Below are 116530 nucleotides of genomic sequence, written 5' to 3'. Positions count from 1 at the left end.
AATTATTACAGAGATAATAATTCATTGAGTTAGAAGGAGTTCTAATAGATATGACTCACGGACAGCTCGATATTGGGCCTAGAGGGTCACACACATATGGTAGGCATTGCGATGAGTAGAGGTTCGGATATGAGATATCCGACGGAGCCCTTGTCTTATTGGATGCACATCCAATACCCACTAGAGAAGGACCCATTAGGGTTTGACACGGGATCTCTATAAATAGGAGGGATTCACAGCCTCATAGGCTAGAGTCTTTGCTTGTCTTTCCTATTCTCCTCTTCCTCTCCACCTCAGAGAAGGCCTGGAGTCTTGAGGAGCGTCGTCGCAACCCTGCTGTGTGGATCACCGCTAGAGAGGAGGACGCTTGACCTCCTTCACCCTCTCCTAAGGATCTGCAAAGAAACAGGGATATACGATCTCCCTAGGTAACACAATCTCTATACACAGTTTTGTGTTTTGCGGATTTTTACGTACCAATCTTCGCACGACGACGAACATCTTTTTGGGAATCGGGGATTTTTGTTTTCTTGTTCTTCCGCTACGCATATGATGTCGCCCCCCTTGATTTCCCAACAAATATCCCATGTGTTCTTGCTCAGACAAATCCCTGGCCAGGGTCATTCGGGTTGAGAGAGAAAGAGTTCTCCGGGAGAATCCGATTAGAGCGAGATTCGAGAAGAAACCGTATGGGTCTGACAACACCATGCTCGATATACGGTCTCTGGTATATTAGATGGATGAGGGACTATAGGTACACGGTAACTGAGGACAGACAGGTCCAATGGATTGGATTCCCCTGTATCGTCTGGGGACTACGGCGTAGTGGCCTAGTACGTCCGTAGTCGATGAGTCGAGTGAATTATTACAGAGATAATAATTCATTGAGTTAGAAGGAGTTCTAATAGATATGACTCACGGACAGCTCGATATTGGGCCTAGAGGGTCACACACATATGGTAGGCATTGCGATGAGTAGAGGTTCGGATATGAGATATCCGACGGAGCCCTTGTCTTATTGGATGCACATCCAATACCCACTAGAGAAGGACCCATTAGGGTTTGACACGGGATCTCTATAAATAGGAGGGATTCACAGCCTCATAGGCTAGAGTCTTTGCTTGTCTTTCCTATTCTCCTCTTCCTCTCCACCTCAGAGAAGGCCTGGAGTCTTGAGGAGCGTCGTCGCAACCCTGCTGTGTGGATCACCGCTAGAGAGGAGGACGCTTGACCTCCTTCACCCTCTCCTAAGGATCTGCAAAGAAACAGGGATATACGATCTCCCTAGGTAACACAATCTCTATACACAGTTTTGTGTTTTGCGGATTTTTACGTACCAATCTTCGCACGACGACGAACATCTTTTTGGGAATCGGGGATTTTTGTTTTCTTGTTCTTCCGCTACGCATATGATGTCGCCCCCCTTGATTTCCCAACAAATATCCCATGTGTTCTTGCTCAGACAAATCCCTGGCCAGGGTCATTCGGGTTGAGAGAGAAAGAGTTCTCCGGGAGAATCCGATTAGAGCGAGATTCGAGAAGAAACCGTATGGGTCTGACAACACCATGCTCGATATACGGTCTCTGGTATATTAGATGGATGAGGGACTATAGGTACACGGTAACTGAGGACAGACAGGTCCAATGGATTGGATTCCCCTGTATCGTCTGGGGACTACGGCGTAGTGGCCTAGTACGTCCGTAGTCGATGAGTCGAGTGAATTATTACAGAGATAATAATTCACTAAGTTAGAAGGAGTTCTGACAGGTATGACTCACGGCCAGCTCGATATTGGGCCTAGAGGGTCACACACATATGGTAGGCATTGCGATGAATAGATGTTCGGATATGAGATATCCGACGGAGCCCTTGTCTTATTGGATGCAGATCCAATACCCACTAGGGGAGGACCCATTAGGGTTTGACAGGGGACCTCTATAAATAAGAGGGATTCAAAGCCCCATGGGCTAGAGAGCTTTTGTTTGCCTTTTCCTATTCTCCTCTCCATCTCCACCTCAGAGAAGGTCTGGAGTTTTGAGGAGCGTCGTTGCAACCCTGCTGTGTGGATCACCGCTAGAGAGGAGGACGCTTGACCTCCTTCACCCTCTCCTAAAGGATCTGCAAGGAAATAGGGATATACGATCTCCCTAGGTAACACAATATACTCTATACGTAGTTTCATGTTTCGCGGATTTTTGCGTACCAATCTTCGCACGACGACGAACATCTCTTTGGGAATCGGGGATTTTGTTTTTCTTGTTCTTCCGCTGCGCATATGATGTCGCCCCCAAGGATTTCCCAACAGTGGTATCAGAGCCAGGTTGTTCGTGCGAATGATTGGTTTTGAACTGCGTGTGGTGTGTCTAGGAAGAATTTTTGACGTCAAAATTGTTGACGCAAAAACAAGGAAGGGCAGCAACAGTTGTTGCCCTCGATCTACGTGTGTGCAGCGCAGCCAAAGGCGGGCAGCATAGGGGTTGCGTCTGCTGCAGCCGACCGAGGGCCTGCTTGCAGCAGGCTTGCTGCCGGTGGGGCAGGCAGCCCATGGGTAGAGGCGCCGCAGGGCAATGGCGCCCTCCGCTGCTGCTCCCGCGAGCGAAACCCCCCCTAAGGGGTGGTCACTCGGCGGGACAGCACCGCCTGCGAAGGCGACGACGCCCGAAAGGGGCGCCCACTCGCGGCGCTGCAAGCGGGCGTGCCGCCAACAGGCGAGGGCAGTGCCCTCGCCCCGCCACACAGGCCGCCGCCATCAGGGTGGTGACGGTGGCAGCAGCGAAAAGGGGGAAAGGGCATTAGGGTTTTCTGGGCAAAAGATAGTTTTGCCCCTCGGAATTTGAGAAATTCAAGTTTCCGTCTTTTGTCCAAATTATGAAAATACCCCTATGAATTCAGAAATTTCCTATAATGTCCCTGATTTCAGAAAATATTAATTAATTAAAAGGTTTAGTTGATTATTATTATTTTTTATTATTATCTAGTAGTCCTACATGATGATGATTATTTATACATGTGATGTATGAGGTGTGGACGGATGATCATGGACCGTGTGAAGTGTGTACCTGTGATTATTATTATTGAGGTCTGTGAACCTCCATTATATTTCTCGTTTATTGTCAGGTCTGTGTGCCTATGATTAAGTTGTAATCACATGAGGAGGCACAGCGAAAGCGTGGATGCGATAGCGGGACCCACGAGACGGACGATCGTGATGCATGAAGATGCATCAAGATGTCGATGGAACCGACAATGACGAAATGTACGATCACAGGGCATGGAGATGCACCGTTGCACACATAGATCTTGATGTGAGTGATTAGGCCTACAGGCTCGAGCCTAATCATATTAGGTTGTAGTCCATGATCATATGGTGTAATTGCTTATACACATACTAGATATGTATATATATTTGCATGCGATGTAGATATATATTAAATATGTATATGTGTGACATGTCATATTAGGAGACCAAATTATAGAAACATCTCTCGATAATATTAAGTCGGTAAACGTGAGGCAATTAGATTGACCCACGTGGCCTTCCATCGTTATAAGTAGGAACCGATTCCCAGTGTAGGTTGAGTTGGTCGAGTCCCTCGAGACTCACCTATATCGCGATTCGCTATCTTGCTTACGACATAGAGATGTCATCGGTGACCTGAGGGCATGGTATACTTGGTCGAGTCCCTCGATGGTATATCATCAAATCAGACTCATCTTGTAACGAAGGTGTTGACTTAACTGAGCATCATGGTTGGTCGAGTCCCTCGAGGCCATGGTGATTCGGAGGCCGAACAGGACGGGAATCACAAGGAGTTATGATCGACAAGAGTTGCCTACCTTTTAGGCTTAGTGTGATTGGTCGAGTCCCTCGAGGTTACACTAAGACGCTGATTGGATCCTGATCCCCACTAGAAGTCTGCCGGAGACTTCCGTTTCACGTGCTGAGGGTATCGCGTGACTCGTTAGTAAAATAGTGGGAGCATATTAAGATAGAAGTCCACATCTTGATAGGTTATTTCTTGCAAAATATGCATGTTATTCATTTCTGCTACATCTTTATTTTCAGAAAATATCGTTTTCAAATTCCTTACGTGGCATACTTGATGTCAACCGCCTTACTGGTCCAAATTATACGGATTGGATCCGTAACTTGAGAATTGTTCTCACAGCGGAGAAAATCGTGTACGTCCTTGATACAGTAATGCCTGCGCCCGAAGAAGGGGCAAACGAGGATGAGATCGCTCGCTACGTGAAGTACATTGATGACTCCACTCTTGCTCAGTGCTATATGTTGGGCTCTATGACTCCTGAGTTATAGAGACAACATGAAAAGATGGATGCCAGATCCATTCTCCTACATGTCCGTAAATTGTTTGTGGAACAGGGAAGGACTCAGCGATATAAGATATCTAAGAGCCTCTTCCGCGCTAGGATGACTGAGGGGACACCGGTTCAGAACCATGTCCTAAAGATGATTGAGTGGATAGAGAAACTCACAGGTCTAGGAATGGTCCTAGAGGATAACTTATGTGTGGACATTGTGCTTCAGTCCCTATCAGATTCATTTTCACAGTTCATAATGAATTTTAATATAAACAAGCTTGAAGTAACTCTCCCAGAGCTTCTCAATATGTTGAGGGAGGCAGAGAGTACTATCAAGAAAGAGAAGCCAGTTCTCCACACTGGTGAGACCAAAAGGAAAAGGAAAGCAGAAAGGTCCCTTAAGAAGGAAAAGGGCAAGGTTAAACCAGGTAAAGCAAAGGTTGCTAAGAAATACTCAGCAAAGGACAAAGGCCATTGCTTCCACTGTGGTAAAGATGGGCACTAGAAGAGAAACTGCAAAGAGTACCTTGCAGAAAGGGCGAAACAAAAGCTTGATGAAGCTTCAGGTACATTCATGATCAGTCTCCATTTGTCAGACTCTTATGATAACATATGAGTATTAGATACCGGTAGTGTTTATCATATATGCAATTCGTTGCAGGTTCTGGCAAGGCCTAGGAGACTAGAGAGAGGCAAGATGGACCTCAAGATGGGTAATGGAGCAAAAGTTGCTATAGTAGCTGTTGGCGAGGTCGCCCTTCATCTACCTAGTGGAGCTTTTATTGCATTAGATGCATGTTATTTTGTTCCTTCTATTATCAAAAACATTATCTCCATTTCATGTTTAACAGTTAGTGGATATAAAATTATTTTTGAAAACAATGGTTGTTCGATATTATTAGATGATAAGATCATCATGAAAGGAACATTGCATAATGGTTTATTTATATTAGACACCACTCCACATATCATGAATGTAAATGTGTCCAAAAGGAAACGAGATGAGTTGAACAGTGCATACCTGTGGCATTGTAGGCTAGGTCACATCTATGAAAGAAGGATTCAAATGTTGCTAAATGATGGATATCTAGATCCATTCGACTATGTGTCATATGCAACTTATGAGCCTTGCATTCGTGGAAAACTGACCAACTCTCCATTTAGTGGAACTAGAGAGAGAGCCACTGAGTTGTTGGAACTCATACATAGTGATGTATGTGGACCCATGTCAACTCATGTCATTGGAGGTTACTCCTACTTCATTACATTTACTGATGATTTCTCAAGGTATGGATATGTGTACTTAATGAAGTACAAGTCCGAGGCCTTTGAGAAATTCAGAGTATAAGAATGAGGTGGAAAACCAGACTGGAAAGAGTATCAAAACTCTTCGATCAGATCGAGGAGGTGAGAACTTAAGTACAGAGTTTCACTCAGTTCCTCAAGGACCATGGGATATTATCCCAATGGACACCTCCTTATACACTTCAACTCAATGGTGTCTCTGAAAGGAGAAATCATACATTATTAGATATGGTACAGTCCATGATGAGTTTCGTTGACCTACCCATCTCATTCTGGGGATATGCCCTAGAAACCGCAGCTTACCTTCTGAACAGAGTTCCAACTAAGTCGGTAGTGTCTACACCATATGAGATATGGAAAGGGAAAAAGCCTGATCTTAAGGTTGTTAAGATTTGGGGCTGCCCTGCACATGTTAAAAGACACCACCCCGATAAGTTAGAATCAAGGACAGAGCGATGCAAATTTGTGGGATACCCCAAGGAAACTTGTGGGTATTATTTCTATCATCTCGAGGACCAAAAGGTCTTTGTAGCTAAGAGAGCAGTGTTCCTTGAGAAGGAACACATTCTTGGCGGAGATAGTGGGAGAATGATAGAATTGAGCGAGGTTGGAGAACCAAGTTCAAGCACCACTCTATAGCCCGAGTCTGTTCAGGTACCTAATACACAAGTTTCAACTTTACACAAGTCTGATAGAGTATCCCATCCTCTTGAGAGATATGTGGGATATATTAGAGGAGAGGATGCAGAGGATATTGATCCTCAGACCTACGAGGAGGCTATTATGAGTATAGACTCCGGAAAGTGGCAAGAAGCCATGAATTCTGAGATGGATTCTATGTACTCCAATAAGGTTTGGAACCTAGTTGATGCGCCCGAAGGTATTATACCCATCGGTTGCAAGTGGATCTTTAAGAAAAAGATCGGAGTAGATGGAAAGGTAGAGACCTATAAAGCAAGGCTAGTGGCTAAGGGGTATCGTCAAAGACAAGGTGTTGACTATTACGAAACTTTCTCACCCGTAGCAATGCTAAAATCCATCAGAATTCTATTGGCTATTGCAGCACACTATGATTATGAGATCTGGCAGATGGATGTCAAAACCACATTCCTCAATAGGAACCTCGAGGAGGAGGTGTATATGAAGCAACCTGAGGGATACGTGTCCAAGAACTGTCCAGATAAGGTGCGTAGGTTGCTTAGATCCATTTATGAATTAAAGCAAGCTTCCCGAAGTTGGAACATAAGATTTGATAAGGCAATCAGATCATATGACTTCGTTAAGAACGAAGATGAGCCTTGTGTATACAGAAAGGTAAGTGGGAGCGCTATCACCTTTTTGGTGTTATATGTGGATGACATCCTGATCATTGGGAATGACGTAGGAATGCTATCCATAGTAAAGGCTTGGTTATCTAGACACTTCTCCATGAAGGACTTAGGGGAAACATCCTATATTTTGGAGATTAGAATCTATAGAGATAGATCCAAGAGGATGCTTAGCTTGTCCCAGTCCAAGTACATAGAAACCATTGTCAAAAGGTTTGGCATGAAAAATTCCAAGAAAGGTCTCATACCGATGAGACATGGGATATCGCTTTCTATGAGTATGTCCCCAAAGACTCCACAAGAAAGGGCGAACATTGATATGATACCTTATGCCTCAGCAATATGGTCTATCATGTATGTCATGCTATGTACTAGGCATGATATAGCACATGCTCTGAGTGTCACGAGCAGGTATCAGGCGGATCCAGGCTTCGAGCACTAGAAAGCAGTAAAGTGTATCCTTAAGTACTTGAGAAGGACTAAGGATCTTTTACTAGTATATGGAGGTAATAGCCTTAAGGTTGAAGGCTACACTGACTCAAGTTTTCAGTCTGATGTCGATGATAGCAAGTCGAATTCAGGGTATGTGTACACCTTGAATGGAGGAGCAATGTGCTGGAAGAGTTCCAAGCAAGAGACCACTGTTGACTCGACCACAGAGGCGGAGTACATTGTTGCATCAGATGTAGCAAAGGAGGGAGTTTGGGTGAAGAAGTTCATCACAGATTTGGGAGTCGTGCCAGGTAGCGAAGAGCCGATCTCCCTATATTGCGACAACAACGGGGCGATTGCTCAAGCAAAGGAACCTAGGTCTCATCAGAAATCTAAGTATGTTCTGAGGAGGTTCCACCTTATCAGAGAAATCGTGACCCGAGGATATGTAGTAGTGGAAAGAGTTCCATCCAAAGATAACATTGCAGATCCACTAACAAAGCCGTTGTCTCAGATTTGTTTTGAGCGTCACAGGGGTCTGATGGAGATCAGACATATAGGTGATTGGCTTTAGGTCAAGTGGGAGATTGCTAGTCATAGGTGCCCAGCAAGCCAATCACGTGAGTGATGGCACGTGTGACTTAATATAGAATCTTTTTGCTTATTATATTATGACATATATCACTTTATAACTATTGCATAAATGCATACATATATTGTGATGTCCTTGGATTTATGCAATGGGAATCGGATCGCGATGAGATCACGATAGTGAGATCGATTCACCTTTAAACACATATCCTTAATAATCCCAGTCATAGGTTACTCGAGAAGGATATCGTGATAACCGGACAGACTGGTGTGCTGTATACTCGTCCATATGATGGATGCAGCTGGTCTCAAAGCTGCTTGTGTAGGGACACTAGGGATACAATACAAGTGCTCATTGGATAATGAGTTCACTGATTGATCCGCTTACGGAATGCTGGATGGTTGATGATGCCTTATTGTCAGACAACAATTCCGTAGTCCTAGTGGTGTATCTGGTCCTTAGACTTGAGACACCAAGGATATCCTGTATGAGTGCTCCACTCTTTGATACCAGACTTATAGGTTTAGCTGTCCCAGATCTAGTACAGCTGGTCATTGGGAGTGGTAGTCGATCTTACGAGGGCTATTGAGTGTCGATAGAGGATCATCCACTCTCGGCGTCATGAGAGGAATATCCCATGTGTTCTTACTCGGACAAATCCCTGGCCAGGGTCATTCGGGTTGAGAGAGAAAGAGTTCTCCGGGAGAATCCGATTAGAGCGAGACTCGAGAAAAAACCGTATGGGTCTAACAACACCATGCTCGATATACGGTCTCTGGTATATTAGATGGATGAGGGACTATAGGTACACGGTAACTGAGGATAAACAGGTCCAATGGATTGGATTCCCCTGTATCGTTTGGGGACTACGGCGTAGTGGCCTAGTACGTCCGTAGTCGATGAGTCAAGTGAACTATTACAGAGATAATAGTTCACTGAGTTAGAAGGAGTTATGACAGGTATGACTCACGGCCAGCTCGATATTGGGCCTAGAGGGTCACACACATATGGTAGGCATTGCGATGAATAGAGGTTCGGATATGAGATATCCGACGGAGCCCTTGTCTTATTAGATGCAGATCAAATACCCACTAGGAGAGGACCCATTATGGTTTGACAGGGGACCTCTATAAATAGGAGGGATTCAGAGCCCCATGGGCTAGAGAGCTTTTGTTTGCCTTTTCCTATTCTCCTCTCCATCTCCACCTCAGAGAAGGTCTGGAGTTTTGAGGAGCGACGTCGCAACCCTACTGTGTGGATCACCGCTAGAGAGGAGGACGCTTGACCTCCTTCACCCTCTCCTAAAGGATCTGCAAGGAAACAAGGATATACGATCTCCCTAGGTAACACAATCTACTCTATACGCAGTTTCATGTTTCACGGATTTTTGCGTACCAATCTTCGCACGACGACGAACATCTCTTTGGGAATCGAGGATTTTGTTTTTCTTGTTCTTCCGCTGCGCATATGATGTCGCCCCCAAGGATTTCCCAACACCTTTATATGAATCGTTTTGCAACAAGAATCCAGGAATTGTCGGACGCTCACCCTTCTCTATTGATGCAGGCGTTTATGATAGGCTTGCGCCTCTCTAGGTTTTTTTGATTCCTCGTGGAGCGGCCCCTTGTTACGGTGCCTGAGATGCTCCAACGCGCGAATCATTTTGTCGTGGCCGAAGCCTGGATGGTCGGGAAGCAGCACAAGAGGGAAAGGCCGAAGCCGGCTCGGGGACAACAACCTCCCGCACTAAGGCGCAAGCTGAACCGGCCTGGTCCTCCTGCGCCAAGGCCTCCCATACCCTTTTCGGGTACATCCCGAATGGAGATATTTCTCCAAATAAGGGAAAAAGGGCTGCTCAAGGCCCCGTCCCGATGAAGAGCCCGCGGGAGCTGGCCGACCAGTCCAAGTATTGTCGATTCCACCGACAAAACGGACATGATACAGAAGAATGCCGCGAGCTGAAGCGGCAAATCGAGGAGCTCATTCGCAGAGGACACCTCAGTCAGTACGTTCAACAAGGTAGGGATCCATCGCCCCACCCGGGGGGTCCCATCGAGCGCCTCATTAACGTCATCACGGGCGGCCCGGCGTCCGGTGGGATCAGCATGTCCGGAAGGAAGGCGTACGCCCGCTCAACTAGGGACGACGCTCCCCGGCGCAGTCCCGACCCTCGCGTTGCGTTTCCCCCCAAGGGTGCTGAGCGACTGGAGCACGATGATTCGCTTGTGATAATGGCTCGAATCGCCAATGCCCAAGTGAGGAGAATCATGATTGACACGGGAAGCTTGGCTGACGTGCTATATCTTGATGCTTTTCAGAAATAGGGGCTAACTAAGGAGGCTTTGGAACCTATCTGCTCGGCGCTCACGGGGTTCACTGGCGACTCGATCTCACCGTTGGGAGCCGTCACTTTGCCCCTGACCCTAGGAACACCACCCAGAACAAAGACAGTGATGTCCACCTTCCTAGTGGTGGATCTTCCTACGGTATACAATGCCATCCTTGGTCGCCCCATCCTCAATAGAATCTGGGCCGTAATCTCCACCTACCACCAGACCGTGAAGTTCCCGACCCATGCGGGAACGGGGGAGGTTTGGGGGAGCCCTCAGGAATCCATGCAGTGTTAGCTAATGACGGTTTCACTGCACAAAAGGGCGAAGAACGATCGATCCTTGGATGATCCAAGGGAGAAAAAGCAGCCGAACCTGCATCCTAAGCCGACGGCCCATACCTGTGACGTGCCATTGATGAAGGATCGCCCGGACCGAACGGTCAAGGTCAAGTCGAAAATACTCGAGGAGGAGCGGGAACAGCTCGTCGGCTTCCTGCAAGAGAACGCCGACGTCTTCGCTTGGTCGACGTCTGATATAACAGGCGTTGATCCAAAGGCCGCCCAACATCACCTCAACATATCACCTGATGCTCGGCCGGTGAAGCAGAAACCACGACCCCAGGCCCCAGACAGACAACAGGTCATCCATGAAGAGGTGGAGCGGCTCTTAGCAGCTAGCTTCATAGAGGAAGTCAAGTACCCGCGATGATTGTCTAATGTAGTTCTAGTAAAGAAACATAATGGGAGCTGGAGGATGTGTATTGACTACACCAGTCTCAATCGTGCATGCCCAAAGGACTGCTATCCGCTCCCAAGGATCGACCGGCTCGTGGATGCGACTGCCGGGCATGCACGCCTCTCGTTCATGGACGCCTTCTCCGGCTACAATTAGATCTGAATGGCGCCCGAGGACCAGGAACACACTGCCTTCCTCACCAACCTGGGAGTATATTTCTACAAAGTAATGTCGTTCAGGTTAAAGAATGCGGGCGCAACCTATCAGAGAGCCATAAACAAGATGTTCGCCCAACAGATAGGGCGGAACGTAGAGGTCTACGTCGACGACATGATCGTGAAAAGTCGAGCGCCGGTAGACCACCTAACCGACTTGACCGAGACATTCGCCACGCTACGAAGCTATGGTCTGCGACTCAACCCAGCGAAGTGTGTCTTTGGTGTCAACTCGAGAAGATTCCTCAGATTCATCATACACAAAAGAGGAATCGACGTCGATCCAGAAAAGGTCCAAGCGATCATCGATATGCAAGCCCCTCGGACAATCAAGGACCTACAGCAACTGAATGGAAGACTTGCCACCTTGTCTCGGTTTCTATCTCGATCGAGCAATCGCTGCCTCCCCTTCTTTTGGGCGCTAAAGGACCCAAAGGACTTCCAATGGACGCCGCAGTGTGAGGACGCCTTCGGACAAGTCAAACAACACCTCGCCAACCTCCCCCGCCTCGCCTCAGTGTCTATGGGTGAAGAACTTAGCATCTACTTAGCTGCCTTACGACACGCGGTCAGCTCTGTCCCGATCAAAGAAACCTCCGGCGGACAACTACCGGTCTACTACGTTAGCCATGTCCTGAATGGGCCTGAGGAGCGATATCCACTAATTGAGAAGCTTGCTCTGGCGCTCGTGCTAGCGGCCTGGAAACTGCACCCTTATTTCCAAGCCCATCCGGTCAAGGTAATCACCGACCAACCACTCAGGCAGGTGTTGTCAAAAATTGATGTTGCAGGTCGGCTTCTCAAGTGGTCGGTGGAGCTTGGAGAGTTCGACATACATTACGTACCAAGGACCACCATTAAAGCACAGTCGGTGGTCGACTTCATCTCGGAGCTCACCCAGACTAAAGATCAGGCCCCCAGCCAGCCCGGAGAAGCATGGACCCTACAAGTGGACTGCTCATCCGCCTCGACTGGGGCCGGTGCGGGACTAGTGCTATCGGCCCCCAACGGGCGTTCGTTCGAATGCTCCCTCCGCTTCGGGTTCCATGCAACCAATAACGAAGCCGAATATGAGGTGCTCCTAGCAGGGCTTAGGCTATCCCGTGAAATGCAAGTGGATGCCATCCGCGTCCTCACTGACTCACAGCTAATGGCCGAGCAACTCAATGGCGGGTACGAGGCCAGGGAACCCACCATGGCAAAGTACCTAGCGGAGGTAAAAAGCCTAGCCTCCGATTTCTCTCACTTTACGGTATCTAGGGTGCCAAGGTGTCGGAATGAGCGAGCTGACGAGTTGGCTAAGTTGGCCTCAAAGTCAAACCCCGGCGCCCACCCCCAGATCGAGAAGCTCCCCTCTCGCGCCATCTCGGTCTCGTTTGTGTCTCCGGCCGACTCTCGAACCACATAGGTACAGGAGGTGCTGTGCTTCAAACGCGATGGGATCCTCCCCGCCGACGAGGCTTCGGCTCGGCTTATCCGTCGAACGCAGGCGTGGTACTCCGAGGTGAACGAACGACTTTACAAGCGGTCCTTCTCACACCCGCTTCTGCGCTGCCTCGGGCCGAAAGAGGCACTGACGGTTCTAGCCGAAGTCCATGAAGGGATTTGCGGGGAGCACATTACTGGCCGGACCTTAGCCTACAAAATCCTCCGCCAAGGCTACTACTGGCCCACCATGGTCCGAGATGCAAAATCTTACGTGCAGAAGTGCGGCCCGTGCTAAAGGCACGCCCGAGCACCCCGGTAGCCGGCAGTCCCGCTCGCTCCCATTGATTACGCGTGGCCATTCGCGCAATGGGGACTGGACCTCCTCGGCCCTTTCCCCCCGACCTCGAGGCAACAGAAATACATTATAGTCGTAGTAGACTACTTCACCAGATGACCCGAAGCCGAGCCGCTAGCAACAATCATGGAACAACAAGTCGAGAAGTTCGTCTGGAGAAATATCGTGACTTGGTTCGGCTTGCCCAGAACCATCTTCACGGACAACGGATCCCAGTTTGCCAGCAAAAGGTTCCGAGAGTTCTACACGAACTATGGGATTCAGTTAAGGTTCAGCTTGGTGGCCCACCCTCAAACGAATGGGTTGGCTGAGGTAACCAACCGATCTATTTTGGACAGACTCAGGAGGAGGGTGACAGCAGCCCGAACGGCTTGGGTGGAAGAGCTCCCCAGCATCCTATGGTCCCTGCAGACCATCCCCAAAACCACAACTGGAGAATCACCCTACAGCCTCTCATACGGAACCGAGGCCGTCCTGCCCCCCGAAGTGGTTTTTCCTACCCCTTGGGCAAAGGAATACGACAAAGGGATGTCGGCACAAGGACTACACGCTGGCCTCGACATGATCGAAGAGCGACGCGCTGACGCACACCTGAAAGACCTTTCCTACAAGAGGGCCGTAGCAAGGATCTATAACCGCAGGGTATGCCCTTGACTCATCAAAATGAACGACCTGGTCCTACACAGGACCGACGTCAGCGACCCGACAGGAATGTGCAGCAAACTTGCCTCTAACTGGGAAGGACCCTACTGGGTTGTTGACGTTGTCCGGCTCGGCACGTATCGGCTTGCAACCATGGAAGGCTACCCTTTGCCAAGGACATGAAACATACGAAATCTTAAGAAACTTTTTGTATAGCTAAACACAAAGTAAAGATCTGAACAAAATTTCTCTATTCAAATTCAAAAGTTACAAGACTGGACCAACATGGGACCGACCAAAATTTTACATTACGAGTACATGCCCTAGCTATTGGGGCCCCCAACACTATCGTCGAAGGGGACCTCATCTAGCATGTCCACGTCTCGGTCTTTAGGGAGTGAGGCGAAGGGGTCCGCTTCAACCTCCAAACCGGGATGGCGTGCCCTGAATCGGCCCAGGGCAATCTGGTACCCATACTCGTAGGTGACCTGCCCCAATCGAACCAGCCCCAGCTAGAAGCCCGAGGACTGTTTGTAGTCCTCAATTAGCTTCCTGTCCTTCTCTGGCCGTAGACTCTATTCGGTGACCTTAGGCCTCGGAAGTCGCCTTTGCCTCGGCTAAAGCCTATTCCAGTGTTTTGGTAAGGGTGACCGCCTCGTTCCGAGCCATACGTGCCTTGGTCCGGGTCGCCCTTAGCACCCCCTGGAGCCCTTCGTGCCGTTCTTCGGCCGCCTTTGTCTCAGACCTGAGACGTAAGACTTCCGCGTCTAGTGTCGAGAAGCGTTGGTCAGCCGTCACCGCCTCGGTCTTTAGGCGCGTCACTTCCGCTTCTAGCTCCGAGGAGTGCTGCTCGGCCGCTGCAACCGCTTCCGGAGCCGCTCCGGCACGTACCTCCTTAATTTCCCTGTGCAGCTCGGCATTTCGGTCGCACAGGATACTGAGGGCCCGACCCGTGTCGCGCACGTGATCCGCCAACACCATAGCATAATGTTGGCCCCGCAAAGAATAAACAAAACGTTGGTACAAATGCCGCCCGAATACGAGAAGGGGTCCAAAGGTAATACGCTTACCCATAGCAACGACTTGGCAGATTTACCAAGCAAAACATCCGAGGGCATGGTATACAGCTCCCGGGCCATATCAAGGTGAAGCCCGCCTCGGACAAACGCGACTGCAACATCCCCGTCAGCCCACACTCGTGTCCCGCGGGTCAGCCCCGTCCACCTGGCTTCCAACGGATCAGAGGGTTGGCCCTCTGGCAGCCCGCCCATCACACGAGCCTGGTAAGACTCGTCCTGCACCCCCACAGGGAGGCGACACAAATCTCGGATGGAAGGCTCTCGGGGCACCTTCCCTGCCCCCGCATTGCTCAACCCGACCTCCCCTCGACCGAGGCCTCGTCGCCGGCCACGGTTACCCAGCTCAACAGCGACCTCCCCTGGCTAAGTTGCTAGCGGATTTGGTTTCTTCGAGGCGGCAATCTTAGCCTTTTTCCAAGGGCGGCCGCCCTCAAGCACCACCGGCGCCTCTCTTGTGCCGACACCCGGATCGGCCAGACGACGCGGTGACGGTGTTGACGAAGAGCTCCCCCCGCGCACAGTAATCAGGTTGACCATTTTTGCATATAAACGTCGACAGAGGTTAGGATCCCAAAAAAAAAAAAACACATACACAAAACCCTGCCACTATGCGCTAAGGGCATACCTCGAGGCATTGGGCTCAGACCCCGCCTCGACCAGCCACGCCTCAGTCATCTCCTGAATGACTCGGGAGGCCGGAAGAATCTCCTTAAGTCTTTGAAGGGCCTTGCGCTCCTCGTCATTTAGGGTCGGGGCGGTGTTGTCGATCGCACGCGCTGCCCACTGGAGCCCGAAGCACCAATCCTCCGGATGGCTCACGTAGAAGAAACGCTCCTTCCACCCTTTGTTGTTGGAAGGAGCCCCGCTATCACGGAAACCCGGTCGAGCGGACAAGTAATAACCCCCCGACCCTTTGGAGAGACAGAAGCAGGAAAGGAAGAGGGACCGGCTAGGGGTAATATCGGCGTAATGACATTCCCCTAAGAATGCTACCAGATAGTGCTAGGAGTTCGGCGCCATCTGAGAGGGAGAAATGCGCCACCACGAGACGCAAGAACTTATGACTGGGTGAAGTGGGAGACGCAACCCAGCCTCAAAGGCATCTAAGGTCAAAGCAAAACCCCTTGGGATGGGGTCGTACGCCTATTGCCCCGGCTCAGGGACAATGAGCAAAAACTCCTCCGGGATACCATAGCGACCCCGGAGGCAGCCAAGCGACGACTCGCTCACACTGGAGTCGAGGTCGTGCGGCCACATTAGCGACTCGAGGGCTCGAGTCGCCTTCTCGTCTGACGATGAGTGGGGACTCGCCGGCAACGCTTTCTCTCCGACGTTGCGAGAGGTGGGAGGTGAAGAAGACAAAGGCAAAGGAAGAGGAGAGGCCATCCTTACCAAATCTTGGAAGGAGGAGAGGGACGACCGATGGGTGTGAAACAGGATCGTCCGGAGAGAAAATCAAACGAATAACAAGACGTGTAGGAAGCCAACCACACGCTATTTATAGGCCAAATCCCGCCAAAAAGACAACCCTTCCTCTCTTGGAGCACGTTGCGCCGGGAAGACCGAATGTCACTTCGCCATAAATATGTCCTGATGTGGCATCCCACCGGCGCACGATGCGAATCCTGGAGCATTTATCTTATCAGCCTCGAAAACCAGCGCTTCCCGGAAGTGGCGACCCCTTGGGCTTCCCTAGAAAAGTGACCTGGCTTCTCGCGCATGCGCATCGCTAAGTAGTGGATTATCAATCACTGACCAAGTGGCTCCTCGGTCGCATGCCCCACGAGACATGCTTGCGCGACCTGCCCGCCTACGTCGTGCTCCTCGACTCCATGCCCGAGACACACCTGCGCGGCCAGCCCGCTTGCATCGTGCTCCTCGGCCCCATGATGCCAGAGACACACCTACGCGGCCTGCCTGCCTGCGTCGTGCTTCTCGGCTCCATGCCCGAGACACACCTGCGCGGCCTGCCCGCCTGTGTCGTGCTCCTTGGCCCCATGATGTCCGAGACACACCTGTGCGGCCTGCTCGCCTTCGTCGTGCTCCTCGGCTCAATGCTCCCTGAGACCGCGCTTGCACGGACCTGCCCACCTGAAAGCTGAAGCCATGCCTCAAACTCCCGTTACAACGATTGATGCATAGCTTCTTTCCGGGGGGGAATATGATGAGGATAATAACTGCGATAAGACTCGCATGACATTAGTCGTCCCAAATGACACTACCAGCCTGCCCACTGCAAGCGGGCATATCAAAAAACAGCAAGCTTCCCTATAAATACCCTTGCATTCTGAACGGAAAAGAGGGGGGAGAGAGACCAAAAAGACTTCTTCATCTGAAATCCCCTTCACATCAACTAACTTGATCGTCGGAGGGGTCAGACTGAGCACCCCGACTCGACCTTTGTGCAGGTGCGAAGACGGTGGCTTCCTGCTAGGCACCCAAGCGAGGAGCCGCCTCCCGGAGGAAACGACGACCCTGTCCCGACTCGACCATCGCCTCAAACCACCTCGGTAGGCCCGAAGGCCGCCTCGGGAAGATCCCCCGTCATCCGAACTCGAACCAAGCCGCGTCGGCCCCGAGGCCACGGCTCAAGGTTATTTACCACAATATTTTGACGCTAAAGGAAGGGCGAGCACCCCGACCCGACCTTTGTGCAAGTGCGAAGACGGTGGCTTCCCACTAGGCACCCAAGCGAGGAACCGCCTCCCGAAGGAAACGACGACCCAGTCCCGACCCGACCACCGCCTCAGACCACTTCGACGGGCCCAAAGACCGCCTCGGGAAGATCCTCCGTCATCCGAACCCAAACCAAACCGCGTCGGCCCCGAGGCCACGGCTTAACGTTTGTTTACCACAACACCATTACACCACATCTTACCGCTTTAAAGCTCCAGACTGAAAAACTAGGGATTTATTCTACGGAAGCTCCAAACAAACATGGTCGAAAGTATTCCGATACTCCTTATTGAACATATTCTGAGAGTAGAACACTGGAAACAATATACTAAATCTTAATCCATTTTGGCTCGTCTGACAAGTGACAACTGTCATGTAATCGCGTTCTTGAAAGAGTTTATGTGATGCTTAATAAACAGATCCATTCTGTTATTCTTTTTATCCCATATTTTATGGTATTCGAGTAATCTAAAAGCTGATCTCATTTTGCATATTCAGTAGGCCGAAGTACTAATAGCTGTTCTTTTCATAATTAAACAAAAAAATTAATTTTTTATTTAGTTTCCTAAAATTATTTTTATTAGACCAAAAAGCTCTAATATCAAATCTTATCAAGTAATAATATTTTTTCATAATAAAAAATAAAATAAGAAGAAGAGAAAGATAAGAGCCAGGGGCAGTGGTCACGTCAATTGAAGAGAAAAAATGAAAAGGGAAGAGCTTGTATTGATGGCCAAATGAGACTTTAGGGTTTGGAAGAGGTAGCGTCCGTAGTTTGTTAAAATGAGAGGGAAGAGGACAAATCACATTGAGCTAATAGATAAGGAGAAAGCTAATTGGTTTGGTTCAACTCAAATATTGGTTCGGTTTGAAGGAGGAGGGGTTTTTCTTCGAGTATCAATCAGATCATTTGCCAAACTGAGCTACGTATCTGAACTTTCTATGTGAACAAGTTTGTGGGAAAGTGTGATGTTTTTATTTAAAAAATTATCCTTATTTTTTTAAAGGTGAATTCATAAAAAAATTTAAATTTAAGAAATTCTAACAGTACATCCCAACTTCCAAAAATTCTAATATTTTATTATTTAATATTATAATTTAATATAATTTATTTTAAACTGACCTAAGTTTTAGATTGGTTGAACCAATTTAATTATATAGACTGGTTCATTAAATTTTTGACAGAGAAACCTATCTTTTTAAAATGATAAATGTAACCCTCAAATAATTTTTGTTCTTTCCCCCCTTAAAAGTTACGTCTTCACTCATCACCTTTTTAATGAACCAGTCTATATAATTAAATTGGTTCAACCAATCTAAAACTTAGGTCGGTTTAAAATAAATTATATTAAATAATAAAATAAATACAAATAATAATTTTTAAAATAATTTTCTTATTATAAAGTCAAAAGATATAATAATAATAATATTTATGTATTTTTAAAAATAAAATTTAAAAATAAATATGAAAGGTCTATTTGATCATTAACTTTTATTTTTAAATTCTTAAAATATTTTATTTACTAATTTTAACTTTTAAACTCAAATTATGAGTCATATAGATAATTTATATATGTAAAAGCACGAAGTATATTATTCAACTATCTTTTAGGTTTTAATAATTAAGTTACATTGATTTTATTATTATTATTTGATGTTCTTATACTTCACAACTAGAAATGAACAGCTTGGGATTAATTAGAAAAATATCATGCGGACTATAGGGTAAGTTAGTAGCTCTAGTAATATTTGAGAGGAGAATTTTAATGGTAGAGAAACATTCACATAAATATATCAAAAAGATATTATGATTAATAGACTAACAGAGTTTGTGGAGTGATAATCTACACAAGTGTAGTAGTTATCGACCCAAAGACAAGTGGCGATGCCAATAGTAGCTTGAGTACATAATATTATAGAATTAACAAGTGAGAGGTTTAGAAAAAAATGATCCACCAATCTTTAAAGGTGATACATATCTACTCATGGTTGAGAAGTGGATACAAAATATTGAGAAAATATTTGAGTACGTAATGATTCCAAATGAAGATAAGGTTATTTGTGTAGCTTATATGCTAAAAAAAAAATCCATCATTGGTTGGGTGCAAGAATGGGGACCGTAGAATTTATTAACCTCAAACAAGAAGATCAATTAGTGATGTATTACATCAAAAAATTTAAGAATTTTTCTTTATTTGCACCCCACATAAGTTAATACTAATATCTTGAGGGTGAAATAATTTTTACAAGGACTCAGAAACAAAATTTATCAGGATATGAAAATGATAATGAATGCCACGTATATTCTTTATTCCCTAGTAGTAGAAAAAGTTTAGGAGATGGAGGACAAAAAATCAAGTTTTTGTAGTCCTCAACCCTAAGGCTACTTCCTCCATATACCAGTAAAAGATCCTTAGTCCTTCTCAAGTACTTAAGGATATACTTTACTATTTTTCAATGTTCCAAACCTGGATTTGTTTGATATATGCAAATAACACTGAGAGTATGAGCTATATTAAGTTTGGTATATAGCATAACATACATGATAGATTGTATCACTAAGGCATAATGTATCATATTCATGTCTATCATTTTTTCAAAGTTATTTGGGGACATACTCCTAGAAAGTAATATTTCATGTCTCATCGGTACGAGGCATCTTTTAGAATTTTTGATGCTCAAATTTTTGATGCTCAAACTTTTGACAATGATGTGTGAAGATTGATAATCTTATTCACTAATTGAACAATCATTATTCTAAAAAACTAATTTATATCCACTAATTATCAAACATGAAATAAAAATAATATTTTTGATAATAGAAGGTACAAAGTAACATGCATCCAATACAATAATAACTCCACCAAACAGATGTAGGGTGATTTTGTTAGAAAATCTAGGGTCACATCACATACGCAATAGTGTAACAGAAAATAAAAATCTTAAAATTTCATGCAGAAAAAAAGATTTTATTATTGTACGAAGATTTGTGCGTAAAGCCTCGTTAAACTGAAAAATCGCGCATGTTAAAGAATATATGTTACTCAAAGAGATTGTATATTCTTGAAATTATGCATATCTGTAAAGAAAATGAAGGATATCAACTATCCTCCTCTCTAGTAGTGATCCATATTGCAAGAAATACGAAGATGCTCCTCAAATCACTACTCAAATCTTCTCGCTACACGCACCACATAATCAAGAAGGGGGTAACCCTTCTTGCTGTCCACCTGCTCTAAATAGGGGCTATTGGCTGAGGAGGAGATAGAGAGATAAGAATATAAGGTGACAGTCAAGGGTCTAACATATAACTCTTTAGTTCCCTCCTATTTATTGAGACTCTATATCAATTTAACCATAATGGATTTTACCCAATTGGATATTGGATCTTTATCTAACTACCCAAGCCTATTAGATTAGAAGGTCTCTACCTAATAATATATCATTAGCTATTATTAGATCTCATCCATAAGATCCAATAATTTGAGGGCTTATCGGATATCCAATAAGATAGAGGCTCCAACGGATATCTCATATTTGAACTTCTACTCGTGGCAATACTTACCATTTGTGTGTGACCTTCTAGGCCCAATATCGAGCTGGTTGTAAATCATACTTGTCAAAATTTGTTCTAGCTCAGTGAATTATTATCTTAATAATAATTCACTCGACTTATCGACTTAGGTTACTACGCCGTAGTCCCTAGACGATATAGGAGAATTCAATCTATTTGATATGTTTATTCTCAATTACCATGTATCTATAGGCCCTCATCCATCTAATATCTCAGAGACTGTATACCGAACATGATGTTATGAGGCTCATACGGTTTCTACTCGAGTCTCATTTTAATCGGATTCTTCTGGAGAACTTTTTCTCTCTTAATCTGAATGATCATGGCTAGGGATTTGCTTGAGAAAAAACACATGAGATATTCCTTTCATGAAACTGAGAGTGGATGATCCTCTATTGACACTCAATATCTCTTGTATTTTTGGTTGCCACTCCCGATAATCGATTGTGCTAGATCTAGAACTTCAAAGTCTATAAGTCTGACATTAAAGAGTGAAGTACTCATACTTGACATCATTGATGTCTTAAGTCTATGAATCAGATACACTATTGGGATGACGGAATCATAATATGACATTGAGGTATCATCAACTATCCAACATTCCATGAGTATATCAATTAATGAACTTATTCTCTAATAAATACTTATGCGGTATTCTTAATGTCCTTACATAAGCAGCTCCGAGACTAGTTTCCTCCATTATATGGACGGGTATACAACACACCAATCTATCTGATCATCTTAATGTCCCTCTCGAGTGACCTATAACCAAAATTATTTAAGGTGCGTGTAAAGATGAATTGGTCTCGGTGATCTTATTAGGATTAAATTCCTATTGCACTATTACATGTGATTGATTTACAAATATTTATGATTAGACATATATATATATATATATATATATGTTTTAGATTAGATGGATACTTTTGTTTATTAAAATGATAGAGTTCCAAAGAAGCAAATGTAAAATTGTGGAAAGATTATTTTTGTTATTTTGAAAATGTTAGGATTGTCAAAATTTTTGAATAGAAGTGCTATCCGGAATTTTAGGAGTTTTCAGAAATTTATTTATTTTTATACGCAATATATGCGAGTCATATGATCCTCTGCCTCCATTTTATACCTCACCCAACTCCGCGATTCCCTTCCGTTTTAAACCCTAGGATTTCATCTCGTCCGCTTCTAATTTCTACCGCGCTTTCGATGCCGAAAAGCGATTTCCATGAGGACGACGACGACGACGACGACGACGTCGTGTTCCTTGGATCACCGCCCGGCGGCGGCGTCAATTCAGAAGATCCATCGGTGCCGAAGCCGGTGGAAGCGCAGCAGCGTTACCGCACACTCGAGTGCCGTAACTTCTGGAGAGCTGGGACATATGAAGTACCCTCAGGACCTTTACATCGTGCCCGGCGCGGTTCTTCTTCTTTCCTCTCATGCAGAACAATTCAGTTATTTCCTTGTTCTTCTTTGTAGTTTTTTCTGCTGTTTTCAAATTTGTGACTCTTTTGCTGCAGCTGCTCTGGAATCGTATGATTTTGATCGGGCGCGCGTGCACCCGAAGTTCTTGCATTCCAACGCCACGTCTCACAAATGGGCTTTCGGTGGTATATCTCCATACTGTTAAATCTTCTATTTGATGAAAAGTCGTATAGTATGAATAGGATGACAGGCATCATTGGAAAGATTGGCAACAGCTTATATGTTAGTAGCTCTGGTGGTTCTTAAAAGTCTTTTCCTCTCCACTTATTGATACTATAATGCATTTCTTTGGAAGATCTTCCTTTAGCATTATTATCATATCAAGTTGGCATATCTTTTAGGTGACGCCATAGATTTGAGATAGTGTCAACTATATATGTATTTGTATATGTTCATATATTCAGATATTATTCTTCTTTGCTAAATGTTCAAAAAAATATATGTAGTAGTAAAATTGGCAGGTTTCTTCCAAGGATTTTATGCACTAGTATTTCATTTAAATTAATTAAGACTAATTCAGAGTTAGCTATATTCCAAGATAATTCAGATCCATTGTTTGAATCTTGGTTTAGATGTTGGGACATTACTGCTTTTTGTTGGTATCAGGAAAATCATTTACCATAAAGTTGATGAAAAATTAGGACTTGCTTCAACAAACATGTTAAGTATTGCACATAGTTGTATGCAGGTTTTGTATGTGCATAGAAAATCCACTTTTGTTTTCATTGAAAGTTGAACAGCAAATAATATGTTGAAGGCCAACAGAAGGTTTGCTGTTAATTCTGATCAAAAAAAGGAAAGAAAGTTTGATGGTTGTTTAAGAGGATATTGCTTATTTGCTGCAGTAATTGGGAAAGACGAGCAGATGTGGAATAGAGTTGCAAGGAAATGGCACTTTAAAGCTAAATGGTAAAGAAGCAAAGAGAAAAAATAATTGGCTGTTAGTTCAGATATGGAAGAATAAACAATAAAGAATACATAAGAAAATAAAAAATATATTAGAGAATATGGAAGAGAGAGAGAGAGAGAGAGAGAGAGAGAGAGAGAGAGAGAGAGATTCTAGCCATAGGTGAAATTTGTGCTTTCATCAATTGTCAGCTATGAGATTGTGATCCTTCATTACACATTTTGTTGACCAAAATCCTAAATAAGTTAGTATTCATAATAAAAAAAAAATTGGATGATTCACAAAAAAAAAGGATGATAAACTGAAGCAATTTTCACACAAAAAGGGGACATGGGAACTAACTAGCCCATTCATCCATTAGTTGGTTGTCAATGGCAATATATATGCAGCTCAAAATTTAAATATGAATGATTAAAATTCCCTAATTATACTAGAAGGAGGATTCATTGGCGGTGATGTAATTCAAAAATATTTTGCCAGAACACTATAAAACAGCCATAAAAATTAATAATACTTAGAATTGGTAAGAGTCAACTCCAAAATCAAATTTTCTTAAACTTGATCAAGTCCAAACTTGTTCTGTACAGTGTTATTAATGGGTACTCAAGCGCTTTCCTAGGTGCCCGAGCAAGGAGAGGCGATGCTCGACTACCTCCAATTCGATATGGGAGTGGTTGAGTTCGCGTGGCGCAGGCATTACGGCCTTAGGCTTGCCTAAGTTAAACCTTGTGGGTTTCATTTGGGTTCGAACTAGATGATTCGAGTGAACCAATTCAGCCAACTAAAACCCCTCTCTCAACATCTCTGGAAGAAACCCTAGCCATCAACTAACATTTCTCCTCGACGGTTGCAATCTCCATTGTGTCCTTTTCTGACTGAAACTTCTCCCGTGATCAAAACTTCATTGATGATCTCTACTATGCTCTATTGCTGCCACAATCTCTCCTAATTCCTCCACCAATTGCTCACTAGAACAAGGTGATCGATGATCAACATTCTTGTGCAAGGCGGCCCTTCGGTGGTGCCTTCCCTTCGCACTCCCTCCCCCTCGTTCGTGCTTCTCCCCCCCACCTTCCCTCCCATTGTCTCTCTCTTTCTCCTTCGTCGTTGTCCCTCATTGAGCCTCCCTGACAGCCCCCTCCCCCTACCTCTTCCTCCCTCCTAGAGCCTCCCTTATAACCCCTTTCCCGTAGTGATCATATGGACTACTAAGCATTTGCAAACGATATTTTAGTGATAATTATTTCTCCTTAATTATATTTTTTATAATTCTAATATTCATGAACACCTAGTACCTCAAGAGTTTTGGCCCCTTGGTGCCTTTTAGTGAAAGCACATAGTACCTTTGACTACATTGCTTCTGAATCGACAACTAAGATCTAGTGGCTGATACTAGAAAGCTTTGAGCTAACTTGCCCAATACTGCAGATGATTCATTGGTTTGTTTCATTTCTGCCTAAACATGACTTTTAAGTACATTTTCATCTGTGTGATATAAGTCTATGGATATTTTGGCAGACTGTTTTAGGAAATGTAGGTGTGATGACCATGTAGAGCAATTGCTTGATATATCTAATCCTGTGTATGCCTAAAAATGACACCTTTTCTTCAGCAAAGCTTCAGTTTATGCATTATGTGGATGTACTTCTTGAAGCTTCTCCTTCTAGCTGTCATATCTGATCCAATGTATTAATTTATTAATGGATGTAATTGACCTTTGAGCGATTAAAAATCCAAGGTTGGAAAATATTATTTAACTAGTACATTAGAGAGTAAAAAAGGGAGCAAATATTAAAAAAGAAAGAGAAGATAAATATGAAGTTTGTGATAAAATAACATTATTGAGCTGCCACCTTTTAGACATATCCAGATCGCTTTTGGTCTGGGCAGTTGGACTTTTACCTCTTGAGGATTTATCATGGTATCTGCACAAAGTGCTCGTTTTAGCATTTACTGAACGTATTGGAATTTTCCACCCTGTGCTTTTCATTTATTTAAAAATATGTTGTTCAACTCATTTTCTCTTAACACCAGCCAATTTCCTTTTTATGAGCTGTGAGTCACAATAGTCATTATCGAAAGGTACTAGTTTTCAGTTTGATATTGCAAAGAAAAAGTCTTAGATGATTAATGCTACAATATTGTGTGCTATTCAAGTTCATTTTAAGGTATGTGTGGACTAATGGATGCTGATTGTCATTTCTGTGGTTTATGCAGCTGTAGCTGAACTTCTTGATAATGCTGTAGATGAGGTATGTCTGGCCTCTTTTACTTATTGGAGTTAGCATTTGTATTAATTGAAAAAAAGAGTACAATCATGTTGGTATATAACCAATTTTATCAAATGAATGCCTTTTAATTATTCTTTTACATTCTTATTCTTTATATTGGTTGCTTCGAGGAAATGTTTGAGGAATTTTCACTGAAAAGGTTTTCTCACTTTCAGTTCTTAGGAATTTGCCATTGAGAAGTACATATTCCCATTTTGTTGTTTGATTTACCAGATTCACAATGGTGCGACGTTCGTGAAGGTTGATAAAATCAACAATCTGAAAGATAATAGTCCTGTGTTGCTTTTTCAAGGTACTTGACATTCACATAGTTGTTCATATTCTTCTGCAACTAGGGACCAAAGTGGATAAAAACCATTGTACAATACCTGTTTGAGTTTGGTTTATATATAAGTGGAGTCAGACTAGTATATGTTATATAAACGTGTGCCAATCAAATTGCCATATTTGTATCTGAGTTCTACTACCTGTGATATATGGAATATGAGTACAATTACGGGTTTACTTCTGTCTGTATCAACATATGTGAACATTTTTATTAAGTGTTAATTTATGCCTATGTAAATATATTTACAGACTTTAGCATTCATTCAATTTTTGGTTGTGAATTTGCGTTCTCTAATTGATAGTCGATATGGAAATGACTCTTTTCGACTTTATTTTTTGGGCCATTGTTGCTCCCTGTCTGCAAGATTTACAATTTAAAAGTACAAAATAGTTTGTTGGTTTTGTGACATTCACTAAGGGCAATTTTGTAGATGATGGAGGGGGAATGGACCCTGAAGGTATACGGCGATGCATGAGCCTTGGTTTCTCATCAAAAAGGTCGAAGACAACGATTGGCCAGTGTAATCACCTCTTTCTTATGTTGACTGGCGGTGCCAATAATGCTTTAGCTATTTAATGATCATGATGCATGAAGTTCTCTACAGAAGAATATGCTATGAGACTGTCCTTTAATAAGAATTTTAAATAGGATGTGATTGCTGTAGAATGACTTGTTGTGATAACCCATTATTGGTCAACAACTGAGCTGTGTTAATGGAACACCTAAGTTGATTAATTTAACTAGTTTTTAACTACTTGTTAAACGATCTTTAGATGAATTGATTGATGTGTCAATCGTTTGGTTCTAAGTTAAATAATTTAACAATGTCATACAGATTGTTTCTTTTGTTGTAAGCAGGGTTCTCAATTTTGATGTGTACCGGACGGTACGTACTGGTCCGAGAGGATACCGATATGCGGACCACCCTCTACCGGGTGGTATTGAGGCATACCGACTGGTATTGCCCCGGATTTCGACCTTTACCGAGGCATACCGATCGATAAGCCATAGTGTGATAGGTGGACGTATTTTTAAGATTTTAGGATGTACTGTTGATACGCCTTGGCGTACCGACAGTACATACTGGTACGTACCATACCGAGCAGAGCTTGGTACGTTGGTACTGACCTGTTCAAAACCCTGGTTTGTAAGTATCTTTAGATGAATTGATGGATGTGTGAGTCATTTGGTTGTTTGTGTAGAGTTTTAGTCATTCTTTTTATTTACATATAGTCTGCATAATTGTTGACCATTAAATAGGTAAATGCTAGTCCATACTGCTAAGAAAGAGGAAAGGAAAATATCTGATGCTAATTGTAAAGAATTATGCTTTCTAACCTATAAAATATATTTGATCTACATCTCATGATATATTCTATCAATTTTCTTTCAGATCGATCGCTTGTTAGACTGAACACAATCAAACTGAATCATGTACAAGCTTCCCTTATCAAGGAAACAATTACTATGTTCCTATTTGAGTCTGATTCAGTGTAATGCCAAACATATTCCCTTGAGTCAAACATGAGCTTAAGTATGAGAAATTTATGAACATTGAGATATTTTCCAACCCTATTCTCTAATAAAAATAAAGATAAAATTAAAATGAAATAAATTAGGAGTTTTTCCAACCCTATTGTATCAATTTTCTTTCAGATCGATTGCTTGTTAGACTGAACACAATCAAACTGAATCATGTACAAGCTTCCCTTATCAAGGAAACAATTACTATGTTCCTATTTGAGTCTGATTCAGTGTAATGCCAAACATATTCCCTTGAGTCAAACATGAGCTTAAGTATGAGAAATTTATGAACATTGAGATATTTTCCAACCCTATTCTCTAATAAAAATAAAGATAAAATTAAAATGAAATAAATTAGGAGTTTTTAGGTCTAAATTGTTAAATGATAGGTATATAGAACTATGGTTAGGAACTTTTTTTTTTTTCCATATATACATATATTGATTCAGGATAATTATAATGGTGCTTTCCAACTTATTCTTTCTGCCTTTTGATTTGGTTGATTGAAAACCATATAAATCAGGAGCTGAATTTTGTTAAATTATTTAACTGGTCTGGTGCCATAGTTGGAGAATCTTGCTTCAAAGCTTCTTATGTACGGAAAGGCAGCCACCTTAATTTGTAATAGAATAATTTTCCATATCCACTGAATGTTTGGAAAATCCCTAAAGGGAATTCAGTAGAATTTAGCTACAAATCTGTTGACTTATAATGTGGCAGCTATCTTTGACTTGGTGAAGTGCCCTTCTGCTTGCATGTTATATTTGTCATGCTTCTTTCTCAAAACATCCAGTTTAAGATGCTAAATGGTGAATGCCATTTACAATGCATTTCAGATACTTTCTTTAAGAAATATTAGTTATCATAATATCACTGAATACATTTTGAATGTGATTGCTGCTTCTATTTTAATCTTGGTATTCAAACTAATATTTTGAATTTGGATTCCAAGAATGCTTAGTTCACTGCAATCGTGTTATATGAATCTAGATCTTTTTGATGTTACCCTTGTTTGTGAATATTTACTTAGGTTACTCACATCATACTTTACATGCTACTTTATTTGCTTTTTCATTGTCGTGGTTTGTTCTACAGATGGAAATGGCTTCAAAACAAGTACCATGAGATTAGGTGCTGATGCAATTGTATTCAGTCGTGCTAGTCGTGGAAGGTAAGTCTTTGCTTTGATGTCAGTGGCCATGTTAACATCATCGTCGATAAATTTTATCATATATGAAATGTCTTCATTTTAGTTCTGTAAGAAAGATTTAGAGGATTTCTTTGTTGAGTTATAACATTTTTTTCTACTAGAATTTGCAATGTGTCTTATGGTGGTTCCCTTGGGATTTTAGCACTTCGGGTCTCTAGGCTCGCTCTGCAAGAGTAACTCTGCTTGCTAACTTATTGTAAATGGCACTAGCACAACACTACCTAGGGTTTCCACATTGGCACAACAATTCTGTTAATTTCCTTTCTCCTATTGGTTTGAGGACCCGGTGTGGCACTGCAAAATTATCTTCAAGCTGTTATGTTCAGAGACAGAGTCAATAGAGACTATGGTACCACATTGCTTGAATGAGGGGTTTGGCCTTGTTGGCTTTATGCTGGAGAAGGTCAAAGTTGGCTCAAGGCATATATGATCCAATTTGGTAGAAGGCCACCTTTTGACAATTTTTTTTTGCTTCTTTTTTAAAAATCAATTTTCCCTGTCATTTAATAGAAATTTATTTTAATTATGTAATTTCATAATGGAATTGGCACTTTTGGGCTTATCAATCTAGTTCCAAATTAAAATATGCTGCCCGCATCTTAACTTTTACTTTGCCAATCAAACTTATAAATGCTAATTGCAAGAATTTATATTTTTCTTCTTATGTTTTCTGTTTGCATGCCTGTCGTATTTAGTTCTAGTGGCTTCTAGTTTTTACTTCTTCTTGAGTAAATTATTTGATGAATGAAAATAATTGTCATTTTCATCCATCTATTGCTTTTATGAAACTTGTTACCCTTGTTACATATTACTAGTGCTGTGGAGTCATTTTGGACATTCTCATACTTTTGTTGTCTTTGAAGTTGTGTAACATTAAGCATTGGCCTGCTGTCTTATACATTCTTGAGAAGAACATTGAAAGATGATATTTTTGTCCCTATGGTAACATCATCCTTTTTCAATCCTTCCAATTCTTAGAAGTGTTTAGTTTTGTTTGAGTTGTGAACTTTTTTCATGTCTTTTTTGCAGCTTGATTTTCAAATAATTAATGGTCAGATAATACCGTTAAGCTCCAATTCACAGGATGAATGGGACAGTAGCTTGAAAACTATTATAGAATGGTCTCCCTTTTCTTCAAAGGAGGAACTATTGCTGCAGGTATGGTATTGTCTTGTCGGCCTAGTTTAGCTTTTTGTCTATTGTGTTTTATGAAGCAACGATTTAAATACCAGTTGGATCAGTACATATTCACTGGTACACATTGGTACTATACCAATTTGATAGGTTACAAAACTTGGTTTTGTGCTAGCATCTAAATCCTTGATATGAAAAATATTTTGTTCTATTTGATGCTATGTTGTATTCCTTTTCCCTCTACCATTTTGATTTATCATGATTCATATAAATCTGACATTCTTTTCACAATTGATCACATATAGGTCATGTTGTTACAATTCAAATTATGTGCACCACTTCTTCTGGTGATATATATGTTTTGTTTAGCTTATTAAATCTTGTTGGAATAGGCAACCCAAAAGAAAGATACATTTTCTTGTATAAAAGAAAACTGGATCAATAATTGAAACTCATAAACAATTGCAGACAATATTACAAGCACTTACCTTATAGGTAGCTCAAAATAATTAAGCCTCAAGGACAACTACAATAGTTACCAGAAGTGTAAGAGACCAAATAAGTAATTGTGTGACCAATGCATATATAGTGGTGTTGCCACACAATGGCCTATGGACTATATGGATCATCGGGTTTGGAATTCTTTATCACCCTTTTACATGTAAAGACAAACTTCTTATAAGCTTTGGCAAACCCACAAAAGATGAATGAGTATCACCTTCTCAAGTGATTTAACTTCGGAATGCACATTTGCTTGGATTGGTTCGTACCAATACTTATTTAGCAGTTCTGGAATGAACCAAGATGCAGACTGCCTCTTTCCCTGTGATTCCTTTTTAAAATTCTGATTCTCAGTGCTTTGCACAAAGACTCCTCGACTTCTTGACTACTCCACTTCCCAACGATGCTTGCCCATGCTGTGAGCCTCTAGTTTGTTACCCATCGCTTGCTTGCTGCCCACCACTCGTGGCTTACTACCACTAAAACTTATGGTGCTTCTCTCCTTCTTTGCATTCTCTTTTCTTGCTCCTCCCCACATCTGCTTTCATTTCTCTTCCTCTTCTCATTTTCCTCTGCTCCTCTTCTTCTCCTTCTGCTCCTTTCCTCTTCCTCTTCTCCTTCATTTTCCTCATCCTCTTCTCCTTTTGCTCCTTTCCTCATCTTCCTTTTCCTCTTCCTCTTCTTCTCCTTCTGCTCCTTTTCCTCTTCCCCTTCCTCTTTTCCTCATCATCATCATTGGAGGACTAAAAGATCACTTAGAAGAGCTCCATTGGAGGACTAAAAGATTTTGGAAGGTTTCCAATCAAAGTACCAAACAAGGCCTAAAATTTTGGTTTAGTGCCAATAGCGGTTCATGGTCACACCATACAAGTATGGTAAGAACTGTTATACTGAGGCTTGGTACAGATACCACATGACAAAGAGAAATAGGGAGGGAAAAAGGGGAGGAGGAGAAGGAAGACTGGTGGAGGGGATGGGGTAGCAGAGATGGAGAAAGAGGAGGCAGAGAAACCAGAGTATCAAATTAAGAGGAAGAGGAGGAGAAGATGAAGTAGGAGGCATACAAGAGGTGGAGGAGGAAGCTGTCACCCTTATGAGGTGAAAGAAGCGGTTGCTGTTGGGATGAGGTAGAAGAGGTACGTAGTACTAGTCATAGGTGCCCAGCAAGCCAATCACGTGAGTTATGACACGTGTGACTTGACACACAGTCTTTTTGCTTATTATATTTTAGTATTTATCACTTTATATTGCTTGTTGTATATATATATATATATATATATATATATATATATATATATATATTGTGATGTCCTTAGATCTGTGCAATGAGAATCAGATCATGATGAAATCATGATAATGAGACCGATTCACCTTTATACACAGATCCTAAATAATCTCGGTCATAGGTTACTCGAGAGGGACATCGAGATAACCAGATAGACTGGTGTGCTGTATACCCGTCCATATGATGGATGCAGTTGGTCTCATAGCTGCTCGTGTGGGGACATTAGGGATACAGTACAGGTGCTCATTGGAGAATGAGTTCATTGATCGATCCGCTTACGAAATGCTGGATGGTTGATAATACCTTATTGTCAGACAATAATTCCGTAGTCCCAATGGTGTATCTGGTCTTTAGACTTGAGACACCAAGGATGTCCTATATGAGTGCTCTATTCTTTGATACCAGACTTATAGGTTTGGATGTCTCAGATCTAGTACAACCGGTCATCGAGAGTGACAGTTAACCTTACGAATTCACTGAGTCAGAAGGAGTTCTGATAGGTATGACTCGTGGCCAGCTCGATAGGTATGACTCGTCGCAGCCCTGCTGTGTGGATCACTGCTAGAGAGGAGGGCGTTTGACCTCCTTCACCCTCTCCTAGAGATCTACAAGGATTCAGGGATATACGATCTCCTTAGGTAACAATCTTTACTATACGCAGTTTTCTATTTCGCGGATTTTGCGCACTAATCTTCGTACGACGACGAACATCTCTTTGGGAATAGGGGATTTTGTTTTTTGTTCTTCCGCTGCGTGTATGATGTCGCCCCCATAGATTTCCCAACAAGTAGGAGGCATACAATAGTAGAATTGTAGTAGCAAAATAGGAGAAAGAGGAGGAGAAGACAAAGTAGGAGGCATATGGAGGTGGAGGAAGCTACAACACCTATGAGGAGGAAGAAGTGGCGGCTAATGCAATTAGGTGGAAGAAGTAGAGGTGGGGAGATACGAGACATGTGAAAGAGAGAGGGAGAGAGAGAGAGGAGTGTGGGAGGAAAAGAGAAAAAGGAAAAACAGAAATATGACAACTATTTTAAATAAAAATATAGATGTACTTGATCAATTACTTTATCCTTAGTGTTAGCAAGCTCTAGTCCTTAGGTCTCCAAGATAAGTAATTATTGGGATTTCTAACGGATGAATTTGGAAGTCCATTATTGATGGCATGAATTGTCATTAGAAATTTGAGGTGTCCAAAAATTGGCTAGACAGTATGATCATCTACAAGTAACTGCTTATGATTTGAACTAGCAATAGAAAGGCGCTGAGACGTGTGGTTGTCTCTATGTGCTATTGCCCTTGGAATGACAATAGATTAGGTTGTATCTAACATTGGGTGCCTATAATGATAATGCAGTTGACTGCATGGACTTGTCGTCTGCTATTAACTATTTAGACTTAGGTGCTAGTTGTGCCATATGTATTAACATTTTGGGCATGACTTGAGTTCCTATATAGTGAATTGGTTAATGATCCCAAGTGATTCCTTATGCTATTCATTTTAAACATAGATGCTCTTAAACATAATTTACAACGACATAAAAGTGATTAGTGTTAAATTAATAATCTTTGTTGAGGGGTTACATTGCGTTATTCAAGTGTGCCAAGAGGTCTTCTTCATGAAACTCAATAAATTCAAGGGAAAATCTTTACTTTTTATAAGATATATTCCTAATAATATATTTAAAATCAATCTAAGGAAAAAACCTTGGGAGTCAATTATCTAAAGGTTGTTTTTTTTCTGCTTAATTTATTGGGTTGGTTAGAAAATTTTAGATGTAATAAGATTTGTGTTTATAACAGATTTTGGGACTTATAGGCCGTCATGAAATCTTTATTCAACTGTTGTACGTGTTTTATTAAGGAGAGACTTACAGTGAGACCTCGTTATTGCATGTCTCCCACCTATGTTTGGCAAAGGTTAGGTAGCTGTTAGATGAGCTACACAATGGGGTCTCATCTGTGGCTCGAAAGCTTCTTATGGAGCTTTAGTTCTCTTTTACAAGATACATGATGCGAGTCTTTGATTATGTGTGGATTATTGTTTAAGAAGCTGACGGTGAAGAACAAGTATTATATCTGACACATTGCATACTCGTTCAACCAAGTACGCAAAGCGAGGTACTTCTCAAAACACAATGATATTGGTAGGCACAACTTGCTAAAGGTGATAAAGCGAACACTATCAGTGTGACCAAGTGTAGTGTTTGAGTTCTTGATGATGCTCTTCGACCATGTTTTGCACTCTAATGAACTAACTGTTGAAGGAGTATCTGGATATGTGGTCAACTATCTTGATGATATCTCATCTACACTTAAACTTTGAAGGAGTATGTTTTTCGAGAATCTTTAAGAGAATACTTTGTTCGTATAGAGGGAGAAGTGTTACTTTGCTTAGATAAAAATTCTATTCTTGGGTTATCGAGTCGATGAAGGATCAATTCAGATGGACAAATCAACGAAGCTGTTGAAGAAGCAACCTTGGCAATGGTTCGAGAAGTGTGAAGCCACATTCGAAGACCTCAAGGCTGTAGTTTCGAAAGAGCTTGTACGTAAGTTTTCATATTCCATTCGAAGTCTACACACATGCTTCAAATTTTGCTATCAAAGGAGTGTTGATGCGCCTATTAGAGCCACCTGGTGGCCTATGAGAGCTACAAGCTTTATGTCATATTTATAAATATCTCAACTCGACCACCCTTACTTGAGTGTCTTATGAAAGGTGAGTTGAAGCTATCCTAGCAGATTGTAATACGAAGTCAATAAACGAAGCGGAGTAGATTGAGTACTGGGTAAAGTGATGTAAGCCTCCCAGAGCTAAAGCAACTTGGGTGCTAGAAGTCACCCTTCTACATGAAGAAGTGATCGTTGAAGCCTACCAGCAAGCATTGACAGATTAAGTTGGGGAGAATGTAACATATGATGATCGTGTTCCCATAAAACCTTTATCATCGGATCGTTCAATACTCTTGTTTTCTTGTACAATAACTTTTTCTTGTGTTTTGCTTGGTTTTCAGTGGCTTTCCCTTGTTTTTTAAACCAGTTTATAAGGCTATGCAATGATCTGTCGCCAAACAAGGCAAAAGTGGGCTAGAACAGTCCTGTTTTTATGTGTTGTAAGTTGTAACTTGATTTTTTCTCAAGCTAGTGACATAACCAAAATGTCAGCCATCTCAGCTCCTTGGAACCAATCGGGTGGCACAGGGCTAGATGGTGCTCTCGTGTAGTGCTGGGCTCCGGTTTGGAAGCACAAGCTTGTATGCAAATCGTGTATAGGCTTACCAATAATTCCAACACTAGTTAATAGGTCGTTGTTGGATTGTGACTATCATTTTATTGTTTTAAGTCCTTGCCTTCCAAGTGTTTGCTAAATTCCACCAAGTCTATAGTTATTATGAGTGAGATAATGGGACTTGTCTGTCGCTTATTTTTGAAGCTAATAAACTTCATATTTTGCAAGTCTTTCGGGTTGCATGAGGTTGTGTAGGATTGCACTTAGGTTGACCCTTTGCTGATATTGATTTAGGCAATTCCATTAGGTCTTATGATAATATGTCACCATCGCATGCTGCTGAGAGGGTTTTGGGTATGCTACCTTTGCCTCTCCTCTTTCTCTTCCATTGCCTCCCCTTCCTCTTTGCTTCCTTTTTCGATCATCTTCTTCCTTCTTCCTTTTGTACTTCTTCCTCCCCTCCTCCCCATCCCCCCAATCAGTTCCGAGCTCGTTTTGCCTAAGTCGTACGACACCTTGATGTGTCCGTCTATAAAGGGTCAACCTCGTTGTAGCATCTTAGGGGCCTCTAAGGACCCCTTTCAAAAGAGAAGAAGATGAGTTAGAAGAAGCATTTAACTCAGGATTCCATTGGTAGATATTTTATCAAACAATTGATAGGTAATACTAATTGCAAATATAGACTTCGGAAGCTCTGAATAGTCGTCCGACAAAGGGTCTAAGGTGGTTCGCCACGGCCAAAAGTCTTAACAAGTGCCCACATGACACTATTGTAGAACAAGACAACGATCTAGCCCTAGATAATATCCTAAAGGCCCATCTAGTCATGTGCCACCCAGGTAGCTCCACGGTGTTGTATTGGTTGACACTTTGTACCACTCTACGGAGCTAGAAAACACCCAAAATGGTTGTCTACATGCCCTATTTTTAGGTAGTTTTGCCCAAGGATTACAATACTAAATGATACTGCCTGTACCGAGTGGTATGTATCGGTCCGCTAGCAGATCGGTACGCAAAGCGCCTGCTACCAGGTAGTATCATTGATCTAGCCTCTTATCGGACAATACAGGGCTGTATCGGGTGGTGGTAACGGTCAAAGAAGGCTTGGAGGTACTCTACCAAGGCGAAAGAAGGCTTGTGGTAGAGAGCTGACAAGAAGAAGCGGAATCTCGAATTGATAAGGTCAAGTCCCTGGTCGATCGACTGACGGAAGACACCAAAGACTCTGTACAACACCTGCAGGAAGTCATGGTAGAACTCACTTCCAAAGTGACAACGCTCATAAGGGCACTAAATGCGAGAGGGAGCAACACCCGCGTTGCGCAGCTACAAAACATAAGGACACCTGAGCCTCATTGCTATGGAGGTGCTAGGGACGCAAAGGAGCTCGAGAATTTCTTGTTTGACATGGAACAGTATTTTCGAGCTACAAGGCCCAATTATGAAGATACTAAAGTATCAATAGCGACCATGTATCTGAATGAGGATGTAAAACTTTGGTGGCGAACCCATTGGGAGGAGATCCAACAAGGTCTGTGTTGGGTGGACACATGGGAAGACTTGAAGCGGGAGTTGAGAACTTAGTTCCTACCCGAGAACACAGAGTTCATTGTATGGAGGAAGCTAAGACAACTTTGCCAAAGTACTTCCATTCAAGACTATGTGAAGCAATTTTCTGTACTGATGCTGGATATACAGGACATGTCTGAGAAGGATAAGCTGTTCAGCTTCCTTGATGGCCTGAAGCAAGGTCTGCCGTACTGTACCGTACCGGCGTTTCGACCCGGGCTCGGTACCGGTACGGTACGGTATACCGCTCGGTACACGCAGGTGTACAGTGCTACAGTGCGGACCGGTACAGGGCGGTCCGTGTACCGCTGGCCTGTCGGACCGGTACGACAGACCTTGGCCTGAAGTTATGGGCTCAATAGGAACTGCATCGAAGGAATGTCACCAATGTGATTGGGGCAATTGCGGTCGTAGAAAGGCTCACAGATTTTGTTTCCTCGGAGGACTTAGGGAAAATGAAACAATCTTCAGGAAATCGCCCTCCAAAATATTCTTGAGGGAAGAAGCCCGGGGACGAGCAAAGGAAGAAGAGTTCCCACAAAGAGCCAAGCTCAAAAGGCAAGGCCTTAAAACCTGGCAGATGCTTCTTGTGCGGAGGGCCGCACATGGTAAGGGAGTGTTCATAGAAACAAACACTCAATGCCTTAACAACTTCAATCCATTCTCCCAAATCAGACAAGGGCAAGGCTGTCACCCTTAGTTCAAGTAATTCAGAATCCAGCAGCGACGATAAGGAGTTGCAAGGTTCCCGGATGGGAGTAATGCGTTTGTTGAATGCATTACGGGATCAAATGAGGGAGAACATGAAAGCAAAGCCATAAAAAGCAGGGAGTAGCAAGCTGATATACGTGGACATTAAGCTCAATGGCCAAACAACTCGTGCAATGGACACGGGCGCTACCCACAATTATATTGTCGATCAAGTAGCAAAGCGACTTGGGTTGATCTTGGAGAAGAACCTAAGTTGGATGAAGGCGGTGAACTTGGAGGCAAAGCGGATCTCCGGGCTAGCAAAGGGAGTCCCCATCAAGATCAGAACATGGAGCAGGAGCACAAACAAGATGGCGGTGCCACTGGACGACTTCCAAGTGATTCTCGGAATGAAGTTCATGCAAGCGGTGAAGTTGGTGCCAATGCCGTTCCTGAACTCCCTATGTTTGATGGGAGGTGACGACCCCTGTGTGGTTCCCATCTCTCGGAGAGGAAGCAATGATCCCCAATAAATATCGACATTATAATTAAAGGAAGGGGTATGAAAAGGAGAATTAACCTTCGTGGCTGTTGTGAAGCTTGAGCCACTTGATTGGGAGGCCATTCATGAACCTGCTGTGGTGGCAAACGTTATGAAGGAGTTCACAAATGTTATGCCACCCAAGTTGCCGAAAACTCTACCACCACGTAGAGGCGTGAATCATCATATTGAGTTGGAGCTGGGAGTGAAGCCTCTAACATGACCACCTTATCTCAATTCCCCTCTAGCGTTGGCAGAACTCAGAAAGCAATTAGACGAACTGCTAAGCGGTGGTCTTATTCGTAGTTCTAAAGCACCATTCGGAGCTCCAGTTCTCTTCCAAAAGAAACAAGATGGGAGCCTCCGACTATGCGTCGAATATCGAGCCCTCAACAAGGTGATGGTGAAGAACAAGTATCCCATCCCGCTCATCGCGGACTTTTCGACCATCTGGGCAAAGCAAAGTATTTCTCCAAATTCGACCTTCAGTCGGGGTATTGGTAGGCACGCTTTGCTGAAGGCGATGAAACGAAGACTACATACGTGACCAGGTATGGAGTGTTTGAGTTCTTGCTGATGCCTTTCGGCTTAACCATCGCTCCGACCACATTCTGCACTTTTATGAACCAACTATTTAAGGAGTATTTGGATAAGTTTGTGGTCGTCTACTTGGATGATATTGTCGCCTATAGCCAAACGCTCGAGGAGCATGTCGAGCACCTTCGGACAATTTTCAAGGTTCTCAGGAAGAACACTTTGTTCATGAAAAGGGAGAAGTGCTACTTTGCTCAAGCGAAGATCTTATTCTTGGGACATCGAATCGGTGATGGTTCCATTCGGATGGACAAATCAAAAGTGTAAGTTGTTGCGGAATGACGAACTCCAAAGAAGGTGCCGGAGCTAAGATCTTTACTTGGTTTCGTCAACTACTATCGACGCTTGATAGTTGGGTATTCGAAGCGCATAGCTCCACTGACGGAGTTGCTGAAGGAGCAGCCTTGGAGATGGTTCGATAAATGCAGAGCGACATTCCAAGATCTAAAGGCTGTTGTGTTAGAAGAACTGGTGCTCAAATTGTCGGACTATGGGGAGCCCTTCGAAGTCCATATAGATGCTTTAAACTTTGCTATTGGGGGAGTACTCATGTAGGAGGGTCACATGGTGGCCTACGAGAGCCGCAAGCTCAACGAGACCGAGCGACGGCATCCGGTGCACGAGATGGAGATGACAACAGTGGTCCATTGTTTACGAGTTTGGCGACACTACCTTCTCGGATCGCGATTTGTACGGAGGACCGATAACATCTCTTTGAGTTACTTCTAAACTCAAAAGAAACTCTCCCCAAAGTAAGCACGATGATAGGACTTCTTGGCCGAATTTAATATGGCAATGGAGTACAAGCCTGGAAGAGCAAATGTTGTAGCTGATGCGTTGAGTCGAAAAGTGGAGCGGGTGAATGCCTTGCGGCTGGAGGGCGGAGGCCATGCAAGTCAACTGCACTCCAACTTCTTTTCCAAGATCAGGGATGGATTGTACATTGATCCCCAAGCAGTAACCCTGATACAACTAATCAAAGAAGGCAAGGCACGACGATTTTGGGTCAAGGAGGGACTTATCTACACAAAAGGGTATAGGATTTATGTTCCTCGAGTGGACAATTTGAGGTGTGAACTTTTGAGAGAGTGTCAAGATTCCCTTTAGGCAGGACATCCGGGTATTCACCGAACATTGGCTCTCGTGGAGAGGGTTTTCTACTAGCCGAAGATGGGGAATGATGTGGAGGAATATGCTCGAATGTGCCTTACTTGCCAATAAGATAAGGTGGAGCAGCAGAAGCTAGTGGGACTTTTGGAGTCATTGCTCATACTAGAAAGGTCGTGGGAGAGCATTTCCTTGGACTTTATATCGAGCTTTCCGGCAGTAGAGGGACTCGGATCGATACTCGTAGTGGTCGATCGATTTTCAAAGTATACAATTTTCATTGTTGCACCCCTACAATGTTCAGTAGAGGAGGCCGCCAAGCTGATGATGAAGAATGTGGTGAAGTATTGGGGAGTCCCGCACAATATCATCAGTGATTGAGACGCTCGGTTCCTGAGACGATTCTGGACCGAGCTATTTAAATTGTTGGGGTTTAAGTTATACTTCTCCACAAGCCTCCACCCCCAGATGGATGGCCAGATTGAAAAGATAAACTCGCTCTTTGAGCAATATATTCGGCACTACGTGAGTTCCAACCAACGAGATTGGGTGAAGCTGTTGGACATAGCCCAATTCTCCTACAGCTTGCAGCGGAGCTCTGCGTCCAACAAGAGCCCCTTCGAGATCATTACAGGACAACAACCATCGACTCCTCACACCTTGGCTATCGGGTATACTTGGAGTAGTCTGTCAGTATATCATATTACAAAAAAATGACACTGAAATGTAGATATTACGCGGGCTTACTTGGATAAAGTAGCCAAAAATATGAAGAAGTGGGTAGACTTGGGAAGGTGACTATAGGAGTTCAAAGTCGGCGATTTGGTATTGGTGAAGCTCCAACCAGCATCATTCCAATTCTTTAGGCACAAAGTACAAAAAGAATTGATACACAAATATGAAGGGCATTTTCTAATTATCAGTAGGGTGTGCAACATCTCCTACAAGTTGCAGCTGCCGGCGTGGCTCAAAATTCACAATGTTTTTCACGCCAGCAACTTGAAAGCCTACCACTCAGATTCGCAAGATGCTTCCCGAAGTGTTCTAACTCGGCTAACCCCAACCAGAGCCTCCTACAAGAAGCGAGTTGAAATCATTTTAGCGGATCGCAAGATAAAGCTACATAATGGAGTTGAGTAGACTGAGTACTTGGTAAAGTGGCAAAAGCTTCCCTGAACCGAAGCCAGTTGGGAGCCCAAAGATGCCCTACAACATGAAGAAGCAGTCATAAAAAACTACCAACAAGCATCGATAGTTTAAGTGGGGGAGAATGTCACGAACGATCGTTGCGCACCCGCAACAATTTTGTTCAACGAATTGTTCGTCACTTTTGCATGCTTGTACAAATATATGGCTGTATGTTTTGCCTTGGTTTTGTGTGTTTTTGCTTAAAAAATACAAGCAACGACAGTTCGCAGCGCTGTAGTGCGATCGCTCGTCACGTCGGGCCAAATTGCCCCAAAATGGCTCCGTTTTCGTGTGCCACAACTTGTTTTTTTAGACCGCAGCCTCATGCAAAACGTCAGCCATCTCGACACCCTGGAACCCCTCGGGTGGCACTAGGGGGGATGAGGCTTCGGGTAGTGTCGGGCATTGAACAATCTTCACAAGTTCGCATGTTAACTTGATGGGAACTTGCCTTCGCGCTCAACACCCGGTGAGCAGTTGTTTATGGACTTGCAACAGTTCGTTCTACCTTCTAAAGTCTTTGTTTTCTCATTCCTCTCTCTTTTCTCTTGCACTCAAGGTGTTCGCTGAATTGTTTGTAAAAGCTTCCCTCTTCGCAAGATGTCGAGACTTGTCCGTCGCTCATTTTCAAATTAATCAAATTTCTGTTTTACAGGTCCTTCGGGACCTGTACGAGGTTGCAACTAGGCTGATCCTTTGCGAACGCATATGTCGCAAGGGCGCCTCATGATGTAGGCAATCCTAGCTAAGTATGAACAAAACTAGAAGAGACGGACACACAGAAACATTACATCGAACACCTTGTGCACAGACTTGTTTGTGATAATACAGATACCGTACTGTCACGACCTTAGCTGGTTTTGCCTAAGGCGTGCGGCACCCTCGCGCGTCCGTCCGCAAAGGTCAGCCTCCCCGAAGCCTCCCATTGTCCCTTAGGACCAACAAAAGAGAGAAGGGGTTAAAGAGAACGCCTCAATCGGGATCCACAAGCAAACATGTCCGAAAACACTTCATAGACAATGCAAATTACAAACAGACTTTACAAGCTCTGAATAGTTGCATAACAAAGGGTAAAATGGTCCATTACAGACCGAAAAGCTCTCGCACGTGTCCACATGACACAACCTTTATTTACAAGCCTAAAGAGGCCACCAACCCAACTAACATGGGACTATTTAGCCTTCGGCAGCCCCTCTACCTGCTGTACAAGGCATGAACATGCCAAAAGACAACGGACAGACATAAGCATTACATCCAACATCTTGTTTAGAAGTTTGTCCGTTACATTCTCCCCCACTTATCCCTTCGACGTCCTCGTCGAAGCCTTTGTGAACACTGCAACTCTTCGCCTTTGCTGAGTCTTCAATCTTCCGCTCCAGCTGCAATGCGCCTCCTGGCTCCCAGCTGCTCTCCGCTGCTGTTTTTGAGTAGTCGAACCTTTGATCCGCCATGTTGCTTCAACTCACCAATGACTCTGACTCTGGTGTGGGGTTGGCTGAGTTGTGTTGATCCTTGTTGATTCCTGCGGATCCGCCAAATGAAGGAAAAGACCATCCTTACTGCGCCAGTCTCTTAAAAATTCCACATGCTGCTTGAACTGGGTGGATGCTTGTTGGAGCTTTAACGAGCATCGTCTCGCAAACTTCTGAAGTTTTAGGTCCTTCCTCCACAAAATCTGCTCATTGACTCTTCTTTCAGTTAGTTGTCACATCCAAGTAGGTTCGCATCACTTCTGCTTTCGATTGACATTTCGTTGGGAAATGAAGCGGACAATCTACTCTCAGTAGCACTGATCACCGTTGGTGAGGATTTGACAACTATTGTCTTCCATTATCTTCGAAGGGTCTTTGAACTTGTGCAGAGCTCCTCTGCTGGATAGATAAGAGAACTGGGGTACTCGGTTTCGCCCATTTTCTTAAGAGTTGAGAAGGCAAAGGTTACTTTGACTTCGCCCGCCCCTTCGAGGTTGTACTTCATGCATCGAGCTGGTTACTGGTCTTCGCCTACTCTTTGCTCACACTTCTGAAGCACTTGAAGTGTTTGCACTCCTTGCGTTGAGTTAGCTACTGTGATTCACCTTCTCAATGCCATCAAACTTCTGGAATGCGGGAAGTTTTCACCCCAACTTGGAGTAATTCTCTGATAGATGAGGTCGCTTCTGGGATTGTACCGTCTTCTCCATCAACCCTGCCGCCTACTCCACTGAGTAGCAAAGGTACAGCACCGCGTACTGCCTGCTTCATTCCTTGGTCGTGCACTCTTGCATGACCCGAAGTCCTTCACTTACGGCTATCTTGATGAGAAACTTGTTGACACCGGTCTTACGAAGTTTCTTGGCCTCTGCCCTTCAGCCTTGTCTCGGTACTTGGAGATTGCCTCTGCATGCTCCACCTCCTCGGCCCCTTTCACGACCAAGCGCTCTCCCTCCATGAGAGCAAGGGATCAATGACTTGCACGGAAGTCCCGCCTCTGCGGTACCATGGCGCTGCCATGCCCATGGCCCTACTATCCGTCGCCTCGCCTCTGTATCCCTTTTCTTCACAATCAGTAGAGATGTCTCCGTGGCACTCCTCAGAGTCCACCTCCATTCTAACTGATGCTTGATTTTGGGTAGCTAAGTCCCTCTGGACTCATCGTCGTTTCCTCGCCCCTTTCGACCCCCTGCTTCAACACATCTGTGTTCTCCAAGCAGTCCGTTTGGTCGATGGAAAGACAAACTGCAACTCCCATGCATGGCCTCTGCCATCACGTTGTAGAGTTTGCACCGATTCTGTTCTCCTTAGCTTTCTTGGTAGCAACGTTCGCTTACTCGACCTTGTCCTCTGACTTGTCGGGCTCCCTTAAGCGAATATGAGCTCTGGAGAAGTCCAACTCTCCAGCTACTTCGATCATACCTCTGCATGATCAAGTCCCCCCCATGGAACTCACTGGTACTTGCATTCGAACTTTTCCCTTGGTGGAACCAAGCCCCCATATGCTGATGACCAAGGTTTTCATCCGATGCAAAATTCGGTGCACGCCCGGAAGACCCGCCTCTGCGGTACCATGGCCTTCACTCCTTGAATCCATAGCCCTTCCTGCCGTCGTGTTGTTCACCAAAGCGGAGCTCCCAGTAGCTCCCGATCATACCTCCATATGATCTCATCCCTCACGGGACAGATTGTGTGTATCGCATTGCCACAAACTGTTCCACCACGATCCGCTGCACCATGTCGCCTCCTGGTGACATCTCCATTGCATTCTGATCCTTGTGGAATAAACTCGAATTGTGAACCCTCTATGTGTGGCCTCTGCCAATACATCGCAGGGTCCCTTCCACCTTCGATTTTGTTCGCTCCTCTGGCAATCGACCTTCATCCACCCACTCCTGGGTCACACCTAGATGTAGCACCGCTCTAGGACAGTCCGTCGCCTAGTAGCTCTCGAAGTCCACCGACTTCACTGTAATCTGTGCACCATTGTCTGGATCCTGGGCCTCTGCCCCTACCAGCACAATCTCCGCTGCGCACTGCTTCCTTCATAGCAACTCAAATGGCAACACTGTGGCATATTCTTCAAGAGTACCCGCCTCTGCGTCCTCTTGCCCCGTGCTAAGGCCCTTTTGAACCCAACTTCGCCTCCGCAAATTGAGTTGCCTTAGTTCCTCCATCAAATGCTTCTCCGAGTTAAGGTGCATGTGCCGCGAAGCTCCCTTCGTCTTTGGCACCATGCAAGATGAGTCCGCTCCGTCAGAAAGAAGGACCCATGAAACAACATGATCCTACTCTTGCCTCTGCAAGAGTTCATGTCCTTGACCTCTGTCTAAGGAAAGCACTGTGCCTCTGCTCCATGTTCCAACTTCTATGCTGGCTCCCTTCATGCGGCTTGGGTACTTCGCCAAGTTACACCCAAGTTGTTCCGCTCCTCGTTTTTGCATTGAGTCAATGGTGGCCCTCGCGCCCACCATTCCACGGGTCAGCCCTCCCTTGAGTCCGATCTCCACATCGACTCTAAGTGTACCTTCATAAGTTGCTTTAGGTCGCTCCCCCACTTGATCTCGCAATGCATCCACCAATGCATTCTCTCGAGCGAGATCATGCGACAACTCCTCGCCGCTTGCTCAGTCCATCGAGCTTCGTGAAGTTGTTTGTGAGGTACTCCTCCTCAACATGTGAAGTCCGTCTCACATGATTCTCCCTCTGGAGTGTCGAGACTTATCCCTCCTAGATAACTGTCCCGTTGGAGCAACATCTCTCTTCGTTTCGGAGACCACCATCCCCTTGGACTACTCCGATCTGCTGAACAAACTGTGCATTGTTCTGCCTCTTGCAAACGCACTTGCTAGATTGCGCCTCCACGTCAATACAGCCACCGCTGCACCCCTCAAGGCCTAGCAACATGCTAAACTCGTTGCACACTTCAGCCTCCTCCGGACGTAACCTTTGCATGCCGAAGAGAAAGTTTCAATGCTCCATGGCGCCGAGTCTCGTCCGCCTTGGGATGGCCACGAACATTCCATCGACCGCATACAAGCCCAATGCATGAGTACCGAATTCTTCGAGTTAGCAATTCCCCTCACCTCTGTGAGCTTTGCACAACTCTTTCGGTCGCTGAGCAACTCATTCCACTTTGCATGGTCTCATCCTTTGCCTAGCGCCTCGCTTGCCTTGAGCACCATCAAGTAAAGTTGTCAACGTTGAGCCGTAGCTCAAACTCAGCCATCCCAGCCTTTGTGCGCTCCGCATTCTTCCAAGCTTGCCTGTTCTCGTGGTGCCTCTTGCGCGAAGGGTTGGCCATTCCTCAGAATGCCAATGTTAGATGCCCGCTCCTCTGAGCGACTCTTTTCCCTACATCTCCATGCCCGTTTTCCCTTAAACGGTAGCGCGTTGCTGACTGCCCTCAACGCAGCCCCGCTAGGTCCCCCACATTTGCATGTCAAGTGTTTCTATGAGTGCTTGTCCAGCTCTGATACCATAATGTCACGACCTTAGCTGGTTTTGCCTAAGGCGTGCGGCACCCTCGCGCGTCCGTCCGCAAAGGTCAGCCTCCCCGAAGCCTCCCATTGTCCCTTAGGACCAACAAAAGAGAGAACGGGTTAAAGAGAACGCCTCAATCGGGATCCACAAGCAAACATGTCCGAAAAACACTTCATAGACAATGCAAATTACAAACAGACCTTACAAGCTCTGAATAGTTGCACAACAAAGGGTAAAATGGTCCATTACAGACCGAAAAGCTCTCGCACGTGTCCACATGACACAACCTTTATTTACAAGCCTAAAGAGGCCACCAACCCAACTAACATGGGACTATTTAGCCTTCGGCCGCCCCTCTACCTGCTGTACAAGACATGAACATGCCAAAAGACAACGGACAGACATAAGCATTATATCCAACATCTTGTTTAGAAGTTTGTCCGTTACAGTACACTGAAATGTTCTAGACCTGTACTGGTTCGGCTATGGACTGGCAGGTCTGGTAATCGAAACTTTGAACTTTTGTGTATCCAGTATGTACCTAGTATAATAAGTATGACAAGCAATCCGGTTTATCCATCTTTTGTATTTTGTGGATAAAACTCGTTCAGTATAGTTTCAGAATTTTGAAAATGTCTTCGAGTATGCCACTGTTGATATCTTTATTTTCTGTTATTCTTGAATTTGAGACCTGTATGCAAGATGCAAAACTGTGGTGAGTTTTTTTAAAAGCAGTGTTTGGTAGTTAAAAGAATTGTCATAATTATATGTTATATTTCTGGCAAGGTTTTACTTACCGAATCGTACCGCCCGTACCGGGCGGTACGTACCGGTCCGAGAGGCGACCGGTACGCGGACCGCCCCCTACCGGGCGGTACACGCAAAAAATATCCCGTATCGGCCGTTACGGGTAATATCGGGCGGTAACGGTCGAAATTTCGACCGTTACCGCCCGGTACCATTCGGTAACGGGCGGTAACGCAGCGCCTTTTCGGCGACGTCGCCGAGGCGACACGACGTCGCCTTTTTCGGCGACGTCGCCGAGGCGACACGACGTCGCCTTTTTCGGCGACGTCGCCGAGGCGACACGACGTCGCCTTTTTCGGAGACGTCGCCGAGGCGACACGACGTCGCCTTTTTCGGCGACGTCGCTATATATATATATATATATATATATATAATTTAAATAAACGTCGCCTCGGCGACGTCGCCCCGTGTGGGGAAGGAAAAAGCGACGTCGCCGAGGCGATGCGACGTCGGCCATTAAAATATATATATATATAATATATATATATACATATATCACTCGGTATACCGCTCGGTATACCGAGCGGTATACCGTTCCGTACCGTACCGAGAGATCGTCGAAACTCCGGTACGGTACGAAATTTCAAACCTTGATTTCTGGTACATTGATTTGTCTAGTTTGTGTTCACAATTTCCATTTTAAATGGAAAGCAATTTTTTTACATGCTTCTTTTTCATTAGCCACAAAAATGAATTAACATACATTTTGAACTGCATGGATAAATCATTTATTTATTTTTGATGATTCAGTTTGAGGATATCGGGTTGCATGGAACCAAAGTTTTAATTTATAATTTGTGGATGAATGATGATGGCCTCCTGGAATTGGACTTTGAGGATGATGAGGAGGTACTTAATATTTTTGCTGATGTATCAACTATAAATGAAAGTTGCAAAGTTTACTATTTATTGAGCTATAAAAGTTATTCATGCATCAAACAGGAAACAATTTATTTTACCATATTTTATCTATAAGCGAACATTCTACCATGTTGGATACAAGGGTTTGTGTACAAAAGTTGTGGCACTAACCATATTCTCTCATTGCTGATATGTTGAACTTTTGCATGGGTTATTCTTGATGCCATGGGGAGTGTGGACTATCACATGTTTGATAAGATAGAGTAACCATAACCTGGAACTTCTAAAGGGCCTTTCTACCAACTGATTCGTGATCATAAAATCATTATAGTTGATTCTGCAATTGATATTTGGCTTGCAATTTATGGAGAATTTGTAAATTCACATGTGCTTTTATATGATCAAGAACCATGCTGCATACCAGGTATGTTCAGACTGTGGCCTGTAAGTTGGCAAAGTGCTGGTCTCACACTTGTTGACACCCCAAAGCAATTCTTACAGAATACAAAAATGTTGGGTTTTGTGCTTTTGTGGCAAAATATTTAATACTTATGGCAAAATATTAGTTTCTAAACTGAAATGAAGATTTTGTAATTGCATTTCATGCAAAGGCATCTTTCAAATTCTACTTGAAGTAGTTACAAATTAGTCAGTCTTCCAAATTCTACTCGAGGATGCCAGCTAGCTTAGCTGGTTAAGGCTTTGACTATTAATAGTGCCTTAAACTATTAAAAGCAAGGGTCAAATCCCATCCGTATCACTTACCATTTGGACAAAAGAAAAGAAGATTGTACTTATAATGTAAAATTTGAATCTTTAATATGAATGCCACTTTATATTTAAATCTCTAGTATATTTGAAAACCCCTGCATAGTTAAATTTGATGGGATTATATAGTTTCAACTTTAAACTTTCAATGATACAAATTGCGTGTTTCTGATGATCTAACAAAAAGTAACCCCATAGAAGTAATTGAAATTGTGTTTACTTTCTTGGGTTATAGACTTCAATAGTGAATTTGGAATACTGACATAGTTGGCTTTAGTAAAAGAAGATAGTTTCATTGACAATAAAACCACTGGAATCTTTTCATCTCACAAAAAGTAATGCCTTTAAGAAGTAATCTAAATCGTGTTTCTAATATTTTGGATTACAGACTTAAAAGTTAAAATCACTTGACTTATATAATATACTACTTAATGAATGCTAAACCATTCTCCATCATGATGGGGATCAGCCGCTGTATCTCTATTTGTTTTGTTATAGAATGCTAGCATGCACCACTCCTACCTAGGTTTTTCTTCTTTAAGGGAAAATTGGTCACCTTCTTCTTGAGTTGAAAATATTTTTCCTCCCATCTCTTAATGGGAGTCCTCCAAGAGCTGGCATACTGGATTTCAAGACAGGATGTGCCTAAAGAGAGAGTACAAGTTGGTCACCTTCTTCTTGAGTTGAAAATATTTTTTCTCCCATCTCGAAATAGGAGTCCTCCAAGAGTTGGCATACTGGATTTGAAGACGGGATGTGCCTTCTCCAAGCTATATACAAAGTTGACACCGCCATTTGGAAATGGACCTTAGAGGTGTTGTTGGGTCATATGGTCCCTTGGAGTAAGCTGGTGATAATATGGTGCATTATGATAATTCCTCTTTTTAGCTTTATATTGTCTCTGTGGCGGTGGTCCATCTAGATAATAGCATTGGAATAAGTTATATTGAAGCTCCCATATGGCTTTGTTAGCAAGATTCTAAATCTTTGTTCTTAGACATGTTTTGATAATTATTGGATGTAATGATACTGGCCTACCGGACAGTATACCAACCGGTACCACCTGGTATCAGCTGGAAATTCGTAGACATTAAAGACCAACAAGTACCAGGCCATATGGTTTATACCGGTCCATGTTTGTACTGGTAAATACCAGTCGGTGTGAACAGTATTAACCAGTTTTTAAAACCATGATCATAAAGACTGTGGTTCCATCTAATACACATCTTGATCTGTACATTACCATCAACGCAGTGTGATGACTGTATATATAGTGACCTAGTAGTTAGAATGAGGGAATATGAGGAGAATTTGAGGGGAGGAAATAAATAGACCATAAGGTCTGAAGAACTCATACCTTCATTAAATCAAATTCAATAGCATGACTAAATACTAAACATTATTCATCTAAAGTGCATAGTTCTTGACCATCATGATGAAAAGAAAGAAAACTCAAAATCTAATCAGTACTATTTTATTTAGGACTTCAAGTCTTATCCAGGTCCTAACAGATAAAAGTCCAACTAAGAATATGTGACTATTGAACATAAAATAAACAAATATTCGAACTAAATTCCCAAAAAAAAAAAAATCAAAATTTAACGAATTGGACATGTAACTCAAGTAATCTAGGAGTCAAATAGGCACTCTCCTTGGTCCCATAACATAGGTGTATATCTTCAGTTTTTAAGATTGACAGAAAGGAATGACATGATATATGACTGTTCAGGTAGGGCTTTGACTTGGATGTCCAAAATATTTCACGGATTTGTGCAACTGCAAGTAGGTTTTATCTATATGTCACTTGTTCAATGTGGTGACCTTAATTTGCAGCATTTGATTCTATTTCAAATCTTCTGCTGAAGGAGTGGGAATGGACGCATAACTAGAGCCTGATAGACCAATGTAAGAAAAAATATTAAATTAACAAAAATAACCACAAATTTGAATTTGATCTTTTGATTTTCCTTGGATTGGAAAAATTATATGATTCTCATTTAATTTGAATCTTAATTTGCTTAGATTTATAGGTTAGGAGGAGAGATTGAGAAATTTCTAAGAGGATTTGAGTGAAAGAGGGAAATAAACAAGTGGTCTCTATTGGGAAGAGGATGGAAAGGGGTGAAGATTCAGGCCAGGCAATAAGCTTATTGTCCAGTATGCTGTGTACACTTGATAGTTACCTTTCCTCCGGTCTGGTTTGTTGTTGATCGAATATTACAGGTCCTTAATGACCAGTATTTTAATCCATCTGATAATTTATTGAAGAATTCACTGTGGTTAACGTTACTGTCTGCGGCACTACAATTTTTCATTTTTTCGAGTAAGATATGCATCTAGAAGTATTGGAGAACACTCAGAATTTCAGATGATTAAATTATGTTGCAACTGTTCTTATGAAATATTCTTTTGTGAGCCGAAAATACTTTTAGTAGTAGTCATACACCCACTACGCTCTCACTATTTAACTCTATTTAATTGCAGGATATATTACTGAGAGATCAAGCCTACAGTGGAGGCTTTTCAAGGTCTAACAAAGAAATTGTACATTGTCATATTTCATATACACTTAAATATTCACTGCGGGTGAGTGTGCATGTTATTCTTGTGTATGTTGGACATATTTTGCATATATACATGTTAACCAGAATTGAATATCTGCAGGCTTATGCTTCCATTCTTTATCTACGGAAGTTTTCAAGTTTCCAGATTATATTACGAGGCAAGCCTGTCGAGCAAGTCAATCTTGCAGATGAGATGAAATTTATGAAAACAATTACTTATAAGCCTCAAGTTTGTAAGGATGCAGAAGATGTAAGTCATTCTTTTTGTCCTGTGTAGATCTTTATTCTTTCATCTACCACAATTCTTTTTCATTCATTACTTGATTTCGAAAATGCTTTTCTGTTGCAAGAATTATGAAAGTGCTTTTCTCTTTTTAATGCTTGCATGGCCAGCGGGAAATTGCCTAAAGAAATGAAGTAGACACAGACGTCACTATTCTATGATACTTCTTATCATTTAGCCATTTTTGCTTAGTATATGTTAACCAATTGGACCCATGGTAGTCCTAGCCAGTCATCATACCTGCATACCATGTGTCGGGATGTCTATTTAGTTTTGAAACAAGCCTAAAAGAAAGGTAGAGAAAAAAAAAAATACTGCCTAGTACTAAGTCCTATATTTTGCATATCGTTCAATTTACCTTGCTTTATGTGTCGATCGACTGTCGGATTGGTAACTACCATCTGTATTGAGCAATAGGTGGTATTGCAAACCTTGGTTTTGGCCAAATCGAAAGGAAAGATTCAACTTCTTGTAGATGAGGCAATGGTCATAATCAATATTCTTAATCTCGTATCGTACCGATGTACCGAGCTTTTCTCAGTACGATACGATACACCATACCGAGCGGTACGACAGGGCATATCGAACGATACGCCTAAAATAGGCATAAAACCCTTCGAAAATACCTAAAAAATTTAAAAATAAGTTTGATAGGGTTTTTAAGTTAGAAATAAATATACATTTAGCATAGTTTTAGCCAAGGTCTGCCGTATCGTACCGTACCAGCGTTTTGACCCGGGCTCGGTACCGGTACGGTACGGTATACCATACCCAGGTGTACCGAGCACTGTAGCACGTACTGCTACAGTGCACTACTACAATGCTACAATGCACTGCTACAGTGCTCGGTACGGTACAGGGCGATCCGCGTACCGCTGGCCTGTCGGACCGGTACGTACCGCCCGTACCGGGCAGTACGGTCCGGTATGGCAGACCTTGGTTTTAGCAAAACTAATGTAAATTAGGTAAGAATAGTACCACATATTTTTTTCGGGCTTTGAGGAGTAGCCTTTTGTAAGGTTCGCAATTTCAGTCCATTCTGGATTGTCCTTCCATTAGTACTGAATTATCTACAAAAAATATATTTGAATTGTTAAATTATTTTGTTTTTGTATATAACTTAAACTTTAAGATTCAAATGAATTGAGTAATTACATATGTAGATATACCTGATTCTACCACTAAAACAAATGACGAGCCTCCACAAGTGGTGGATCGGGGTCCTTGATTCTATGTATCTGTATATCAATATGATATGTTTGTCGGACCTAATCCTGAAATTGATCTCACGATATAGTGTATTGATACACTGTATGTCATTAGTGGATCAATGTGGTGATGACATAGGTTGATCGTCATGAATCACATGTGTTCGAGGTGACTTTTGAGGTATATATTAGTGAATGTTGGAATTTCTACTTTTGTTATTGATTTGTTGTACTATCGCCCAACTCGAAGGACTTTGTAGGGGTTATTATTTAGATGAAGTAATACAATATAAAATGTGGGGTTTAGAGTTTTACTTTAATGAATCCACCACTTATGACTATGTTTTTTTTCTATGCAATACAATGTAATATTTCCTGACCATATGTATATATTGACACTTTTAGATGAAGTCCGGTTGTTGGTTCTAATTAGTCCCTCGTTGTGAGCTAATGCATTGTGATGACTAGTTAGCTCTATAATGTGATAAATTGTAATGTGGAATTTTATCAGGGTTAATGTAGTCGTTTAGTTGGAAATCATTTAGGTTTTATCTTATGTAACCCTAGGCTAGTTAGCCCATCAGGCTTGAGTCATTGCCATAGGTGGCAGCAAATAGCAATGGCGGCGACGTTAGTTCCATGCTCCTCGCGAGCCTTAGTTGAAGAATCAAGGTGTTTTTCATTTTTCTATTGGGTTAGATTGGGCCGTGCGGGATGAGGACGATTTGCATACCAATCTATGCTCGGATTGGTATGAACCGCTCGTTTCTTACTAACCCGAGCAAAACAAAGAATTCTGACAATGGAATCCCTTGGTATATCTGATGAATGAAGTGTGTTTAGGTATACTTGACATGGACACTAGGGATTTAAACAAGTGACAACAAGATAATGTAAAGTGGCCCTCCACTGGATATAGATCAAAATGGGAGCAGTTAGTAGTCTTAGTATATACTTCACTCCCTTGAATGTGCATTTACCAACTACTTTTTAGGTGCAAGGCCCATGCGGTTTTACACTTAGTTCATGATAATCTAGAGATGGTTGTAGGTGAGTGATAAGACCTTAGGGTTTTATCATAGAAGAAGAGAAAGAAAAGGGATCATCAGTTCGAGGGGATCGACCTCCTAGGGTTTGCCAAAAGGTGGAATAATATTTCGTAGATAGATGAAAAGAAACATATACATCTATATTTATAGAGTTTCACCCCTGAGTCCATCAGGACTTGGACTCCTAATTAATAAATAAATCTCAAATAAGCCCCTATCTGACTCTTACTGAACTAGACAAACTCAATAAAACATTATTCAAAGCTCATAAAATAAAAGAGATCCTAACAATTCCTCCCCCTTTAAATCAGCCTTGTCATCAAGGCCGAGCAACATTAAACTCTGGGAGCTTCTCTTTCAGCACTTTAGTCACAGGATATCTGCGGCGCATCACAATTCGTTGATCAAATAAGTAGGGTCTCCACTTCTTGATAGTGTAAGCAATGGGCCGGCCTTCCGGTGTAGTAGTCATTGCAGTCTTTTGAAGAACCCTCTCCATCCGATGGCCAGTGGTAGTTGTGACCTTATTTCCACGTTTTCCCTTTAGGATCATTTGCTCTTCATTAATAAAAAAACTTCATGATTAGTTTAAAAAAATTCCAAGAAATATCACCCAAGGTTAATAGCTATTTAATTGCAAGCACCACTTCGAAGTCTTCCAAGGGTAGCAAAAAGAAATCTACAAGCAACTCTTGGCCCTGTATAATTAATTTTATCTTCGAACACTTGCTATCACAAGTTAAAATCCGTCCATCAGCGACCTTTACTTTAAATTTATTACAGCCTTCATGTAGTAGGTCAATCGGTCAACAACCTTACTGTCCATAAAATTGTTAGTTCTACTAGTATTAATCAAAACTGTAACAGGTTGATGTTCCAAAGTTTCTCCAACTTTCACAGTTTGTGGGTTAGAGTAGCCGACTAATGCATGCACTGTATGTATGATAGGTCCAACATCTTCATCAGAATCCATACCTTCATGATCAGTATCTACATTGTCAACTTTCGGTTCCTCCTCAATTGGTTGAATCATCAGAAGTTGCCATTGTTTACATCGGTGCTCCTTACTCCACTTGTCATCACAGAGCCAGCATAAACCCTTCACTGATCTTTCCTTGAGTTCTTCTCGATTAGTCTTCAGGTGTTAGGGTTTCAATTGGGAATAGATGAGACCGGTGGCTTGTTGATCATCTATTTATTGTCACTTCTGTTTCGACGATTCTCTCTACTGATTTTTTCCTCATGCAAACGTGCAAATGAGATTGCGACTGTCATAATGCGGGGTTGGCGAGCTTTGACTTCATATCGGATATCTGGATTAAGTCCTTCGATAAATGTTCCTTCCAGTTGTTGTTCGGATCAGTCTCTGGCTTGATTTGACAATTGTTCAAATCTGCTATGATATTCTAGCACTATAGAAGTTTGATGAATTTTAGCGAGCTGCCCATTAACATTCTTGTATTCAGATGGTCCAAAGCGAATGAGAAGTTCTCTCTTGAATTGCTCTTATGAGGGGACTTCGTGATAGGTTTCGTACCAATTATACCATTGGATTGCATCTCCATCTAGTTGAATCGAAACTATTTCCACTTTGGATTCTTCTAGAGTTTTGTGAAATAAAAAAAAAATTTCTACCCTAGAGATCCAACTGGTCGGATCTCCATCTTCCCATCTTGAGAATTCCACCTTCGTGTGAGGGTAGTTTGTGTCCTATTTTTGGTTCCTTTTTGCTAGTCATAGGTGCCCAGCAAGCCAATCACGTGAGTGATGACACATGTGACTTGATACAGAATCTTTTTGCTTATTATATTTTGGCGTATATCACTTTATAACTATTGCATAAATGCATAAATATTGTGATGTCCTTGGATTTGTTCAATGGGAATCGGATCGTGATGAGATCACGATAATGAGATCGATTCACCTTTAAACACATATCCTAAATAATCCCGGTCATAGGTTACTCGAGAGGGACATCGTGATAACCGGATAGACTGGTGTGCTGTATACCCGTCCATATGATGGATGCAGCTGGTCTCATAGCTGCTCGTGTAGGGACACTAGGGATACAGTACAGGTGCTCATTGGAGAATGAGTTCACTGATTGATCCGCTTACGGAATGCTGGATGGTTGATGATGCCTTATTGTCAGACAGCGATTCCGTAGTCCTAGTGGTGTATCTGGTCCTTAGACTTGAGACACCAAGGATGTCCTGTATGAGTGCTCCACTCTTTGATACCAGACTTATAGGTTTGGCTGTCCCAGATCTAGTACAGCTGGTCATTGGGAGTGGTAGTCGACCTTACGAGGGCTATTGAGTGTCGATAGAGGATCATCCACTCTCGGCGTCATGAGAGGAATATCCCATGTGTTCTTGCTCAGACAAATCCCTGGCCAGGGTCATTCGGGTTGAGAGAGAAAGAGTTCTCCGGGAGAATCCGATTAGAGCGAGACTCGAGTAGAAACCGTATGGGTCTGACAGCACCATGCTCGATATACGGTCTCTGGGATATTAGATGGATGAGGGACTATAGGTACATGGTAACTGAGGACAGACAGGTCCAATGGATTGGATTCCCCTGTATCGTCTGGGGACTACGGCGTAGTGGCCTAGTACGTCCGTAGTCGATGAGTCAAGTGAATTATTACAGAGATAATAATTCACTCAGTCAGAAAGAGTTCTGATAGGTATGACTCACGGCCAGCTCGATATTGGGCCTAGAGGGTCACACACATATGGTAGGCATTGCGATGAGTAGAGGTTCGAATATGAGATATCCGACGGAGCCCTTGTCTTATTGGATGCAGATCCAATACCCACTAGGGAAGGACCCATTAGGGTTTGACACGGGATCTCTATAAATAGGAGGGATTCACAGCCTCATAGGCTAGAGTCTTTGCTTGCCTTTCCTATTCGTCTCTCCCTCTCCACCTCAGAGTAAGCCTGGAGTTTTGAGGACGGTCGTCGCAACCCTGCTGTGTGGATCACCGCTAGAGAGGAGGACGCTTGACCTCCTTCACCCTCTTCTAAAGATCTGCAAGGAAACAGGGATATACGATCTCCCTAGGTAACACAATCTCTATACGCAGTTTTGTGTTTTGCGGATTTTTGCACACCAATCTTCGCACGACGATGAACATCTTTTTGGGAATCTGGGATTTTTGTTTTCTTGTTCTTCCGCTGCGCATACGATGTCGCCCCCCATGATTTCCCAACAGTGGTATCAAAGCCAGGTTGTTCGTGCGAATGATTGGTTTTGAACTGCGTGTGTTGTGTTTAGGAAGAATTTTGACGTCAAAATCGTTGACGCAAAAGCGAGAAAGGGCAGCAACAGTTGCTGCCCTCGATCTGCGTGCGTAAAGCGCAGCCGAAGGCTAGCAGCACAGGGGCTGCGTCTGCAGTAGCCGGCCGGCGGCCTGCTTGCAGCAGCCTTGCTGCCGGCGGGGTTGGCAGCCCACGGGCAAAGGTGCCGCAGGGCAGCGGCGCCTGCCGCCGCTGCTCCCGCGGCGTCTACCGTCGCAGGGCAGCGACGCCTGCCGTCGCTGCTCCCGCGGGCGAAACCCCCCCCCACCCCCACAGGGGCGGCCGCCAGGCGGGACAGCACCGCCTGCGGAGGCAGCGGCGCCCGAAGGGGGCGCCCACCCGCAGCGGCATCGCCGCCAGCGGGCGTGCTGCCTTCAGGCGAGGGCAGTGCCCTCGCCCCGCTGCACAGGCCGTCGCCAGCAGGGTGGCGGCGGCGGTGACAACAGCAAAGGATAGTAGGGCATTAGGGTTTTCTGGGAAAAAGATAGTTTTGCCCCTCGGAATTTGAGAAATTCTAGTTTCTGTCTTTTGTCCAAATTACGAAAATACCCTTAGGAATTGAGAAATTCCCTACATGTCCCTGATTTCAGAAAAATATTAATTAATTAAAAGGTTTAGTTGATTATTATTTTTTATTATTATCTAGTAGTCCTATATGATGATGATTATTTATACATGTGATGTATGATGTGTGGACGGATGATCATGGACCGTGTGATGTGTGTACTTGTGATTATTATTATTGAGGTCTGCGAACCTCCATTATATTTCTCGTTTATTGTCGGGCCTGCGTGCCTATGATTAAGTTGTAATCACATGAGGAGGCGCAGCGGGAGCGTGGATGCGATAGCGGGACCCACGAGACGGACGATCGTGATGCATGGAGATGCATCAAGATGTCGACGGAACCGACGAGGACGAGATGGACGATCACAGGGCATGGAGATGCACCGTTGCACACATAGATCTTGATGTGAGTGATTAGGCCTACTGGCTCGGGCCTAATCATATTAGGTTGTGGTCCATGATCATCTGATGTGATTGCTTATACACATACTAGATATGTATATATATTTGCATGCGATGTAGATATATATTAAATATGTATATGTGTGACATGTCATATTAGGAGACCAAATTATAGAAACATCTCTCGATAATATTAAGTCGGTAAACGTGAGGCAATTAGATTGACCCACGTGGCCTTCCATCGTTATGAGTAGGAACCGATTCCTGGTGTAGGTTGAGTTAGTCGAGTCCCTCGAGACTCACCTATATCGCGATTCGCTATCTTGCTTACGACATAGAGATGTCACCGGTGACCTGAGGGCATGGTATGCTTGGTCGAGTCCCTCGAGGGTATATCATCAAATCAGACTCATCTTGTAACGAAGGTGTTGACTTAACCGAGCATCATAGTTGGTCGAGTCCCTCGAGGCCATGGTGATTCGGAGGTCGAACAGGACGGGAATCACAAGGAGTTGTGATCGGCAAGAGTTGCCTACCTTTTAGGCTTAGTGTGATTGGTCGAGTCCCTCGAGGTTACACTAAGACGCTGATTGGATCCTGATCCCCACTAGAAGTCTGCCGGAGACTTCCGTTTCACGTGCTGAGGGTGTCGCGTGACTCGTTAGTAAAATAGTGGGAGTATATTAAAATAGAAGTCCATATCTTGATAGTTTATTTCTTGCAAAATCTGCATGTTATTCATTTCTGCTACATCTTTATTTTCAGAAAATGTCGCTTTCAAATCCCTTACGTGGCATACTTGATGTCAACCGCCTCACTAGTCCAAATTATATGGATTGGCTCCGTAACTTAAGAATTGTTCTCACAGCGGAGAAAATCGTGTACGTCATTGATACAGTGATGCCTACGCCCGAAGAAGGGGCAAGCGAGGATGAGATCGCTCGCTACGTGAAGTACATTGATGACTCCACTCTTGCTCAGTGCTATATGTTGGGCTCTATGACTCCAGAATTACAGAGACAACATGAAAAGATGGATGCCAGATCCATTCTCCTACATGTCCGCAAATTGTTTGAGGAACAGGGAAGGACTCAACGATATGAGATATCCAAGAGCCTTTTCCGCGCTAGGATGACTGAGGGGACACCGGTTCAGAACCATATCCTAAAGATGATTGAGTGGATAGAGAAACTCACAGGTCTAGGAATGGTCCTAGAGGATAACTTGTGTGTGGACATTGTGCTTCAGTCCCTACTAGAAACTGGATGGTTGATGATGCCTTATTGTCAGACAGCGATTCCGTAGTCCTAGTGGTGTATCTGGTCCTTAGACTTGAGACACCAAGGATGTCCTGTATGAGTGCTCCATTCTTTGATACCAGACTTATAGGTTTGGCTGTCCCAGATCTAGTACAGCTGGTCATTGGGAGTGGTAGTCGACCTTACGAGGGCTATTGAGTGTCGATAGAGGATCATCCACTCTCGGCGTCATGAGAGGAATATCCCATGTGTTCTTGCTCAGACAAATCCCTGGCCAGGGTCATTCGGGTTGAGAGAGAAAGAGTTCTCCGGGAGAATCCGATTAGAGCGAGACTCGAGTAGAAACCGTATGGGTCTGACAGCACCATGCTCGATATACGGTCTCTGGGATATTAGATGGATGAGGGACTATAGGTACGTGGTAACTGAGGACAGACAGGTCCAATGGATTGGATTCCCCTGTATCGTCTGGGGACTACGGCGTAGTGGCCTAGTACGTCCGTAGTCGATGAGTCAAGTGAATTATTATAGAGATAATAATTCACTCAGTCAGAAAGAGTTCTGACAGGTATGACTCACGGCCAGCTCGATATTGGGCCTAGAGGGTCACACACATATGGTAGGCATTGCGATGAGTAGAGGTTCGAATATGAGATATCCGACGGAGCCCTTGTCTTATTGGATGCAGATCCAATACCCACTAGGGAAGGACCCATTAGGGTTTGACACGGGATCTCTATAAATAGGAGGGATTCACAGCCTCATAGGCTAGAGTCTTTGCTTGCCTTTCCTATTCGCCTCTCCCTCTCCACCTCAGAGTAGGCCTGGAGTTTTGAGGATGGTCGTCGCAACCTTGCTGTGTGGATCACCGCTAGAGAGGACGCTTGACCTCCTTCACCCTCTCCTAAAGATCTGCAAGGAAATAGGGATATACGATCTCCCTAGGTAACACAATCTCTATACGCAGTTTTGTGTTTTGCGGATTTTTGCGCACCAATCTTCGCACGACGACGAACATCTTTTTGGGAATCGGGGATTTTTGTTTTCTTGTTCTTCCGCTGCGCATACGATGTCGCCCCCCATGATTTCCCAACACTTTTTTCGGTGTCTCCAAGTTGGTTCAACGTAAGACTTGAACTTTCATCTTGTTAAAGCTTGCTGAAGCTCTCCAGTAGACTCATTTTGAAATCATTAAGTGTTTCTTGTAGCCAGTTCTCAATTCTGGTTTCCAAGGCTTTTAGTTGAGCTTTCACTGAATTACCGTTAGCCATTACATAGGACTGTAGATCTGTAATCCTTGACTCTTGTTTCTGGTGTCTAGTCAAGGGCATCAGCACTGCCCTATTCGGTGCGACTGCTGTGAAGTTTGGCCCGAGGCAGCGTTGAGGGCGTGAGGGATCGGGAAGCTACCGAGGAAGCGGACGCCGAGAGCAGTGTGGGGGATCGCTGTGGTCACTGCGAGGAGGATGCTGCTGCCAAGGCTGAGAGGCAGCGATGGTGGCGTGGCTAGGAGCAGCATTGAGGGCGCGAGGGATCGCTGTGAGGCTGTTGAGGAAGCGGACATCGAGAGCAGCGTGAGGGCTCGCTGCGGTCGTTGCGAGGACGCTGCTATTGAGGCTGCCCTGTTTCGGTCGCTGCATGGAGGAAAGGTTGTTGTCGAGGCTAAGAGGCGGCGGTGGTGGTGCGGTTGGGAGTAGCGAGAGGGAGGTCTGCTAGTTGGGAAACAGCGGTGATCGGCGTGGGGAGTTGCCCTGTTTCTGTTGCTGCATGGAGGAAGACTGCTGCCGAGGCTGAGGAGAAAGATAGCGGTTGCGGCGGCTAGGGCGTGAGATGGCGACGGAGGGGGTTGCAGGTGTCGTTCGTGGGCGATCGCTGTGTGCGCGGTTGGAGGCAAAAGCGTTGCTGCGAATGGCTGCGGTCGCGACCTAAGGGGAGGCAGCGAGGGTCGCGGGTGATGCTGGGCGCTACTGGCGGTGGCATCTCCAACGGAAGAAACAGTTGTCGGGGTGTGAGATGGCGACGGAGGGGGTTGCAGATGTCGATTGCGTGCAGTTGCTGCATGCACGGTTGTGGTAGAAGGTGGGTTGAGGCTTGGGCTTCTATAGCGGAAGGTGGGATGAAGAATTGCCGTGGTAACGTCTAGGGTTAGGAGCAGTGAGGAGTCGCTGAGGTTAGGAAACAACGGCGGTGGCCCTTTCTCGCTTGAGCGGGTTGCCGACCCCTCTTTTTTTTTTGAGATGATGATGGCTGTGGCGACGAAGTGATATGAGAAATTGCAGCAGAAACTTCGAGGATCGTTGCTCTGATACCAAATGATAAGACCATAGGGTTTTATCATAGATGTAGAGAAAGAAATGGGATGATCACTTCGAGGGGATCGGCCTCCTTGATCACTTCGAGGGGATCGACCTCCTAGGGTTTACCAAAAGGTGGAATAATATTTTATAAATAGATGAAAAGGAATAGATACATCCATATTTATAGAGTTTCCCCCCGAGTCCATCAGGACTTGGACTCCTAATAAATAAATAAATAAATCTCAAATAAGCCCCTATTCGACTCTTACTGAACTAGACAAACTCAATAAAACATTATTCAAAGCTCAGAAAATAAAAAGGATCCTAACAGTGAGATGGTTGGTGCTGTATTGGTTCTGGACTCAAATAGCATTTTGTTTTAATTGAGAGATTTAAAGAAGTTATGGCTGTAGGAACTCTTATCATACACTAGTTCTGAGTCTTCTGACAAGTGCACAATCTAAACCTCATAGTTATGCAGCTTTTGCTCTGTATTAATTTGACCTACTTAAGTTTAGACCTCTCCACAAATCCTTCGTTTCATAGCACTTCAGGGTACAGAATTTTTATAGATAGTTCATCCCAATACATTCAAAATGGTCATGTATGGTACAATTGGTGTGAGTATGAAATATTGATATGAAGTTGCAACTTTGGAATAAATTTTGAAGTTTGAAATAAGTATCACACTGTCATTGAAATGTATTTGGCTGATTTGTGGAGGACCCAGTTACATTGCAACTAATACCAGTTCATACTGCATGGGCAAGTTAGTGGAGAAAATTTTGATTCTCCTCTATGTTATGGCAGTGTGTGGTGAAAATTATGTACAGTCATTCTGCTTAGCTGATTGAAGTTGCAATGTTGTTTTTGTTGTTGTTTAGATAGTTGGCACCTCTGTAGTTGAAGGAAGCTTTTCACCATAAGGCATTGGACTCTTGAGATTCCATAGTTCTGATAATGGAGATTGCTGACAAAGATTAAAGCAGAACAGAAAACATGTGAATGTAAATAAACAAAACTAGCACAGATGTGAATGGTGATACCCTTGACTAAGAATATAATAGGCATAATGCAGAATTATGTCCAAGGTGGTAGAGAACTATTTCATTGTTTGTGACTTTGTGGGAGAACATCATGCAATCTTCTGTGATAATGTATTTTTCCACATTAAACCATATTTCAAAGAAGAATTTAGGTTCATTATTATATGGAGCATGCTGATGGATTGACAACTACATACAGTGGTGATAGACATTGTGCTTATTTGTGGGTTAAGTGTAGAATGGATAAAAAATGCATTTTTAGCACAATTGAAGCCTACTTTGGAAGATGTATCATGACAGGAATGCAATAACTCCAGTTGTCAGCTGGAAGGCCCTCAGCATAGATAGTTGAAAATGTTATTCATGCCTAGTGACAAATGCAGCAGTTCCATTTTACATCTCAATTGGGCCTCAATTGTACATGATTGAAAACTTGACATTAGTGCCTGTGAAGGTTGAAGCCAGAAGCATTATATAGACACAAATGTTCAGGTAAATGGAGCATACTGAAGAATGTTAGATGGAATAATCATAAAAAATAAAGCAAATGAGTTGCAGAAAACAAGACTGTTGGTAAAAGTTTCAATTTCACACACTGTGTGATTATGCGCCATGATGGCAAACAAGGATTTCTGTGCCTTGTTCGGAGCACATGGTTGGCATGTTTAAAACCATGCCCTTCATATAGCCAACTGGGCAGTGCACCCTGGGTATTGTCATAGAGACATCTAGGAAATTATGTGTCTTAATATGAATGTGCATGGCTTCATAACAATTTATTATGATCTTCAACCTTGCTTATTCAGTAATCAATGCATGTAAAGAGAGTTTTTGTATCTCTGCTAAAAGTCTCAAAAGTTACTTGGTATTTAAAGTAGACTTCTGAGTTCTGATAAGAGTGGTCGACACAATGGTAATTGGTGTATGTTCTAGCTTTTAAAAAGGGTACTATGTTTTTGCTTGAGTATAATATTTAATAACTTACAAGATAGAAACTGGCTGTAGTACACATTAACAATGTTTAACTTTAACCTATCATTAACCACAGAGTAATATATGATTACCTGACGAAGGACTCTTTTCTTTCACTTTGTTGTCCATACATTGTCTTAGGTTAGTATGTTTAGTTATACTTTTCGATGTTTTGTTACTTAAAGAAAATTTCTCTATTTCATTATATTTTTCTTTTCATTCTCTCGTTTTATTTGGTTTGATACATTACCACTTTTCACAATATAGGTGTCGGTGCGGGTGACAATTGGCTTTGCAAAAGAGGCTCCTGTTCTGGGAATTTTTGGCTTTAATGTCTATCATAAAAACCGTCTTATTATGGTGTGGTTATTTTGTCATATAACTAAGTTCTTGTTTACTGTTTTTGTTACAGTTTTTTAATTTTGTTCATGCTGTTATTGAAGAGTATCATGAAACTTTTTACAATTGGGTTTGCAAAAGAGGCTACTGTTCACAGAACTTTTTGGCTTTAATGCTTATTATAAAGACAGTCTTGTTATGGTTTGATTATTTTATCATACAATCAAGTATCTTGTTTACTATTCTAGGGTATGGCTTATTATTATTTTTGTTCATTCTGTTATCCTAGAGTGTTTTGGACTTCCCTACATGTATCACTAGATAGTTATATTCAAACTTGTAGTGGTGCATGGTATAAAATTTTTATGGGATTTCATGGTAGATTTAGGTGATTCCTTATCATGGTTGGCTAGTAACTACAAGAAGATATGCTGTGTGCCATACCATGGCAATACTCCAGTTGGAGTGACATTTTCTCTTTTTTGTTATTATGGCTTTGGTAAACCCATGACATTAATTAAATAATTTGCAAGATTAGCACTGACGGACTGTTATCAGGATAGCTTACGATGATGTGATCAAGATAAGCAAATAAAATAAAATTTTATTTTAAAATAAATAATTGACATATCCAATAAATAAATTCTAAAATAAAATTTTAAAAATTATAAAGAAGTAAAACCTTCAAAATTAAAGTAGAGTTTATTGAGAGAAAACTATTACATACTAAGGATTCTTTTACCTTCATATTTTTTAAAATATCTATTTTTTTAAAAAAATTGAGACTAAAATCAAAATTAAAAAATGTAAAAGTTTATGATAAACATAAATATGCATTAATTTCTTAAAAGGTATCATAAGTATATTATTGTAGTAACTAGTGAGTAACTACTAAATGTCTTTACAAAAGATATTAAACTCATCCGCTTGTAGCTTAGCCCCAAGGAATCTCTATGTACATGAGCATAGGTAACATAGACAACTAAAGGAAGAAATCTTGTCTGAAAATGGTAATCACTGGAATTGAGATTTTTGAACTCATGATATGTTGGTACTCTGTAATAGCATGCTACTTTCTTAGGAGGTTAACAACTAACATCTTTGTATATCCTTTCCTCTTGATTGTACACAATAGTGGACAACAAAGATTGCATAATGGTGGTAGATGACAAATGCAATGGTTGCAGCAAGTACATACAAAGCTTTGTACCTCTATTTCACATACTCATTGTCTTCATCTCTTGCCTTCAGCTCAAAATTTCTTTTCACCTTCTCCTTCCATTTTTCTGCATTAGGTTGTCAATTATGCCAATCTTTGGTTGAGTTTGAATAATTAAAACAAGTTTCTAATTAAAACGGTGATAAATTTGCCAAAACTGGGTTGGTCTTGGATGACATCTTTACAATTGGACATCTTGTTTAAAATTAGGTTTGTGTGTGTGTGTTTGGTGCATATGATATTTATTTTTCACATCAGTTAAATTGGTCATGGACTTGGTAAGAATCTGAACTTTTCTGTGACATATCTCTGGGATTTTTGCTTGTTTTTTAGAGTTGGTACTCTATTTTTTTTTCTTTATTTAAACCAAAAGGAAACTATAACAAGACTTTTCTTTGGAGTTTTATTATGCTGTTGGTTTCAAGATATGCATATTCATAGCCACGTATTCTGCCTTGCTTGGATTGGTGAATTTTTTTATGCAGATGCATTAACTATTGTATGCAAGAGGAAAATTAATCATATCAATGTTATTGGAAAATTAATCATATAGTCAAACCAGAGAAAAGTAAAAACAGAAAGAACTTCCTAAATAGATCTATTCAGTTAGCTAGTGTATGTAGACAAATAAGATAATATAATTAGGAATGAATCAACAATCATATCCTAGTCTATCACATCAAATAAGGTAGCATGTCGAGAATCAAATAATAGCAAATCAGATCTCAATAAATCAAAACATAACAAATCTTGACATATCTCAACACTCCCCCTCAAGCTGGCTCAAAGATAATCAACATCCCCAGCTTGCTAGTCAAGTGATCAAACTGCTGGTTTTGAAGGCCCTTTGTGAAAATATTTGTTACTTGTTGCTTGGTAGGGATAAATGGAGTCCATAATAGTCTGTCATCCAACTTCTTTTTTAATAAAATGCCGATCAACCTCAATGTGCTTTGTTCTATCATGATGCACTGAGTGGTGAGAGATACTCATTAATGCCTTATTATCTGAATATAACTTTATTGGCTGATTTCAAGAAACTCTTAACTCACTTAGAAGTCTTTTTACCTAAAGGAGTTCACATATTCCTTGTGCAATAGCTCAAAATTCAGCTTCGCACTACTTCTAGCCACTACATCAAGTCAACTCGAAATTCAGCTTCTGTTCTTTTACTATCCCAAGTCACCAAATTCCCTCTATGAAGGTACAATATCTAGATGTAGATCTTCTATTATCTATACTGTCGGCCCAGTCAACATCTGTATATGCTTTAACATATACATTGTTCCTCTTCTTAAACATCAACCTTTGTATGAAGTTCGTTTGAGATATTAGAGAATTGTAAAGATTGCCCCCATATGTTCTTTCTTCATTGGGTGAGTGCATAAACTGACTTACAACACTAACATCGAAGGCAATGTGGGGTCTAGTATGTGACAAATAAATTAATTTTCCAACCAGACTTTGATACTGTCCCTTATCCACCTCACTACTCAATAAGTGTTTCAGATGGTTTACAACCCAACATCATACTAGTTCCCCTCCTTGGTTATAGCTACCTCCATACCCAAGAAGTATGCTAATGATCCAAGATTTTTTATTTCAAACTCCTTGACCAAGAAGGTTTTTAGTTTCTCTTGTTTAACAAGATCGTCACCTGTCAATATAATGTTATCCACATACACAATGAGTATTGAGTCCTTTCCACTGGCAGCATGCTTATAAAACATGGTGTGATCAGCCTAGCTTTGTAAATATCCATAACTCTTTATAGCCTTAGTAAATCTGTCGAACCATGCTCTAGGAGATTGTTTTAGTCCATAGAGTGATCTCTTTAGCTTGCAGACTTTATCATACCGTAATGTTCTTTCAAAACCTGGAGGTAGATTCATGTAGACTTCCTCTTTTAGTTTGCCATTAAGGAAGACATTTTTCACATCTGACTACTGTTGAGGCCAGTAAAAAATTGCTACAAGAGACAACAAGGCTCGGATGCTATTCATCTTTGCCACAGGTGCAAAAGTCTCTTGATAATATATTTAAAGTGTTTGAGTGTGTTCCTTAGCCACTAGCCTTGCTTTATAAGTCCCAATTGACTCGTCAGCTTTATATTTCACAATGAACACCCATTTATAACCAGCAGGTCTCTTTCCTTTAGGAAAATTTACAAGTTTTCTAGTCTCATTCTTCTCCATGCCCTCATCTCCTCATACATAACCTTTATCCATTCAGGTACAGCTAGGGCTTCCTGTATAGACTTAGGAATATCTGGGTTTGACAAGTTAAAAACAAAGGATTTGAAAGAAGAAGAGAATTTGTGATATCACACAAAATTGAAAATAGGATGAGTAGTACATGACCTTGTTCTACATGTAAAGAATGGTCTGGAGTACTTCAAAGTTTCATGAGCAGTTGCACTTAGAGCTGACTCTTAGTAAACATAGTGTGGTTGTTGCCCCAAACCTTGTTGATTTTGCCTTATTGTATAGACACATAGTTCTGATTGCTGTTTATCAGTCACTAAGTCTCTCGTTACATCATATTTTTTATGTTCTAGCATAATAGATTAAGGTTGCAACATTGGATTAGTGGTACTAGGGATAGGTTGTGGCTGAGAAGGTAGAACTGTGATAGGAATGGATTCAAAAGGTGATTTCTGAGATGTACCTGTGATAGGAATGAATTCAGGAGAATTCATAGGTAGGGTTATAATAGTTTTCCAAAACTTCTTTTCTGTATGATTCTACCCCTTAAATAAAGTTTTGGAGAAATAAGGTTGATTTAAAAAAAAGGTGACGTCCATACTTATATAAATCTGTTTTGTAAGAGATCAAAGCAATTCTATCCCTTTTGAATTGGTGAGAAGCTTAGAAAAACATATTTTTTTGCTCATGGATCAAATTTGGTGCAGTTATGACCGTATATGAACAAATGCTACACAATCAAACACATTTGAATTCAAATTACTAAAGATTCGGATTTGTGGATAGGTTTGTAGGAGGATGTTTAGGGGTTTTTGAAAATTATATACTCGGGTTAGGATCTTATTGATTAAATAAGATGCAGTTAGGATAGCCTCTCCTTAAAAATGTTTAGGAACTCCTACAGTAAACATAATGGCCTGAGCTACCTCTAAGTAATGACGGTTTTTCCTTTTAGCGATTACATTTTGTTCGGGTGTATTAATGCAAAATGTTTGATGGATAATACTCTTTTCCATTAGAAAGCTTTTAAGAATGGATTTGAAGTACTCTCCTCTGTTATCAGTTCTAAGGATTTGTATTTGGGCATGGAATTGGGTTTTGTCCATGTTATAGAAGTTTCGAAACACAATAGTAGTCTTGGAATTTTCTTTTAACAAATATACTGATGTAGAGTAGAGTAGGGAAGTAGAGAGAAAGAGAGGGGAAGAGAAATAAAGAGAAATGTGAGATACTAGAGGAGAGTAAGAGACTAGAGAAGATGCAATTCTTTTCATTCAAATCTGAAGTGTTTGATCCATTGACAAGCCCCACTATTTGTAGGGGTTTAAAAGCCTTGATACAATTAATGTAGGTAATGATTCTCAAGAGTAATCTCCTAGGGAATTAGTATGTCTTATAGAAATAAAAAATATGACTTCTAGGATGCCTAAATAGGAAATGGGTGCACATAATACAAGAGTGCACTTAATAGAAAAGGAGTCCCTAGGTTAGTGAAGGAGACATAATCACAACTGCGAATCATGCAACTTTTTAAATGAATTTCTAGGGATCTCTCAAGGCAAATGCGAATCAAGACATAATCACAACTTTAAACTCTTGACTTCTATGATGTGCATTTACAGCAAGTTTGTTCATTACTTAAGGCAATTTTACATTGAGTCTCTGCATGCAAATCATAGATATATTGAGTGAAGGAGTGGGCTGGTTTTGAGCCATGATAGTTAAGTGAAAGGGGTGCTAGGTCAATGAGTATATGAGTATAGCCAAGGATAGCTTAAAATGGGTTTTTTCTGGTGGAGCGATTGATTGAGTTATTGTATGCAATTTCTGTAGTGGATAAGGTTAAATCCTGGTTTTCGGGTTTCTCCCCAACTAAACATCTAAGAAGATTTCCTAAGGAACGGTTAACAACCTCAGTTTGACTATCAACCTAGGGGTGAAAGGCTGAAGAGAACTTTAATATTGTGCAAGTTTGTAATTTGATCCTTTGGTTCTTATTTTAAGATAAGGGTACGTTGAGAACAACGAGAGACAATGTACGAGAGCAATAATGACATTGAATTGAAGATGAATTAGTTTGAGAATAAGTGGTTGTAAGAGTTGGATAATTTATGGCTGGGCTAGGATTGTTGTTAGTAGTGTGGATTTTTGGCTTCACAGAGCCACTACTTGGGATGGATTGAGAACTAGTTCGATTGTCGAGAGATTAAGAAGATGCTCGATATGTTGGATACAGTTTGAGGTACTTCTCAATCTCAAGGACTCTTTAAGAAGCTTCCCCTTTAGTGTCAAGGAAACTAAGGGAGACTTCTTGTTCGATGTTAAACCTCAACTCATTAACAAATCTTCGGACAGTGATGATTTAGTCCTCTTCTATTCCACACTTAAGTTTCTCAAATCGGGCTAAATACTCTGTCACACTAGAATTAAACTATTTACGGTTTAACAATTATTCAATCAGTTGGCTTCGAAAGTAGGTTAGTAAATATTTTTTCATAATTTTTTCTTTTCATGACTTCCCATTGCTGATTCTTGGCTACATGGAATGAAGCAGTCACACATGACCATCGCATTATCGATCTCCCAAGTTTCGTTTGAGGCTAGTGCCTTCTTAGCTCATTCACATATTTGAACTTTCCTTTACTCATTAGAGAGCTCTTCATGGATTGAGACCACTTAATAAAATTTCTCTCGCTTAGTCTAATGATAGAGATCTAGAGGGTATGACCTTCAAATTGAAGGGAATATTGAGTGAATAGTTTTTGGAATATTGAAAACAAACTTTAGAGTTTCAGACATGGCTAGAAACGAGGAGTCACCAGAGAAGATTTTCGACAATAAATGCTGACATAAAGAAACAAATCTATCATATACCATTGTGGGCAGAGAGAAGAAAAATCAAAACCTAATTTTGCTCTGATACCATGAAGAAGAGAATTTTATTTTTCTATATTGTTGCTTGTATACAAGATGAAGTACATATAGTCGAACTAGAGAAAAGAAAAAAGAAGAAAGAACTACCTAAATAAATCTAGGTGCTAATCTAGGAAATATACAACTTGTTGATGTAAACAAATAAAATAATATAATTAGGAATGAATCAACAATTATATCCTAGTCTATCACATCAAATAAGATAGCATATTGAGAATCAAATTATAGCAGATTAGATCTCAACAAATCAAATCACAACAGATATCTCAACAACCGCATCCAGAATATGGAAAAAAGGATATACTTGTCCATTTTTTCCCATAGATGAACTGGAATATTGGGAGTTGCTTTAGTCAATGGATGTGAACACTGTCATTAGTCTAATCTTCCATTGTTTAATAGACGATGAAGTTTGTGGCAAAGCGTGTGATGTTGGGTCATAGGGGCTCTGCATATATGAACTTCTACATCGAAGCTTACACCCAATGATGGCCGTTGATGTAATTTGTGATGCTTTGTGCCTTTTTTATTATCATCTTAACTGTTGGCTTATCAAAATATCCTTTATCATCAGGTCTATGCAGCGATCTGTACTTGTTGTTCAAAATAAATGTTGTCAAGACTCAAGACTATCAGTTACTGATCAACCTTAAAGTTTGCTCCACTATTATCAGGACTTACTGAAACAAATTTTGGTCCGACCTTTGCAACCATTGTGTCCATCAACCCCTCATTGTTGTTGGCATCATGGATTTTATCGGGAGCATCAATACAATTATAGAATACTATCCTTCTCTTGTAATATATATGGAAGTTGATGATGTTCATTTTACCGGATGTCACAAACAATGGTTGCACTGTATTGAAAGATTTTATCCAATCTCAAAGTTCTTGAACCTCTTTACCTAGATACATGTTGTGTATCTCTCTTGGTGTAAGGGGCTTGAATATTGGGAGCTGCCTTTTGGATGGACAAAATCATGCTTTGGTTGTAAAGGCTTTGGGCTGTAATTGAAATTCGATGAAAGTTGAGCCACCGTGCAATTGCCTTTCTAATGTGTTTATTTTGGTGTCTGTGTGGGCTGTAGTAGGATCTTGATCAACCATATTAAGAGCTACCTTATTGCCAAAGTCCTATGATAAATCCTGCAGGTTGGACTACCCAATGCTAATTGTTCCACCTAATTGAGAAGCTCTAGTTGATTACCTCATTCCAGAATTCCTTTCTACATCCTTGTGCACAAATACCATTGGCCTCCCTTGTTGATCTACTTAATTGAGTCATATCACTTCACTTTGACTATTGCTACCACTACCACACTGGTACCGCTAGTCAATCAATATATGTTCCATTGCTTCTTCGTACTATATATATATATATATGTATATATATATATATATATGTATATGTTATACAGACATGTACTCTTGTTTTTTCCCCTATATTTATGTTGATTGCTTATGTATGAGTTTTCGAATCTGAATATTGATGATTAAGAATAATATATACAACAAATTCTAATCGCTAATTGTTTTATTTTCTTAATTTCCTTTTATAGCCATTTTGGAAAGTTGTTCAGGAAGGTTCGAGTCGAGGGAGGTGTGTTATTGGTATGTATCTTGTGGAAATTTGCTTCATCAAATATTAATTAGTGTTCTTTTAAAAAAAATATTAATAGGTGTTTCTTAATAAATGCTTCATGTTAATCAATTTACAGGAGTTTTCGAGGCAAACTTTATGGAACCTGCTCATGACAAACAGGACTTTGAAAGGACACCATTGTTCATTCGACTGGAAGCAAAACTTAGGCAAATAGTTCTTGATTACTGGTAAATTTTTACTAGAAAATTGATTCTTGGATTTATTCCTTTACATGAGCCACTCTTTAGAATGCTAAGAAATAAAGTGTCATCCCACTAAACCTTTGGTGAAAATGCAGCCCCTGGCATCACTCACTTTCTCCTGTCTAACATGGTCATAATTGCTGCCATTCCACTGCTTGAGCTTGGGTCTTGCTTTATGAACACTTAACAGTTCCCAGTTCACTATGATTCTCTTCTTTGATTAACAGTTGTACTTAATTTAAAGAGAACTGTAGATATAAATTTTGATATGTGATAAAAAGAAAAATATTGAAATATTATAACCACTAATATAGATCAGGAATTCAAGAAAAAGGATGTAGAAGTTAAATAGATGATGTAAGAGTTCTTTACCAATATATGTAGTTATTGTTCCTCAAACATGTCAAGATGATTAGTATCATATCATAATTTTGGGAACACTTGGGATCATTCAAGTACCTGCTAGTGAAAAACATTTCATCGGAGGGAATCTAAATGATCATATCTTTTGGTAAGCATGCATTGAATTTTAATTACTAAATGCAAGATGTAACTAGCTTTCTTCTTGATTGTCATACCTCGATCTCATAATTGTAGATATAAAGAGTGGACCATAATTCATTTAGATTTTTTTTTCTTGCTATGAGGTTTTAAGGATTTCATAATCCTACCTTGAAGGGTGGATGGTTACACTTGATTAGATTGATGTTCTTCAAATCAGGGTTCTCAATTTCGATGTGTACCGCCCGGTATAGGCGGTACGTACCGATCCGAGAGGATACCGGTGTGCGAACTGTTCTCTATTGGGCAGTACCAGTATTTTGATCGGTATCGAGGCGTACCGACCGGTACCACCTTGGATTTCGATCGTTACTGAGGCATACTGATCGGTATGCCCTGACGTGGTAGGTGAAGGTATTTTTAAAGTTTTAGGGTGTACCATCGGTATACCATAGCGTACCAACAGTATATACCGGTACGTACCATACCGAGCTCGATACAGATCGATATTCAAAACCTTGCTTCAAATTATATCTTTGGAATTGTAAAAGGAAACGAAACAAATGGTTATATTATAATTGCATGGTGTAAACTAATAAGAGAGACAAACAAAATGTATTTTAGAAATAGTATGGTATGCAGTACCGAATGGTACTGCCCGGTACGGGCGATACGTACCGGTCTGATGACATACTGGTACGTGGACCGCCCGGTACCGCTACAGTGCTACAGTGCTATAGTATGAAGAAAATATATAAAATTGTTCGATACACTAGGGTGTATCGCTCGGTACACTAGTACCGTACCTTACCGAACCAACCTCGAAACACCGATACGGTACGGTACGGTACCGGGCTATACATTTTGTTTGTCTATACATTTTGTTTGTGAGATTGTATATGGAAATTAATGGTTTATGAGATTTTGACAAATGTAGTTCTTAATAGTCTTGAGGAGTGAGAAAAGTAGTTCAAGTAGAATATCGAGGAGTGACAAAAATTTCTTAAAGAATCTTAAGGTAATGGTATCGCATTGAACTCAAGTTGGTAGGTTAGTGATGAAATTTAACATGCAATTGCTAAATAGAATTTTAGAAGATATAAATCCTCTAATAGAGTGCCAGGAAATTGTTAACATGGCTAATTATAAAGCTTATGATAGTTTCTACAGTAAATTAGATTAAAGTTAAAGAGAGGAGAATTTGTATAACCTTTCTAAAGTTAGGATAGGTTAATAAATGTGATATCTTGATGATAAAATCAATTGATGAATTGATAAGTTAATTATTGTTAGTGATTTAAAAAGGCGCTCAAGCGCTCGGGCGAGGCGAGGCGAGGCTCGAGCGCCTCGCTTCACTTCCAAGCGGCGCCGCCTGGGCGCTCGCTCGAGCCCAGGCGCTGGGCGCTTCGGGCGAGCGCCTGGGTTAAACTAGGTGACCGAACCAGGATTTTAGGTCTGGTTCAGTCTCCGTTGGTTAGTTGGTTCAATCGAACCAACTAAAACCGATATCAGCTGTTGCTGCCCAACCCTAACCCTGCTTGTTGCCGCTGTCGCTGCCGCTCCCGCTCTCGCTGCTCACAACCGCTGCCGCTGTCACCGCTCACCGCCCCCGTTGCTCGCCGCACTTACTCCTGCTCCTGCTCCTGCTCCTGTTGCCGCTGCTCGCCGTTGCTGTTGCTCGCCGTTGCCGCTGCTGCTATCGCTGCTCGCCGCTGTCGCTGCTGCTGCCGTTGCCTCCTTACACTCCCACTGTTGCTGCCTCCTTACACTCCCTCTCTCGCTACCGCTGCCTCCTTACACTCCCGCTCCCGCTACCACTGCCGCTTCCTCTTTTCTTTGTCAGCACCCCCTTACACTCTTCCTTCTTCTCCTTGTGTATACTGTTAACAGTATACTGTAGGTCGATACATGGACCACCTCCGTTTCGAGCGGTTCGATTAAAATAAAAAAAATAAAAAAAGTGGTGGGGCTTATCTAACTCATTATTAAAAAAGGAAAAAAAAAGAGTTCACAAGCCCTCTTCTCTCGTACGATGTCGCTATCCCTACGTCTTCACCACTGCCACTACCACTTCGTCGTTGTTGATGATGCTTTGCCATTGTCGGTGCACTTCGCTGTTGTCGTTGCCAATTCAACATTGTCGATGTTGCTTCAACATTGCCACTGTCGTTTTAACGTTGCCGCTGGTTCTCTTCTTTCTTCTTCCTCCACGACTTCATCTTCTTCCTTCTTCTTGCCTCCTTCCTCTCAGTGATTTAAAAAGGCGCTCTCAATTGAACCAACTAAAGCACTGATATCAGCATGACTTCCCTAACCCTAACCCTAACCCTGCTCGCCGTTCACGCTACTGCCGCCGCTGCTCGCTGCCATTGCTGCTGTCGCCGCTCTGTCACGACCTTAGCTGGAATTGCCTAAGGCGTGAGGCACCCTTGCGGCCAAAGACGCGAACTTAGCTTGCGTTGCCTAAGTCGTGAGTCACCCTTGTGGCAAAGACGCGAACTTAGCTTGCGTTGCCTAAGTCGCGCTTCGCCCTTGCGATCTTGCTCCGCAAGGATCAGCCCACTTTGTAACCTCTCGCAGGTCCCGAAGGACCTGTAAAAGAGAAAGAAGTTAGTTCGAAAGAACGAGCAACGGACAAGTCCCAAAGTCTCGCGAAAAGGAAAGCTTTACAAGCAATTCGACGAACACCTTGTGTGCACAAGAGAAAAGAGGGAGAGGGAGAAAAACAAGGCTTTCAAGGATGAACGAACAGCTGCAAGCCCACAAACAACCGCTCACCTGGTCCCGGGCGCAAAGACAAGTTCTCGTAAAGGTCACGTGCGAACTTGCGAAAGAGATCTCAACGCTCGGTATATAACCGAAGCCCCATCCAGCCCTGTGCCACCTGGGGGGTTCCTGGGGTTTGAGATGGCTGACGTTTTGGTGAGCGGAGGCAGTTCTCCGCTCACCTCCCGCGGCACGCGAAAACAGAGCTGTTTTGGGGCTGTTTTGCTCGGTTCGGTGAGCGGTCGCTTTGCAACGCTGCAGCTTGTTCGAACTTACATATTTATAAGCAAAATGACCCAAAACTAAGAGAAAACATACTGTCAAGCAGCTATACATGCAGGTGTGAGCGACGAACGGTTCGTTGAACGGAGTTGTTGCGGGTGCGCGACGACCGTTCGTGACAGCTCGTCGCTCTCGCTGCCGCTACTTGCTGCTACCGCGGCCGCTCCCACTATCGCCGCTCGTCGCTCCCGTTGCTATCATTGCCACTGTCTCCGCTCGTCGCTTCCGCTTCCGCTCCCACTACTGCTGCCGCTGCTTGCTACTACCGTTGCCATTGTCTCTGCTCACCGCTTCCGCTCCTGCTCCTGCTGCTCGCTGCTACCGATGCCATTGTCGCCGCTTGCCGCTCCCGCTATCGTTGCTACTGCCGCTGCCACTGTCGTCATTCGCAGTTGCCGCTCCCGCTCTTCTCAATCAACACCCTCGGTCTTCCGACTCTTTCCTTACACTCTTCTCCTCTTACGATAGTATATTGTTAACTGTATACTAGTAATAGTATTTGTATTTATTAGATTAATTTAATAGCATATTTTTATTTAAAAATTTAAAAAATTATATTTATTAATTATATTATATATTTTTATATTTTGGTGCCTTCGCTCGGGCGAGCGCCTCGGGCGTTTTTGGATCTTGGCGCCTTTTGTTGCCTTACGCTTTTGAAATCACTGCTTTCTCTATTCCTCCACCACCCCTTCCTCTTTTTCCTCTTTTTATTCCTCGTCGAAACATTGGTACAACTAGTGTACCATGTGTTGGTAGATTGGTATAGACCCATATTACCGGTTCGATAGATTGCCGAAATGGGTCCCGTACTTGAAATGGAAATCCTTGATAGGTGCTTTGTCTAGCGGTGACTGAATTCCATGAGTTGAGTCCCAATTAGTTTAAATAATAACCATATCACTTATGTACTTTACATAAAGGAGATGCTTTAGGATACATTGGACGCTTTTGATTCATCTTTGTTCTAAGCGGATGCATCATTGTTAACGAAATAATTTGCGATGCTTCGAGTGGTTTAGCTTCTTGGTTGTAGGCAAGTGTATCCCATATAATGGAGATGCTATGAGATGTTTTGGGTACTTCCAGATGTAGTTTCATCCTTGGCGGATGCATTAAAACGGGAAGTTCTGGGATGCATTTGGCACTTCGGATGCTTTTTTTGTCTTAGGTGAACTCATCGTGCACAAATTTGATACCTTGGAATGCGTCGAGCGATTTGAATGCTTGTTTATGATGGGCAAATGCATCACGGTTCAATGGGATGTCCTTGTGATGTCAAACTTTTGGTTTTTTTTGTTAGGGTGGATGCATCGTGATCAAATGGGATGCTTTGGTATACATTGGGTGTTTTATATGCTCTTTTATCCTAGGCATTTCAGGCAAGTGAAGAGGTGGGGTGATTGAGGAGGTAGATGCTCGACGACATTAGATTGGATGATTGAGGAGCTAGTGGGTTCAACCTTTTAGGTCAAATCAGACTGTAACACATTGGAGGTTTGATATGGTCATAGAGGATTTCATTTTAATGTGAAGACTAATGCTCGAAACCTCAATAGGGGGAAAGATATCTTTTTTCTCTTTTACTTTCACAAGTTATAACCATTACCATGTATGCTCTCAACTTGCACCTTGTCGTTGCCTTCGATAAGCTCCTCATAGCAAATTGACCAATAGCAAAATTGGTCAAATCAAACTTTGACCAAATCCAAAATATGACATGGTTGTTGTGTAGTTATGCTCGACATAATGACATGGGCATTTTTAGGGCATAATCATCTTTTCAAAGAGGTGGTCGTATGATCATTTTAAGGATGTGACCAACTTGAGGAGTGATGGTCTTGATGACGTGACCAACTTGAAACAACTGTTATATGAGAGTGGTTGTTATGATGGAGTAGTCATCTTGAGGAAATAATTGTCCAGAGACATGATTGAGTTGTGGAGCAATCTTCTTGACTATGCAACTAACTAAAGGAGAGGTCGACTTTGGGAAGCCATTGTCTTAAACTCTTAATGATGCAACCAACATGAGGCATGGTCAAGTTGCAGTGAGATACAGCTTAGGGGCCGCATACATTTGCATCTTTTGAGATGACCCTCCTTCACGAGATGGAGGTTGAAGTCAAGAAGGTTGTTCTCACTTTGTAGTGTGGTCCTTTTTATGACTTAATGGCTTCAACTACTATGTGGATTTGTCCTCTTGGCTCCTCTTGACTATACAATCAACATGAGCAAAGGTTGAATGGAAAACCATGGTTCACCTTTTCGGTCTATACTGGTGTACCAACCAACTGATGGTATGATACGTACCAAGCTGTACCGAGTTATATCGAGCATACCAACACATGGTACATGGGGGGCATACCAATGTATGTACGGCCTATACTAGTCTCTTGTCGGATCGATATGTACCGACCATACTGAGTGGTACGTTATGGTATGACGAACCTTATGGAAAACAATTGTCTTAATGATTAAACCAAGTTGGAAATTGAGATAATTCAGCTTCACGTGATGATGAAGTCATCAAGTTGGAATACTCCATTGAGGGCTTCATGGCTAGTAACTAGAGGAATCATAATAACCTTAAGCCATTGATGAATATGTGGATCATTACGAACAAGTGTGAAATGACTATTTGTTGAGTCTCGTTGTTGAACAATTGTGAAATTTCCTTGTCAGACGATCAACAGTTGGAATATCATTTTGCTGCACTCTAGATTGCTTTCGCAGCTGCCCAATGGATGAAGTGGAGATCGATTGCTTTTGCAGCTGCCCAATGGATGTGATTGAGGCAGGTGGAAGGTAGAAGTATCATTCTCAAGCATTTTATTTCACAGTAGTCAGAAAATTACGACAGATGAGCCATGAGGGTATCAGAGATGGCACACAACGCCATTGATACTGTGAAACATGACATGTTATTTTGCTACTCTCTAGATTTGGAGGAAAATTAAGGAGAGGTTTCATGAAGCACATAATTGGCTTTTGCTTGGATTTTTAGATCCAAATACTTGAAGAAAGAATCAGTTTGGGATTTATTAATCGACTAATAAAAATTTGGAAGTTCTTTTCGGAGGAAGAAGTTTGATATTTTGTTGTGTGGTTCTATACATATATAAAAGGGGATATAAGCAAATTTGTATCTAATTTTAGGATCTGTAGTTTTAAGAAAATCTTCACAAAACATAACATTTCAAAACATTTAAGTTGAAATAAATTAGATGACTCTATAACCTGGTAACTTTTCAGCATTGCTCTTGTAGGAGTATGCTTCAATTATCCATGTACGATGATAGAAAAATGTGAATCTTCATAGAATTTCCCAAGTCTTGGACAGGCAGAAAAATGGAGCTGATGGCATACTTCATCAAATATCCCAATGTAGTACATAATGTCCAACTTTTGAGCACTTTGTCATTTCTTACTATTATTATTTGAGATTCACAAGGATTCTTCCTAAAATTTTTTCATCTATTGCAGGAGTTCATCAAGTTGAAAGATGAACTGCTGAATGTACAGTTGTTTATTCCCAAGTAATTCATGATAAGTTCTAATTATATTATCTCATTAGAAGTCAAGAATAGACAGATCAAACATACTAATACTGCTCATACAAATTGAGTATGTTGATTGCCCTGTCAAAATTTGTTGGCATCAATTGAGATTGGTCTTGCTTGGAAAATCAGTTATGATCGTTTGAGCCTTTGACACTGTCCTCTTAACCGATGTCATTTCATCAATTCACTAATATTTTCCATCATCATGGGCTGCATATGGTGTTCTAAATTTTCCTATGCTCCAATTATTATCCATCCCTCTTGATACTTGCTCCATAATTGGTCACCATCAGTATAATATATTTTGGACCAATCTCCCCAACGACACTGTTCATCAAACCCTTTGTGTGCATCATGAATTTTGGACACAATTGGTTTATGAAAAACTGTCCTTGTAATAAAAAAGGTATTTGATTATGCTCGTTCTTATCGTCTCGGACAACTATGGCACATTAATCTAACACTATTGCTTCTTGAATTATTTAGTCCAATCTCTAGGCTCTTGAACCTACTCATCTACATAGTGTCATGTTTCTCCATTGGATTAGCAGGTTGTGTTCTTGGACCAAACTTCTGGATAGATGGTACCATGCTTGGTAGGAAGGACATTGGGTTGTATGGGCTAGGATCTTATTGAAGTTGAACTTCCTTCAAATTCTAATTTTCTTCTTCTCCTTGCTGTAGACATCATTAATCCGTCTTTGTTTTGTTGTCTATGGTGGGTTAGCACCAAGATCCAAATTTAAGATACTAAGAGTTGACCTTTGAAAATCCTTCTGAAAAGTTCTGTAGTCTAGGCTGCCTTATACTTATTGTCCCACCCAATTCTTATGCACCAATGTTGGTTTTCGTTGTAAATGGTCCACTAAATAGATCTGGTCCGTTGCCACTATTATACTGATACTGCAAGTTGATCAACCGATGTTTCATCATTCCCTCATACATGTGTTGATGCTCCAAGGAAGAACATGTTATCAATTGTGAGGCTCGAGTCAACATTATCACCGTGCCTCTCATACTTATCATATACTTTCATCTCTATAGCACTCTTGTTAGGTTTCTCACAGTTTGCTTTGTCTTATAGTTATAGGGCTTTCTAGGCATCAAGTTATTCTCAAAAGGTCCTACTTATCTTTTGAGGAACTATTATCCATTTAATGACATCAGGAAATCCATCAATCAAGTGCTACTTCAGATGGGTTATTCTTCTACCTTGATCAACATAGTCGCAATGGACACTTTACAAATGATGGCACTGCCCCGAGCGATGAGTGTGTTGTTGTGTCGGATTATACGATTGATGCCTTGGGGTCATTTTCCAAAAAAAGTAAGAGTAAATCCATGCTAAATCCTCAAATTTCCCGGATAGATCCACAAAGTCAAGCATTGATCCGAATGAATCCGCAATGGCAAAGGCTAGATTCATTCAAATATTTTGATCAAGCCAAGATCAATTCTGATCAAGGCTAGATCCAAATCCATCTACCCTTAGTTTGCATAGATTAAGCCTAGATTCACAAAGATCAAGTCAAGGTCCGAATGGATCTAGTCGGAACTAGCTAGATCCAGTGATTTGAAAAGCGTTAGGCGCTAAAAGATGTCAAGGTCCAAAAACGCTCGAGGCGCTAAAATATAAAAATATATAATATAATTAATAAATATAATTATTTAAAATTTTAAATTAAAATATGCTATTAAATTAAGAAAATCTATTAACAGTATTGAAAATTAATAATTTTAAATAAACCTAACAATATTAACAATATATAGTATACTGTTAACAGTATACTGTTAACAGAAGGAGAAGAAGGAAGTATAAGCGGGTGCTGAGCTTGCTGACTGAGAAAAGAGGAAGCGGCAGCGGAGTGTAAGGAGGCAGCGGCGACAGCGGTAGCGTTTGCGAGCAGCGACAGAGGCAGCGTTTGCGAGCAGCGACAGCGGTGAGCAGCTGCAGCGGGAGCAGGAGCGGCGAGCAGCGGGAGGCGCGAGCGACGACAGAGACAGCGTTTGAGAGCAGCGACAGCGGAGAGCAGCGGCAGCGGGAGCAGGAGCGGCGAGCAGCGGGAGGCGCGAGTGGCGAGATCGGGATCGGGATCGGGAGCGATGAGGGTTAGGGTTGGGTTCTCACTTATATCGATTTTAGTTGGTTCGATTGAACCAACTAACCATCATAGATCGAACCAGGACCGAACCAGACCTAAAATCCTGGTTCGGTCGCCTTGGTTAACCCAGGCGCTCGCCCGAAGCGCCCAGCGCCTGGGCTCGGGCGAGCGCCCAGGCGGCACCTGTTTGAAGCGTGCCGCCTGGGAGATTAGCGAGGTGCTCGGGCCTCGCCTCGCCCGAGCGCCTAGGCGAGCGCCCGAGCGCCTTTTTAAATCACTGGCTAGATCTATCCTAGATCAATGATGAACAAGTCTTGATAATCATAGATCTTGCTTAGATCTTAGATCAACCAAAAACTAAAGATAATTTCATATAATTAGCCTTAAACTAGGTGTACATCAAGGAGTTCTAACTTCTAACCTAATCATTCAAGAATAAACATTCTCCTTAAGCTTGATAAGAGTATAAATTAAATCGGCTTTAGAGATCTAATTTTGTTATTTAAATCAATCTTTCTTTTTAAAGTGAATTAGAGAGTAAGAGAATAGGATTAACAAAGCAAGTGAATATATTATCTTGATTTAGTTAAACCATTTGCATATCGAGCAAGGTTCTGAATACTGTACCGTAACGGTGTACCGATCAACTATCGGTACGGTGTGTACTGAGTTGTACCGAGTGTACTGACATACGGTACACTAAGGTGTATTGATGTACCACTCGTATCGGTCCTCTATCGGACTGGTATGTACCACCCGTATCGAGCAGTACGATACGGTATTGCAAACCATGATATCGAGATCATACTTTGAGATAACAACAATTATGACCATCATGATAAGAGTATAAAGCGTACCGATGTATCGCCCATATCGGTCCTCTATTAGACTGGTACATACCGTCTATACCAAGCGGTATGGTACGGTGTTGCAAATCATGATATTGAGATCATACTTTAAGATAACAACAATTATAACTATCATAATAGGAGTACAACCGCATTGGTGGACTCAGTCAACCTCACAAAATTTAAAATTACAAAATGACTTGTTAAATTACCTTATGCCTAGTGATCATCAAGATGCTAAAATGATTTTCTATGGCCATATCATTCTATAATGAATATTAGAAAAGAATTTGACATAGGCTCTAAAAGATATTATTTCACTTGAAGAAGAGCCATATTTATATATATGGATATATATGTAAGGTTTAGGGTTTAGGGTGTTATATATATATATATATATATATATATATATATATATATATTAAGGTCTACCATATCGAAGCGTACCGCTCGTACCGGGCAGTACATACCGGTCCGACAGGTTACCGGTACGTGGACCACCCGGAACCGCTATAGTGTTACAGTATAAAAAGTATAAAATTGTTCGGTACACCAGCGTGTACCACTCGATATGCCCTGATGTACTGCTCGGTACACTGGTACCGTACCGTACCGAGCCCAGGTCGAAATGCCGGTATGGTACGGCACGATGAACCTTGATATATATATATGTATATATATATATATGTATATATATATATATGTATATATATATATATGTATATATATATATATATATATATAAGGTTTGTCATACCGAAGCATACCACTCGTATCGGGTGGTACGTACCGGTCCGACAGGTTATCGTGCTACAGTATAAAAAAATTTAAAATTGTTCGGTACACCGTTACTGTATTGTACTGAGCCCGGGTCGAAATGCCGGTACGGTACGGCGAACTTTGTATATATATATATATTGTGACACCTTGATCTCAAGCTAAAATGTGGAGTGTCAATAGTGATATCATGAGATGAAATCGTGACAAATGGTATCAAAGCCGATCTAGTATTAAAGGACATGATGTGGGGCTCAGGTAGTAAAGGGCTTCAGTCAATCTAGTATTAGGTATGATGAGGGGCTCAAATAGGAAAGGGCTACTCATGAACGGGATTAGAGGACACGTCACAATATAGAACCACTATTGGGCTAAACCTAACTACGGTCTAATTTTGGGTTATGTTTGGCCTTGACAAGAACGTCAAGACTTTAAGTGGCAGAATAAGTGTGTGAGATTATGACTTCAATTTAGTGACTTAGTCCTACGGGCGAGGTTAATTTGACTATTAACCTAAGGCTCAAGCATTTTGGGTAGTGATTCAGACTCAACAAGTTAACAGCGGATTGGTTATACCATTGAATTAGGTGGTGTGGTGATAGTGAAATGGGTGAGAGTAAAAGATGGGGATAGAAGGTTGAAAGGTGGAGGTTAAATAGACCCAAAAGAGAGCCCAATGGTTGGATTTGAGTCTTAACCAAGATCCAATCGTTTTTGATCGGAATAGGTCGGTAATGATCGAAATTTGATCGATTCACTTAGGAGTTAGGACACAGGCTAAACCAGGTGGTAGGCCTTATATTGGGCTTGAACTGCCCAGTTTTGGGTTCTCTGCTAGCTAGTTGGACCAGTAAATGCTAGTCATATCAAATCAAAAGTCCGACATTCTGTGGCAAATAGTTTGAAGTTACTGAGAAAATAAATCAAACTGTATATGGGCAATTGGAAAAATACCAGACCATGGTACTTGGAAACAAAAGACCTCATACTTTCATCTGAAGAATAAATCAAGCACTCCCATATGTCATCATGTTTTAGAAAATCCACTTCCAAGTATTTAAATGAAATGAGGAATATATTTTCTAGCAATCCTCCCATTTAAATTTGTAGCACTTTCTTGGAAATTCTGTAGAGGTTATATCATTAAATGGTGATGTTCAGTTTTACTAAGAACATAGATAATCTCTAGTTTTCTAAGTGACAATTCTGGATCAAGTATTATCAGCTTTCTTCTAAAATAGCTGCACATAATGGAGTTCAAGTAGGATGTTCCCAAATTACCTGCACTTTACTACAATACTTTAGTCCAATAACAACTACTGGCTGGACCATCTACATAATGATCTCACCAACAGAAATCCGTTATATTCATGAGCTCTTCAATAATTCAGTTCTGGAAGAACAAAGAGAAAAATGGACTGGTAGCACTAGAACTGTCATATCCTAAGTAAGAACAATGGATAAGGAGACAAACTGCTCTGTTTCTTCTTGAGAAGAGTCAGAAGACAATGATCTCAGAACTGACTGGCTGAAAAAGATGTCAGATTCTTTTTTTTTTTAAACATTTGTAAGGATGCTTTGTCATCTCAGCTGTTTTAAGGTTTCAAATGTTCTTTTATCTAGCTTTCATGTTAAGTAAGTGTTTTTTGTAATGATGAACCAGCACTTTAGTTTACAACTTTGATTCTGATTGCTATAATCAATATATTCAGATAGGAAACTATAATGGAGTAACTTTGCTTTCTCAAATACATGATTATATAACTGTAATTCCACTGATTAATTTAATCATCATAACAGTGATGCCGTTCTTTTCTGTTACAAGTTTAATTGTTATTTAATTTACTTTCTGTAATGTTAATGGTTTCTTGGTTTTTGCAGGAAACATAATTGTCATCTGATTGGCTATCAATCCTACAGTACAAAAACAGAGAAACGGAAACTTAAGGATTCTGATAAACACTCTTATGAGCATTCATCAAAAACACAGCACAAAATGCCTTCTGTACATGTTGATGGAGTTACTCGTCTTGATGGTATCATGTTATCTGAAATTGTGTTTAGCAAATATTGTTAAGAGAAGCTGAAGTGTATGTTACCCATAACCTAGCAACTGAAAATTAGATTTTAGAATCAAAAGTATTTGAACTGTGATGAAAGATAATGTTGATACATGTTGCTGATCTATGCAGTCAGCTTGATTTTTATGGTTGTTAGATGCACATGCTTAGATGAAGAACTGACAACAAACACTGTGGTAGGATTTTTGTCACTGGATGAAATTCAATCTGTAAGGGAAGTCTTATTGGAAAGTAATCCTGGATATACCTTTTAAGAAATTTGCTAAAAATGAAATTTCAGTATTACACTGAGAGCAGATATATATGGCCATTATCAGCTATGATGGCCTTTATATAAGAAATTAACACTAAGGCTTTTAGTAAGGTAATTTTGGTGGAAGATATCATCATAGGAAGTTAAAGGGTGGTATGGCAATTGGCATACTTGTTTATGAGCACAATTCAGAAGTTTACACTAGAAAGGAGACTAAGAACATTACAAGTATGAGTGAGGAAATGGCTTATGATAGTTTCTATAGGCTTACTAAATCTAAGGATATTCTCGTACTATTAGATTTGTAAAGGATGAAGGCCGAGAAGTGCTTCTTAATAATTCTAAGATAAATCAAGAATAAGTTATTTAATGAATATCCTATAAGAAAGATAGCTTTAAGGACCGAAAATAGTGAAGGATCTGAAACCATTGATTTCTTGTAGAAATAAGCAATTGAGAGTAAATAAATTATTTTATAAGGAAAATAGGTAATACTGTACATTTTGATGAAAACTCTTTCAAGATAATTTGGATTTTAGATGATCAGTAGTTTGGTTAAATATTGATTTATCACTTTCAAAAATTAAGAAAAAGCTTGATGATTAAAGAAAGCTCTTGATGCCAATTTATAAAAATATGGGAGGAATCACTATTCAAAATTTTGAGTTAATGTACCATATTATAATACTATATGAAAGGATTACTAAATGAAAACTAGAATATAATACGAGTCTTCTGTAAATCAGTTTTGGTTTTTCTTGAACTATCAACAACAAGAGCTTATTTGTTGGGACAATGAAATCAAGTATGGAAAGAGAGACTCGCAGATGTCTTTTCTTAAAAAAATTAATGGTTTAGTTTCAAGATAAAATGTGGTGGGTATTCAAGAGATGGAGCTAACTAGAAGTCGTATTTAGGTGGTATATGATATAAATGAAGTTTTCTTCGGAAGATAAACAACTATATCATTCAGCTACTTACAGGTGAATATTTATGGGGATCCAAAACTCATTCCATATGTGAGATGCCAAACTTGTCCTTGCCAGATTAGTGAAGTTGTGGCCCAAAAAATTCTGCTTCTAGGGAAATAAGTCCATTGGTTTAGTAAATTATTCACTACATACTGTTAAATAGAATGGAACTTGATATTACTCATTCTTCAAAATTTTGTGAATGCCTAATCCACTACATACTAGTAAGGTCAATGTAAGTTTTCATGCTCAATTCCATGATAGCTCAATATTCTAATAAAGCTGCTAATTGCACAATCATTCAAACTTCCCTGTTTTTGAGATGTGTGCTCTGATACCGGATATATACATTCCCGTTCATGAACCACAACTCATGAGCTATTTCTTGGTCATCGATGATGTTGCTTCTGAAGTTTAAGCTTTTTCTAAGTTGGCAACTATGCATTGGAAACATGGCAGAATGCACTCTTTATATGTTTTTATTATTAATATGCTTTGCCTATTTTGAGAGGAATGATGTGCTTGTTTGGAAAATAAAAATTCTTGATGGCTATTATATTCAGTATGGTTTTGTTTGAGGAAAGGGACAATGTAAGAACTTATATTCCTCCTTGTTTAAGGAAAATGTGTCAAAATGATGGTAATTGTTCAAATCATGTGTTTAGCAAAGATGGTTGTGTCAGTGGTTAGGAAATCTTTTAAGGAAAAAAAATGGAGGATTTGGTGTAAGTAAAGCAAGCAATATACTAGAAATGTACAAGAGACAAATCTGAGGATGTCAAGCCAATGGCTAAACACAAATGAACTATGAAATGGTTGCTGATGATAGATCAAACAGTTTTGTTGGTTAACATAAGTAACTACATAAGGTTAATTCACAGTGTGTGTATATGTATACTTAGCCATGCTCATCAAAGTTTGGCATGCACAATGCTTTTACTTACAGGCTGTCCCAAAATATTTTGATCAGTGTCGAGGAATTTCTGGACGAGGAAATGCTGTTATCAGCTAAAGACTGAGCATCAAAATGATATACCTTCAAAAGATATACCAAGATTTTCTAGACCAGTGGACTCAGGAATCACACTTGTTTCATGTTTGAAAATACAACTACAGAAGCTTTTATTTGTTAAGACAATAAATGAAAAAAATATAGAGAGTAGAAGGAAAGAATTGCATATAATTTTTTATTGACTTGGAAAGAACTTCGGATAGAGTCCTTAAGACTTATAATGATATCTATTGGAAAAAAAATCTACTAGTCTATTAATGTCATTAAAGATATGCATGACAGTTAACTCATTAGTGTTAAAACTATATTGTCTAGAGTCTCTAGACTCTAGAAAGTTATTATTATAATACTACTTCAGGAATCAACTATAAGTCCTTACTTTCTGATATTCATAATGGACAAACTTACAAGCCATATACAAGATAGACCCATATGATAAATGTTATTTCTTAGTAATATTATTCTGATTGATGAGAGTTTTGATAAGTTTTAAACTTGAGTTATGGAGACCCAGGTTTGCAGTTGAGTATCAGACTTGTTCTGGTCCATGATCAGATTGGTACAGGTCCAGTCCATGCTGTTGTATCGATAAATGGAGACGAGGACAAGAAGAAGAAAGAAGTCAGGGAGAAGAGAGGGAGAGGACAAGGAAGATGAGGATGAGAAGTACCTGGAGGTCTGATGGTGACTCCATACCTTGCTTGCAAACCTTAAGTGGTAGGCTGAAAAAATTAATAAATAAACTGGACCACATAGCCCAAAAAGGGAAGGTCTATGTCTTGATTCATGCCCTAATAGATACCGGTCGGCATATATCAATCTGGACCAAATTGCATTCCATGATGAGGAAAAATTTTAGAAACTAAAGATTTTAGATTAATTAGGACTAACATTAAATAGATGAGATATAATTTTAGTAGTAATAGCAATAGAACTGAGGACAGTTAGGAAGAATGGATAAGTTCATATGACAAAACCTTTTAGATATCTTGGATAATGTAATTATATCATGTAATTCAAGTTATGTGATTAAGAACTTGCATCCAATGGTTATGGATAATAATTTCTATATCACTTCTATGATCATGTTTGTCTCTTGACTGATGACTTTTGTAGCCCTTGCCTCCTGCATTTTTGCAGTTGTATTTGAAGTGTTTGTACAAGCTACTTCAATCATTGCAGTTTCTTCATGCTTATTCAAATTTGTGAAAGTTGTTCACCATGGGAGAAACTTGTGAAAACAAATATGATGCTCATGCTTGTTTATGTATTATAGGAGAACTCATCAGTAACAAGTCGGTTAGAGCGCTTGAACCTATTAGCTATTCGGGTATACAAGCTGTTGTGCATGGCCAAAAATTTTGAAGTCTGTGTTGCTAGTAGTGAGTCTATTTAGTTCTATATGACTCATAATAGTTCTTGGTACAATGATAAGGTTACTGCTTTGTGATTTCGGTGATCAGGATTCAAGTCTTCAAAACAACCTCTCTAAATATAAAGATAATGTTGTATTTATTGACATATCGTAGACTCCACATTGGTAGGAATTTCATACGCTGGGTTCACCTTTTTTTCTAGACCTCATTTTAGTTCTTCCATTTTTAGTGTGGAAGTAATTAGGCTGTCACAATATTTTCCATTTAAAGGCTTAATTTGCTCATCTACCTTCAATATGTAATCCAAAGCCATTCTCTAATGAACATGTGAAGCCCACTTCATTTCTTGATGTGTCTCTTGTACCATCCACTCTAACTCTTCCTACTTGTCCCACTCATCTACATACATAGTATTTATTACCCCCAACCACTCAATTCTGTTATTACTTCCAGTAGTAGTAAAAGCATAATTTTGGCTTGTTCCTCACTGTCATGAAGAGATTCTGGGTTCAAATATTTGCAGAGATGGTGTCGAAGCATATGCAGAGATTCTGGGTTCCTCACCAGTCTTTTAAAAAATAAAAAAGAAAAGCTTATGGAAATTAAACTGGTTTTGTGTTTATGCCCAACTAATTCCATAGATTTTCTGTATTCTCTCCACAAAAGAATAATAGAACAGTTACCCAGAATACTTGCTGTAAATTACAATTGAAGGTCCTTACTTGGAATGATTTATGCAGCATTTCATACATTATCTCGTATTCTAATTTTTCTGTTTCTGTGTTTATTAAAGTTTCTGCTGCAGAACCTTCTGGTCAAGCTTGTGCTCAATATTCTATCGTGGAGCAATCTGAACTAGGAGAGGTAAATTTTTGCAAGCTCATATTTGATATTGTGCTGTTTTGCTATTTAAGTAAAATTTTAATGTCGTTAATGATATTTTATATCAAGTAAAAACTCTAATGTAAAAATCCTTTTTTAGTTTTTGGTCAGTATACTCTCACATGTTTGATATTGTTCTTTGAGTATTTTGAATATTGGTAAACTCCTTTCTTCATTATACTACTGCTACTTTCTTTTTGACGTTACATTATCTTGATATGCAATGGAATTTTTATCTGTACCCTTGTATCCAACTGAAAAACTATTGCCATTTGATTAGCTGTTACATTTTTTTTCTAGCAAACTGGTGAAAGGTTATTTTCTCTATCCTCCATATGATCTTAAAATATTAGCATCTTGGTGATAGGCTTATCCTTTCCAGGGATAATATCAAGATGCAAGGTTCATGCACTTGGTTGATTCTTGCATACTTTTAGAGGCTCGATCATGTATTGGGAGAGGATGTGTGGATATGTTTAGGTTTGCTAGAGCTTTGGAAATTAAGTATTTTCAGATAAATATAAGATGCTTAAAAAGTGAAGATCGTGTTGTTAGTGATATTGAGGATCGAATGAGAGAGATTGTGTTATTGAATAATTAAATGCACATTCATTAGATAGCTTTAGAGGTCAAGTGATTAGTAACAAAATTATGAAAAATTGTGCAATCGATATGAATAATAACTTAAAGAAGATTAAAAATAGATAAGAATTGAGGATCGAATGATATTTGATCTTCAAGTGGCAGTTTGTTTAAGTAGTTTTCTACAAGGTTTGTAATACCGAATGATACCAAGCGGTATGTACCGGTTTGTCAGCAGACCGGTATACGGATCGCTTGCTATCGAGCGGTACTGTCGATTGAGGCTTATCGACGTTGTTTTCGCTCCGTTATCATCCTAAATCAGATGGTGACCGAGGGAGAAGAAAGAAGAGGGGGAAGGGGAAGAAAGATAAGGGAGAAGAAGAGGAGAACCTGGAGATCGGCGTCACTTTCCTCCTCGTTTGTTGGCGACTTCTCATCCGTGCGTTGGGAGAAGAGAGGCGATGCCTCGGCGAAAACCTTTATATATATGTATATATATATATATATATATATATGTATATATATACTGAGTGGTATACCGAAATATACCGCTTGGTTTACAATACCGTACCATACCGTACCGTACTTAGTGAATATCGAAATTTCGGTATGGTATGAATTTCAATCCTTGGTTTCATGAAAAATAGAACTAGTAAAATTCTTGATCTTTTGAGATGTTCTTGGTATTTGTCTATAAGAATATTGTAAATATTGAATGTTGCTCAAATTATATAAGATTTAAGTTAAGAAGCCATATTATGAGACTGAAAATTAGTTTCTATGATAAAATATGAAATGAGTGCCACTGAATTTTATGTCTATTATAAAGCTTCTAGAGATAAATTTGTTGAGTTTTAGAAAATTAGTATCTAGTGGTTTAAAAGTAACAAAATTATGTTTGATGGTGTTGTTGCTAAAGCAAGGAGTAACTTTATTGATATACTGTTTTCTGATGAGAACTTAATTGTGATATACTCTTGCTTGAACTATGGAGACTAATCTTAATAGTTTATTGTGTAGACGAAGTAGATTAAAATCAAACATACGACGTGTAGTTTTAGCAAATCTTTGGGACTTAAAAGGTTTTACACATTTATTGGATCTGCCATTAGCACGATGGGAAGATGGATGAAAATTTAGTTCATAGATTGAGAATAAGATAGTTTGGTAGAGGGAGATCTCACTAGTATTGCGTAACCTCTCATATAAACATGGGACTTTATAAGAAAGCTGCCAACTATATGCTTTGTAAGTTGGAATATTAGGTCTCTGGAATGCAACATATACAAAAGATTACTTTCATTGACATGAGGATCTTGAGATTACTGTATGGCTTAGTAAAATATAATAGATAAATATATATATTTCGGAAACAACTTAGTATGTTCCTATTGTAGATTCTATTATCACAGTGCTAAGTGCTAACCATACATGTCAGTCCATTACCATATCAGTATACAGGAGTGTCAATCATTCTTTTCAACAGGACAAACAATTTGTAAGTAATTTCTAACAAGTGTACTCAGGTAAACCATACCGTACCAGTCAATATGTCTGTCTACTAAAATTCCAGTATGGATATGTAATACTGTATTTAAAAGCTTGGTCCCTGTTCATGACTAAATAAAAGAAAATTATTTAAAGAGGTCTGAATATACTCATGAGAAAAGGCCAATAGATGCACGATCTAAACGGGATAATTAGAATAAAGATGCATGAAGAAGAAGAGGAAGACCCAAAAAAACTTATTAAAATCAGTAGAAAGATAATGCTCTCAATCAAGGTATGCAGTTTCAAATAATACCGTCCGGTACGGGCGGTACGTATCGGTCTGTCAACTGACTGGTACACGAACCGCTTGTTACCGGATGGTATATATATATATATATATATATATATATATATATTTATTTATTTATTTATTTATTTATTTATTTATTTATTTATTATTATTTTTTAAGCGACGTCGCGTCACCTCGGTGATGTCGCCGAAAAAGGCGACATCGCCCGGAGAAGGAAAAAATATATATATATATATATATTTTAAAGGTGACGTCGCCTTTTATAAATATATTATATATATATATATAATCTTTTATATATATATAAAATATTTTTTTTAAAAAAATTATATATAAAAAAGAGGCGACGTCGCCAAGGGAGAAGAGAGAGGCGACGTCGCCGAATTATATATATATATATATACTGAACGGTATACCACTCGGTATATTGTATTGTACCGTACCAAGCAAATGTCGAAACGTCGGTATGGTACAATATTTCAAACCTTGCTCTCAACCATAATTTAATTTAAGAAGGTCCATGTAGGTGGCCAAGGTAGTTGCGACCGAATGGCTTGTTGTTAATCATTTTTGTAGGTATTGGATGCTGCACTTCCGAGTACATATGTAGACTTTGAAACGTAGTACTGCAATTTGATTTTCTGAGGTTTCAAATCTTGATTTTATCAGGTGGTAACAAATTGGGTTGAGCCTTATTTTTTCTTAGTGCAACCACTATGCCTGAGCATTTTGCTTGCACACTTCTACTCATAGGTGCCTTTAAAGCACCCCTTTGTGGTATGAGGACATATAGCTACAACCTAGTCCTATCCTCAGCTCAGTATGCAAGCTGCAACTCGCTTGTATAAAACAGAATCATTCGTAATTTTCGGTCAGCCATACGGTGCAAGAGGAACATTTGCTTGTCCCATCTTTTGTGCTTTTGGAATAAGCTACTTATTATTTGTGTCAGTTTAATTTTTCCTATTAGCAGATGTAACCAAATGATTTTCTTTCTGTTTTGGAGACATTGCAGGAGATTTTGTGTTTGCTTTAATTGATATTGTGAAGCATCTTTATATTGTAAATTTTCTCAGTTACAAGTAAAGATTAAAGCAGGACCATGCATCCTTGATTGTAGATTAGCTATATTCAATGTATTGAAGTCAACTAAAAACAAATTATGCTCCGCTGAGACAAACTTTGAGAGCTCTTGAGTTTAAGCCATATGCATTATTTGGATTAGTTTCCAATAAGTATGCAATCATAATAAGAGAAATCTAAAGGTCCCTTACAACAGGATATTATTCTTGTTAGCTATTGTGCCTGAAGCAAGAGATATCAGTTGTATCTTCTTTTCTAAAATATGGATTACACATGTATGATCTGCATTCATGACTTTGTGTTTTGTAATTTGTACTATATGGGAATGTGCTTCTGTGCTCCATTATACTGCAATTGGGAATGTGCTTCTGTGCTCCATTATACTGCAATTGTATCAATGTAATTAGCAGTGTGATAGGTTGCTATTTAAGTATCTTCTTACATGTCTTTCAGGATTCTGAAGATATTGAGATTATGGATATCTCGGATCCAACATTGATTGAAAAAATTAGTGAAGAGAGTATACAACTTTTCATGAGGTAAAAACTTTATTGTAGTTATAGATTATCGCATTATTGATCTTTGGCGAAAACTAATAAATATCGTCGCTGTTTGAATTTTCATAGTGCCTAAGACTGGGAAGGCATGATCCAACTTTAGCATATTTATTCACCTGGTTTGTTATGCTTGTTTTTCCAGCTATTATGCTTGTATTAGGTAGCTGTAATGATGGCACTTGTAGTAATTTTGACTCTTAACTTCACACAATGGCCTTACTGTTTGCTTTACAATTGTCTTCCTTGGCCAAACATTTTTTATTTGTCTTCTGATATAACACAGGCATCTCAATTCTGTATATCTAGCTGTATCATAATTAGTTTTTCTTCCTTTCAGGATCTTAGTTTGAAGACAGTTAAACAATCCTCTTTTACCCCTCTTCTCACCTTATACATTCCTCTCTTGCTCAAATTTCTTAAATTTCTAAAATCTCTCAAGTCATCTCCTAAACTCACTCCAATCTTCAAGGTGAGGCTCGATTTCTCAATAAGAAGGTTCAATATCAAGACCCAATCTAATTTTTTCCCAACTTTGGCAATGAAACCTAATGTTTTAATAATTCCTGTAATCTCTTTCATTTTATTGTTACTAAGTTAGGATTTGTATAATTTCTTCCATTTAAAGGCTTTTCCCTAATTTGGGGTTTGATCCACAAAAGATAAAACCTTGAACCTTGCAAATCTGAGATAGATTCCTGAGGATCAAGTCACAGATCTAGTACAGTTCCATTTGGAATAAGACTAGACCCATGTGGATCAAGGTTAGATCCGCAAAGATCTAGGCTAGATTGTTGTAGATGTAGCCTGGATTTCTGAAGATCTAGGCTAAATCCACAAAAGCCAACCATTTACCTGAACTATTTTAGCCTAGATCCACATTGATGTAGCATGGGACCATGCATGGGTCCTCTTGAAATACCATATTGATCATGTTGAGAACCATGACTTTTTTTCCATGGATTCACAGTGGTTATTTTGGTCATAGAACCAAGTATAAAATCATATTTTACATTTTATAATCCATCTTGTATATACATTTATGTTAGATATATCTTATTATCCATATCCAGTACATCTCTTTGATCATATTTATTGTTTTCTATTTCTAGACCGAAAGCTGTTAAATTTAATGTTTTGACCATTTGTAAATAGAAAAGGTCAGAAAAGCCCCAAACATGGTTTTTCATTATATACTCTATTTTTACCATGACATATATCAAATAAGGTTCAAACATAACAAATTACATCTAATATCAAAACATATACCCATTCCTACCCTCAAAGTGAATGATTTTGTAGACTGATATAGTGTCTTCAAAACTCATGCATCGAACTCCCATGACATCTAATACTTGTAAAAGAGTGTCCAATTGATGCAACAATGTGGTTGCAGTCGCTGCCTCATCATGATGAACCACCCATGTGGTAGAAGGCACCTGACACAAGTAACGACCATGACATGTATGACTCTGTACAATGGAGTGCCTTGGAGGGCCTCTCATCACTACACTACTGTTGGCCATAAGATCCACCATGAAGGTTACAAGCAAAATAAAATTATATTTGATTCAACCATCAAATGTTGTTTTGCCCTGATCGGTACAAAATGAGCATGAATTGATACACGATGCCCCTGTTTTGGGTGGTTTATCCATTTTCTTAAAAAAAAATATACATGTCATTAGGAGCCCTTTGCCCTTGTAAGCCTCCTACTATGGCCCATTGCCACTCACCATCCAACGTGCGCTATTGATTCCATGTACGCTACCTTTTCTTCTCCCTGTCATCCTCCACTCCCTCCTATTTATTCCCTCTTCTTCCTTCCTCTTTCTCAATCCTTCCTCCTCTTCTCCCTCTTCCTCTTTCCTCCTCTTCATTGCTTCCTCTTCTTTATTCCTCTTCCTTTTCCTTCCTTCTTCCTCCTCTTCGTCTACTACCGTATGTTCCTTACTCTTGGAGACTTTCATATGTACCAGATGTACTAGTGCATCGTGTGTCAGTATATCGATACTGATTAGAACCTACCAATCTAAGCCAAGGATCGATACAGGTGGTCAGTATGAGATGACAATCCTTGGTCTCAACATCATGTAGGCTTTATCACATTTGCACGTAGTCATCCATTACCTTTTTTCCTTTATCTTTGTGGCCATAAACGAGTTGCGTGAATTAGTGAAGTCACCAGGTGCTTGGGTGCTTGCCTAGGTGCCGAGGTGAGGCAGGGCCTAGCCTGAGTGTTTGCCCATTGGGCTAGGCAGGCGCCTTCAATCAAGAACGGCCTGGGCACTCTCTTGGGCCCAAATGCTGGGTGGGTTGGATGCATGCCTGGTTCAACTCAGGCTAGGTCGAACCTGTGTCGAACTAAAATGCAGAACCAAGCACTCTTTGGTTTGATTAAACCTTGTAATCTCATGCTCGAACACCTCGAATGCCCGTGTGTGAGTAGTGCCCTAAACGTAGAACTGAGTCTTTCCCCAGCAATTCTGCACGACGGCAGACTTCCTCCCATCAGTAAACAACGGCAATAGCAGTGATGTCTTCCTCTAATGGCATTGGCGATGTCTTCCTCTAGTGGCAACATCAACGTCTTCCACTAGTGACAGCGGCAATGTCTTCCTCCGATTGCTGCGGCGGCGACTTCTTCCTCTCCATGTATATCTCTCTCTTTCTCCTCTCTCCTCCCTCCTACCTTTGCCCCGTTCACTGCAACCCCGCATCCCCTCCAAGGTACTTGCAATGGAGGCATCAATTATGGTGATGCTTCAAGTGATGAGCTTGCTACCATGTCCAATTAGAAGTTTGCTGCTCTAAGCCATTTTCCAGCAAAAGAATTTCCTGATTTGTGGAGATTATTTCCTCTTGTATGAGGAAATTACTTTTTTGATTTTGAAGATATTATTTTCTTGATTCCAAGGAGATTATCTTCTCGATTATATAAATATTAGTTATCTATTTTTTCAGAAGATTAGTTTCCTTTTGTATGATTTAGTTTTTTATTCGTCAAAGTTGTACCCCTATAAATTCAGTTGGCTCTCTTAATCGAAAGTTTCAAAGAGAATTCCTTTCTACATGGTATCATAGCTTGCTGGATACATGGCCCAAAGCTCTTTCTTTTCTTTGTTGCCCTAAATCTCTCTTTCTTCCTCATGTCTTCTTCAACCCAAACCTCTGTTAGTTCTGTCCTTAACCAAACCATGTCTCAACCATTCCCTAGTGAATTCAAAGCATATCCCTTCTTTAGATTCAATGGTCGAAACTATTTTGTATGGTCTCAACTCGTTTCCACTTTTCCTAAAGGAAAAGGAAAATTAAGGCACTCAGTTGGACCGATGACCAAGCAAAGATGACCGAAGTTTGCTACTTTGGACAAAGAAGATTTGTTGATCATGACATGGCTTTAGAATTCAATGCAACTAGAGATAAGCCAAACATACATGTTTCTATCTACAACAAAGGAGATTTGGAAGGCACAATCTACGAGATTAAAACCAAGATTCATTCCACAAAGCAAGGTACTTTATTTTTAATTGAGTGCTACAATATTATGGAAGGATTGTTGCTTGGACTTGATTATTACCAAAATGTTAAGATGAAGTGTAGTGAACGAAAAAGAACTCATTGAATAAAGTTTAAATTTCGCTTCAACATATGCATCTTGGACATCCATCAGTTTCCTTATTGAAAAACATGTTTTCTTCATTATCTTAAGGCTTGGATGTTAATGATTTTATTGTGATATTTGTCAGTTGGATAAATACCAACTTGTTTCCTTTTCATGAGTAACAAGAAATCATATAATCCATTTTCATTAATTTATATCAATGTTTGGGATTCTTCACAGATCCCTAATATTACTACAGTTCGTTGGTTTGTTTTCTCATTGATGATTTTTTTCAAATGACATGATCTTATCTTTTGAAAATATATCTTATGTTAGTTCCAACTTTATTACATTTCATAAAATGGTTCAAATCCAGTTTGGTGTTCAGATCAAAAGTCTTAGGTCAGATAATGGAAGAGAATATTTTAACCATGCTTTTATCTAAAAATTGAAGGAATAATACATCAGTCATTGATACTCCACAACAAAATGATGTTGAAACAAAGAATCATCATAATGTTGAGGTAGCACAACCATTACTATTTCAAAAAAAGATGCCTAAGACGAATTGGGGAGTAGTATTAATTACTACTTATAAATCAATTACTTTCGAAAGTTTTAGAAAATAAAATTCCACTTTTAACCTAATTTTCATGGTTTTAGTCACATCCCACCAAAGATTTTTGGTTGTCTCTTTTGTTAATATTTATTTGCAACATCATTGTAAACTTGATCCTCGAGCTCTTAAATGTGTATTCCTTAGTTATTCCTCCACACAGAAATGATATGTGGTATCATCCTACTTCAAAATTTTTTTTTCCTTCAATGGATGTTACTTATGCTAAAAATCAATATTTTTTTATAAATTCTTTTTGTCAAGACGAATTTTTGAGTTTTGAACTTTTTGATCTTGATCTTCTTATTTCAGATACTACTAGCCTTTCCATAGTTCCAACAACTGTATCAAAATCTAATATCATGAATGAGTATAACATAAATGGTGTTATTATTTCAGAGCAAAGTTCGCTGTACTGTACCGTACCGGCGTTTCGACCCAGGCTCGGTACGGTACGGTACCGGTGTACCGGGCAGTACATCAGGGCATACCGAGCGATACGCCCCTGGTGTATCGAATAATTTTTTTATTTTTTATACTGTATCAGTGCTACAGTATTTTTATTTTTTATATTTTATATTTTATATTTTTTTATTTTTATACTGTATCAGTACTATACTGTAGCATTGATACAGTATAAAAAAGATAAAAAAATATTTGGTACACCAGGGCGTACCGCTTGGTACGTCCTGATATATCGCCCGGTACACCGGTACCGTATCGAGCCCGGGTCAAAATGCCGGTACGGTACGGTACAGCGAACCTTGAGTAAGACAATTCATACATTTTCCTAAAGAGGTTCATTTGGTGGCCGTTCAAAGAATTCTTTGATATTTTAAGTCCAGTCTAGGAAAAGGCATCTTATTTAGAATAAAATGAATAGTTGATGAGTGTAGAAACCTACATCGATTGGATTGGATCAGTAGTTAATCAAAGATCAACCTCCGGTTATTGTACTATTTTAGGAGGGAACTTGGTGACATGAAGCAAGAAGCAATCATTAGTTGCTCGATCTATAGCAGAGGCACAATTCAAAGCCATGACACATGGTATTTGTAAGTTATTGTGATTGAAAATAATCCTCGATGATCAGGGAGTAAGATGGGAAGGAAATATGAAACTATATTGTGATAATAAGTCAGCTATCGACATTGCTTATAATCTAGTTCAACATGATCAAACAAAACATGTTGAAGTGGATTCGACATTTTATTCAAGAAAAGTTAGATGATGGATTGATCTGTATTTTTATCCACAGGTAGACAACTTGCTGATATCCTGACTAAAGAACTTCTAAGTTGTTCCTTTCAAGATATTATTGGTAAGCTAGGAATGGAAAATATTTACTCACCAGCTTGAGGAGTGTTGATTTGTGGAGATTGTTTCCTCATTTGTTAGGAAATTACTTTCCCAATTTTGAAAATATTATTTTTTTAATTCCAAGGAGAGTATCTTCTCAATTAAAAAAAAGTTAGTTTCCAATTTTTTTCAAGAGATTAGTTTCACGATTTTGTATGATTTAGTTTCTTCATTTGTCAAATTTGTACCCTATAAATTCTGTTGGCTCTCTTATTCGAAAGTATCAAGGAGCAAGATATACAGTTTCGAATGATATCACACAGTATAGGCAGTAGGTACCGGTCCGACAGCATACCGGTATGTGGACCACCCGCTACCAGGTAGTATTATATATATATATATATATATATATATATATATATATATATATATATATATACATATACATATACATATATATACATATACATATATATACATATACATATACATATATACATATATAGGCAATGTCGTCTCGTTTTTCTACGACATCGCCCTTTGTGGGGAGAAGGCGATGTCACACGTTTTTCTTTTACTTTTAATAAAAAATATATAAATATATAAATAAATAGATATATAAATAAAAGATTATATATATATATAGACGATGTCGTCGAGTATGGGGGAGAAGGGAGGCGACGTCGCTAAAGCGACGTAGCTGATATATATATATATATATATATATATATATATATATATATATATATATATATATGCTCGGTATACAGTACCGTATCGTACCATATACTGCTCGATATACAATACCATTTCAAGTGGTATACTGCTCGGTATATAGTACCGTATCGTACCGAGAGAATTTCGAAGCTTCGGTATGGTACAATATTTCAATCCTTGTCAAGGAGTATTCCTTTCTATAGAATTATTAACATATGATTTGACCTGCATATCATAAGATTCATGTTTGTTTCAAATATAATACTAAATCTGTAACAATCCACCCTAAATTTGTAAAGATCTAGTCTGGATACAAACTGATCTAGGCTAGATTTGCCAAGATTTAGTATAAATCTACAAAGATGTAACCTAGATCCATTTGGTTGTCTAGCTTAGATATTAGCTAGATCTACATGGTAACCCTTGTTTTGACCTTCGACCGCTCGAAATGTGATAGTGCAAGTCTCAAGTTTTTCCTTGAGCAATAAATACTGACTAGTACACCAGTCCCTTGTTAAAATTCATAGTATGGATCTGATTGTATATAGTGCTACATGGTCTATTATCGCAAACTTAGGGTTAAATATCTTTTTGTCTCGTTGTTCTCGACTCATCAATTTAGTGAATCAGTTTATCTGATGGGCTGGATTGTGACATAACTCAATATTACAATTTGTCAATATAAACTCTAGTGTTTAGTTGTCAGATGTAATGAAACTCTAAGTGTTTAGAGAGCAAAAGATGTGAATGGAGTAAGATTAGTTAAATTACAAAGGGATAATTTCTATCACTTGAAAGATGTAACAATGTTTTTTCTTTTCTATATGTTTGATTAAGAACCCCAAAGTATTGTCCTTACAATGAAAATTTTCTTTTAGAAAATTAGAGGTAATGGGTCTTTACCACTAGAGCACTGGACTATACCGATGGACTGATGTGCAGAAGTTAATTCCAACGTTTATGATTTCGAATCATACCGCTCGTACTGGGCGGTACATACCAGTCCGCCCATGAACCGGTATGCGGATCGCCCGCTACCAGGAGAAGGGCATTCGAAGAAGGAAGGAGAGGGCATTCGAAGAAGAGGGAGAATCGGAAGAACCTCGACGCGAACTTGTTTCCATTCCCTTTCTCGATCCCGATCTAGCGTCGCCCTCACTCGATGATCTCGATCCAGGAGGTAACTGCGAGAATTGTCGTAAAGAGAAGGATCTAGAGGCACGAGGATCAGGGGAGGTGGTGACTAGAGTAGCGGAAGAGGCGCTCTTTGATTGCCTCGTCTTCGACTCTGCGGCCTTCTTCGTCATGTTCCTTGCCGAAAGTCGGAGACGTCTGTAACCTTCAACATCTTCGCTGCCTTCTTCGCCAAATGCCGCAGATAAGGCGACAAGGAGAAGAAGAGGAGGTGACGTTGCTAAGGTTGTATACCAATAGAGCACTGGATTATACCGATGGACTGATGTGCAGGAAGTTAGTTAGTTCCAAGGTTTGTGATTTCGAATCATACCGCTCGCACTGGGCGGTACATATCGGTCTGCCCGTGAACCGGTACGTGGATCGCCCGCTACCGGGAGAGGGTGTTCGAAGAAGGAAGGAGAGGGCGTTCGAAGAAGAGGGAGAATCAGGAGAACCTCGACGCGAACTTGTTTCCATGCCCTTTCTCTATCTCGATATAGCGCCGCCCTCGCTCGACGATCTCGATCCAAGAGGTAACTACGAGAAGAGTCGTAAAGAGAAGGATCTATAGGCACGAGGATCAGGGGAGGTGGTGACTAGAGTAGCGGAAGAGGCGCTCTTTGATTGCCTCGGCTTCGACTCTACGGCCTTCTTCGTCATGTTCTTTGCCGAAAGCCGGAGATGTCTGCGGCGTTCAACATCTTCGCCGCCTTGTCACAGACAAACTTTGAAACAGGATGTTTGATGTAATGCTTATATCTGTCCGTGTATGTTGGCATGTTCATGCCTTGTACAGCGTGTAGAGGGGCAGCCGAAGGCTTATAAGTCCCATTTTAGTTGGGTTGGTGGCCTCTTTAGGCTTGTAAATAAAGGTTGTGTCATGTGGACACGTGCGAGAGCTTTTCGGTCTGTAATGGACCATTTTACCCTTTGTTGTGCCACTGTTCAGAGCTTGTAAAGTTTGTTTGTAATTTGCATTGTCTATGAAGTGTTTTTCGGACATGTTTGCTTGTGGATCCCGATTGAGGCGTTCTCTTTAACCCGTTCTCTCTTTTGTTGGTCCTAAGGGACATTGGGAGGCTTCGGGAAGGCTGACCTTTGCGGACGGACGCGCAAGGGTGCCGCACGACTTAGGCAAAACCAGCTAAGTCCGTATCATATGGTATCAGAGCGGGACAAGCACTCATAGAAACACTTGACATGCAAACGTGGGGGACCTAGCGGGGCTGCGTTGAGGGCAGTCAGCACACGCGCGACCGTTTGAGGGAAAACGGGTATGGAGATGTAGGGAAAAGAGTCGCTCAGAGGAGCGAGCATCTGAGTTTGGCATTCAGAGGAATGGCCAACCCTTCGCGCAAGAGGCACCACGAGAACACGCAAGCTTGGAAGAATTTGGAGTGCACAAAGGTTGGGATGGTTGAGTTTGAGCTACGGCTCAACGTTGACAACTATACTTGATGGGGCTCTAGGCAAGCGAGGCGCTTGGCAAGAATGAGACCATCCAAGGTGGAATGAGTTGCTCAACGACCAAAAGAGTTATGCAAAGCTCACAGAGGTGAGGGGAATTGCTAACTCGAAGAATTTGGTACTCATGCATGGGCTTGTATGCGGACGATGGAATGTTCGTGGCCATCCCAAGGCGACCGAGACTCGGCGCCATGGAGCATTGAAACTTTCTCTTCGACATGTGAAGGATACGTCCGTAGGAGGCTGAAGTGTGCAATGAGTTCAGCATGTTGCTAGGCCTTGAGGGGTGCAGCGGGGGCTGTATGGACGTGGAGTCGCAATCTTGCAAGTGCGTTTGCAGGAGGCAGAACAATGCACAGTTTGTTCAGCAGATCGGAGTAGTCCAAGGGGATGGTGGTCTCCGAAATGAAGAGATATATTGCTCAAACGGGGTAGTTATCCAGGAGGGATAAGTCCCGGCTCTCCAGAGGGAGAATAATGTGAGACGGACCTCACATGTTGAGGAGGAGTACCTCAACAAACAACAACTCCACGAAGCTCGGTGGACTGAGCAAGCGGCGAGGAGTTATCGCATGATCTCGTCGAGAGAATGCATTGGTGGATGCATTGCGAGATCAAGTGGGGGAGCGACCTAAAACAACTTAAATGAAGGCACACTTGGAGTCGATGTGGAGATCGAACTCAAGGGAGGGTTGACCCGTGGAATGGTGGGCGCGAGGGCCACCATCGACTCAATGCAAAAACGAGGAGCGGAGCAACTTGGGTGTAACTTGGCGAAGTACCCAAGCCGCATGAAGGGAGCCAGCATAGAAGTTGGAACATGGAGCAGAGGCACAGTGCTTTCCTTAGACAGAGGTCAAGGACATGAACTCTTGAAGAGGCAAGAGTAGGATCATGTTGTTCCATGGGTCCTTCTTTCTGACGGAGCGGACTCATCTTGCATGGTGCCAAAGACGAAGGGAGCTTCGCGGCACATGCACCTTAACTCGGAGAAGCATTTGATGAAGGAACTAAGGCGACTCAATTTGCGGAGGCGAAGTTGGGTTCAGAAGGGCCTTAGCACGGGGCAAGAGGACGCAGAGGCAGGTACTCTTGAAGAATATGCCACAGTGTTGCCATTTGAGTTGCTATGAAGGAAGCAGTGCGCAGCGGAGATTGTGCTGGTAGGGGCAGAGGCCCAGGATCCAGACAATGGTGCACAGATTACAGTGAAGTCGGTGGACTTCGAGAGCTACTAGGCGACGGACTGTCCTAGAGCGGTGCTTCATCTAGGTGTGACCCAGGAGTGGGTGGATGAAGGTCGATTGCTAGAGGAGCGAACAAAATCGAAGGTGGAAGGGACCCTGCGATGTATTGGCAGAGGCCACACATGGAGGGTTCACAATTCGAGTTTATTCCACAAGGATCAGAATGCAATGAAGATGTCACCAGGAGGCAACATGGTGCAGCGGATCGTGGTGGAACAGTTCGTGGCAATGCGATACACACAATCGGTCCCGTGAGGGATGAGATCATATGGAGGTATGATCGGGAGTTACTGGAAGCTCCACTTCGGTGAACAACACGACGACAAGAAGGGTTATAGATTCAAGGAGTGAAGGCCATGGTACCGCAGAGGCGGGTCTTCCGGGCGTGCATCGGATGAAAGCCTTGGTCATCAGCATATGGGGGCTGTGTCCCACCAAGGGAAAAGTTCGAATGCAAGTACCAATGAGTTCCATGGGAGGGACTTGATCATACAGAGGTATGATCGAAGCAGCTGGAGAGTTGGACTGCTCCAGAGCTCATATTCGCTTAAGGGAGCCCGACAAGTCAGAGGACAAGGTCGAGTAAGCGAACGTTGCTACCAAGGAAGCTAAGGAGAACAGAATCGGTGCAAACTCTACAACGTGATGGCAGAGGCCATGCATGGGAGTTACAGTCTGTCTTTCCATCGACCAAACGGACTGCTTGGAGAACACAGAGGTGTTGAAGCAGGGGGTCGAAAGGGGCGAGGAAGCGACGACGAGTCCAGAGGGACTTAGCTACCCAAAATCAAGCATCAGTTAGAATGGAGGTGGACTCAGAGGAGTGCCACGGAGACATCTCTACTGATTGTGAAGAAAAGGGATACAGAGGCGAGGCGACGGATAGTAGGGCCATGGGCATGGCAGCGCCATGGTACCGCAGAGGCGGGACTTCCGTGCAAGTCATTGATCCCTTGCTCTCACGGAGGGAGAGCACTTGGTCGTGAAAGGGGCCGAGGAGGTGGAGTATGCAGAGGCAATCTCCAAGTACCGAGACAAGGCTGAAGGGCAGAGGCCAAAAACTTCGTAAGACCGGTGTCAACAAGTTTCTCATCAAGATAGCCGTAAGTGAAGGACTTCGGGTCATGCAAGAGTGCACGACCAAGGAACGAAGCAAGCAGTACACGGTGCTGTACCTTTGCTACTCAGTGGAGTAGGCGGCAGGGTTGATGGAGAAGACGGTACAATCCCAGAGGCGACCTCATCTATCAGAGAATTACTCCAAGTTAGGGTGAAAACTTCCCGCATTCCAGAAGTTCGATGGCATTGAGAAGGTGAATCACAGTAGCTAACTCAACGCAAGGAGTGCAAACACTTCAAGTGCTTCAGAAGTGTGAGCAAAGAGCAGGCGAAGACCAGTAACCAGCTCGATGCATGAAGTACAACCTCGAGGAGGCGGGCGAAGTCAAGTAACCTTTGCCTTCTCAACTCTTAAGAGAATGGGCGAAACCGAGTACCCCAGTTCTCTTATCTATCCAGTAGAAGAGCTCTGCACAAGTTCAAAGACCCTTCGAAGATAATGGAAGACAATAGTTGTCAAATCCTCACCAACGGTGATCAGTGCTACTGAGAGTAGATTGTCCACCTCATTTCCCAACGAAATGCCAATCGAAAGCGGAAGTGATGCGAACCTACTTGGATGTGACAACTAACTGAAAGAAGAGTCAATGAGCAGATTTTATGGAGGAAGGACCCAAAACTTCAGAAGTTTGCGAGGCGATGCTCGTTAAAGCTCCAACAAGCATCCACCCAGTTCAAGCAGCATGTGGAAATTTTGAGAGACTGGCGCAGTAAGGATGGTCTTTTCCTTCATTTGGTGGATTCACAGGAATCAACGAGGATCAACACAACTCAGCCAACCCCACACCAGAATCAGAGTCATTGGCGAGTTGAAGCAGCATGGCGGATCAAAGGTTCGACTACTCAGAAACAGCAGCGGAGAGCAGCTGGGAGCCAGGAGGCGCATTGCAGCTGGAGCAGAAGATTGAAGACTCAGCAAAGGCGAAGAGTTGCAGTGTTCACAAAGGCTTCGACGAGGACGTCGAAGGGATAAGTGGGGGAGAATGTCACGGACAAACTTTGAAATAGGATGTTTGATGTAATGCTTATATCTGTCCGTGTATGTTGGCATGTTCATGCCTTGTACAGCGTGTAGAGGGGCAGCCGAAGGCTTATAAGTCCCATTTTAGTTGGATTGGTGGCCTCTTTAGGCTTGTAAATAAAGGTTGTGTCATGTGGACACGTGCGAGAGCTTTTCGGTCTGTAATGGACCATTTTACCCTTTGTTGTGCCACTGTTCAGAGCTTGTAAAGTCTGTTTGTAATTTGCATTGTCTATGAAGTGTTTTTCGGACATGTTTGCTTGTGGATCCCGATTGAGGCGTTCTCTTTAACCCGTTCTCTCTTTTGTTGGTCCTAAGGGACAATGGGAGGCTTCGGGGAGGCTGACCTTTGCGGACGGACGCGCAAGGGTGCCGCACGACTTAGGCAAAACCAGCTAAGTCCGTGTCAGCCTTCTTCGCCAAATGCCGCAGATAAGGCGACGAGGAGAAGAAGAGGAGGTGACATTGCCAAGGCTGTATACGCCTTTTGTTAAATATTTTGTATATTATTTTTATATTTTTATATATTGATTTTTATATTTTTTATATAAAATATATATTTTTAATATTTTTATATTATATATATATATATATATATATATATATATATATATATATATATATATATATATATATATTTAGGCATACCGCTTGGTACAACGTATCGTACCGAGTAAAGCTTGATACACCGATACAGTATGAAATTTCAAACCTTGGTTAGTCCACAATCCAGTAGAGCATATTGGGTAGTCAACAAGTAAATGGTATTGAGTCATCACAGATTTTTATTAAGGCCACTTTCCCCAGTTAGCTAACTTGTACTCGACTAGGCAAGGATTGCCATATACACATTACCAAGCATATGTTACATTTTGGTGAATCAATTTTACTCTCTGATTTGTTAAACTTTTAAATTAAGGTGTCCAGGTGTTAGGTGAGTTTGTGTGACCCCCTTTTCTTATGCCAATTAAGCATTCAAATATTATTGTTTAGTATATCTTAGAATTAATACTATAGATAGCCTTCAATGATACTCAATTTGAACTCAAGTTTTGAAGTGCTTGATAGCATAAAGTTTATTGAGCTCTATCCTTCAAATCATCATCATTCAGATCTTCCTGTAGTTCTTGGTTGGCTTGGATTCCAGTTCATTCACCTTCAAGATAGGTCAAACATGATGCAATTATGATGCTCTAAGTCATCAACAGTTACTAGCCATCACCAATCGTGTGATCATTAAGGACTTCGATTCTACCCGGACTGATTCGTTCTGATCCTTATTTATCGGTCCATGCATGGATAGAGAGATGGACTACCCCATTTTGGGCAGGTCCAGTTTTCTTTTTTCTTTAATGATGTTTGGCCCCTTTTGTGCTTTAAAAGATCCTAATCCTCTACTTTTAAGGGTTTGCTGCTCCTTGCAAGTCGGCTCTCTCTTTCTGCACTATTGCTCAACCACCACCACCACCACCTGCCTTGTCTGCTTGTCACCTGCTGCTCATCGTTTCAGACATTTCTATTCTTCACCTCCACCACCTCTTCTTCTCCTTTCCTCTCCTACTCCTTCCCTCTTCCTTCCTCTCTCTCTCTCTCTCTCTCTCTCTCTCTCTCTTTCTCTTTTTCTCTAGATCATCATCAAAATAATGCTTCCAACAAGCATAATGATATGTCTTTTATATAATCTTTTGTTCTCCAGAAATTTCTTATGAAACTCGAAACTTGACATGGATGTAATATTCTGATAACGTTAATAAGTCAACATTCTTATACTAGCATTGACCATACGACTGTCAAGATGGTTTTGTCATCATATAAAGTAAAATACTATTTTGTCTATACTTTAGTGATACATAGAAGATGATCAATAATACTTGCAAGTTGCTACCAATCTTGTGTGTTTGGTATAGTGTAAATGTGGGAAAAAGTAGAATTTGGGTAAAATTGGACTTCCATTATTTGGCACCATGAGAGTTGTACTAATAGCAAGTCACATTTCCAAAATAGAGCCTTTGTTGGAATCTGACTTCTGCTGGGAGGTCTTGAACTCTTAAAAACTAACACAGGTAAAACATTATTATGTGTTTTTTCTTTCTTTTTCCTTCTGTGGCGTATTTTCATTGAGGTTATAAAGGGCAGGATTCTGTAAATCTGTCCCAGAAATTGTAGTTTGAATTGGACTTTTTACTTCATCTTTTACTGCCTTCTTCAGCTTTTAACGTACAAAACAAGTAAAACTATTCCAGGCATTTTTCACATTTTCAGGACCAAACGTGCTCTTTGGGGTTGCTCGAATATCATAGGCTGAAAATTTATGCCTCCTAAATGTATCATTAGATTTATGCTCAGTTTCTGAACTTTATTTATGTACTTCCCGCAAAACTTCTTTCATAATAGTCAGATTTTCTATTTGTGCATGCCAACTGACAGCAAGTTGATTTGAAATATACAAGGCAGTTTTTGCTAGAATTTCCTGTTGTCTGCATATGCTTGATATTCATCCCATCATGCTTGTTTGCCTTTTTTGACCCTTTGTTCTTTTCTTTCTGCGGTAGTTTTGGACTTTAGTTTCTGCCTATAAAATAATTGTTTTGCGACCATTACTTGTAAATATGGTTCTACCAGTTTGTAGGTTAGTAGTTGAATTCAGTCTGAAAGAAGACACCATGAGTTGACTGCTTTATTGGACATTTTGCTTATTCAAGTGATGAAATTACATAAATTTTGTGGTGTTAACAAGCCATTTAAAGACTTTATCCTTGGCATTTAATGAAATTTTGAAGTTGGTGTTGAAATAAACAGGCGGGCAGAGCTCCAGTTAAAGACAGCTCAGTTAAAGCAAACTGTAAGTGAATTGTTTCATGATATTTCTGTTACGGACCTGTTCATTACAGGGTGCAACACAAAGGTCCATTATCAGCTATTGTTTGTTCGTACAGGTTGAGGAGTTGGAGCATGAACTGGAGGAAGCTAAAAATAGGTATTCCCAGCTTGTTGCTGACTTGGAAACCCGAAGAACGCAGCAGGTTAAGAAGTAGCATGGAATTACAGCGGTTCTCATGTCCAATCGAATCAGGTGCGAATCAATTGGCTTAACAAAATCGATCGAATGAGTAGATTGGATAAGTCGATGGTCTGGCTCATATTTTTTCTTCTCTGACGAAATGATCTGGTTCTGATACTAGTGGTTTTGTCTTTGACTATCGAACTGTAACCAACATAACTAATTGTTGCATGATGATTAGAAGAATAATCTCTAGTGTATTTTCAAAGCCTTTCTCTAGAATCTTATGGTAATCTTGATGTCTTAGGATTTGATTGGGTGATCAACAATTCCATTATTGACCCCATTATACTTTTACATGATGGTCCTACTATCAATCAGTCATTAAATTTATGAACTAGAGACTACTTTCTGCTTTAATTAAAAGAATGAAGGAGTAAATCGCTCTTTGAACTCTCCTAAGAAGAGATCCTAAAAATCACACTAAATTTCAGTAGTTTTAAGAAAAAAGTGAGAAACCATTTAGATGTCATCATAATTCAGTCTAAACTGGCTTGAGATCCGAAATCGTCATTAAATGATTAAAAGCTACACAACTTCCAAAAACAATTAGCGAACCCCATTTTGTGGTCCGATTGGAAGCTTTTAAAACTAGAAGCTGATTCTAGAAAATTAGATCAAACCAATTTGAACAAGAAAACAGTGTCGACACACCCAGTTAAATTATCATCAGACATTTGAATTGTCTTTGCGAATCATTTCAAACTTACGCAATCGTGAAGCATTTCAAAACAATATTTGCAAAAGGTTTAGTAATATTTTTATGCAATAAAACATTTTGAAAGTCGGTAAATATTTCAAATAATAGTCTTTGCAAATATTATATTTTTAATTTTAGAAATACACATAATGAAAGAGACGAACTATAAGATGTTTACCTTGATTATGGATAATCAGAATATATATATATATATATCAGTAATCATACAAAAATTCCGAGTTGAATATGTGTTCTAATTGATACCAAACAAATTTATTTATTTGTTTGTTTTCTTTCCTCTTTCTTTCTCTTTTTTAACACTTTTGTGATCACTCCAATTATGTAGGTTTGCATATTTGTTGCAACCTTTCTTTTTTTTCTTTTTTCCTTTTTGCTCTCCCTCCTTTCACTATATATTTCTTTTACTTGTAAATTCTTGTAAATATATATCCTTTGTTACATGTTTTGTAATCCAATAAGTGATTCAAGTAATATGTTCCAGTCATTACTACTGTGGAAACAAGTTTGGGGGGAGTCATTGGGTCATTACATTTTATTGTGTACCATTAATATCAATAAGTAATAAAGAAATCTTCTTATTTTTCTAAATCATACAAGGTATATAAATTAATAATCGAGTACAAATGTCAAATTTTAAATGCTAATGTCTTACAGATAGTTTATTCCCAATACAAAACATTATTTTTTTTAAATTTTTTTCCCCTTGATTTTCCTTTTGGTTTCTCGAAAATAATTCGATAAGAAGCAACCTTTTGGTTTCCTATTTTTCACTTTAGAAGTCAGCCTTTCTCTTTTTTCTCTTTTCTTCTTCTTTTTCCATGTCGCCAGTCTCTTGATATCTCAAACCTTTTTCTTTTCATTAAGTTAAATATTTATCAATAATATAATATCATCAAAGATCATACTAAATCAAGAAAACGAAAACGAATAAAACTGTAATCCTTCATTTTGTGATGCTTAGTAAGACTTGATACCTCAAGAACATGCCTGATGCGAACCCAACTATAGTCCAACTTTCTTTTGGATTAATCTGAAGGTAGGTTAGTTAGTGTTCTCAACTCTGAAATGTCATTCTCTATCACCTATTCGAGATGGTACACTGATAAAGTCCCAAAGCGACTAGTTGGAGTTTGCTCCATACAAAGTCCAAACCTCTTTTGTTTGGGGTCATCAAAAAGATAACCGATTTATTACCTTTCTCGTTTTCTACTTATCTTTGTGGAAAATTCAACTTTGTCCTTTTATTATTATTATTATTTTTTCGATTGTTGGTTGCTGAAATGAAATCTGCCTTTTCCTCGGTGTTCAAATACACAGCAGGCAAGTTTTAGGTGCTATCTTGAGATCAATTCTCAGATTGTATGCAGATGACAATTTATCATATAATAATTTAAAAAATCATTTATTTATTTATTTTAAATGGTTGGTTAGCTTTTTTTTTAATTAGAGCCAAATTTAACTGGATATTTTATTTTTTTCAAGAATCATTAGATATTTTACGGGAAAAAACTCTAGTATTATATTTTTACCAAATGGCGCTTCTCATTCGGTTTTACCTAAGATGTTTTTTTATAAATAATAAAAAAATTCATGAATGAAACCCAATTGAATTAAATTGGTCTGATTTTTGAATAATTCAAAATTGAACAGATAAATTTTGTAATCGAATGTAATAAGAAAAAAAGGGATGCCCAAGTAAAAAAATAATGGGAGATGCCATTTTATAAGAAGTCAATAGTAAGAATTTTTTTTTGATAAATTATCCAATCTAAATGAATGACTTTCTAGAAAAAATCATAAGTTTTGAGTTTTCCAAATAACATCCCGTATTTACAAAATACTTAAAGAGAGTTTCATCTTTTTAAAATAAAAAATACTATCACTAATAGTTAATAGTTTAAATTTTTGAAATTCATGTTGAAACCCAATCATAACAATTCAATCAAACTATTTTAGTGCTAAATCATAGTGTATTTGGTTCAATAGAACCGATCATAGTGTTTGTTGGTATGGTGATAGTGTTTTCTTGTTACTAAACAAACAATGTACATTGTAAACCTATTTAAAAATATTATAACCCAATTGTAATTAATTTAAATTCTCACCAAACTTAATTATCAATCTTATTATTTGTTTTAAAGCTTCATAAAATGATTTATTTTTTACAAAAGGAAGATATATATCACTCAGACCAAGAGATCCATCCTACGTGGGGTTGGCATTGTCGGTCGATCCCTGAAACTTAATTATGTATAACAACATACCATCGAAGCCCGAAACAATACTGTAGAAATAAATATTTTGCTACGAGGGCCGAAGAGTCTCTACTAAGATCAAAGGGTGATCTAAGTTCCTATCATCTCCTTCTTTGAGCCATAAATAATTTTGCCAATTATCCATGTATTCGAAATAAATATTAAACTATAATTTTATTTGTGTCCACATCCAAGAGGAAAAAATCACACTTGAAGAAAATGTGATCACTTGAATCCTCATCACTTCCACAGAGGTAATGTTAACACTAGCAAGATGATGTTGGATAAGTTTCCAATAGAATATTTGGAGTTTTGAAATGGTTGGAATATTTAAAAGGTGATGCCAATCATCCCAAATCACATCAGCATCATGGCACAACCTATGAAGCATAATATAAGCATACCATGAAGAAGTTGATCCTTTTGCATCAGGCTTTCAAATCCATGTATCTACATAGGGATCCCTAGCAATGTCAATCTGTAGGATTTGCTCAACTAAAGATGGACTACAAACCTAAACAAGTTTATCTATTTTCCAACTGCCATTGGAAATAAATTCAGTTGATGTATGATAGTTAGGATCAATATAAGTAGGGATTATAGCAAGAGTGCCAAATAACCTATTGGTGGTAAGAAAATTAGTAGAAGAGCCATCACCTATGGTTTTTGAAAACTCCAGTGAGTGTTTGGTTGTGGCATGAAGAAAACAATTATGACACCAGACGGAAAGGAAATGTTCCAAAGGTTTAGATCCCATATTTAGCCCTAACATTACAAATCCAAATGGAGGAATCATTGTTTAGATATTGTATGAGCCTTTTGCATTGTAGGGCAAATTGGGTTATTTGGTGATCATGAATCCCAAGGCCACCCTACTCATTTGGCAAGGTGACTTTGCTCTAAGAGAGAAGATGCATATCTTTAGAATTGGAAATCTTCTGCCAATAGAAGTTTCTAATACACTGATCCAATTAGTTCATTATGTTTTTTGGGAGCCAAGTGATGCTTAAAGTATAAATTGGGATGGAGTTTAAGACAGATTTAATCAGCACAGTACTACCAAGCATCAAATGTTATAATCTTGGATTTTGATGATGAAGTTAATAATCATTTGTTTATCTAATCTATATGTTGAGATAAATATACAGAATTAACTACGATGACAGTAAGACATACAACAGGTGTTGAGCCGGAGTCAAGACCAAGATCACATTGAAAGTTCGGGAGTTCGTCGGAAGACTAGACATTCTATCACGGACAAACTTCTAAACAAGATGTTTGATGTAATGCTTATGTATATCCGTGTCTTTTGATAAGTTCATACTTTGACTAGCATGTAGAGGGACAGCCGAAGGCTTAATAGTCCCATTTTAGTTCGGTCTGTAATGGACCATTTTACCCTTTGTTGTGCAACGATTCAAAGCTTGTAAAGTCTGTTTGTAATTTGCATTGTCTATGAAGTGTTTTCGGAGATGTTTGCTTGTGGATCCCGAGTAAGGCATTTTCTCTATCATGTTCTCTCTTTTGTGGGTCCTAAGGGACCATGGGAGGCTTTGGGGAGGCTAACCTTTGTGGACGGACACACAAGGGTGCCGCACGACTTAGGCAAAACCAGCTAAGTCCATGACAGATGGTATCAGAGCGGGACAAGTACTCATAGAAACACTTAGCATGCAAATGTGGGGGAACCTAGCGGGGCTGCGTTGAGGGCAGTCAGCACACGCACGACCGTTTGGGGGAAAAACGAGCATGGAGATATAGGGAAAAGGAGTCGCTCAGAGGAGCGGGCATATGAGATTGGCATTCAGAGGAATGGCCAACCCTTCGCGCAAGAGGAACCACGAGAACAGATAAGCTTGGAAGAATGCGGAGCGCACAAAGGTTGGGATGGCTGAGTTTGAGCTACGGCTCAACATTGACAACTATACTTGATGGTGCTCAAGGCAAGCAAGGCGCTTGGTAAAGGATGAGACCATCCAATGTGGAATGAGTTGCTCGACGACCAAAAGAGTTATACAAAGCTCACAGAGGTGAGGGGAATTGCTAGCTCGAAGAATTTGGTATTCATGCATGGGCTTGTATGCAAACGATGGACTGTTCATGGCCATCCCAAGGCGACTGAAACTCGGTGCCATGGAGCATTGAAACTTTCTCTTCAGCATGGGAAGGATACGTCCGTAGGAGGCTGAAGTGTGCAACGAGTTCAGTATGTTGCTAGGCCTTGAGTGGTGCAGCGGGGTTGTATTGACGGGAGTCATAATCTAGCAAGTGTGTTTGCATGAGGTAGAACAATGCACAGTTTGTTCAGCAGATCGGAGTAGTCCAAGGGGATGGTGGTCTCCGAAACGAAGAGAGATGTTGCTCCAATGAGACAGTTATCCAGGAGGGATAAGTCCCGGCTCTCCAGAGGGAGAATCATGTGGGACGGACCTCACAAGTTGAGGAGGAGTACCTCAACAAACAACAACTCCACGAAGCTCAATGGACTGAGCAAGCGGTGAGGAGTCGTCGCATGATCTCGCTTGAGAGAATGCATTGGTGGATGCATTGCGAGATAAAGTGGGGGAGTGATCCAAAGCAACACAAATGAAGGTACACTTAGAGTCAATATGGAGATCGGACTCAAGGGAGAGCTGACTCGTGGAATGGTGGGCATAAGGGCCACCATCAACTCAATGCAAAAATGAGGAGTGGAGTAACTTGGGTGTAACTTAGTGAAGTACCCAAGCCGCATGAAGGGAGCCAGCATAGAAGATGGAACATGGAGCAGAGGCATAGTGCTTTCCTTGGACAGAGGTCAAGGACATGAACTCTTGCAGAGACAAGAGCAGGATCATGTTGTTCCATAGGTCATTCATTCTGATGGAGCGGACTCATCTTGCATTGTGCCAAAGGCGAAGGGAGCATTTGGGCACATGCACTCTATCTCGGAGGAGCATTTGATGGAGGAACTAAAGCGACTTAATTTGCAGAGGCGAAGTTGGGTTCAGAAGGCCTTAGCACGGGACAAGGGGACGCAGAGGTGGGTACTCTTGAAGAATATGCCACAGTGTTACCATTCAAGTTGCTATGAAGGAAGCGGTGCGCAATGGAGATTGTGCTGGTAGGGGTAGAGGCCCATGATCCAGACAATGGTGCACTAATTGCAGCGAAGTCGGGGGACTTCGGGAGCTACTAGGCGACGAACTGTCCTAGAGCGGTGCTTCATCTAGGTGTGACCCAAGAGTGGGTGGATGAAGGTCGATTGCCAAAGGAGCGAATAAAATCGAAGGTGGAAGAGACCCTACGATGTATTGGCAGAGGCCACACATGGAGGGACCATAATTCGAGTTCATCCCACAAGGATCAGAATGCAATGGAGATGTCACCAGGAGGCGACATGGTGCAGCGGATCATGGTGGAATAGTTCATGGCAATGCGATACACATGAATGAGTCCCGTGAGGGACTAGATCATAAAGAGGTATGATCAAGAGCTACTGGAAGCTCCACTTCGGTGAACAACACGAGGGCAAGAAGGGCTATGGATTCAAGGAGTGAAGGCCATGGTGCCGCACAGGCGGGTCTTCCGTGCGTGCATCGAATTTTACATCGAATGAAAACCTTGGTCATCAGCATATGGGGGCTGTGTTCCACCAAGGGAAAAGTTTGAATGCAAGTACCAGTGAGTCCCATGGGAGGGACTTGATCATACAGAGGTATGATCGAAGCAGCTGGAGAGTTGGACTGCTCCAGAGCTCATATTCGCTTAAGGGAGCCCGGCAAGTCAGAGGACAAGGTCGAGTAAGCGAACGTTGCTACCAAGGAAGCTAAGGAGAACAGAATCGGTGCAAACCCTACAACGTGATGGCAGAGGCCATGCATGGGAGTTGCATTTTGTCTTTCCATCGACCAAAGGGAGCTGCTTAGAGAACACAAGGTTGTTGAAGCAAGGGGTCGAAAGGGGTGAGGAAGTGATGACGAGTGCAGAGGGACTTAGCTACCCAAAATCAAGCATCAGTTAGAATGTAGGTGGACTCGGAGGAGTACCACAGAGGCATATCTACTGATTGTGAAGAAACGGGATGCAGATGCGAGGTGACGGATAGTAGTGCCATGGGCATGGCAGCGCCATAGTACCACAGAGGCGGGACTTCCGTGAAAGTCATTGATCCCTTGCTCTCATGGAGGGAGAGCGCTTAGTTGTGAAAGGGGCCGAGGAGGTGGAGCATGCAGAGGCTAACTCCAAGTACCGAGACAAGGTTGAAGGGCAGAGGCCAAGGAACTTCGTAAGACCGGTGTCAATGAGTTTCTCATCAAGATAGCCGAAAGTGAAGGACTTCGGGTCATGCAAGAGTGCATGACCAAAGAACGAGGTAGGCAGTACGCGGTACTGTACCTTCGCTACTCAAGGGAGTAGGCGGTAGGGTTGATGGAGAAGACGGTACAATCCCAAAGGCGACCAAATCTATTAGAGAATTACTCCAAGTTGGGGTGAAAACTTCCTGCATTCCAGAAGTTCGATGGCATTGAGAAGATGAATCACAATAGCTAACTCAACGCAAGGAGTGCAAACACTTCAAGTGCTTCAGAAGTGTGAGCAAAGAGCAGGCGAAGGCCAGTAACTAGCTCGATGCATGGAGTACAACCTCGAGGAGGCGGGCGAAGTCAAGTAACCTTTGCCTTCTCAACTCTTAATAGAATGGGCGAAACCGAGTACCCCAATTCTCTTATCTATCCAGAGAGGAGCTCTGCATATGTTCAAAGACTCTTAAAAAATAATGGAAGACAATAGTTGTCAAATCCTCACCAACGGTGATCAGTGTTACTGAGAGTAGATTGTCCGCTTCATTTCCCAACGAAATGCCAATCGAAAGCGGAAATGATGCGAACCTACTTGGATGTGACAATTAAGTGAAAGAAGAGTCAATGAGCAAATTTTGTGGAGGAAGGATCCAAAACTTCCGAAGTTTGCGAGACGATGCTCGTTAAAGCTCCAATAAGCATCCACCTAGTTCAAGCAGCATGAGGCATTTAAGAGACTGGTGCAGTAAGAATGGTCTTTTCCTTCATCTAGAGGATCCGTAGGAATCAACAAGGATCAACACAACTCAGCCAACCCCACACTAAAGTCAAAGTCATTGGCGAGTTGAAGCAACATAGCGGATCAAAGGTTCGACTACTTAAAAACAACAACAGAGAGCAGTTGGGAGCCAAGAGGTGCATTGTAGCTAGAGCAAAAGATTGAAGACACAGCAAAGGCGAGGAGTTGCAGTGTCGGCAAAGGCTTCAACGAGGACGTCGAAGGAATAAGTGGGGGAGAATG

General features: G+C 41.1%; 2 protein-coding genes across 7 annotated transcripts; both read left to right on the top strand.

Annotated features, from left to right (window-relative positions):
• The first annotated feature begins 9852 nt into the window (after positions 1–9852).
• Positions 9853–10608, top strand: LOC135636394 (uncharacterized). The gene is made up of 2 exons (XM_065148082.1): positions 9853–10236; positions 10306–10608. The coding sequence occupies exons 1-2, from the start codon at positions 9853–9855 to the stop codon at positions 10606–10608; spliced, it is 687 nt and encodes a 228-aa protein (XP_065004154.1).
• Positions 10609–22134: 11526 nt separating this feature from the next.
• On the top strand, positions 22135–108489 carry LOC135586758 (protein MICRORCHIDIA 2-like). 6 transcript variants are annotated; one of them, XM_065149758.1, is made up of 20 exons: positions 22135–22435; positions 22536–22625; positions 25625–25659; positions 25912–25990; positions 26457–26546; positions 28646–28721; positions 29624–29702; positions 29790–29918; positions 47114–47212; positions 50477–50578; positions 50657–50806; positions 63212–63304; positions 71200–71251; positions 71359–71470; positions 84206–84360; positions 88823–88881; positions 92823–92908; positions 96224–96438; positions 107989–108031; positions 108126–108489. In XM_065149758.1, the coding sequence occupies exons 1-19, from the start codon at positions 22222–22224 to the stop codon at positions 108006–108008; spliced, it is 1935 nt and encodes a 644-aa protein (XP_065005830.1). In that variant the 5' UTR covers positions 22135–22221; the 3' UTR covers positions 108009–108031; positions 108126–108489. The 6 variants fall into 6 exon arrangements, with proteins under 6 accessions (XP_065005830.1, XP_065005828.1, XP_065005829.1 ...); XM_065149756.1 differs by having other exon boundaries at positions 88811–88881; XM_065149757.1 differs by having other exon boundaries at positions 88811–88881; positions 108107–108489.
• Positions 108490–116530: the final 8041 nt, after the last annotated feature.

The sequence above is a fragment of the Musa acuminata genome, chromosome BXJ3-4, assembly GCF_036884655.1.
Source record: "Musa acuminata AAA Group cultivar baxijiao chromosome BXJ3-4, Cavendish_Baxijiao_AAA, whole genome shotgun sequence".
Taxonomy (NCBI): Eukaryota; Viridiplantae; Streptophyta; class Magnoliopsida; order Zingiberales; family Musaceae; genus Musa; species Musa acuminata.
Note: the sequence above shows the minus strand (reverse complement) of the source record. Positions and strands in the feature narration are given on the sequence as shown.

What these genes read in the sequence shown, in the direction of transcription:
- LOC135636394 (XM_065148082.1), top strand. Translation starts at nt 9,853, where the DNA reads ATGAAGAGCCCGCGGGAGCTGGCCGACCAGTCCAAGTATTGTCGATTC. An exon ending in CTCGAATCGCCAATGCCCAA is followed by an intron (nt 10,237 to 10,305) that starts GTGAGGAGAATC and finishes TTTCAGAAATAG; the next exon opens with GGGCTAACTAAGGAGGCTTT.
- LOC135586758 (XM_065149756.1), top strand. Translation starts at nt 22,222, where the DNA reads ATGCCGAAAAGCGATTTCCATGAGGACGACGACGACGACGACGACGAC. An exon ending in ACTTTGAGGATGATGAGGAG is followed by an intron (nt 47,213 to 50,476) that starts GTACTTAATATT and finishes ATTTAATTGCAG; the next exon opens with GATATATTACTGAGAGATCA. An exon ending in GATTCATTCCACAAAGCAAG is followed by an intron (nt 96,439 to 107,988) that starts GTACTTTATTTT and finishes TGAAATAAACAG; the next exon opens with GCGGGCAGAGCTCCAGTTAA.